The 144179-nt window shown below is 38.9% G+C and overlaps 2 pseudogenes across 2 annotated transcripts; both read right to left on the bottom strand.

The window, feature by feature from the left end:
• Window positions 1–24512: 24512 nt before the first annotated feature.
• LOC309808533 (olfactory receptor 52M1-like) lies at window positions 24513–25443 on the bottom strand (annotated as a pseudogene). The gene has a single exon. The product of its transcript is annotated as an olfactory receptor 52M1-like (transcript).
• A 40546-nt stretch (window positions 25444–65989) lies between these two features.
• LOC309808792 lies at window positions 65990–113720 on the bottom strand (annotated as a pseudogene). The gene is made up of 4 exons: window positions 113717–113720; window positions 109560–110528; window positions 69814–69869; window positions 65990–66937 (listed from the first exon to the last, which is right to left on the bottom strand). The product of its transcript is annotated as an uncharacterized misc_RNA (transcript).
• Window positions 113721–144179: the final 30459 nt, after the last annotated feature.

The following is a 144179-nucleotide window of genomic DNA, read 5'->3' on the forward strand; positions in this document are numbered from 1 at the left end:
GGCATTGTTTGAAAATATTTTCTCCCATTCCATAGGTTGTCTTTTCATTTTGTTTATGGTTTCCTTTGCTGTGCAAATCTTGTAAGTTTGATTAGGTCCCATTTGTTTATTTTTGCTTTTATATCTCTTGCCTTGGGGGACTGACCTAAGAAAACATTGGTATGATTTATGTCAGAGAATATTTTGCCTATGTTCTCTCCTAGGAGTTTATGGTGGTATACCTTATGTTTAAATCTTTAAGCCAGTTTGAGTTTATTTTTGTGTACAATGTGAGGATGTGTTCTAAATTCACTGATTTACATTCAGCTGTCCAACTTTCCCAGCACCACTTACTGAAGAGAATGCCTTTTTCCCATTTTATATTCTTGCCCCCCTTTATCAAAGATTTTTTTAAAAACATCTTTACTGGAGTATAATTGCTTTACAATAGTGTGTTAGTTTCTGCTGTATAACAAAGTGAATCAGCTTTATGTATACATATATCCCCATATCTCCTCCCTCTTGTATCTCCCTCCCATCCTCCCTATCACACCCCTTTAGGTGGACACAAAGCACTGAGCTGATCTCCCTGTGCTATGCAGCTGCTTCCCACTAGCTATCTATTTTACATTTGGTAGTGTATATATGTCCATGACACTCTCTCACTTTGTCCCAGCTTACCCTTCCCCCTCCTTGTGTCCTCAAGTCCATTGTCTATGTCTGTGTCTTTATTCCTGTCCTGCCCCTAGGTTCTTAAGAACCATTATTATTATTATTATTTTTAGATTCCATATATATGTGGTAGCATACGGTATTTGTTTTTCTCTTTCTGACTTACTTCACTCTGTATGACAGTCTCTAGGTCCATCTACCTCACTACAAACAACTCAGTTTCTTTCTATGGCTGAGTATATTCCATTGTATATATGTGCTACATCTTCTTTATCCATTCACTTGTCAATGGACACTTATGTTGATTCCATGTCCTTGCTATTGTAAATAATGCTGCAATGGACATTGTGGTACATGACTCTTTTTGAATTATGGTTTGCTCAGGGTATGTGCCCACAAGTGGGATTGCTAGGTCGTATGGTAGTTCCATTTTTAGTTTTGTAAGGAACCTCCATACTGTTCTTCATAGTGGCTGTATCAATTTACATTCCCACCAACAGTGCAAGAGGGTTTCCTTTTCTCCACACCCTTTCCAGCATTTATTTTTTGTAGATTTTTTGATGGCCATTCTGACCGGTGTGAGGTGATATCTCGCTGTGGTTTTGATTTGCATTTCTCTAATGATTAGTGACATTGAGCATCCTTTCATGTGTTTGTTGCCAATCAGTATATCTTCTTTGGAGAAATGTCTGTTTAGGTCTTCTGCCCATTTTTGGATTAGGTTGTTTGCTTTTTTGATATTGAGCTGCATGAGCTGCTTGTATATTTTGGATATTAATCCTTTGTCAGTTGCTTCATTTGCAAATATTTTCTCCCATTCTGAGGGTTGACTTTTTGTCTTGTTTATGGTTTCCTTTGTTATGCAAAAGCTTTTACGTTTCATTAGGTCCTATTTGTTTATTTTTGTTTTTATTTCCCTTTCTCTAGGAGGTGGGTTAAAAAAGAAAGTGCTGTGATTTATGTCATAGAGTGTTCTGCCTATGTTTTTCTCTAAGAGTTTTATAGTGTCTGGCCTTACATTTAGGCCTTTAATCCATTTTGAGTTTATTTTTGTGTATGGTGTTAGAGAGTGTTCTAATTTCATTCTTTTACATGTAGCTATCCAGTTTTCCCAGGACCACTTATTGAAGAGGTTGTCTTTTCTCCATTGTATACCCTTGCCTCCTTTATCAAAGATAAGGTGACCATATGTGCATGCGTTTATATCTGGGCTTTCTATCCTGTTCCACTGATGTATATTTCTGTTTTTGTGCCAGTACCAAACTGTTTTGATTACTGTAACTTTTTAGTATAGTCCGAAGTCTGGGAGCCTAATTCCTACAGCTCCATTTTTCTTTCTCAAGATTGCATTTGCTATTCAGGGTCTTTTGTGTTTCCATACAAATTGTGAAATTTTTTGTTCTAGTTCTGTGGAAAATGCCAGTGGTAGTTTGATAGGGATTGCATTGAATCTGTAGATTGCTTTGAGTAGTAGAGTCATTTTCACAATGTTGATTTTTCCAATCCAAGAACATGGTGTATCTCTCCATCTGTTTGTATCGTCTTTAATTTCTTTCATCAGTGTCTTATAATTTTCTGCATACAAGTATTTTGTCTCCTTAGGTAGGTTTATTCCTAGGTATTTTATTCTTTTTGTTGCAATGGTAAATGGGAGTGTTTTCTTGATTTCACTTTCAGATTTTTCATCATTAGTGTATAGGAATGCCAGAGATTTCTGTGCATTAATTTTGTATCCTGCTACTTTATCAAATTCATTGATTAACTCTAGAAGTTTTCTGGTGGCATCTTTAGGATTCTCTATGTATAGTATCATGTCATCTGCAAACAGTGACAGCTTTACTTCTCCTTTTCAATTTGGATTCCTTTTATTTCTTTTTTTTCTATGATTGCTGTGGCTAAAACTTCCAAAACTATGTTGAATAATAGTGGTGAGAGTGGGCATCCTTGTCTTGTTCCTGATCTTAGTGGAAGTGGTTTCAGTTTTTCACCATTGAGGACGATACTGGCTGTGGGTTTGTCATATATGGCCATTATTATGTTGAGGTAAGTTCGCTCTATGCCTACTTTCTGGAGGGTTTTTATCATAAATGGCTGTTGAATTTTGTCTACAGCCTTTTCTGCATCCATAGAGATGATCATATGGTTTTTCTCCTTCACTTTGTTAATATAGTGTATCACATTGATTGATTTGCATATATATTGAAGTATCCTTGCATTCCTGGGATTATCCCCACCTGATCATGGTGTATGATCCTTTTAATGTGCTGTTGGACTCTGTTTGCTCGTATTTTATTGAAGATTTTTGCATCTATGTTCATCAGTGATATTGGTCTGTAGTTTCTTTTTTTGTGACATCTTTGTCTGGTTTTGGTATCAGGGTGATGGTGGCCTTGTAGAATGAGTTTGGGAGTGTGCCTCCCTCTGCTATATTTTGGAAGAGTTTGAGAAGGATAGGTGTTAGCTCTTCTCTGAATGTTGATAGAATTTGCCTGTGAAGCTCTCTGGTCGTGGGCTTTTGTTTGTTGGAAGATTTTTAATCACAGTTTCAATTTCAGTGCTTGTGATTGGTCTGATTATATTTTTATTTCTTCCTGGTTCAGTCTTGGAAGGTTGTGCTTTTCTAAGAATTTGTCCATTTCTTCCAGGTTGTAAATTTTATTGGCATAGAGTTGCTTTTAATAATCTCTCATGATCCTTTGTATTTCTGCAGTATCAGTTGTTACTTCTCCTGTTTCATTTGTAATTCTATTGATTTGAGTCTTCTCCGTTTTTTTCTTGATGAGTCTGGCTAATGGTTTACCAATTTTGTTTATCTTCTCAAAGAACCACCTTCTAGTTTTATTGATCTTTGCTATTGTTTCCTTCATTTCTTTTTCATTTATTTCTGATCTGATCTTTATGATTTCTTTCCTTTTGCTAACTTTGGGTTTTTTTTGTTCTTCTTTCTCTACTGCTTTAGGTGTAAGGTTAGGTTGTTTATTTGAAATGTTTCTTGTTTCTTGAGGTAGGATTGTATTGCTATAAACTTCCCTCTTAGAACTGCTTTTGCTACATCCCATAGATTTTGGGTCATCGTGTTTTCATTGCCATTTGTTTCTAGGTATTTTTTGATTTCCTCTTCGATTTCTTCAGTGATCTCTTGGTTATTTAGTCACATATTGTTTAGCCTCCATGTGTTTGTACTTTTTACAGTTTTTTTTCCTGTCATTGATATCTAGTCTCATAGCATTGTGGTCAGAAAATCTACTTGGTACGATTTCAACTTTCTTAAATTTACCAAGGCTTGATTTGTGACCCAAGATATGATCTATCCTGGAGAATGATCCACGAGCACTTGAGAAGAAAGTGTATTCTGTTGTTTTTGGATGGAATGTCATTTAAATATCAATTAAATCTGTCTGGTCTGTTGTGTCATTTAAAGCTTGTGTTTCCTTATTTATTTTCATTTTGGATAAACTGTCCATTGGTGAAAGTGGGGTGTTAAAGTCCCCTACTATGATTGTGTTACTGTTGATTTCCTCTTTTATGGCTGTTATATTAGCCTTATGTATTGAGGTGCTCCTATGTTGGGTGCTTAAATATTTACAATTGTTATATCCTCTCCTTGGATTGATCCCTTGATCATTATGTAGTGTCCCACTTTGTTTCTTGTAATAGTCTTTGTTTTAAAGTCTATTTTGTGTGATATGAGAATTGATACTCCAACTTTCTTTTGATTTCCATTTTCATGGAATATCTTTTTCCATCCCCTCACTTTCAGTCTGTATGCATCCCTAGGTCCGAAGTGCGTCTCTTGTAGACAGCATATAATTGGGTCTTGTAATTGTATTCATTCAGCCAGTCTATGTCTTTTGGTTGGAGCATTTAATCCATTTACATTTAAGGTAATTATTGATATGTATGCTCCTATTACCATTTTCTTAATTGTTTTGGGTTTGTTATTGTAGATGTTTTCCTTTTCTTGTGTTTCTTGCCTAGAGAATTTCCTTTAGCATTTGTTATAAAGCTGGTTTGGTGGTGCTGAATTCTCTTAACTTTTCTTGTCTGTAAATATTTTATTTTCTCTGTTGAATCTGAGTGATATCCTTGTTGATTAGAGAAATCTTCACTGTAGCTTTTTCCCTTTTATCACTTTAAATATGTCCTGCCACTCCTTTCTGGCTTGCAGAGTTTCTGCTGACAGATCAGCTGTTAACCTTATGGGGATTCCCTTGTATGCTATTTTTTGCTTTTCCCTTGCTTCTTTTAATATTTTTTCTTTGTAATTAATTTTTGATAGCTTGATGAACATGTGTCTTGGCGTGTTTCTCCTTGGATTTATCTTGTATGGGACTCTCTGTGCTCCCTGGACTTGATTAACTATTCCCTTTCCCATATTAGGGATGTTTTCAACTATAATGTCTTCAAATATTTTCTCAGACCCTTTCTTTTTCTCTTCTTCTTTTAGGAACTCTATAATTTGAATATTGGTGTGTTTAATGTCCCAGAGGTCTCTGAGACTCTCCTCAATTCTTTTCATTCTTTTTATTTTATTCTGCTCTGTGGTAGTTATTTCCAGTATTTTATCTTCCTGGTCACGTATCCATTCTTCTGCTTCAGTTATTCTGCTATTGATTCCTTCTAGTGAATTTTTAATTTCATTTTTTGTGTTGTTCATCATTGTTTGTTTGATCTTTTATTCTTCTAGGTCCTTGTTAAATGTTTCTTGTATTTTCTCAATTCTGTTTACAAGAGTTGGATTATCTTTACTATTATTACTCTGAATTCTTTTTCAGGTAGACCGCCTATTTCCTCTTCATTTGTTTGGTCTCTTGGGCATTTACCTTGCTCCTTCATCTGCTGCATATTTCTCTGTCTTCTCATTTTGTTTAACCTACTGTTTTGGGGGTCTCCTTTTTGCAGGCTGCTGGTTTGTTGTTCCCATTGTTTTTCGTGTCTGCCCCCAGTGGATGAGGTTGGTTCAGTCTTGTGTATGCTTCCTGGTGGAGGGGACTGGTGCCTGTGTTCTGGTGGGTGGGGCTGGATCTTGTCTTTCTGGTGGGCAGGGTTGCATCTGGTGGTGTTTTTTGGGGTATCTGTGAACTTATTATGATTTTAGGCAGCTTCTCTGCTAATGGGTGGGGTTGTGTTCTCATCTTGCTAGTTGTTTGGCATGGGGCGTTCAGCAATGGAGCTCGCTGGCCATTGGGTGGAGCTGAGTCTTAGTGTTGAGATGGAGATCTCTGGGAGAGGTCTCACTGATTGATATTACTTGGGGCCTGGATGTCTCTGGTGGTCCAGTGTCCTGAACTTGGCTCTCCCACCTCAGAGGCTCAGGTCTGACACCAGGCTGGAGTACCAAGACCCTGTCAGCCACACAGCTCAGAAGAAAAGGGAGAAAAATGAATGAAAATAATTAAAAAAAGAAATAGAAGAAAATAAAATAATTAAAATAAAAATGAGAAATTATTAAATTAAAAAAAGTAATAAAAAAAGGGAAGAGAGCAAGGAGACCAATAAACAAATCCACCAATGATAACAAGTGCTAATAACTATACTAAGATAAAAATGAAAATCAGAACAAGTCAGTCACATACAGCAAACCCGAAGTCTACAGTTGCTCCCAAAGTCCACCATCTAAATTTTGGGCTGATTTTTTGTCTATTCAGGTATTCCACAGGTGCAGCGTACCCCAAGTTGATTGTGGGGATTTAATCTGCTGCTCCTGAGGCTGGAGAAATTTCCCTTTCTCTTCTTTGTTCACACAGCTCCTGGGGTTCAGCTTTGGTTTTGTCCTCACCTCTGCATATAGGTTGTCATCAGGCTTCTGTTCCCGCCTAGACAGGATGGGGTTAAAGCAGAGGCTGGTTAGGGGGCTCTGCCTCACTCATGCCAGGGGGAGGGAGGGGTATGGTAGTTATAATTGGGATGCAGGGTGAGCCTGCAGTGGCAGAGTCCAGCGTGACATTGCAGCATCCTGAGGCATGCCGTGTGTTCTCCCAGAGAAGTTGTCCCTGGATCACGGGATCCTGGCAGTGGCATGCTGCACAGGCTCCCAGGGGGGGAGTGTGGATAGTGACCTGTGCTTGCACACAGGCTTCTTGGTGGCTGCAGCAGCAGCGTTAGCGTTTCATGCCCGTCTCTGGTGTCTGAGCTGATAGCCATGGCTTACGCCTGTCTCTGGAGCTTGTTTAGGTGGTCCTCTGACTTCTGTGGGCAGACAGGGGAGGAGTCCCCTCTCCTCATGCACCCCGAAACAATGGTCTCTTGCCTCTTAGGCAGGTCCAGAATTTTTCCTGGACTCCCTCCTGGCTAGCTGTGGTGCACTAGCTCCTTTCAGGCTGTGTTCACGCAGCCAACCCCAGTCCTCTCCCTGGGATCTGACCTCCGAAGCCCAAGCCTCAGCTCACAGCCCCTACCCGCCCTGGCGGGTGAGCAGCCAAGCCTCTTAGGCTGGTGAATGCTTGTCGGCACTGATCCTCTGTGTGGGGACTTCTCCACTTTGCCCTCTGCACCCCTGTTGCTGCACTCTCCTCCGTGGCTCCGAAGCTCCCCCCCACCCACCCACCGTCTCTGCCAGTGAAGGGACTTCCTAGTGTGTGGAAACTTTTTCTCTTTCACAGCTCCCTCCCAGCGGTGCAGGTCCCGTCCCTATTCTTTTGTCTCTGTTTTTCCTTTTGCCCTGCCCAGGTACGTGGGGGGAGTTTCTTGCCTTTTGGGAAGTCTGAAGTCTTCTGTCATTGTTCAGTAGGTGTTCTCTGGAGTTGTTCCACATGTAGATGTATTTTTGATGTATTTGTGGGGAAGAAGGTAATCTCCATTTCTTACTTCTCTGTCATCTTGAAGGTCCCCCACCTTCTTGAGTGTTTAAATACTTTATTTGAAATTGTTTTCTCGTCCAATTTTTCTCTTAGTGTTAGGACTTCTGATAATCAAAACAAAAAATTTATAAAGATTGAAATGTGAATCTTTCCATTTGGAATGTCTTGATTTAAGACACTTTTGAAAATTTAGTCAAATCTTTTAGCTTTCTTGGAAGAAACATCTGTCTAAATCCTCACCTACCCTAAGACCTAACATATTCACCCATATTGCTATACCAAGAATTAAAGTTACTTTCATGTTTAAATTCTGAATTCAACCGGAGTTCATTTTTGTATATGGAGTGAGGTTGGGATCTAATGATCTTCCATGTGGATAGTGATTTTTTCCAGCTACACTAATTGAACAGGGCTTCCTTTCAATAAGTTCTTACTGAGTTAAGATAAAGGTGGAATGCTGTGTACAAAGAGATGATTGTCCTGTTTACTGTGATCTTCTGGTCTATGAAACTGTACCTGTACCTAGGGGTCTGTGGCATAGTTCTTAGACATATATAATTGAGAAGGCAAGACTCCAGTGGGATATCAATGCAGTGATCTCTGTGTAAGGTGCAACATAACTCATTTTAGCCTCATCCATTCATTCTTTCTTATACTCAAACATTCACATCCCTTCAGGGATGAGGAGTCCAAGAGGCTGCATAGTTGTAGGACCTCACAATGGGATTGAAGATGGAGGACTGCTCTATTTCCCATCCCCTATACTTCTACAAAGCTAAGCCAAGTTTATGTCAAATTAAAGCCTATTGTGTCTTACGCACACAATCCAAACACATGACCATTGCTTCTAGTGAGCCGTCTATTCTAATAATTCTCCTTCTGATGGACTCTAATTCAGTGAGGTCTTTTTTTTATTAAACAGTTGTTTTTCAGACATATTTGTTCTGTTCTGTGAGTTCACCTGCCCTGGAGGCATTGGCTACTGTAAGACAATGAGCATGTGCTGCAAAATCCCTAGCATCAATGAAAGGGTGTGTGAGGTCCTTGGATGAAGAGCCTAAGGCACCAAATACAAATAGTAAATCTTCCCCCTTCCCATGAAACTAAATTAAAAAACCTATGTCCACTAGGGAGAAGCAGATTTGGGAGTAGAAATATCCTTGGGTAATGTGTCAGTCCTGAGAGCTTTAGAAGGTTGGGGACACTATTTTCTGAGGTTAGTTGTGAACCAAAATGGGCAAAAACCATTCTATGTGCTATGAATGTTCTAATACCAAAGCTATAGTTTTGGGCTGAGAAAGTCCCTTTAGGTAATAGCTATTAAATCAGTAAGAGACATTTTCTAAGAGTGGGCTCAGTATAGATGAGGATAGGGCAACCTCAGGGAACAGATGGAGAAAGGGACCTCCACATAGGAAGAAAGTCCAAACAACTCAGATTGGTAGTCAACACAACTAAAAATTCAACCCAGTGTCTGAGATGCTGAGGTACCTCCAGGAGTATTTTAGTCTGCTTCCTTTAAAAAACCAGAACTATTTAGAAGTTTTGTCCTCACAAGGGCCAAGCAGTTGGTAATATATCCTTTATGCTCTTTTCCCATCTGTTCTGAGTACAACAATTGGGATGGAGAGGGAGGGACAACTTAGAATGAAAACTTAAGTGGTAAGTCAATAGTCATAATCAAACACTTAAAAATAAGCTGCTACAGGGCAAAACTGACATTGCAGCCCAGCTCCCTCAATCTGCTAGGATACAGCAGTCTCAGGCTATTCTTGTAGTTGTGTCTCCCTTCCAACCAGGCGTCATGAATTGTGAGAAAGACTGTTAACTTCAAGCCAGCTCTGCCTTCAGGCTATACCTTGAACTCAATTGCTTGACGACACTTCTGACAGGAGGTCCTTCAGATTTATCTACACTAGAACGACCTTCATGTATTCTGTTCCAGGGTTAGGAAAAGAGAGCATCGCTAAGCTATGTATTGAGGGTTGTGACAGTTACATGGCTTTCATTCTCAAAGGTCTGAGAGCAGTCTTTGAAAAGGGGCTTGTTGAAAGAAATAACCAGTAAACAACCTATAATAGGAAAGACTTTCTTGAGCCAAACTGAGGACTGTAGTCCAGGAGACAGCCTCTCAGCTTCGAGAAACTGCTCAGTTGATGCATGTTTCTGCATAGTCTTATGTTCCTTGTTCTGATAAGGTATCAACATGACAGGGGGATATTCCTTCGAAGTTTCAAAAGAGACAAACTGAGTATCTATACAGTGAGACAGCATGACCCTTGTGTCTGGGAAGGGAACCTTGTCTTTGAAGGAGTGTTAGCATGAACACCATGAAGGGAGTTATTTATCCTTATCTTTGAAATGGACGTTTTTTACCTTTATGGTTAAAAAGCATGTGCTGTGTGTTTAATAGGCCATGAATAAGGCTGTCTTAGTTCACACAGTATTCAAGCTGAACCATGTGTAAGCCAAAAAGACTTCCCCATACCTTAATATGTGAACATTTTCTCCATCAGGTTTATAGTCATAGAGGTATTAGCTTTCCCCACAGGACTGCCTTGTGAACACAAGTTGAAGATTTTTCAGTGGGAGTTACCATAGTTGCATTAGAATGGGCCCTGTGAGGAGCAGGTGCCAACATTAAATTAGATGTGTCAGAGGTATACAGAGGGGAAATGCTCATGAAGGAAATGCTCATGAAGTAAGACAAGAGGAATCCTGAGGCTGGAAGAGCCATGAAATCACAATGCAAATCTGATCTAAGAGGGAGGAAGGAAAGAAGAGAAGGAAGGTCTTAGACTTTAGTGTATCTCTAAGACCACTTTGGCAAAGCTGCAGGTATGTCTTGAGTCAATGGAACTCATGAAAAAATTAGTATTGCACTGCAATAGACCTGTCATATTAGTGCTGTACTCACCCATTGGTTGGAAACAGCTCATAACTAGGGCTTAGGCAATGCCATAAAATCCATAGCACAATGATTGAGGCTATCAGTCATATATGCTCCCTGCAGTCAAATCTGAAAAGAATATTTTTTATGGCCACCACAGTGCATTCTTGCATTGCAGAGGTCTCCTTCGGATTTTAGGAGCAGTTCCTCCATAGTTCCCATGGGCCTGTCTGGCTAAGGGCAAAATTGAAAGGTGGGAAGGATGAGCTCTACAGCCCCAGTTTCTGAAATTCCTCGCAGAGCCACAACTGTTACTCATCCTCTCCTTCTATTTGGAATTCCCTTCACCCTCAGCTCTCAACCCCATAAATCTAGGTGGCTTACATGTGGAGTGACCCAAACCTTCATTTCTGAGGGGGTTGAAACCTTAATAATCATACTCTTCAAGATGGTTGCGTTTGTACACCCATGGTTACAATGAAGCAAGGGAATACCATTAATCACCCCAGTGGATCATCTGAGTTCTCCACTATTTACAAAGTCTTCCCTGCATTTATTGTATAAGAGCAGCCCTGTCTCCTCAGTTCAGGGTCTACTACTCCTGTCAGTATGGTAACTCCTCTTCTCACCTGTTTGTTCCTGGGAATAGGGGTCTGGAGGAGCCTGATGTTAACTTGTAGCTCAATTGGACCCTTGCTGTTTCCCTTTGAGGACCAGGACTTCCAATTCTGCAAGACCAACATTTGCAGGGAAAGGAAGCGGAAATCCCCTAGTGGATCATTGGGAATGAGAGATGGAATGTTCCTCCCTCTACCCCTTTGTTTCTGGCCTCCTGTATTCTTCCTGTTGGGGAGATAGCACCATATAGAGATCTGGTTTAGTTCATAGACTGCATCCTAAAGGACAGCACTCCACTTCTGTGAACTGCTGCCTTCTGAACTGCTTTTCAGCTGTGTTTTAGAAGACGGCTCTGGCATGCTGTGAGGCCAACTACTTCTGGTTGGTGAGGAAATGTAATACTACCAGTGGGTCCCATGGGCATGAGCCCTATCCTTCTCTGAATAATGTCTTTTCTTTGAGTACTATGTCATGTGGGATGTCCTGTCTATAAATCCGGCATTCAGGAAGCCCTAAAGAGAAGTGCTGGGCAAGGCTCTGTGAGCAAGAAAGGCAAATCTACACCAAGAACAAGTATGTATCATTGGCAGTGCAAACCACCATACTTCCTAGGATGCAAGAGACCCAGAGTGGTTGACTTGCCACCAAGTGGCCTCCTTGAAGAATAATCCTATTGTATCTTGGTTTCAGCATTGATGTCTCTTGCTGACAGGCGTTCAAAGGCAGCAGTCAACCTTGGTCATTGGGCATCTATATGGCTGGGCCCACACATAGTCTCCTTTGCTGCTACTGTTGCTAGTGCATCACAAACAGTGATGCTTGTACTGTAGTCTGGACCTGAAACAGTCTGTTCTTGCTTTGGGCCCACTCAAAGCTATACTTCCATATCTTTTTGTATATGGACTAAAGCAAGATTCCTAAGTGAGGAATACATTCTCTTCAGAATCCAATATGGTATGCATTGTGCTTTCCTTCTGGTAGAAGATGAAAGATGACAATCTTTTACCTTGATAATGTTTCTTTACCATTGGACCCCTAACATTTACTTAAGTTCTAGGTTCCTGAATATTCTTAGGATCTGTCTCCTACCCTCTGGAGCATATGTGCCTTACTAAGGCCTCTATTGTACTAAACACCTCTAGCTCATTTTGCCCAATCAACATGATGCCATTGGTGGATCAAAGTGGTGGTCCATGGGATGACCAGTCATGTCTTAGAACTATTTTATGGCACATGAAAAAAAAGAGTTAACATGCCCCTGAGGCAAACCATGTATGAAAACTATTGCCCATCCCCTGTTAATGGAAACAGCTTCTGATCTTTTATAACTAGAGTGGAAAACAACACACTTGCCAAATTCTATACCATGCACCTGGGAAGCATTTTTTACTCTCTTGGTTGAGAGAAGTGTTAGAGGTTATTTTGCCTTCCCCACTCTTTGGCTCTTACCTCACAGGCCAGGAACACATGTAGTTACGTCAACTACCAAGAATAGTCATTCTAATTATACATAAAGTGACTAGCACTGGCTTTCTCCAGGCCTCCATTTACTAACTGGACTCTGCTACCTAGAGTAGAGCCCCAGCTCTAACCCAGGGGACCATAACCATGCTTTTGATTTCTGAGTAACAATGTCAACTCAAACTCTGTTTGTTAACCTTCAATGTCTTTGTATTCCCCTCTTCTTTAGTATAAAATTGCCTATGTAGCCAGTACCTTTTAAGGAAGATCTCAGGAAATCTTCAGGATATATAATATACATTTTTTTTTGTAATTCTTTCACTTAGGGATCAGGTAATGAGTCCAGGACCTGAACATTGGCATAGATCTGGGAAATGAGCAAGAGACTGACTTTACTGGAGTGAACATCCTCAGCTTTCTAACCCTCCATTCTTGCCTTGTTCTTTTTTTTTAATTTTTAATTTTTTAAAATTTTATTTTTTTGTACAGCAGGTTCTTTTTTCTTTTAACATCTTTATTGGAGTATAATTGCTTTACAATGGTGTGTTAGTTTCTGCTTTATAACAAAGTGAATCAGTTATACATATACATATGTTCCCATATCTCTTCCTTCTTGCATCTCCCTCCCTCCCACCCTCCCCATCCCACCCCTCTAGGTGGTCACAAAGCACCAAGCTGATCTCCCTGTGCTATGCAGCTGCTTCCCACTAGCTATCTACCTTACGTTTGGTAGTGTATATATGTCCATGCCACTCTCTCACTTTGTCCCAGCTTACCCTTCCCCCTCCCCATATACTGAAGTCCATTCTTTAGTAGGTCTGTGTCTTTATTCCCGTCTTACCCCTAGGTTCTTCATGACCAATTTTTTTGATTCCATATATATGTGTTAGCATACGGTATTTGTTTTTCTCTTTCTGACTTACCTCACTCTGTATGACAGACTCTAGGTCGATCCACCTCACTACAAATAACTCAATTTCATTTCTTTTTATGGCTGAGTAATATTCCATTGTATATATGTGCCACATCTTCTTTATCCATTCATCAGATGATGGACACTTAGGTTGTTTCCATCTCTGGCCTATTGTAAATAGAGCTGCAGTGAACATTTTGGTATGTGACTCTTTTTGAATTATGGTTTTCTCAGGGTATATGCCCACTAGTGGGATTGCTGGGTCATATGGTAGTTCTATTTTTAGTTTTTTTTTTTTTTTTTTTGTGGTATGTGGGCCTCTCACTGTTGTGGCCTCTCCCGTTGTGGAGCACAGGCTCAGCGGCCATGGCTCACGGGCCCAGCCGCTCCGCGGCATGTGGGATCTTACCGGACCGGGGCATGAACCCATGTCCCCTGCATCGGCAGGCGGACTCTCAACCACTGCGCCACCTGGGAAGCCCCTATTTTTAGTTTTTTAAGGAACCTCCATACTGTTCTCCATAGTGACTATATCAATTTACATTCCCACCAACAGTGCAAGAGTGTTCCCTTTTCTCCACACCCTCTCCAGCATTTGTTTGTAGATTTTTTGTTGATGGCCATTCTGACCAGTGTGAGATGATATCTCATTGTAGTTTTGATTTGCATTTCTCTAATGATTAATGATCTTGAGCATTGTTTCATGTGTTTGTTGGCAAACTATATATCTTCCTTGGAGAAATGTCTATTTAGGTCTTCTGCCCATTTTTGGATTGGGTTGTTTGTTTTTTTGATACTGAGCTGCATACGCTGCTTGTAAATTGTGGAGATTAATCTTTTGTCAGTTTCTTCATTTGCAAATATTTTCTCCCATTCTGAGGGTTGTCTTTTCATCTTTTTTATGGTTTCCTTTGCTGTGCAAAAGCTTTTACGTTTCATTAGGTCCCATTTGTTTATTTTTGTTTTTATTTCCATTTCTCTAGGAGGTGGGTCAAAAAGGATCTTGCTGTGATTGATGTCATAGAGTGTTCTGCCTATGTTTTCCTCTAAGAGTTTGTTAGTGTCTGGCCGTATACTTAGGTCTTTAATCTATTTTGAGTTTATTTCTGTGTATGGTGTTAGAGAGGGTTCTAATTTCATACTTTTACATATACCAGTCAAGTTTTCACAGCACCACTTATTGAAGAGGCTATCGTTTCTCCACTGTATATTCTTGCCTCCTTTATCAAAGATAAGATGACCATATGTGCATGGGTTTATCTCTGGGCTTTCTATCCTGTTCCATTGATCTATATTTCTGTTTTTGTGGCAGTACCATACTGTATTGATTACTGTAGCTTTGTAGTATAGTCTGAAGTCAGGGAGCCTGATTCCTCCAGCTCCATTTTTCTTTCTCAAGATTGTTTGGCTCTTTGGGGTCTTTTGTGTTTCCATACAAATTGTGAAAGTTTTGATTCTAGTTCTGTGAAAGATGTCAGTGGTAGTTTGATAGGGATTGCATTGAATCTGTAGATTGCTTTGGGTAATATAGTCATTTTCACAATGTTGATTCTTCGAATCCAAGAACATGGTACATCTATCTATTTGTATCATCTTTAATTTCTTTCATCAGTGTCTTATAAATTTCTGCATACAGGACTTTTGTCTCCTTAGGTAGTTTTATTCCTAGATATTTTATTCTTTTTGTTGCAATGGTATATGGGAATGTTTTCTTAATTTCGCTTTCAGATTTTTCATCCTTAGTGTATAGGAATGCAAGAGATTCTGTGCATTACTTTTGTATCCTTCAACTTTACCAAATTCACTGATTAGCTCTAGTAGGTTTCTGGTGGCATCTTAAGGCTTCTCTATGTATAATATCATGTCATATGCAAACAGTGACACCTTTACCTCTTTTTTCCTGATTTTCCTTTTATTTCTTTTTCTTGTCTGATTGCTATGGCTAACACTTCCAAAACTATGTTGAATAATAGTGGTGAGAGTGGGCAATCTTGTCTTGTTCCTGATCTTAGTGGAAATGGTTTCAGTTTTTCACCATTGAGGACGATGTGGGTTTGTCACATATGACCTTTATTATGTTGAGGAAAGTTCACTCTATGCCTACTTTCTGCAGGTTTTTTTTTTTTATCATATATGGGTGTTGAATTTTGTTGAAAGCTTTCTCTGCATCGATTGCCACGATCATATGGTTTTTCTCCTTCAATTTGTTAATATGGTGTATCACATTGATTGATTTGCATATATTGAAGAATCCTTGCATTCCAGAGATAAACCCCACTTGATCATGGTGTATGATCCTTTTAATGTGCTGTTGGATTCTGTTTGCTAGTATTTTTTGAGGATTTTTGCATCTATGTTCATCAGTGATATTGGCCTGTAGCTTTCTTTCTTTGTGACATCTTTGTCTGCTTTAGGTATCAGGGTGATTGTGGCTCATAGAATGAGTTTGGGAGTGTTCCTCCCTCTGCTATATTTTGGAAGAGTTTGAGAAGGATAGGTGTTAGTTCTTCTCTAAATGTTTGATAGAATTCGCCTGTGAAGCTCTCTAGTCCTGGGCTTTTGTTTGTTGGAAGATTTTAAATTACAGTTTCAATATCAGTGCTTGTGATTGGCCTGTTCATATTTTCTATTTCTTTCTGGTTCATTCTCGTAAGGTTGTGCATTTCTAAGAATTTATCTATTTCTTCCAGGTTGTCCATTTTATTGGCATAGAGTTGCTTGTAGTAATCTCTCAATATCTTTTGTATTTCTGCATTGTCAGTTGTTACTTCTGTTTCATTTCTAATTGTATTGACTTGACTCTTCTCCCTTTTTTCTTGATGAGTCTGGCTAATGGTTTATCAATTTTCTTTATCTTCTTAAAGAAATATCTTTTAGTTTTATTGATCTTTGCTATCGTTTCCTTCATTTCTTTTTCATTTATTTCTGATCTGATCTTTATGATATCCTTCCTTCTGCTAACTTGGTTTTTCTTTTTTTGTTCTTCTTTCTCTAAATGCTTTAGGTGTAAGGTTAGGTTACTTATTTGAGATGTTTCTTGTTTCTTGAGGCAGGATTGTATTGCTATAAACTTCCCTCTTAGAACTGCTTTTGCTGCATCCCATAGGTTTTGGGTCATCGTGTGCTCATTGTCATTTGTTTCTAGGTGTTTTTTGATTTCCTCTTTGATTTCTTCAGTGATCTCTTGGTTATTAAGTAGTGTATTGTTTAGCCTCTGTGTGTTTGTATTTTTAACAGATTTTTTCCTGTAACTGATATCTAGTCTCATAGCATTGTGGTTGAAAAAGATACTTGATATGATTTCAATTTTCTTAAATTTACCAAGGCTTGATTTGTGACCCAGGATATGATCCATCCTGGAGAATGTTCCATGAGCACTTGAGAAGAAAGTGTATTCTGTTGTTTTGGGATGGAATGTCCTATAAATATCAATTAAGTCCATCTTGTTTAATGTATCATTTAAAGCTTGTGTTTTCTTATTTACTTTCACTTTGGATGATCTGTCCATTGGTGAAAGTGGGGTGTTAAAGTCCCTTACTATGATTGTGTTACTGTCGATTTCCCCTTTTATGGCTGTTAGTATTTGACTTATGTATTGGGATGCTCCTATGTTGGGTACATAAATACTTACAGTTGTTATGTTGGGTACATAAATACTTACAGTTGTTATGTCTCCTTCTTGGATCGATCCATTGATCATTATGTAGTGTCCCACTTTGTCTCGTATAACAGTCTTTATTTTAAAGTCTATTTTGTCTGATATGAGAATTGTTACCCTAGCTTTCTTTTGATTTCCATTTGCATGGAATATCTTTTTCGTTCCCCTCACTTTCAGTCTGTATGTATCCCTATGTCTGAAGTGGGTCTCTTGTAGACAGCATATATACTGGGTCTCGTTTTTGTATCCATTTAGCCAGTCTATGTCTTTTAGTTGGAGCATTTAATCTATTTACATTTAAGGTAATTATCGATATGTATGTTCCTATTACCATTTTCTTGATTATTTTCGGTTTGTTATTGTAGGTCTTTTCCTTCTCTTGTGTTTCCTGCCTAGAGAAGTTTCTTTAGCATTTGTTTTAAAGCTGGTTTGGTGGTGTTGAATTCTCTTAGCTTTTGCTTATCTGTAAAGGTTTTAATTTCTCTATCAAATCTGAATGTGATCATTGCTGGGTAGAGTAATCTTTGTTGTAGGTTTTTCTGCTTCATCACTTAAAATATGTCCTGCCACTTCCTTCTCACTTGCAGTGTTCATGCTCAGAGATCATCTGTAAACCTTATGGGGATTCCCTTGTGTGTTATTTGTTGTTATTCCCTTGCTGCTTTTAATATTTGTTCTTTGTATTTAAGTTTTGATAGTTTGATTAATATGTGTCTTGGCATGTTTCTCCTTGGATTTATCCTGTATGGGACTCTCTGTGCTTCCTGGAGTTGATTAACTATTTCCTTTCCCATATTAGGAAAATTTCAACTATAATCTCTTCAAATATTTTCTCAGTCCCTTTCTTTTTCTCTTCTTCTTCCGGGATCCCTATAATTCGAATGTTGGTAGTTTTAATGTTGTCCCAGACGTCTCTGAGACTGTCCTCAGGTCTTTTCATTCTTTTTTCTTTATTCTGCTGTGCAGTAGTTATTTCCACTATTTTATCTTCCGGTCACTTATCTGTCCTTCTGCCTCAGTTATTCTGCTATTGATCCCTTCTAGAGAATTTTTAATTTCATTTATTGTGTTGTTCATCTTTGTTTGCTTGTTCTTTAGTTCTTCTATGTCCTTGTTAAACGTTTCTTTTATTTTCTCCATTCTATTTCCTGTATTTTGGATCACCTTTACTATCATTATTCTGAATTCTTTTTCAGGTAGACTGCCTATTTCCTCTTCATTTGTTTGGTCTGGTGGGTTTTTGCCTTGTTCCTTCATCTGCTGTGTGTTCTTCTGTTTTCTCATTTTGTTTAACTTACTGTGTTTGGGATCTCCTTTTCGCAGGCTTCAAGTTCGTAGTTCCTGTTGTTTTCAATGTCTGCCCCCAGTGGCTATGTTTGGTTCAGTGGGTTGTGTAGGCTTCCTGGTGGAGGGGACTGGTGCCTATTTTTTTGTGGATGAGGCTGGATCTTGTCTTTCTGGTGGGCAGGTCCACGTCTGGTGGTGTGTTTTGAGGTGTCTGTGGCCTTATTATGGTTTAGGCAGCCTCTCTGCTAATGGATTGGGCTGTGTTCCTGTCTTGCTAGTTTGGCATAGTGTGTCCAGCACTGTAGCTTGCTGGTCGTGGAGTGAAGCTGGGTGCTGGTGTTGAGATGGAGATCTCTGGGAGATTTTCACCGTTTGATATTACATGGAGCTGGGAGGTCTCTTGTGGACCAGTGTCCTGAACTTGTCTCTCCCATCTCAGAGGCACAGCCCTGATGCCTGGCTGGAGCACCAAGAGCCTTTCATCCACACGGCTCAGAATAAAAGGGAGAAAAAATAGAAAGAAAGAAGATAAAATAAAATAAGAGAAAGTAAAATAGTTATTAAAATAAAAAATAATTATTAAGAAAAAAATTTTAAAAAGTAAAAAATAAAAATTAAATTAAAAAAAAATGGACAGACAGAACCCTAGGACACATGGTAAAAACAAAGCTATACAGACAAATCACACACAGAAGCATACACATACACATTCACGGAAAGAGAGAAAGGGAAAAAAATATATATCTTAGCTCCACCTCCTCAATTTGGGATGATTCATTGTCTCTTCAGGTATTCCACAGATGCAGGCTACATCAAGTTGATTGTGGAGATTTAATCCACTGCTCCTAAGGCCGCTGGGAGAGATTTCCCTTTCTCTTCTTTGTTCGCACAGCTCCCGGGGTTCAGCTTTGGATTTGGGTCCACCTCTGCATGTAGGTCCTCTGAGGCCGTCTGTTCTTTGCCCAGACAGGACGGGGTTAAAGTAGCAGCTGATTCGGGGGCTCTGGCTCACTCAGGCCGGGAGGAGGGAGGAGTACGGATGGGGGAGAGCCTGCGGTGGCAGAGGCCAGCGTGACGTTGCAGCAGTCTGAGGCACGCCATTTGTTTTCCCAGGGAAGTTGTCCCTGGATCACGGGACCCTGGCAGTGGCTGGCTGCACAGGCTCCCAGGAGTGAAGGTGTGGAGAGTGAGCTGTGCTTGCACACATGCTTCTTGGTGGTGGCAGCAGCAGCCTTAGCATCCCATGCCCGTCTCTGGAGTCCATGCTGTAGCCGTGGCTCACGCCCCTCTCTGGAGCTCCTTTGAGCGGCGCTCTTAATCCCCTCCCCTCACGCATCAGGAAACAAAGAGGCAAGAAAAAGTCTCTTGCCTATTTGGTAGCTCCAGAACTTTTCCTGGACTCCCTCGCATCTAGCTGTGGCATACGAGACCCCTTCAGGCTGTGTTCATGCAGCCAACCCCCCTGACTGCTTTTTTTTGTTGTTGTTTTTGTGCTGTACATGGGCCTCTCACTGCTGTGGCCTCTCCTGTCGTGAAGCACAGGCTCCGGATGTGCAGGCCCAGTGGCCATGGCTCACGGGCCCAGCCGCTCCACTGCACACAGGACCCTCCCAGACCGGGGCATGAACCCACGTCCCCTGCATCGGCAGGCGGACCCTCCACCACTGTGCCACCAGGGAAGCCCCCCTGACTGCTTTTTAATAACCCTCAGTGGCACTAGTCTTCTGCGGGGCATCAGTACAACTTAGAAAAAAAAAAACCTCCACTTTTTTACAGGTTCCCCACCCCCGCCACCTATGTTTCCAGATGCTTGAATCATCACATCTGCAACAGTGTTTCCTTTTTCTGGGATGTTTTCTTAGTTCATCACCAGTGGAATCTTTAGCACTTGAACCACTATCTTGCACAAGTGAGTACTCTGCCCTGCCTACTAACTAGGATGACATCTTTACATCTATCAGGCAGCTAATGAGCCAGTCCCAAATCTCCATCTTACCTTCTGCTTGCTCTGACCACTCCTGGTCCTCAAAGTAGCAGACCACAAGATGGGATTACTCATGTAAGATGTAGTGGAGGTTATGCCATGAGAGAGAATGCAGAGGGAGCCAAAGGATGCTGAGTGAGCCATTGGATCACAGTGTCCATCTCTCCTCTGTAGGGATTGAGGGAAGGAGAAGGAAGGAATACCTTAGATTTTAATGTATTTCTAATAGCTTCAGCAAGACCAATGAGTGCAGGAGTCATAGTTTCCTGTCAGAAGTGTCTGTCTCACAGGAATGGGCCTTATTTGTCCCTATCAAAGCCAGTCATCAGCTGGGGGCAGCTTGTGAGAAGTGTGGCCTCAGCAGAATGTAGTGATGGATTTTAGATGGCATCAGCTGAGCCTCAGTCAACCACATTCTCTGATGTAGGTGATCTGGGAGGCATGTTTCAAAGTTTCCATGACAACCTCCGTGGCTTCTTGTATGATATGTAAACTCGTGAGATTTTTTCTGGTTAGGTAGCCAACTTAATGACTCTTAGCTGCATTGATTTCACAATATTTGTGATAAAATACATAAGACATGAGAACTGAGGGACTATGGTATTCCATAGCCAATGTGACAGACTGTATACTCTTTGGAGAATAAAGGGAAACTAATTCATGTGCTAGGCTGAATTCCAAAGGAAGAATGTCATAATTGGGTCCAAGTTTGTCTAACTCCCTTAAGTATATTCTCCCTCAGAAAATCTGTGTTCTGCACTGAAGGAGAATGTTTCCAATTTTTCTCCTGAGGTTAACTTGGCGGTTTGATGATATGTTAAAACAAGTTTTAGAGGTAGTTCTGAGTCCTGGGTCTTGCCCTTTCTCTCTCGTGCTCCACAGAATTGTCTCTGAGGGCCAGTGGCACTATATACTTGGCACTAACTCTAAACCTTTTCTGCTGGTCCCCAACTATGGTCAGGATGAGTAAACTAGAGGACTTATGATTGCTTCTCCATTTATAGGAAGACCATTTGACTCCTCCAAACTCAGACATAAGGTTCAGGAACAATAAATACCATGATGGAGTGGTGGGATGGATTTTAGAGATGTTAGAGGAGACATGAATATACTTGGAACCTAAATGATCTCATTCTAGATATCCCAGTAGATAGCAAAAATTAACTTCAATTAATTATTCCAATTAAAAAATTGAAATTATTCCAATTAATTGGAATAGTCAAAGCAAAACTGTAAATCAGGTTTTCTGATTGTTACGAAGTGATCTTTCCTTTGCACTTGACTATTTCCTTTATATCATGCCCAGTGATAGTTTGTATACCTGAAGCTTAGTATATTCAACATCTTCCTGTGTGTTTAGTTTATGGAGTTGTGGAGTTTGTCATTGATCTTGGATAGAATCCAGCTCTACCCTTTGTCATCCCTCTGAGAAGGGAATGCTGAGAGGAGACTGATTTGGTGATCTTTGCACCCCGGTTCGGGGAATAATGGTAAAAGCTAACATCTGTCATGTTGAGAATGTTAAATGCACAGTCATCCTACCTTGCAAGATGGTTTGCAGCTCCTCCTCAGCTGAGGTAAAGGAGAATCAGAAAGGTTAAAAACTTTAACATTAGAAACAAATGTCTTACTTCCTGATTTTTCTTGCCTCTCAAAACTCCCCAAGGTTACTCAGTTTATATCACTTCTGGGAACATCAGTTTCCTCACCTACAAAGTAAGGTTAGTAATTCCTGCCCTTACAGTATGGTTGTAAGAATTACATTAGTGATTTTTCAATTAATAGCAGCTAAGTGCTATATATTATCCATTTTCTGGGTGTTGAGCTACTATTTAATCTGGAGGGTAAAGTCAATGTTCTTAGAAATGCTAGCACTCTTCCCTTTATTTTGTGATCCGTCTAAAAAACAGCACATTATGATCAGGGATCCTACAGATGGATCAGGGTTAATGAGAATTTCTGTGGGAAAGGCAAGGTTTTCCTTTCCATGGAGCCCTCACATGCTTCGGGCCACTTTTTGGGAGCAACCCACAGGGAAAAAATGAAGGCAATGCTCACATGGTCTTCTTGACTCACTGCCCTGCATTGAGCTGATTTTTCTTTTCCAGGCCATTCTTTCATGAGTGGTATTCCTCATACCTATTAGATCTACAGGTGTCTTTTTCTAGAACACTTCATGTTTTATAAATGCAAGCAGTTTTAGCAGCACCTCAATTGTTAAAGTCTTAAATTAGAAAATGCTTTTGTTGAAATTAGAACACTCCCTAATACCATACAAAAAATAAATTCAAAATGGATTAAAGACCTAAATGTAAGACTGGACACTATAAAACTCATGGAGGAAAACATAGGAAGAACACTCTTTGACATAAATCATAGCAAGATCTTTTTGACCCACCTCCTAGAGTAATGGAAATAAAAAAAATAAACAAATGGGACCTAATGAAACTTCAAAGCTTTTGCACAGCAAAGGAAAGTATAAACAAGATGAGAAGACAACCCTCAGAATGGGAGAAAATATTTTCAAATGAATCAACGGACAAAGGATTAATCTCCAAAATATATAAACAGCTCATGCAGCTCAATATTAAAAAAACAAACAACCCAATTCAAAAACAGGCAGAAGACCTAAATAGACATTTCTTCAAAGAAGACATACAGATGGCCAACAAACACATGAAAAGATGCTCAACATCACTTATTATTAGAGAAATGCAAATCAAAACTACAATGAGGTATAACCTCACACTGGTTAGAATGGGCATCATCAGAAAATCTACAAACAAATGTTGGAGAGGGTGTGGAGAAAAAGGAACCCTCTTGCACTGTTGGTGGGAATGTAAACTGATACAGCCACTATGGAGAACAGTATGGAGGTTCCTTAAAAAACTAAAAATAGAATTACCATAAGATCCAGCAATCCCACTACTGGGCATATACCCAAGAAAACCATAATTCAAAAAGACACATGCACCCCAATGTTCATTGCAGCACTATTTACAATAGCCACGTCATGGAAGTAACCTAAATATCCATCAAGATACGAATGGATAAAGAAGATGTTGTACATATATACAATGAAATATTACTCAGCCATAAAAAGGAATGAAATTGTGTCATTTGTAGAGATGTGGGTGGACCTAGAGACTGTCATACAGAGTGAAGTAGGTCAGAAAGAGAAAAACAAATACTGTATATTAACGCATATATGTGGAATCTAGAAAAATGGTACAGATGAACCAGTTTTCAAGGCAGAAAATGGAGACTCAGATGTAGAGAACAACTGTATGGACACCAAGGGGGAAAATCAGGGTTGGAGGGAGTGGTTGTGGGATGAATTGGGAGATTGGGATTGGCATATATACACTAATATATATAAAATAGATAACTAATAAGAAACTGCTGTATAAAAAAATAAATAAAATAAAATTCAGAGAAAAAAAGAAAATGCTTTTATTGCAGCCAAGGCCACTTTGATGAAATGACCCAGTTTTTTAGGATTTATGTATTAAAGTACACACAGAAAACAGTAAGGAATATTATATAACACCAGAAAATATTATAAACTCCAAACGACATTTGATCTAGGCAGTTCAAACTCTTTATACAGTTCATAAAGCAAGAGTATTCTGATCTATTGTGTATAAAATGTGAACAATACAATGTACCTCATAAAATATCTGGGCATTTGTAAGAATGATATAAGTGCTGAAAAAACACTAACTGCTACTTGTGTTACTGATGTTGTCATTGTTTTGCCTTCTCTGTAGCTTAAATATGATTTAGTAACTAAAAAAATCTACCCTTAGAATTTAGAGCTATGCAATCTTTTTTTAAAATTTATTTTATTGAAGTATACTTGATTTGCAATGTGTGTTAATTTCTGCTGTACAGAAAAGTGATTCAGCTCTACATATATATACATTCTTTTTCATATCATTTTCCATTATGATTTATCACAGGATATTGAATATAGTTCCCTGTGCTATACAGTAGGACCTTGTTGTTTATCTACTCTATATATAAGAGTTTGCATCTGCTAATCCCAAACTCCCACTCTGTCCCTCTCCCACCCTCTCCCCCTTGGCAACCACAAGTCTGTACATCCTTTTCTAGCATTACTTTGGAATTACAAAACCCAGAGAACAAAGGGCCTAACATCTCAGACTGCTTGAAGTTCCCAAATGGGAAGCTGCCCACAATATTAAAGTACTTTCTCCATGAGCTTATTTGAAAGAAGGAGGTATCAGTCATCTGATCTTAGTTTCTATCTTCAGGATTTGGAGAAGTCATTCTCGGATCTGCTTGGTGGGAAAAGCATAGACAGTGGGATTGAGGATTGGAGGAATGAGGAGGTAGAAGGTGGTCAGCAAGGTGTGGATTGGAGGAGGCACCTGGTGACCAAATCGGTGAATGAGGGAAGAAACAGCAGTGGGAACATAAAAGATCAGGATAGCACAGATGTGAGAACCACACATCCCCAGGGTTTTAAGCCTGGCCTCAGGAGTAGCCAGCCTCATCACAGCCCTGAAAATCATCACATAGGAGGCAGCAATGGCCACTGAGTCCAGAATCAAGACCAGAAAGCCAATGCTCAGCCCATAGGTATTGTTGACCCTGCTGTCACCACATGCCACGGTGACTACAGCCATGTGCTCACAGGAGTGGGAGATGACACGGGCTTTGTAAAGGGTGGGCACAGGCGGATCATCAGAGGCAGGGGTCCAATGTAGGAGTACACCCCAGAAGAGGGCAGTGGCCAAACGTCCCACCATAGTATGAGTGAGCACTGTGGTATGATGGAGTGGGTCGCAGATGGCTACATAGCGGTAAAAAGCCATGGCAAGGAAGATGCCTGACTTCACTGTGGCAACATTTGAGCCAAGCAGGCATTCAAGCCAATGTCACCAGCACCAAACCAGAAGATCCCTAGCAGTTTGGGCATAGTGGATGTGGACAGAACCAGGTCAATGATAGCCAACATGCACAGGAAGAAGTACATGGGCTGCTCCAGGCTACGCACCACCCTTACCACAGCCAGAATAGTGACATTCCCCACCATGGCCACCAGATACATGTAGCCAGAGGGGATGGAGAGCCAGATGTTCAGGGACTCCAGTCCTGGAATGCCAGTGAGCTGGAAGGAGCTGGGTGCGAGCAGACATTATGAAAAGTGAGCATGGCTAGTTATAAACGACCCTTCTTACTTGTGCCCCAAAATTCAGTAGAACTTTTTTTCCAGAGATAAAATACAAGAATATTCTTAGGTCCCATAATAACGAATAGGATCATTGACTAGATAAGATTCTATAAAATTCCTTCGAAGTTACAGAATAATGTCACAGTATGCTATTACTGTTATGCCCACAAGTTTACCAAGCACAAGCCAAAATACCTATTTGAGTGAAATGTATGAGTATCTTTATGCAATATGTGTTTCAAGGAGTAATGTTCTTGCATCAATGAAAATGACCTAAGGCGGACAGGTAACTATTTAGTAATTTAACGCTGTAGGTTATATCTGAGGTATTTCTCAGGATTGTATTAGTAGGATTCAGAGTGAGGGCTCCTTGATAAGAGATGCATTGATGATGAAAGATACAGTGACAGACCCCTGGGACTATCTAGACTCTATGGTAAGTCAAAGCTTAATCTTGGGGCCAGCATTAGCTATTGGATGAGCTGAAATGCTTAATCTGCAGGCCAAAATCAAGGTGGATGTGGGCAGGTGAAGAAGACTTTCCAGAGGGTGGAACAAAATAATTTCTGACAGGTGAGAGCTATGATTGGAGCTCAGTTTGTGTGTCTGCCCAAAGGTAGATCCCTGCAAGGGCTTTCTGCCTTCTTGGAGACTGAATGAGGATAAGATTCCAGAAGCAGAGAAGGTTCTCCCTGGGAAGGAAAAAGATAATATTCAGTACAGAATAGCAAGAAACCTAGATGAATATTGGACCAAAGAAATGCCTTTACTCAGAGTCCAGAGCAATTGGCTAAAGGGGAGATGAATATTTAGAAAGAAGACATGGAAATAGTTTTGTATTTATTTTAGGGTCTAAAGGATCATAACAGAATGTGTTCCTGCATATACCAGAGGAATGCCAAGGGAAGAAGCATTTAAGAAGCTTTGTCTTCTACATCTTGAGCCTGTTGGGTTAAATATAGCAGAGCAGTCAATAGTCTGGGCTTTGGAATTTTCCAGATCTGATTTCAGATCTTGGCAGTAGAAACTTGAAGCAAATTACTTTATCCCATTAGTTAAATACAATAGACCTTATTCTACAACAAAATTAAGTAGTGTGTCCTAGAGAAGTCATGAGGATTGAATAAGAATGCAGTGTCTGAGGCACAGTAACCCTAAGCTTTAGCTCTTCAGACAGTTGAGACTAGTGTGTAAAACCAAAGATACATTCAGTAAACTTCGAGGAACATTGGAATGTCTCTCTCCAGGTAGCCATGGTGGTGGGAGGATGAGAACTTGTGTAAGCTGGTTGTAGTGACTTTATCCCACAGAATTCCTTGCTTGAGCTGGGTTTTCACTCCATCTCAAGGTTCTCATAGATGACTATGAATGAGAATAGAGAAAGTGTAGGCAGAAGCAGGAAAAAGGGAAGGTGAAAAGGCTGAGTTAATGGGGCTGGGAAGGAAAGAGTGCACAGGAACCAGCCTGTGATTGAGGTGAGGAGGTGGGGGTGAGGCAAGGCTCTAGGCTAGGGGGAACCTGTCTTGGTTTCTTACCCTTTGTGCTGATTATTCTCCATCTGTACCTCCAGATCCCTGTTCTATGTCCCCAGAAGCTGACATTTATGGGCTGTTTTTTTTCCCCTCTGATTTCTAGGTGGGCTCAGCCAACGAGAGGCAGGAGATAAGAGGGTGAGATTAGACATCAAGAACTTATTCCCCAGTCCCTTCCTGCCAGGTGCCTTTGGCAGTATTGTGATTTTCTACGAAAGACCACAGCTCCTGAAAATTGACCCCCTCCCCGCACTTGTGTTCTGGCAACTGCGTCTTGCCTTACTTGGTAGGCCTGAGTTAGCTGATGCTGCTCCCTGGGGCTGGTCCTGGGCCTCCACCATCCCTTGTCAGTTTCCTTAACCCTTCCCAGGCCTCTGTAGATGGTCTCTTCAGTTGCCCCCTTGACCATGCCACTTCTTCTTTGGATATATCAGACCAGATCCCAGTAGTATACAATCTTCACCAGTATTATCTCTTGAAAACCTGCCTGCTTCCTCACTAGGACACATTGGAAAGTGGACAACTTCAAAGAAATAGTTCCAAAGGCAAAAGAGCTCTAATCTCATTGTGGACAAATGCTAAATGACCTTTACCACGATTTTTAGATTTACAATAAAAGGGGACTTGTCTACTTCACTCCTACCTCCTAGTTTACTGGCTCTCATAACTTGATGTTATACCAAGCAAAGTGTAATCATGTGAAGAAATCTAGTTTCCCTCCAGAAAAGAGAGAGTCCTTAAATGGAAAAATCAGTGAGACTTGCCAAGTGAATTTGTCTTCTGTTCTGATGCTTGTCCCCCTTACTGCGGTTACCTTCCTCCTATGTTAGTGGGGAAGCTCTTTGAATGTCTATCTTCCCTTCTGAAGTTATTATTTCTTTTTTCAAAATTCAAAAGTTTTATTTCTCATCTATTAATTCTATTACATTTATTTATTCAGTTTTACTGTTTAAAAATATATCAAAACAAATAGAGAAATTTATACCTATCTTATTTTTTATATGGAAGAACAGCTGGTACCCAAATTGGCACCAGCAATCCTAGCAGCTCTTACTTTATTTATTATTTATTTTATTTTATTTTATTTTATTTTTTTAGATTTTTTAAAAAATTAGTTTCTGCTTTATAACAAAGTGAATCAGTTATACATATACATCTGTTCCCATATCCCTTCCCTCTTGTGTCTCCCTTCCTCCCACCCTCCCTATCCCACCCCTCCAGGAGGTCACAAAGCACCGAGTCCATCTCCCTATGCTATGCGGCTACTTCCTACTATCTATCTACCTTACGTTTGGTAGTGTATATATGTCCATGCCTCTCTCTCGCTTTGTCACAGTTTACCCTTCCCCCTACCCATATCCTCAAGTCCATTCTCAAGTAGGTCTGTGTCTTTATTCCTGTTTTACCCCTATGTTCTTCATGACATTTGTTTTTTTCTTAAATTCCATATATATGTGTTAGTATATGGTATTTGTCTTTCTCTTTCTGACTTACTTCACTCTGTATGACAGACTCTAGGTCTATCCACCTCATTACAAATAGCTCAATTTCGTTTCTTTTTATGGCTGAGTAATATTCCATTGTATATATGTGCCACATCTTCTTTATCCATTCATCTGATGATGGACACTTAGGTTGTTTCCATCTCCAAGCTATTGTAAATAGGGCTACTATGAACATTTTGGTACATAACTCTTTTTGAATAATGGTTTTCTCAGTGTATATGCCTAGTAGTGGGATTGCTGGGTCATATGGTAGTTCTATTTGTAGTTTTTTAAGGAACCTCCACATTGTTCTCCATAGTGGCTGTACCAATTCACATTCCCACCAGCAGTGCAGGAGTGTTCCCTTTTCTCCACACCCTCTCCAGCATTTATTGTTTCTAGATTTTTTGATGATGGCCATTCTGACTGGTGTGAGATGATATCTCATTGTAGTTTTGATTTGCATTTCTCTAATGATTAATGATGTTGAGCATTCTTTCATGTGTTTGTTGGCAGTCTGTATATCTTCTTTGGAGAAATGTCTATTTAGGTCTTCTGCCCATTTTTAGATTGGGTTGGTTGTTTTTTCTCTATTGAGCTGCATGAGTTGCTTATTAATTTTGGAGATTAATCCTTTGTCAGTTGCTTCATTTGCAAATATTTTCTCCCATTCTGAGGGTTGTCTTTTGGTCTTGTTTATGGTTTCCTTTGCTGTGCAAAAGCTTTGAAGTTTCATTAGGTCCCATTTGTTTATTTTTGTTTTTATTTCCATTTCTCTAGGAGGTGGGTCAAAAAGGATCTTGCTGTGATTGATGTCATAGAGTGTTCTGCCTATGTTTTCCTCTAAGAGTTTGAGAGTTTCTGGCCTTACATTTAAGTCTTTAATCCATTTTGAGCTTATTTTTGTGTATGGTGTTAGGGAGTGATCTAATCTCATACTTTTACATGTCCCTGTCCAGTTTTCCCAGCACCACTTATTGAAGAGGCTGTCCTTTCTCCACTGTACATTCCTGCCTCCTTTATCAAAGATAAGGTGACCATATGTGCGTGGGTATATCTCTGGGCTTTCTATCCTGTTCCATTGATCTAACTTTCTGTTTTTGTGCCAGTACTGCACTGTCTTGAGTACTGTAGCTTTATAGTATAGTCTGAAGTCAGGGAGCCTGATTCCTCCAGCTCCATTTTTCGTTCTCAAGATTGCTTTGCCTATGAGGTGTCTTTTGTTTTTCCAAACAAATTTTGAAATTCTTTGTTCTAGTTCTTTGAAAAATGCCAGTGGTAATTTGATAGGGATTGCATTGAATCTGTAGATTGCTTTTGGTAGTAGAGTCATTTTCACAATATTGATTCTTCCAATCCAGGAACATAGTATAGCTCTCCATCTATTTGTATCGTCTTTAATTTCTTTCATCAGTGTCTTATAATTTTCTGCATACAAGTCTTTTGTCTCCTTAGGTAGGTTTATTCCTAGACATTTTATACTTTTTGTTGCAGTGGTAAATGGGAGTGTTTTCTTGATTTCACTTTCAGATTTTTCATCATTAGTGTACAGTAATACCAGAGATTTCTGTGCATTAATTTTGTAGCCTGCTACTTTACCAAATTCATTGATTAGCTCTAGTAGTTTTCTGGTAGCATCTTTAGGATTCTCTATGTATAGTATCATGTCACCTGCAAATAGTGACAACTTTACTTCTTCTTTTCCTATTTGGATTCCTTTTATTTCCTTTTCTCCTCTGATTGCTGTGGCTAAAACTTCCAAAACTATGTTGAATAAGAGTGGTGAGAGTGGGCACCCTTGTCTTGTTCCTGATTTTAGTGGAAATGGTTTCAGTTTTTCAACATTGAGGGCGATGTTGGCTGTGGGTTTGTCATATATGACCTTTATTATGTTGAGGAAAGTTCCCTCTATGCCTACTTTCTGCAGGGTTTTTATCATAAATGGGTGTTGAATTTTGTCGAAAGCTTTCTCTGCATCTATTGAGATGATCATATGGTTTTTCTCCTTCAATTTGTTAATATGGTGTATCACGTTGTTTGATTTGCATATATTGAGGAATCCTTGCATTCCTGGAATAAACCCCACTTGATCATGGTGTATGATCCTTTTAATGTGCTGTCGGATTCTGTTTGCTAGTACTTTGTTGAGGATTTTTGCATCTATGTTCATCAGTGATATTGACCTTTAGTTTTCTTTCTTTGTGATATCCTTGTCTGGTTTTGGTATCAAGGTGATGGTGGCCTCGTAGAATGAGTTTGGGAGTGTTCCTCCCTCTGCTATATTTTGGAAGAGTTTGAGAAGCATAGGTGTTAGCTCTTCTCTAAATGTTTGATAGAATTCGCCTGTGAAGCCATCTGGTCCTGGGCTTTTGTTTGTTGGAAGATTTTTAATCACAGTTTCAATTTCAGTGCTTGTGATTGGTCTGTTCATATTTTCTATTTCTTCCTGATTCAGTCTTGGCAGGTTGTGTATTTCTAAAAATTTGTCCATTTCTTCCAGGTTGTCCATTTTATTGGCATAGCGTTGCTTGTAGTAATCTCTCATGATCTTTTGTATTTCTGCAGTGTCAGTTGTTACTTCTCCTTTTTCATTTCTAATTCTATTGACTTGAGTCTCCTCCCTTTTTTTCTTGATGAGTCTGGCTAATGGTTTATCAATTTTGTTTATCTTCTCAAAGAAGCAGCTTGTAATTTTATTGATCTTTGCTATCGTTTCCTTCATTTCTTTTTCATTTATTTCTGATCTGATCTTTATGATTTCTTTCCTTCTGCTAACTTTGGGTTTTTTTTGTTTTCTTTCTCTAATTGCTTTAGGTGCAAGGTCAGGTTGTTTACTCGAGATGTTTCCTGTTTCTTAAGGTGGGATTGTATTGCTATAAACTTCCCCCTTAGAACTGCTTTTGCTACATCCCATAGCTTTTGGGTCGTCGTGTCTCCATTGTCATTTGTTTGTAGATATTTTTTGATTTCCTCTTTGATTTCTTCAGTGATCACTTCGTTATTAAGTAGTGTATTGTTTAGCCTCCATGTGTTTGTATTTTTTACAGGTTTTTTCCTGTAATTGATATCTAGTATCATAGCATTGTGGTCGAAAAAGATACTTGATACAATTTCAATTTTCTTAAATTTACCGAGGCTTGATTTGTGACCCAAGATATGATCTATCCTGGAGAATGTTCCATGAATAGTTGAGAAAAACCTGTATTCTGTTGTTTTTGGATGTAATGTCCTATAAATATCAATGAAGTCCATCTTGTTTAATGTAAATGAAATGTAAATTTAAATCTCGTGCTTCCTTATTTATTTTCATTTTGGATGATCTGTCCATTGGTGAAAGTGGGGTGTTGAATCCCCTTCTATGATTGTGTTACTGTCGATTTCCCCTTTAATGGCTGTTAGTATTTGCCTTATGTATTGAGGTGCTCCTATATTGGGTGCATAAATATTTACAATTGTTATACTTTCTTCTTGGATTGATCCCTTGATCATTATGTAGTGTCCTTCTTTGCCTCTTGTATTAGTCTTTATTTTAAAGTCTATTTTGTCTGATATGAGAACTGCTACTCCAGTTTTCTTTTGATTTTCATTTACATGGAATATCTTTTTCCATCCCCTTACTTTCAATCTGTATGTGTCTCTAGGTCTGAAGTGGGTCTCTTGTAGACAGCATATATATGGGTCTTGTTTTTGTATCCATTCAGCCAATCTGTGTCTTTTTGTGGGAGTGTTTAGTCCATTTACATTTAAGGTAATTATCGATATGTATGTTACTATTACCATTTTCTTAATTGTTTTGGGTTCGTTATTGTAGGTCTTTTCCTTCTGTTGTGTTTCTTGCCTAGAGAAGTTCCTTTAGCATTTGTTGTAAAGCTGGTTTGGTGGTGCTGAGCTCTCTCAGCTTTTGCTTGTCTGTAAAGGTTTTAATTTCCCCATCAAATCTGAATGAGATCCTTGCTGGGTAGAGTAATCTTGGTTGCAGGCTTTTCTCCTTCATCACTTTAAATATGTCCTGCCACTCCCTTCTGGCTTGTAGAGTTTCTGCTGAGAGATCAGCTGTTAACCTGATGGGGATTCCCTTGTGTGTTATTTGTTGTTTTTCCCTTTTAATATGTTTTCTTTGTGTTTAATATTTGACAGTTTGATTAATATGTGTCTTGGTGTATTTCCCCTTGGATTTATTCTGTATGGGACTCTCTGTGCCTTCTGGACTTGATTATCTATTTCCTTTCCCATATTAGGGAAGTTTTCAACTATAATCTCTTCAAATATTTTCTCAGCCCCTTTCTTTTTCTCTTCTTCTTCTGGAACCCCTATAATTCGAATGTTGGTGAGTTTAATGTTGTCCCAGAGATCTCTGAGAGTGTCCTAAGTTCTTTTCATTCTTTTTTCTTTATTCTGATCTGCAGCAGTTATTTCCACTATTTTATCTTCCACGTCACTTATCTGTTCTTCTGCCTCAGTTATTCTGCTATTGATCCCATCTAGAGTATTTTAAATTTCATTTATTGTGTTTCTAATCATTGCTTGATTCATCTTTAGTTCTTCTAGGTCCTTGTTAACTGTTTCTTGCATTTTGTGTATTCTATTTCCGAGATTTTGGATCATGTTTACTATCATTATTCTGAATTCTTTTTCAGGTAGATTGCCTATTTCCTCTTCATTTGTTAGGTCTGGTGGGTTTTTATCTTGCTCCTTCACCTGCTGTGTGTTTTTCTGTCTTCTCATTTTGCTTATCTTACTGTGTTTGGGTCTCCTTTTTGCAGGCTGCAGGTTCGTAGTTCCCATTGTTTTTGGTGTCTGTCCCCAGTGGCTAAGGTTTTTTCAGTGGGTTGTGTTTTTTCAGGCCGCTTCCTGTTGGAGGGGACTAGTGCCTGTGTTCTGGTGGATGAAGCTCGATCTTGTCTTTCTGGTGGACAAGTGCACATCTGGTGGTGTGTTTTGGGGTGTCTGTGGCCTTATTATGTTTTTAGGCAGCCTCTCTGCTAATGGGTGGGGTTGTGTTCCTGTCTTTCTAGTTGCTTGGCATAGGGTGTCCAGCACTGTAACTTGATGGTCGTTGAGTGAAGCTGGGTGCTGGTGTTGAGATGGAGATCTCTGGGAGATTTTTGCCATTTGGTGTTATGTGGAGCTGGGAGGTCTCTTGTGGACCAGTGTCCTGAAGTTGGCTCTCCCACCTCAGAGACACAGCACTGACTCCTGGCTGCAGTACCAAGAGCCTTTCACCCACCCGGCTCAGAATAAAAGGGAGAAAAGGTAGAAAGAAAGAATTAGTAGAAGTAGAAAGAAAGAAAGAAAGAAGGAAAGATAGAAAGAAAGGAGGGAGAGAGGGAGGAAGGAGGGAAGGTAGGAAAAAGAGAAAGAGAGAAGATAAGTAAAATAGAATAAAGTATGATAAAATATAATAGCGTTATTAAAATAAAAAAAATATTTATTAAAAAAATTAAAACAACAACAACAAAAATGGATGGGTAGAGCCCTGGGACAAATGGTGGAAGCAAAGCTATACAGACAAAATCTCACACAGAAGCATACACATACACATTCACAAAAAGAGAAAACGGGGAAAAATCATAAATCTTGCTCTCAAAGTTCACCTCCTCAATTTGGGATAATTCGTTGTAAAAAGAGGAAAAGGGGAAAGAATCATAAATCTTGTTCTCAAAGTCCATCTCCTCAATTTGGGATGATTCGTTGTCTATTCATGTATTCCACAGATGCAGGTACATCAAGTTGATTGTGGAGCTTTAATCCGCTGCTTTTGAGGCTGCTGGGAGAGATTTCCCTTTCTCTTCTTTATTCTCACAGCTCCCGGGTCTCAGCTTTGGATTTGTCACCCCCTCTGCATGTAGGTCGCCGGAGGGCATCTGTTCTTTGCTCAGACAGGACGGGGTTAAAGGAGCAGCTGCTTCGGGGGCTCTGGATCACTCAGGCCGGGGGTGGGGGTACGGAGGTGGGGCGAGCCTGTGGCGGCAGAGGCCGGCGTGACATTGCACCAGCCTGAGGCGCGCCGTGCCCTCTCCCGGGGAAGCTGTCCCTGGATCCTGGGACCCCGGCAGTGGCAGGCTGCACAGGCTCCCTGGAAGGGAAGTGTGGAGAGTGACCTGCACTCGCACACAGGCCTCTTGGCAGTGGCAGCAGCAGCCCCAGTGTCCCGTGCCCATCTCTGGGGTCCGTGCTTTTAGCCGCGGCTCACGCCCATCTCTGGAGCTCCTTTAAGCAGTGCTTTTAATCCCCTCTCCTTTTGGGGGGTCTGAGGTCTTCTGCCAGCATTCAGTAGGTGTTCTGTAGGAGTTGTTCCACGTGTAGATGAATTTCTGGTGTATCTGTGGGGAGGAAGGTGCTCTCCACGTCTTACTCTTCCGCCATCTTCCCCCTGGCCCCTTTCTGAAGTTATTTGAGTCCCATCACTACTGAGCCACACCCTGGGGCAGTGGTTCCCTTCTAGGTTTGAGCAGAGAAAGACACATTGTAGGATGATCTCACAGACTGAATTACATAAGAGGCTAAATGTATATCCAGTGAATTATGAGCATAAGAAATGTTTTCTCTCGAAAGTAGGCAGACCTCTACTACATCTCAGACCTTGTTAGATCCAAGCGAAATGTCCTCAGTCCTGTGAACTGGCCTCAAGCCCTGGAGAAGGTGGAATTGATTTTTATCCCTCTTTCCTTCCTCATACCTCATACATACAGAGCTGTTTTCCTGATGGATGTTCCATCTACATTTCGTCTCTTCCTCTTCCTATCCATCTCCAGGAATGTATCATGAAACTGAAAAGGGTACCTATGACTGGAGGGATGCACTTCAGCTCCTGGATGGAGATGGGTGAGCCTTGGGGTTAGCTTTACTGACTTTTATCCTTTCCCTAATATAGTAACACTCCTTAACTTATGCCTCCCTAGTCTGAATGGCAGCCCTTACTCCTTAAACACAATAGAAGGAGGCTACGGCAGCTCCTGTTCAGTGGGGCTGTGAGTATATGTGATCAGAGCAGGACAGCTCCCACCTGAGCTATATCCAAATATATTTGCGAATACAAACCACAATTCTTAGCATTTTCACCCTGCTCACTACCTTTCTACATGGCTGAATTTTTCTATTTCCCAAATGTGTCATGATCTTTTGCCTCTGATAATTACCGATGTTCTTTCCTGGTGTTGGAATAGCCTACGCATCTTCCTCTCCTGGCTAGTCCTTATACATGGCACATTGCCACTGCTTAGGTATCAACCTAAAGAGGACTGTCTTTGTACTGCACACACATAGTACTCTGGATTGCTTGTTTACCTGCCTGTTTCCCTGAACAGAATATAAGTTTCATGAGAGTAGGGAACATGTTTATCTCATTCTCTGTTGTAATACTTGTGCTAGCACAGTGCCTGGCAGTTGAAGAAGAATAAAATATATTGTGCCTTTTTAAAGCACCTGGGGGTATTTTGGAGGTTCCTGTATTGGCATTAGTGAACTAGAGGCCTCTTCAGCCTCCTTGTGTATAGCTCTGTGTGTACTCCCCGTTCTCTAAGTCTCCTTCCAAGAGAATTCCTTCCCTCTTGGTCTTAGAAACTTATATAAGAGCATGATCTAAAGTTGGTTGTCCAACTTTAAGTTCTTTCTTATAGGCTGGGAAGACATACTGATGACCTTTGCTCCTTTTCTAGATCCTCCTTGTAAGATGCTCTTACCTGGGATGTGTAGTGTCAGCAAGAGTCTGGGGCTCTGCAAATGCCTCTGAGGCCTGGCATGTATAAGCATTCTGCTCAGGGGTAATTCCACTTGTAACCTTCCCATTATCTTAGTGGGAAGGAAAATAGCAGTCTTTGTCCCAGAAGGATGGACACAGATTCTAAATTTGAACACAGCTATCCACAGCATGTTAGGGTTGGTTCAGAGAGGTCTAAGTCTATGGAGGACAGACCTGTTAATTGAGTCATGATCCCTTGGGTCCAAGTCCTGCTCTTGTTTGTTGCCCAGCCTCCCTGGAGTCTGCAGCTAGTCTAAGGATGCCAAGTAGAAATCAGAAAGGCCTTTCTAGAAGAGGGATGAAGAATCTTGGTATTAGAACTCAGCCTGGCTGTCAAACTTTAAGGAAGTTTGATACCCTTACAGCACTTGGAAGTGGTGGTAGAATCCTGAATTAACTTCAAGACAGACAAATAGCTATTACCTAAAAGTAAGATACTGCAAACTTTTCCCCTTGCTCTGGTTTACATTGTGAGGGAAGGACCCCATGGATTTGTGTGGAGCAGTGCATGTCCTTTACATCCTTCTGAACCTAAACTTCCCAACCTGAAATCCTGTTTCTTAGGAAGGGGAAAATCTGCTTTCTCAGTTTGGCTTATCCCCTGGTGTGTCCTAATGGGCTTCTCGTGGGTTGTAGGGCATCACACTTTAGGACATGTGACAAGACATGGCCTTTGAAGCTCCAGTGGCTTGAGTTTGCAAGCCAGCTCAGTGACATACCTACTGTGTAACCTTGAACAAGTTGTTTCACTTTCACTTCTTCAAGCATAAAGTGGGAATAATATTTATCTCTGGGTAGCTCTTATGATTGAGATACTATATACAAAGGGGCTAGTAAGGAAACTAACATACCAGGTGCTTAAATAGCATTGTTACCATCACTGCTTTTTTGTTTCTTGGAGGGGTTAAACCTTGGAGAGACATTTTTAACTGTCTCCTTCAGACCAGGAGACAATATGGTCAGGGCAGTGGCTATGAAGTAGAATCAATGAAGAAGGAATCTACCTTTTACTCTTACTCCCCTTTTAGAGGATTCTATTTCTATGGCACGTCAGGAAAAGCTAGGAACTTCTATAAGCCTGCTCTCTGCTCCCCAATCTTAAACTTTACTTTCTATGTAAAACTGCTTGTAGTTGATTTGAAATATAGTGTTATTTCTTCCAAACCTGTGCACAGGTTATACCCTCAGCCCAGTAAAAGGAGGAATTTCATTCCATACAGATTCATTTCTAGCTTTTGAAACTTTGGTTCAGTAATCTCCTTGTCCAGTTGATGAACTCTGCCTTTAGAGTCTAATAGGTGAGCTATGTTTCTTTTGTACCTGACTCTCTTGCATGATATTTAGAAATAAGTATTCAATAAGTCAATGCATTTGAATTGAATCATATTGTATCTTAAAGTAAGGATTCTCCCTTTAATAATTAGATTTTAAAGACCAACTCAGTACAACCTTCCTCAACTGATGGAAAGGTACAGAAGAGCATTAGAGATAAACTTTTCCCATAGACTATATCTTAAAAATATATTAAATAAATAAGATTTTTATTCACCTTTGGAAGCAGAGATGAATCAGAAGCAAACTTTACCTGTGCTCATTCTAACACTGTCCAGGAGAGGGAATTCTGGCCCAAGGATGAGAAACCAATAGCAGACTGGGCTCTACAAAACAAAGGAAAACATCAAACTTGGTGTCACTAAATATCTTTAAAAAATTTTTTAAATTTTATATTGGAGCATAGTTAATTAATAATGTGTTAGTTTCAGGTGTACAGCAAAGTGATTCAGTTATACATATATATGTATCTATTTTTTTTCAAATTCTTTTCCCATTTAGGATATTACAGAATATTGAGCAGCGTTCCCTGTGCTATACAGTAGGACTTTGTTGGTTATCTACTTTAAACATAGCAGTGTGTACATGTCAGTCCCAAACTCCCAATCTATCCCTGCCCCGCACACTTCCTCCCTGGTAACCATAAGTTTGTTCACTAAGTCTGTGAGTCTGTTTCTGTTTTGTACATAAGTTCATTTGTGTCATTGTTTTTAGATTCCACATATAAGTGACATCTTATGATACTTGTCTTGCTCTGCCTGACTTACTTTAATGTTGCTGCAAATGGCATCATTTCATTCTTTTTTTGGCTGAGTAATATTCCATTGTATATATGTACCACACTTTCTTTATGCATTCTTCTGTCAATGGACATTTAGGTTGCTTCCATGTCTTGGCTATTGTAAACAGTGCTGCAATGAACATTGGGGTGCATGTGTCCTTTTGAACTATGTTCTTCTATGAATATATGCCCAGGAGTGGGATTGCTGGATCATATGGTAACTCTATTTTTAGTTTCTTAAGGAACCTTCTTGCTGTTCTCCATAGTGGCTATACCAAGTTACGTTCCCACCAACCGTGCAAGAGGGTTCCCTTTTCTCCACACCCACTCTGGCACTTATTGTTTGTAGATTTTTTTTTTGTAGATTTTTTGATTATGGCCATTCTGAATGGTGTGAGGTGATATCTCAATGTAGTTTTGATTTGCATTTCTCTAATAAGTAGTGATGTTGAGCATCTTTTCATGTGCCTGTTGGCCATCTGTATGTCTTCTTTGGAGAAATATCTATTTAGGTCTCCTGCCCATTTTTTGATTGGGTTGTTTGTTTTCTTGAGCTGTTTGTAGATTTTGGAGACTAATCCCTTGTCAGTTGCATTGTTTGCAAATATTTTCTCCCATTCTGTGGATTGTCTTTTCAAAAACAATTCCACCAAATGAGATATTCAGAGATCAAAAACAACTTCTCTCTTCAACTCTTGCTGGATATCTGGGGTTCTCTGCGCCACAAAGGGTCTGATTAACTAACTTGAAATTCTTCAGGTTATCTTTATCCACACCTGTATATTGCAATATGCATCAAATCTGAGGGATTTTCTGGTGGCCATGGGCACACCCCTTACACCTTATTGAAACTTCTGCTTCGGCACTTGCTTTCAGAGCCCTACCAGGATGCGCTCTCCACAGTGCTCTATTCAAGCCTTATCTTCTAGGTCATTCATGTCCCACCCTGGATCAATGGTGGGAATTGCATTTGCTGCTCGTGCTCAGGTAGGATTGCCAGGCAGCAACATGCAGTGTATCTACCTCTTCATTAGCCTTTTCTAGCACCATCTCTCTCTTCCTCAGTCAACAGGGTAGTTAGTACACTTTGAACATAGCCCTACTTGAGTTGTGGGTGGCAGAGATGGAGAATAAATTTCCTATCCTAGTAGGGTCATTCCAAAAAGTTGGCGTATTTTTCCAATTAAACAAGTCTGATGTGAAAAGGGAGAGTGAAAATAAAGGGGGGTAGGAAAGTGTATCCACACAGATCCTGCTGCCTGATCTTGGGTATTTATTCCTCCAATGGGAATCTGCCTCGGTGGGAATTGCCCTGCCTGAACAAGAGTGGCCGAACTGGGTGCCCTGTCAGGTAGAGGAGGGAGAGACTGTCCCTCTTTCCTCCAGGTTGTTTTCTCCTCCTTCAGCTCCCACCAGAGTTGGTAGGAGTGTGTCAGCACTATGGGATCAAGGTCCCTAGCCCCTGCTTCCCCATTCTGCCCTCCATGCAACAGTGGTAGTGCTGTAGGAGCATTTATTTGTTGAATTTGTTCATCTCTCAATTCCTGAGAATTGGGTAAAACTTTTAATATCTCCTTATTGGAAGGAATTTTTTTGTATCATAATTTTGTTCATGTTACATATTCTCTGAATAGTCCCCCTTTGATGCAACATAATAAAAGCCTGTATATAAGAAACTTCACTCCATTTTCCTCCCATTTCACAAAATAGTTCTAGTTGAAAGATGGTGTTACAATTTAGAGAGCGATTAGGGGCTCCAGATCCTAAGGAGCACTGAGGCCAAGTAGTGTTACAAGAGAACACCATCTTATTTCTTTTCATTGGTGCATAACTAAAATTCCCAATTCTTCAAAATACACCCTAGTGGGCTACAAGATGGAACAGAGCTCTGAGTACCCATTTTTAGTTGTTCACGGCTGGTGCTGTCAAATATCAAGCAAGCAAGCAAATACAAGGTCTCTCAGGGTTACAGATTGCTTAGTGCAATAGGGAATAATCCCAGCAAAATCAATGCCCCATCACAGACAGAGCTAAGTGACTAAGAGAAAAATACCCTGGTGCCAGTGCCTGTGAGCTCTACTACTTACCAGAGGCATCTCAACCAGCAAGTGCTTTGTTTCCTTCACCACAAAATCAAAAGCATCATGAGCCAATGATGTCTGGTGGCAGCAAGCACTTGGGGTTGTCCATGAGACAAAGGTGCTCAGGCATCTTCTGGACAGAACTTGAGAACCACCAATAGCCAGGGGCCAATGTGTCATGGGCAAGATGCCCACTCAGGATGGTAGTGCCTTTGTGGTCACCAAAATTGTTACCAAAAGGATCTCAGTTTCACTGACCTGACACACAGCAAAGCCAATCTACTGACACTGGGTTGTGATAAAGGAAACTACAGTGTTTATTTGCGGAGCGCAAAGCAAGAATAAGCAGCTAATGCTTAAAGCCCCAATCTCTCCAATGACTCTCAGGCAAGGGTTTTTAAAGAACAAAATTAAGGGTAAGTGTCTTAAGTGCATGGTCAACTCATGGGTTCTTCTGATTAGTTGGGTCTTAAGCAACAAAGAGATATTTATGGGTCTTGAACATCACTCTTCTTGCTCCAAATTGATGGGGTCTCCATGGCTGTGGTCAGCATTTTCCATCTGGTGGGGTCCTGGTTTCTGCAAAATGACTGAAGTATATGCACCAGATTGTTAGCTATATCCCTTGGGGAGAAGCTAGGAGTCCTGTGACTGTTTTATGGTTGAAGTCCTGTGACCACTTATGGTTGACTGGTTGTTCAAATTATTACTTTTCTTGCTTGACTGTTTTTCATTTTTCTGCATTTTCTCACTTCTCTAATTACTAACTGCTCAAGGCTGCTCTTTGGAATTCAGAGGCCTAGGAAGGTTTTTTTTTTTTTTTTTTTTTTTTTCTCCAAACAAGCAGGGAGCATTGAAGAACTTGTATCTGGAAGTCCCAGGGGGTCCTGCTCAGTTTCAAATCTATAAATCTATGTCTTGATTAATCTGGCAAATCATTGCCCCTTGCATTTTCTGGTCAGAGTTTTCATTATAATCTTTGCCTTCCAGCTCTTTAAATTCTTCCAAACTGGGGTATATAGAAGAGATATGCTTGGGGCCCTTTAGGTCTATCCAATCTCTGGTAGTGCTGCATTAACACCTTTGTTTTACTCCATCATTGTCCACTTTATTTATTCTGTTTCTCAGTCACCTAAACTTACACTCTGCTAGAGTTCCTTGACACTCCCCTTTGTCTCTCCCCATTTTCTTAATTACTCTAACGTTCTTGGTATTGGTCAGGTCCATACAAGGAAGCTGAGAGAGAAAACCATTGTTTAATTTTGTAGCAGTAAAGTTACATGAGATACATATGCAAGAAGGGCCCCTTCATTACAACATTTACCATACCTGGCTAATGGACATATTCAGGAGGTGAATATCCTGGTCATCATAAAGCCAATCCCACATGGTTTGCATGCATATCATATCAGCTACTTCATCTGGGTGTTCCATTTTGGCATTTATAGGCGGAGTTGGGAAGTTCCCCTCCTCAGGATAAACACTCTTTATAGTAGTGGCTTTATCCAGTCCACCAAGCTGGCTGTTCCCTCAGAAATAACCTCCCATGTGTCTGGATCACAAACAGCTGTCTCATTGTTCAATAGTGAATTGCAGGTGCTGTATCAACACAAACATATGCTTCCATTCTGTAGCATTCAAATCCAAAGACACAGCCCCCTAACTGGTTGTTCTCACAATGCATTTTATTTATTTATTTATTTATTTATTTATTGCGGTACACGGGCCTCTCACTGTTGCGGCCTCTCCCGTTGCGGAGCACAGGCTCTGGACGCGCAGGCCCAGCGGCCATGGCTCACGGGCCCAGCTGCTCCGAGGCACGTGGGATCCCCCCGGACTGGGGCACAAACCCGTGTCCCCTGCATCGTCAGGCAGACCCCCAACCACTGCACCACCAGGGAAGCCCTCACAATGCATTTTAGTAAAGATTCTTTAGTAAGCTCATTCTGATCCACAAAGTAACAGTTCTTTGACATTATATCTTCTGTTTCAGTAGTTCCTTAGTTTTTTCCTTCTAAATTGACTAGCATCATGGTGTGGTTATAGCTGGTATTTCTAACTACCTTCTTCCACTATTCGTTCTGTATTACCTTTACCTTCAGCAAGCACCTCAACTTGTCATTGTTTTTTACTTAGTAGAGTGACCCAAATCTTTATTCCTGAAGAATATGGTCGATTAGTAGTCCTGCCTGAATTGGGTTGTTGGAGTTTTCCATTGACCTTAATCACAGGGCATGGTAATACCTAAGGAATCTCCCGTATATCCAGATAACTTCTTCCTTACTTCCATTGTGATGTAGTAGACCAATTTCCCCTTGGTAGTAAAGATCAATCTTACCAGCCCACAGAGTAATTCCCTACTTTACCTTTTGATTCAGACATGAGCTCAAAGTGACTGGGTGGCAATCTTAACTTTCAGTTCAATGAAATCACTGTGTCTCCTGGTAGAAGAATTATCCCCTTTGAAACTAAGACCTCTAGGTCAACAAGGCCTAAGGTTGTGGAAACAGCAAAAATTTTGCTAGTAGCTCACTAGGGAAATAGTTGTGTCACTCCCATTTTACCCCTTCATTCCTAGACCTGTGAATCCTGGCTATGGGAGAAATAATACCATATATTGGATGCTGATTCAGAGAAGATGCAGCCTTCTGGAGAACCTTCTGCAAGCTTGCAAGGTATTGCTAACTAGCTGGTATTGTAACTGAGTCTTCAAAAGGCCATTCCATTGTCGTATAAATGCAGCTGCTTCAGGGTGGTGGGAAACATGGTAACACTAGTGAATTCCATGAGCAGGGACCCATTACTGTACTTCATTTGCTGTGAACTGAGTTCCTGTCAGAAACCATGGAATACCATGATGGTGGATAAGGCATTCTATATGTCCACAGATAAGTTTGGAAGAAGCATTGCATGCAGGGAAGGGAAAACCATATCCAGAATGTCTATTCCAATAAGAACAAAACACTACCCCTTCCATGATGGAAGCAGTCTAGTGTAATCAACTTGTCACACGGTAGCTGGCTCATCACCTTGGGGAATGGTGCCATATTGGAGACTTGGTGTTCATCTCTGCTAATGCCAGACTGGGCAGTCAGCAGTGACCATAGCCAGGTTGGCCTTGGTGAGTCCATATTACTGAGGTCATACATAACCTCCATCTCTGGCACCATGGCCACTTTGTTCATGACTCCATTGGGCAATGACAGAGGTGGCTAGGAAAAGAGACTGATTAATATCTATAGGACAGGTCATCCTATCCACCTGACTTTTAAATCCTCCTCTGCTGAGGTCATCCTTTGATGAGCATCACATGGGGCACATCTTCATTTTTTTGTCCTTCCTGAGAAGTCTCTCATTTTCCCTAAATTTTCTTGTTACCAATTTTCTCATCATGTTCCTTCCAAGTCCCTGACCATCCAGCCAAATCATTGGCCACAGCCCATGAGTCAGTATGTAATTGTGCCTCTGGCCATTTCTCCTTCCAAGCAAAAGAAAACAACCAGCTGTGCTGATCAAAGTTCTGCCCACAGAGGGATTTTTCTTCAGCACTTTCCTTCAAGGATGGCCCAGAAAGGGATTATAGTATGCAGCATCCATTTTTGGGTGGTACCTTTATATTGTACAGAACCTGCTATAAACTAGGTCCAAGTCTTAGGTTCCTCTGTAAACTGATCCTAGGGGACTCCTCATGAGGTCATAGCTGTAAGTATGGAGAAAGTGTAGCAGGAGTGCAGACAGTGGGCATTGGGGCCACTTCATGTAACTTGTGCCTCCAGGACCTGCTTGGGTCTGATCACATGTGTACCACTTCTATTTGATGGAGTCCTGCTGTTCAAGCTCCACTTAATGGCTTGGTGGGTCAGATAAAACCCAGTTTAGGAAGGGAAGCTCCAATCACATGGTCATTTGATGGCCCATGCTCAAGCATTCAGCCTCTACTAAGACCCAGTAGTAGGCCAAGAGCTATTTCTTTTTTATTTTTTTTATTTTTTATTTTTTTTTGCTTTATAACAAATTTAATCAGTTATACATATACATATGTTCCCATATCCCCTCCCTTTTGCGTCTCCCTCCCACCCTCCCTATCCCACCCCTCCAGGCGGTCACAAAGCACCGAGCTGATCTCCCTGTCCAAGAGCTATTTCTTAAGTGGAGAGTAGTAATCCACAAAAGGTTTCAGGGCTTTACTCCTAAATCCTAAGTCCCTCTACTGCAATTCATCTATAGGTGCCTGCCAAAGGCTCCAATCAGCATGCCTATCTGCCACTGATACTTCAAGCATCATTGGATCCTATGGCCCAGGTGGCAAGGGGGCTTGTTCAGCAGCCTGAGACTGCTGCCGATTCTATTGCCGGGCCCCAGTCAAAACTAGAAGCTTTGAGGGTCACTCAGTAAGTGGGCTGGAGTAACACACCCAAATGAGGAATATGTTGCCTCTTAAACCCCCCTAAGAAGGCCACTAGGCATTGTGGGGTTTTTTTTTTTTTTTTTTGGTTTTATAAGAGGCCAGATGCACCAACTTATCCTTCACCTTAGAAGGGATATCTCAACATGCTTCACACCACTGGACCCATAGAAGTTTTTTTTAAAATTCATTTTATTCAAGTGTAGTTGATTTACAATGTTGTGTTAATTTCTGCTGTACAGCAAAGTGATCCAGTTACATATATATGTGTATATATATACATATATATACATGTATATATATATTATTTTTCATGTTCTTTTCCATTATGTTTTACTACAGGATATTGAGTCTAGTTCCCTGTGCTATACAGTAGGACCTCCTTGTTTATCCATCTATGTATAATATTGTGCATCACCTAATCCCAAACTCCCACTCAATCCCTCCTCAACTTACCCTCCCTCTTGGCAACCTCAAGTCTGTTCTCTATATCTGTGAGTCTGTTTCTGTTTTGTAGATAAGTTCACTTGTGCCATATTTTAAATACCACATATAAGTGATATCATATGGTATTTATCTTTCTCTTTGTGACTTACCTCAGTATGATAATCTCTAGGTTCATCCATGTTGCTGCAAATGACATTATTTCAGCCTTTTTTATGGCTGAGTAGTATTCCATCATATATATATATATCAATAAACGTTTAGATTGTTTCCATGTCTTGGTTCTTGTGAATAGTGCTGCTATGAACATGTTTCTTTTTGAATAGAGTACTGTCCATATAGGTGTCCAGGAGTGGGAGTGCTAGATCATATGGCAACTCTATTTTTAGCTTTTTTGAGGAACCTCCATACAATTTTCCATAGTGGCTGCACAAATTTATAGTCCCACCAATAGTGTAGAAGGGTTCCCTACTTTCCACACCCTCTCCAGTGTTTGCTATTTGTAGACTTTTTAATGACGACCATTCTGACTGGTTTGAGGTGGTACCTCATTGTAGTTTTGATTTGCATTTCTCTAATGATTAGTGATGATGAGCATATTTTCATGTGCTTATTGGCCATGGCTGTGTCTTCTTTGGAGGATGTCCATTTTTTGACTGGGTTGGTATTTTTTTGTTGTTGAGTTGTATGGTCTATTTGTATATTTTGGAAATTGAGCCCTCATCAATTGCATCATTTGCAAATATTTTCTCCCATTCTGTAGGTTATCTTTTCATTTTGTTTATGGTTTCCTTTGCTTGCAAAAGCTTATAAGTTTGATTAGGTCCCATTTGTTTATTTTTGCTTTTATTTTTATTGCCTTGGGAGACTAACTTAAGAAAATATTGTTATGATTTGTGTCAGAATGTTTTGCGTATGTTCTCTTCTAGGAGTTTTATGGTGTCGTGTCTTATATTTAAGTCTTTAAGCCATTTTGAGTTTATATTTGGGTGACATGATGGAGTGTTCTAACTTGATTGATTTACATGTGGCTGTGCAGCTTTCCCAGCACCACTTATTGAAGAGACTGTCTTTTCTCTATTGTATATTCTTGCCTCCTTTTTTGAAGATTAATTGACCATTGGTGTGTGGGTTTATTTCTGGGCTCTCTATACTGTTCCATTGATCCATATGTCTGTTTTTGTGCCATTGCCATACTGTTTTGATTACTCTAGCTTGTAATATTGTCTGAAGTCTGGGAGGGTTATGCCTCCTGCTTTGTTCTTTTTCCTCAGGATTGCTTTGGCAATTCTGGGTCTTTTATGGTTCCATATATATATTTTAAGATTACTAGTTGTAGTTTTGTCATGGGTAAAAGGTCATGGGTAATTTGATAAGGATCAGATTAAATCTGTAGATTGCTTTGTGGACTCATAGAAGTTTTATTGAAGTAGAAGGCCCTTGAATGTAATACATACCTTATATTTTAGAGCAGTTTTAGGTTCATAGCAAAAATGAGCAGAGGGTACAAACTTCCTATATATTCCCCATCCCCACACATGCATAGTTGCCTTCATCACCATTATCTCCCAAGAGAGCAGTACATTTGTTACAAGTGAACCACATAGATGCAAACTACACCCAAAGTCCATGGTTTACATCAGGGTTCGCTTGGTGTTGTGTGGGTTTGGACAAATATATAATGACATGCATCCACTGTTGGTATCATACAGGATATTTTCACTGCCCTAACATCACTTTGTGCTACCTACTCATCTTTCCCTATGCTAACCCCTGTAACCACTGATCTTTTAATTGTCTCGATAGTTTGGAGATTACAGTAAAGGGCGGAGATGGATCTGAACCAGTAACTTTCAGACTGTGCATGTGTTGCACAATCTAACCTTCAGTATTCTCTTTTTGAAAATGGAAGTAATGATAGTAACTCCTCATGGGTTAGTTATAAGGATATAATGAGATAATGAATCTAAAATTCCTGCATACTCACTGGCACATAAAAAACCAATTTGCCTTTTAATAACCATAATTTATCATGCACTGAAAGGCCTATGGGAGGATCAGGCATAAAGAATAGCTGCAGCAAGCTCCTTGGAAAAGCCAAAGAATGTCTGCAATTGTGCCTCCCTCGTAAATGTACCAGTCTCAGCTCTAGAATACGCTCTCTGTCCTCTGCTTCTCTGTAGAAAATCATATCAACAGAGCCAGCTTTCCTCTGTTCTCCTGGGTGCCCAGTACCCACCCATGTACATCTGAGGATTTTAAACTAGTGACACCCACCTAATTATAGTCTTGTGATGGTAAAAGTCTAAATACCTCTAAATATTTCCTTGTATAACAAGTTAAAAAATTATAATCATAGACTCAGTTGTGCAAAATGTCATTTACTCCATTCTTTCTCTTTCTGCATTATTTATGCACAATGGGGGTTAGAATAATAATAAAATCAAATTGAGTTGTAGAAGATAACACTTCCAACCAAATCCAATCAACTTTGGATTTCTTAGTCAATTCCAATTTATAATTTAGTCTGATACAGGATTAACTCCCCGCCTCCCACCACCACCACAGGAGTTTTTATATCACCGTCTTCCTTGTGCTAGATTTAAAACTGCAGTAGGGGATGGGTGGGTTCTCACATGATTGCCACCTTGGTACTCATATGGGAGAGGGCTGTCTCCTGCTTCCTTGTTTCTTGGCTGGCCTCAACCCCAGATACATCTTATGCTGTAATTATGGTATTTCTTCACACTGTGGCCTCTGGTACATGACCTCCTTCTACTAGAATCTCTAATACTGTTGATCCACTGAGATTGCAGTCACAGCCCCATAGGACCCTGGCAGAGACTGTCTGCTCTATCTTTCTGATACTCATCCCTTTGTCCCAGCTGCTGAACCCTCTGCAAACTGACCTGACTGATCACTCTTACTCTCTCTCAGCCAACTTATTTATTTTACTTATGACCCAGGAATGCTTAGGATCCACTTCTGCACCACTTGGAGCCTTGGGAGCCTCAGTTTAAGAGTGGGAGGCATGGTCCCAACTAATGTTCTTCCTTCTGCCAGGCACAGAGGATCTTTGTGCCTAACCTAATCTGAAACCAGGAAGATAAACCTATTCTGCCATATCAGATGCCCTTATACATCTTTTGTCATCTTTCTGGATCAAAACTTTTGAATTGGGCTTCCCTGGTGGCACAGTGGTTGAGAGTCTGCCTGCCAATGCAGGGGACACGGGTTCGTGCCCCGGCCCAGGAAGAATCCCACATGTTGCGGAGCAGCTGGACCCGTGAGCCATGGCCGCTGAGCCTGTGCATCCGGAGCCTGTGCTCTGCAACGGGAGAGGCCACAACAGTGAGAGGCCCGCGTACCGCAAAAAACAAAAAAACAAAAACAAACAAACAAACAAAAGAACAAAAAAACCTTTTGAATTTAAAAGCCAAGAATTTTGTGTCCTGCTAAAGGGGCACTATAGGAGGCTCTGGCTGCTGTGATATCCTTCTATGACTGGATTCTAGAATTGAGAATTCTAACATTGTTTTTAGATATTCTGCAGAGTCATTTCTCAAACTCAAAACATAAGATATGAGGGATCTGTGTATCTGGCAATATTGCCTATGAGCACAAATTTCCTTCAGGGAATAATATGTTCGATTGTTCCATTTGGATCACGTGAGTCAGTTTTCCTTGTTGAAGAAGTAAACAAACATCAGCTAAATATCAAATTAAAGATACAATTGTGAGCTGGATGAAACTCTTGGCAAGGACTCCTCCTTTTCAAGGAATAGTTTCTAGATTAATCCTGATTTGTTAAAGAAAGTTGGGTGGGTATGAAATTAATCGAGGTGAGATATAATCATTCAAAAGATACAAACACCTCAATATGTGGTATAGGCAGATTAGACAGATATGATATAGATAAGTAGACATTCACCCAGGAGTTAATGTTATTCTCAGTTTGGTTTGTCCAAGATTTCTCAGATGCATGTAATGTGGTAAGGGTATTGTACCGCATCGTCTTGGCTGAGCTGGAACTGTTTCCCAGAATTCCTTTCCCAGTGTGGTTTCTGGTTATGGCTGGCCAAAAGACACATTCTTGTCAGATTGGAAGGCAGAAGTGAAACAGCAGCCATTGTTTTCTAAAAGTTGGCATAGAGTTCCAGCGGCTGCTTCAGCTCACACATTTTGCCCCTGATCTGTGAACTCACCTTGTTGGCATGAGGTAGCAGCCGAGCCCACAATTCCTTCATCTCCTGCCACATCTCCTCCTTCCATTTCTCCAGGTCCTGGGCCAGGTGTGTGTTCAGCTTCACGGTGAAGCACAGCTCCTTCTGCCAGCTACTTGCATTCTAGAGGTTGGAGGCAGTAAGGGAAAGATGTGGATTCTAGGCTTCCTTTGTAGGTTCCAGTTCATCCTGGGAAGCTGCTATTCTCCACTCTTTTGGTCCATATTTAGGGTTTTTTTTTCCTGAATGTAGGCCCTGCTGAAATACAGGGCCACTGCAGGTCACTTTCACACACAAAGACAAGAGTCTTCTATACAATTCACCAGCTCTCTCAGTTGCTTGAAGTGTAATCCCTATAATAAATCCCTTATTCCACATCATTCATAGTTGATTCTGCCTCACTGATCAAACCATAACTGATTTTTCAGGTTTCTTTCCCTATTTATCTTCATCTAGTCAAAGCAGGAAGGAAAATCTATAGTCAGTATTGCTCTGTACCTTTTCAGTAAAGAAAGGATCTCATTTTTACCTCTTTAAAAATTCATTCTTTTTCCCAATCCTTTTGGCAATAAGAATTTCATCTATCCATAGGACTACAACAGCTCACTAAAGAGACATGTTTTACTCTGAAACTAGAATAAAAAGTTACCAGCTAAAAGTTAAAAGTCAAGTAGATTTGGGACATGAGTTATTGCAACACAAGGCTCTGGGGAGGAGGGTCTATGGCATTAAGGTATTTCCTGTACTTGAGATTACAAGGCTATAACTAGAGGGAGGCAGTGGCATACCATTGAGAAAATATAGGCTTTAGTCTCATGACACTGTCATTTATTGAACATCTTTTTTTTTTCCAGATACTAACCTGACTACATGATATAAATTAACTCATGAAATTCTCAAATTCTGTGAGATAGATACTATTATTCTCATTTTGCAAGTGAGGCAACTAACTTTGGGGTTATTTAATTTCATAAAGGTTCATTGACCTGGGTTTTTTGTTTTTTTCTTTTTTTTAAACTTTTTATTTATATTGGAGTATATAGTTGATTAACAATGTTATGATAGTTTCAGGTGTACAGCAGAGTGATTTAGTTATACATACACATGTATCTATTCTTTTTCAAATTCTTTTCCCATTTAGGTTGTTACATAATATTGAGCAGAGTTTTCTGTGCAATATAGTAGGTCCTTCTTGGTTACCCATTTTAAATATAGCAGTGTGTACATGTCAATCCCAAACTCCCTAACTATCCCTTCCCCCAACCCTTCCCCCGAACCTGGTTTTTAAAATTAAAGTATCGTTGATTTACAATGGTGTGTTAATTTCTGCTATACAGCAAAGTGATTCAGTTATACAAATATATACAGTTTTAAAAAATATTCCTTCCCATTATGGTTTATCATAGGATACTGAATCTAGTTCTCTGTGCCATACAGTAGGACCTTGTTTATCCATTCCATACATAACAGCTTACATCTGCTAACCCCAGCCTCCCACTCCATTCCTCCCCAAACCCCTCCCCCTTGGCAACCACCAGTCTGTTCTCTATGTCCATGATTCTGTTTCTGTTTCATAGATAGGTTCATTTGTGTCATATTTTAGATTCCACATATAAGTGATATCATATGGTATTTGTCTTTCTCTTTCTGACTTACCTCAGTATGATAATCTCTAGTTGCAGCCATCTTGCTGCAAATGGCATTATTTCATTCTCTTTTTATGGCTGAGTAGTATTGCATTGTGTATATATTGACCTGGACTTGAAACCTGGTCCTACCATCGTGTCTACAAAGGTCTGTTTTCACTGTCATGCTATCACTGTGCCACTACTCCCTCTGTTGGGACAACCTTCGTTGAGGTGAACCAATAACGAAGAGAGAGAATTGTTCAACAGACTTGTTTTGTTTAACCAGAGGTCCTGCTGGCTCCTAGAGTTTAGGACAGGTACCTCGTAGTGGATCAGGCTCACTTACTCTCATCTGTTTCAAGAAAGTTCGGCTCTGTATAATTCTATTTTGAACCATGAATCAATGAGGAAAATAATACTTCTGTTTCTGTATTATCTCTAGGAAGAACTTCTGAGAAGGATTAAATGACCAAAATTTATAAGCGTTAGTTTGTTTTAAGGCTTATAGACCCAAACCAGGAAATTCTTGCTTCAGATAGCTCTTTCTTAGCTTGACACACCCTCTGTTGAGTGCCTCCTTATCTTTCAAGGCTCTTTCTGAGTTAACAATATAGTCTTACGTAAGAGAGAGATCTTGACTGGCAGGCTTCCCCAGGATGAATCTTCCCAAGCCTCCCTGAATGTCTAGGTTTCTGAATTAAAACTTTTTCTGTAAAAATAAATACTTATCTATAAAAATCAAGCTATGACATTTTATGACTATATTTAAAAAAAACAGTAATTCTATTAGTACTCAACTATATATGACCTTGAATGAGAGATTTACCTACTAATTTTGGGACTTCAATGGCATCTGCTAAAATGAGATTTTAGCAGATCGCCCCTAAGCTCCTTTTTAAGTCCTAAATTTAAAAGAAATAGTGGGCCTCACCAAGGGAAGAGAGGGGTGGGCCCTTTTACATGCCTATGAGGACCAGATATAGTAACACTATTCCATTAAGGATCTTTCAGCAGACTCAGATTCTGAGGATTTTTATCCCTCATTGAATGATTATGGAAACTGCTGTTTCTGATCATGATACAGGATCTAGAAGTTTTCCTTCCATTCTTATCTTTCATTCTTATATCTTTCTTGTGGGTGATATTGCTGGTAATGGCAGAAACTTCGAACTATAGAATAGTATAGACTGTAGCCAGAGTCAGAAGAAGGGAAGAAGCAAAATGTCAGTCATCAAATAGGTTGCAATTAGACTCACATCTAGCTCTTAGGCAAAACTTTGAAGCAGCCATCAGAAAACCAAACACTTACCAAGCTGGAATAGGGCAGAGAATTAGGGCAGAGTAGGCTTTTAGGAATGGGTGCTGAGAGAGACCATGGATGAAAGGTTCTAACTATAGCATTCAAGTCTCTTTGATGCTGATCTCTCACACTTGGTCTCCTGTCACATTGCCCTATAGCTCTGATCCTGTAATTCATGAGTACAAGAATACCACCTGTAACATTAAAGGCTCAATAAATGCTTGGATATATGGATGGATGAATGAAAAAATTTCTCCAAGTTCAGATTGATGAAATGATCAAATTGTGTATGACTCAGGGATTTTACAAAGTGATGTAATTAAGATGTTACTGTCTTGAGGCTTCAGAAAAAACTTAGAGTCATAGGCAGTTATTGGTTCCACCAATAGCCCAAGCCAAGTGCTGACAATGGACTTGGTGATCATTATTAAGGATCATATTAAGGATCAAATTATTATTAACAATTAAATTGATCAAATAAAATTATTATTAAGGATCAAATTGGTACTTATGTTATCTATAAGTTGACACTGCACCATGCACATAATATTAGTTCCTCGATTAATGCTTAACCTCATGAGGGATTAAGATAAGTAAAACCACTCTAAAGTCCTACAGTGGAAGCAAAGTTGTTTGATCTGCATTTCTATATTGAAGATAGGTCCATCCAAATCCTGCCCATTCTGGAAGTTTCAGATCAAACACCAGTGTCTGCATATGTGCCTTAGAGAATAGATTCTCCAACTTTTTGCAAGTGAACTCCTTAAATGCATGAAGACAAATGCAAATGCAATTTTTCAAAATCAAGTTTACATCTAGAATCTTTATCATCCCATTAAATAATTCCAAATATATAACTCCTGGTTATAATTAATATGTTCATTTAAAAATAAAACTGCTACATTAAAATTTTAAATATATTCAATGTTATAAAAAATAATTGATACCTACCATTACCTGTTTAAATTAAGAACAAACTCTTAACAGTCAGAAAATTTATATCATCTTTTTCTTTTTAAAATCGTAGCATTTGTCTTGAAAAAGAAGTGACGTTACAGCCTCAGTGTCACAAAAGCTTCAGAAGTAAGGAGGGAAACAAAGCCAGGACCAACCAATCATTCTCAGAGGGAGGTCTCAGCATTACAGGAACTCACCTACCAAAAATGAAACTAGATATCTCCCAACCTGAGATCACACCTAAGGGAGACCTTCTGTCAGACTCCTAGGCTCTAGTCATGTGGTTTACTGAGGCAATGCTGTACTGAGGGTAGCAGCAAGTGTCACTCTTCAGTCCAGTCCTAGTTTTACTCACTGAGCTTCTCAAACACAATTGTGCATGAAACTCCTCTTCTAAGAATGACTATAGAAATACTTAGGATTCAGTTCTACTTGGTATCACAACCACTTAAAAAATACACCAAATGCCATCTCTGGGTAAAGGCGGGGGGACTTAACCCTTGGATTAGAGCAGAAATCAGAACATGCTTTCCCAAGAAGGAGGTAAGAATAGCTGAAGTAGACTTAAAAAATTCAAGTCAGTATACTGTAGATTTGATCATTCAAACTGTAGAAGCAGAAATCTGCATTTAAACTATTGAAGGTGTGTGTGTGTGTGTGTATATATATGTATACATATATATGTATATATACACATATTGATTACTGTATTATGTAAACAAACAATAATATGTACTTTATCACACAGCATTATATTAGTGTTTTATATTATAAAACATACAATAATATAAATATTAAAAGGCTTAAGAAAATAGGAACAAAAGGAAAGTTTAAGATTCTTCCTTTACCTGAGTAGACCATTTTGTGCCCCTGTTTTGCTGACCAACCTTTTTAGACAATTGGGGACTTTGGAATCTATGAGAATATATGCACCACTTTGACATCTTCAGTAGTTTAAATTCAGATTTCTGCTTCTACAGTATATGAACAGTCTATCACTTCATGATTTCTTCAACTCTTTACCCAATTCCACATTTTCTTAGGTTCTGATGACTACTCCTGCTTTGATGTCATTCTTGATTTTTGTTCTATTCATAGAAAACCAGGATCTGGCCATGGCCTTTGCTTCTTTCTATACTATCTGATTAAGTGATCACATACACTTTAAAAAATCTGACTTCCAATTTTATGCATGTGGTACCCCCCCAAATACATCCAACATATACATCCATGGGAGCTAGGGTTCATAGGGCAGAGTACCAGAGAGGAGAGAGCTACAGAGAGAGAGAGAATGCATTGGAGATCTTCAGTCTTCATCTGAGTACTGTTCAGTGCTTACATGGGAGGAAAATTACCTGAAACGAGGGAAAGGCCACTCAAAATCAGAGGAAAAAATCTCCAATACTCATACAAGGCTGGGAATAGTTTCTGTTCCCACAAGCCAGAGTGGAAAGCCTCATAACTTACAAGTCATCATAGATTTTTCAAAAATGTTTTTATTCAGTAGTGGTAACAAATTAAGCCTGAACTAAAAGCTTCCCTAGTCCTGACTAATAAAACCTAAAAGCAAAACCTGAACGGAATCAAACTGTTTTCAACAACTTAACCATGTCCCAGAACAAAGCTCAAGAATATATATAAGAATACAGGAATAAAGATGCAGATGTAGAGAATGGACTTGAGGACACAGGTAGGGGGAAGGGCAAGCTGAGATGAAGTGAGAGAGTGGCATGGACATATATACACTACCAAATGTAAAATAGATAGATAGCTAGTGGGAAGCAGCCACATAGCACAGGGAGATCAGCTCAGTGCTTTGTGACCACCTAGAGGGGTGGGATAGGGAGAGTGGGAGGGAGACGCAAGAGGGAGGGGATATGGGAATATATGTATATGTATAGCTGATTCACTTTGTTATACAGCAGCAACTAACACAACAATTTAAAGCTATTATACCTCAATAAAGATGTTTAAAAAAAAGGAATACAGGAGTATCCAGTACCCCAAAATTCAACACATCTGGCATTCAATAAAGAAATTACCAGGAAAATATACAAAATAAAAATCAATCAATCAAAACCAATAAAATAGGTACCTATGATAAAAGTTAGCATATAAAGATATTAAACAGTTAAAGATATTTTGTATATTCAAGATGCTAGAGAAAATATTGAGCATGTTAGATACAGGCCTCAGAAGATGTAAAAAATAACCAAATCAATTTTTGAGAGATGAAAACTACAATATCTGAGATTAAAAAAAATCACATTTATCTATGAAAATTACAATATCTGAGACGAAAAATACAACAGAGGGAGGTAACAAGCACAATAGTGATGCAGAAGCATTCCAAGCAAAACATATGAAATGATATTCAAGTACTTTGGTTACTTCTAATGTGTTTGCTAAAATGTAGACTGAAGCTTGACTTCCTTGTTTTGTTAGTCGGTATTCTAAGTCTGTCATTTCCAAGCTATCAATGGGCTGGGGCTGTAGTAGCTAACATGGATGTCTGGGTCACTCAGTGATTCGTGTAGAGGCATTGTCTGGGCAACTTACTGACAATTACTCAGGGTCCAGGAAATCCAGAGCTAGGGTGCATGAATGATTGGAGGTGTTGTAATTAAGTTTGAATTCGTTCAAATGCATTTTCTGTATCCTGTTGTATTTGTGTAATGGTAAACCTTCCAGTCTAAAAATAGCTTGCATGTACTGTTCTCATGAGGGCTGTGCTCCATCTAAGCACACAGTGTTGGTATAAGATAGGAAATAACTATTTGTGAGTAAAGCTAACAGTGCATACTGTTGTTTATTACATGGTAATGGAGTTCATATACTATTAGACTTCTATGTGGGGCAAAATTCACTCTCCGTGGGAGGGTATGAGTGTCACCTAAAAGGCAAGGTCATTCCAAACATAGGGACAAATCAGATCTTATGTCCTGGGAATACTTAATCAATTATATTCAATTTACTAAATAATAATGACAGAAACAGTTATTTTCCAGAATGTACTGTGGAACAAATACCCACAAAAATCTCAGTGGCATGGAACATAAAATGTATGTTGTACATACATAAAAATGTATCTCTCATACATCTGGAGATTGGCTGAGATGACTGCTGATCTCAACTGGATTTGCTTATGCATCTGAAGGTCAGCGGAGGATCTGATGATCCAAGCTGGATTTGGCTGTGAGGCTCTGCTTCAAGCTGCAAGTTGATCAGGAAGCTCTGCTCCACTTTTCCCTCATCCTCCTTGGACCAGTGTGCTAACCAGGGCACATTCTCATGGTGCAGCAGAGTCAGAAGACAACAAGCCCGATTGCATAAGCAAATTTCAAACCTCTGCTTGTACCACATCTGCTTATACCCCATTGATCAAAGTGATGCAGATGGCTATCCTCATGGTCAATATGTGGGGAAGTATACTCGGGGAGAATGAATATTTTTGAACAATTTGTCACATAGAATGCTTCATCTCTACTGAGAAAAACCAAACTAGAGTTTGGGAAGTCTTAGGGGACAGAGTCAGAGGCCTTTGTTTCATACTGCTTCTTTCCTTGTGTCCAATTACCCCACCTCAACGTCTGGATGACTGAGACACTGGGAACTGGCCAGAGACCTATGGAAACCACCAACCTTCATGTGTGCCTAAGAGGCAAGCCATGACACAACATGGGCCTGGAAGGCCTGGAGATGCTTTTTCAGAGACTCTCAGGTTTCTTTGTTCTTTTCTTAGAATTGAAGAAACTTCTTTTAATTATTACTGAAGAAAGAAAAGGGTCACAAAATGAAAAACAGAACATGGTTGTATAAGCAGGCCTTCATGAAAAGTGTGTATGAGAGATTCCTTTTTTTCCCTTTACATCTTTATTGCAGTATAATTGCTTAAAAATGGTGTGTTAGTTCCTGCTTTATAACAAAGTGAATCAGTTATACATATAGATATGTTCCCATATCTCTTCCCTCTTGCGTCTCCCTCCCTCCCACCCTCCCTATCCCACCCCTCTAGGCGGTCACAAAGCACTAAGCTGATCTCCCTGTGCTATGCGGCTGCTTCCCACTAGCTATCTATTTTACATTTGGTAGTGTATATATGTCCATGACACTCTCACTTTGTCACAGCTTACCCTTTCCCCTGCCATATCCTCAAGTCCATTCTCTAGTAGGTCTGGGTCTTTATTCCTGTCTTACCCCTAGGTTCTTCATGACATTTTTTTCCTTAGATTCCATATATATGTGTTAGCATATGGTATTTGTCTTTCTCTTTCTGACTTACTTCACTCTGTGTGACAGACTCTCGGTCCATCCACCTCACTACAAATAACTCAATTTCGTTTCTTTTTATGGCTGAGTAATATTCCATTGTATATATGTGCCACATCTTCTTTATCCATTCATCAGATGATGGACACTTAGGTTGTTTCCATTTCCTGGCTATTATAAATAGAGGTGCAATGAATATTTTGTTAGATGACTCTTTTTGAATTATGGTTTTCTCAGAGTATATGCCCAGTAGTGTGATTGCTGGGTCGTATTGTAGTTCTATTTTTAGTTTTTTAAGAAACCTCACACTGTTCTCCATAGTGGCTGTACCAATTCACATTCCCACCAGCAGTGCAAGAGTGTTCCCTTTTCTCCACACCCTTTCCAGCATTTATTGTTTCTAGATTTTTTGATGATGGCCATTCTGACCGGTGTGAGATGATATCTCATTGTAGTTTTGATTTGCATTTCTCTAATGATTAATGATGTTGAGCATTCTTTCGTGTGTTTGTTTGCAGTCTGTATATCTTCTTTGGAGAAATGTTTATTTAGGTCTTCTGCCCATTTTTGGATTGGGTTTTTTGTTTTTTTGTTATTGAGCTGCATGAGCTGCTTGTAAATTTTGGAGATTAATCCTTTGTCAGTTGCTTCATTTGCAAATATTTTCTCCCATTCTGAGGGTTGTCTTTGGTCTTGTTTATGGTTTCCTTTGCTGCGCAAAAGCTTTTAAGTTTCATTAGGTGCCATTTGTTTATTTTTGTTTTTATTTCCATTTCTCCAGGAGGTGGGTCAAAAAGGATCTTGCTGTGATTGATGTCATAGAGTGTTCTGCCTATGTTTTCCTCTAAGAGTTTGATAGTTTCTGGCTTTACATTTAGGTCTTTAATCCATTTTGAGCTTATTTTTGTGTATGGTGTTAGGGAATGATCTAATCTCATACTTTTACATGTCCCTGTCCAGTTTTCCCAACACCACTTATTGAAGAAGCTGTCCTTTCTCCACTGTACATTCCTGCCTCCTTTATCAAAGATAAGGTGACCATATGTGCGGGAGTCTATCTCTCGGCTTTCTATACTGTTCCATTGATCTATCTTTCTGTTTTTGTGCCAGTACCATACTGTCTTGATTACTGTAGCTTTGTAGTATAGTCTGAAGTCAGGGAGGCTGATTCCTCCAGCTCCATTTTTCTTTCTCAAGATTGCTTTGGCTATTTGGGGTCTTTTGTGTTTCCATACAAATTGTGAAATTTTTTGTTTTAGTTCTGTGAAAATTGCCAGTGGTAGATTGATAGGGATTGCATTGAATCTGTAAATTGCTTTGGGTAGTAGAGTCATTTTCACAATGTTGATTCTTCCAATACAGGACATGGTATATCTCTCCATCTATTTGTATCATCTTTAATTTCTTTCATCAGTGTCTTATAATTTTCTGCATACAGGTCTTTTGTCTCCTTATGTAGGTTTATTCCTAGATATTTTATTCTTTTTGTTGCAATGGTAAATGGGCGTGTTTTCTTAATTTCACTTTCAGACTTTTCATCATTAGTGTATAGGAATGCCAGAGTTTTCTGTGCATTAATTTTGTATCCTGCTACTTTATCAAATTCATTGATTAGCTCTAGTAGTTTTCTGGTAGCATCTTTAGGATTCTCTATATATAGTATCATGTCATCTGCAAACAGTGACAGCTGTACTTCTTTTCCAATTTAGATTCCTCTTATTTCCTTTTCTTCTCTGATTGCTGTGGCTAAAACTTCCAAAACTATGTTGAATAACAGTGGTGCGAGTGGGCAACCTTGTTTTGTTCCTGATCTTAGTGGTAATGCTTTCAGTTTTTGACCATTGAGGATGATGCTGGTTGTGGGTTTGTCTTATATTGCCTTTATTATGTTGAGGAAAGGTCCCTGTATGCCTACTTTCTGAAGGGTTTTTCTTATCATAAATGGGTGTTGAATTTTGTCTAAAGCTTTCTCTGCATCTATTGGTTTTTCTCCTTCAATTTGTTAAGACGGTGTATCACATTGATTTATTTGCATATATTGAAGAATCCTTGCATTCCTGGAATAAACCCCACTTGATCATGGTGTATGATCCTTTGAATGTGCTGTTGGATTCTGTTTGCTAGTATTTTGTTGAGGATTTTTACATCTATGTTCATCAGTGATATTGGCCTGTAGTTTTCTTTCTTTGTGACATCCTTGTCTGGTTTTGGTATCAAGGTGATGGTGGCCTCGTAGAATGAGTTTGGGAGTGTTCCTCCCTCTGCTATATTTTGGAAGAGTTTGAGAAAGATAGGTGTTAGCTCTTCTCTAAATGTTTGATAGAATTCGCCTGTGAAGCCATCTGGTCCTGGACTTTTGTTTGTTGGAAGATTTTAAATCACAGTTTCAATTTCAGTGCTTGTGATTGGTCTGTTCATATTTTCTATTTCTTCCTGATTCAGTCTTGGCAGGTTCTACATTTCTAAGTATTTGTCCATTTCTTCCAGGTTGTCCATTTTATTGGCATAGAGTTGGTTGTAGTAATCTCTCATGATCTTTTGTATTTCTGCAGTGTCAGTTGGTACTTCTCCGTTTTCATTTCTAATTCTATTGATTTGAGTCTTCTCCCTTTTTTGGGGGGGCGGGGGTACGTGGACCTCTCACTGCTGTGGCTTGTCCCGCTGCAGAGCACAGGCTCCAGACGCGCAGGCTCAGAGGCCATGGCTCACGGGCCCAGCCACTCCACGGTATGTGGGATCCTCCTGGACGGGGGCACAAATCTGCATCCCCTGCATCGGCAGGCGGACTCTCAACCACTGCCCCACCAGGGAAGCCCCTCCCTTTTTTTTATGAGTCTGGCTAATGGTTTATCAATTTTGTTTATCTTCTCAAAGAACCAGCTTTTAGTTTTATTGATCTTTGCCATCGTTTCCTTCATTTCTTTTTCATTTATTTCTGATCTGATCTTTATGATTTCTTTCCTTCTGCTAACTTTGGGGGTTTTTTGTTCTTCTTTCTCTAATTGCTTTAGGTGCAAGGTTACGTTATTTGAGATGTTTCCTGTTTCTTAAGGTAGGATTGTATTGTTATAAACTTCCCTCTTAGAACTGCTTTTGCTGCATCCCATAGGTTTTGGGTTGTCGTGTCTCCATTGTCATTTGTTTCTAGGTATTTTTTATTTCCTCTTTGATTTCTTCAGTGATCACTTCGTTATTAAGTAGTGTATTGTTTAGCCTCCATGCATTTGTATTTTTTACAGATCTTTTCCTGTAATGGATATCTAGTCTCATAGCGTTGTTGTCGGAAAAGATACTTGATACAATTTCAATTTTCTTAAATTTACCAAGGCTTGATTTGTGACCCAAGATATGATCTATCCTGGAGAATGTTCCATGAGCATTTGAGAAAAATGTGTATTCTGTTGTTTTTGGATGGAATGTCCTATAAATATCAATTAAGTCCATCCTGTTTAATGTATCATTTAAAGCTTGTGTTTCCTTATTTATTTTCATTTTGGATGATCTGTCCATTGGTGAAAGTGGGGTGTTAAAGTCCCCTGCTATGTATGTGTTACTGTCGATTTCCCATTTTATGGCTGTTAGTATTTGACTTATGTATTGAGGTGCTCCTATGTTGGGTGCATAAGTATTTACAATTGTTATATCTTCTTCTTGGATCGATCCCTTGATCATTATGTAGTGTCCTTCTTTGTCTCTATGAATAGTCTTTATTTTAAAATCTATTTTGTCTGATATGAGAATTGCTACTCCAGCTATCTTTTGGTTTCCATTTGCGTGGAATACCTTTTTCCATCCCCTCACTTTCAGTCTGTATGTGTCTCTAGGTCTGAAGTGGGTCTCTTGTAGACAGCATATATATGGGTCTTTGTATCTGTTTAGCCAGTCCGTGTCTTGTGGTGGGAGCATTTAATCCATTTACATGTAAGGTAATTATCAATATGTATGTTCTTATTCCCATTTTCTTAGTTGTTTTGGGTTTGTTATTGTAGGTCTTTTCCTTCTCTTGTGTTTCTTGCCTAGAGAAGATCCTTTAGCATTTGCTGTAAAGCTGGTTTGGTGGTGATGAACTCTCTCAGCTTTTGCTTGTCTGTAAAGATTTTAATTTCTCCATCAAATCTGAATGAGATCCTTGCTGGGTAGAGTAATCTTGGCTGTAGGTTTTTCTCCTTCATGACTTTAAATATGTCCTGCCAGTCCCTTCTGGCTTGCAGAGTTTTTGCTGAATGATCAGCTGTTAACCTTATGGGGATTCCCTTGTGTGTTATTTGTTGCTTTTCCCTTTCTGCTTTTAATATTATTCCTTTGTATTTAATTTTGACAGTTTGATTAATATGTGTCTTGGCGTGTTTCTCCTTGGATTTATCCTGTATAGGACTCTCTGTGCTTCCTGGACTTGATTAACTATTTCCTTTCCCATATTAAGGAAGTTTTCAACTATAATCTCTTCAATTATTTTCTCAGTCCCTTTCTTTTTCTCTTCTTCTTCTGGAACACCCATAAGTAGAATGTTGATGCATTTAATGTTGTCCCAGAGGTCTCTGAGAGTGTCCTCGGTTCTTTTCATTCTTTTTTCTTTATTCTGCTCTGCAGTAGTTATTTCCACTATTTTATCTTCCAGGTCACTTATCCGTTCTTCTGTCTCAGTTATTTGGCTATTGATGCCTTCTAGAGTATTTTAAATTTCATTTATTGTGTTGTTCATCATTGTTTGTTTCATCTTTAGTTCTTCTAGGTCCTTGTTAAATGTTTCTTGCATTTTCTCTATTTCCAGGATTTTGGATCATCTTTACTATCATTATTCTGAATTCTTTTTCAGGTAGACTGCCTATTTCCTCTTCATTTGTTAGGTCTGGTGGGTTTTCATCTTGCTCCTTCATCTACTGTGTGTTTTTCTGTCTTCTCATTTTGCTTATCTTACTGTGTTTGGGGTCTCCTTTTTGCAGGCTGCACGTTCGTAGTTTCCTTTGTTTTTTGGTGTCTGTTCCCAGTGGCTAAGTTTGGTTCAGTGGGTTGTGTAGGCTTCCTGGTGGAGGGGACTGCTGCCTGTGTTCTGGTGGATGAGGCTGGATCTTGTCTTTCTGGTGGGCAGGTCCACGTGTGTTGGTGTGTTTTGGGCTGTCTGTGGACTTATTATGATTTTAGGCAGCCTCTGTGCTAATGGGTGGGGTTGTGTTCCTGTCTTGCTCATTGTTTGGCATTGGTTGTCCAGCACTGTAGCTTGCTGGTCGTTGAGCGAAGCTGGGTGCTGGTGTTGAGATGGAGATCTCTGGGAGATTATACCGTTTGATATTATGTGGAGCTGGGAGGTCTCTTGTGGACCAGTGTCCTGAAGTTGGCTCTCCCCCTTCAGAGGCACAGCACTGACTCCTGGCTGCAGCACCAAGAGCCTTTCATCCACATGACTCAGAATAAAAGGGAGAAAAAGTAGAAAGAAAGAAAGAAAGAAAGAAAGAAAGAAAGAAAGAAAGAAAATAAAGTAAGATAAAATAAAGTTATTAAAATAAAAATTAATTATTAAGAAAAAAAATTTTTTAAAGTAAAAAAACAAAACAAAACAACAAAATGGACGGATAGAACCCTAGGACAAATGGTGACAGCAAAGCTATACAGACAAAATCTCACACAGAAGCATACACATACACACTCACAAAAAGAGGAAAAGGGGAAAAAATAATAAATCATTCTCTTAAAGTCCACCTCCTCAATTTGGGATGATTCGTTGTCTATTCAGGTATTCCACAGATGCAGGGTATATCAAGTTGATGGTGGAGATTTAATCCGCTTCTCCTGAGGCTGCTGGGAGAGGTTTCCCTTTCTCTTCTTTGTTTGCAGAGCTCCCGGGGCTCAGCTTTGGATTTGGCCCCACCTCTGCATGTAGGTCGCCTGAGGGCGTCTGTTCTTCGCTCAGACAGGACGGGGTTAAAGGAGCAGCTGATTCGGGGGCTCTGGCTCACTCAGGTTGGGGTGAGGGAGGGGTACTGATACGGGGCTAGCCTGCAGCGTCAGAGGCCGGCGTGACGTTGCACCAGCCTGAGGTGCGCTGTGCGTTCTCCCGGGGAAGTTGTCCCTGGATCCTGGGACCCTGGCGGTGGCGGGCTGCACAGGCTCCCCGGAAGGGAGGTGTGGATAGTGACCTGTGCTCGCACACAGGCTTCTTGGTGGCGGCAGCAGTGGCCTAAGCGTCTCATGCCTGTCTCTGGGCTCACGCCAGTGTCTGGAGCTCCTTTAAGCAGCGCTCTTAATCCCCTCTCCTTGCACACCAGGAAACAAAGAGGCAAGAAAAAGTCTCTTGCCTCTTTGGCAGGTCCAGACTTTTCCCTGGATTCCCTCCCAGCTAGTCGGTGGTGCACTAACCTCCTGCAGGCTGTGTTTACACCACCAACCCAGTCCTCTCCCTGCGCTCTGACTGAAGCCTGAGCCTCAGCTCCCAGCCCCGCCCACCCCAGTGGGTGAGCAGACAAGCCTCTCGGGCTGGTGAGTGCCGGTCTGCACCGATCCTCTGTGCAGGAATCTCTCTGCTTTGCCCTCTGCCCCCCTGTGGCTGTGCTCTCCTCCGTGGCTCTTAAGCTTCCCCCCTCCGCCACCCGCAGTCTCCGCGCCACCCGCAGTCTCCGCCCGCTGTGCCTTCCTAGTGTGTTGAAACCTTTCCTCCTTCACAGCTCCCTCCCACTGGTGCAGGTCCCGTCCCTATTCTTTTGTCTCTGTTTATTCGTTTTTCTTTTGCCCTACCCAGGTACATAGGGAGTTTCTTGCCTTCTGGGAGGTCTGAGGTCTTCTGCCAGCGTTCAGTAGGTGTTCTGTAGGAGTTGTTCCACATGTAGATGTATTTCTGATGCATCGGTGGGGAGGAAGGTGATCTCCACGTCTTACTCTTCCACCATCTTCCCCCTCCTATCATGAGAGATCCTTTTACAAAGAACTGACTAAAGGAATGTTCAATTATTAGAGTTTGCATAAGATGACAAAAGCAGAAAGATAAGTGAAATCTAGTATCATTTTTAAGATATACTAGAAGAAGAAATAGTGCATTTTCTTTTCTTTAAATACTTGGTCTTGAACTCTCATTAGTTGGAGTGCAAGAAAGAGCTCACAACTCCAACGATGAGCTTTCCCTGGCTTATTCGACGAAACAAATTCCAAATCTCAGTGGTTTACTACAAAAAAAAAAAAACCCAACAAAATCATCCTTGTTCATGTTATATGAACACTGTGGGTCATCTGTGGCTATATTCCAGGCTGTGAGTCAGATTCACATCTGCTCCATGTATCTTTTCTGTCACTGGTCTAGGTTGAAGGAAGAACTCTGGGGACATGATCATTCTCGTAAGCAGAGGAGAAAATTGAGTGCTACTGAGCCAAGCTACACAACACATTTTAACATTTCTGATTATTGTGGCACATTTCAAGACCACTCAAATTCCAGTGGTCAAAGAAAGTCAATATTTAACATTCCTCGAGTGAGGAAAACCCCCTCCCATGGTAGAGGGACAAGAGAATTAATATCCTAACAGTAATTCAGCCTACCACAATTATGTATTGTAACTATTTTCTTCTTTAGCTTCAGCAGTCTCAACTTCAAGTTGGAAGGGTATTAATTACTGTTTCTACATTCCATAGCTCAAGGATGGTGTTCAGCTCTTCTATTCATTCATTCAATAAATATTACTAAGTTTTTTTGGAGACAGAAGACATATACATGTGAAAAGTTAGTTACATGATGATATAAGTTTATATAAATGGATGTCAGGAGACTCTTCTGCTAAGTGTTCAATAAAAGAATTGGTCATTAGTATGAGTCAGAAGGCAGAAAGGAACTGACTTCATGGAAGGAATAAGTCTCATTAGAAGTGGAGCTGTCCAACTGTAGAGCTAATAACATTGAGTGGTAGTAGGCTAAAAAAGAGTGGCAGAGGCTGGAGGCCACTTATCAGAAAGGATTTTGTGGCAATTTCAGTACTAGTTGTGGTGTTGGCATTTTGGTCATAAAATTTGTGGTTCAATTCCTCAGTCTGGATGAGGAGTTCACCAAGACCTCAGTTTCTTGTGCCAGTCTCAGGCAGTATTTCTACTGTCTTTCACCTAGATGACAATAATGCTTTGAGAGATTCTTTATGTTTTCCTTTATCATGTGATGAACCTATAAAAATAGGAAGGTCAAACCTCTGTTATCAGACTAGAGCGACATACCCGTTTTGATCTGACTGGTAGATCTGTGAAGAGTGGGACCGTGTCATACTGGAGAATTGCCAATCTCTGAAATTGTCTTACTGAGATTTTCCCTCTCCATCTCAATTCAGTATCCACTGGACTGATAGGTCCTGGACTAGTGGTTAAGGAAAAAAGTATGCATCTATACATTCTTTCTCTGGAATAGACTGAGCACATGATCACGAATCTGCTTGGTCTTGACACCATAGATGGGATTGACCATAGGTGAGAAAAGAAGATAAAAAATAGCAAGGAATATGTGGACATGAGGGGCAGCCCGGTGAGCCACACGGTGTATCACTGAGCAGATGACCACAGGTGTGTAGGTGGACAAGATAGCACCTATGTGGGACACACATGTCCCAAAGGCCTTGTAGTGGGCCTTCTGAGGGGCAAGCTGTAGAACTGCCTGAAGGATGAAGATATAAGACAGGACCAAAAAGAGCAGGTCCAACACCACTATGAACATGGCCACAGCAATGCCATGGATATTGTTGAAGTGAATGTTCCCACAGGCCAGCCTTACCACACCCACGTACTCATAGTAACAGTGGACAATCACTGGACCTCGGCAGTAATGGAAGCATCTAAGCAGAAAGGGGAGTGGAGTCATTAGTGTCACAGCCTGAGTCACAGCAGCCAAGCCAGTCTTGGTGATAAGTGGCCCAGTAAGGATGGTGATATAGTGCAGTGGCTTGCAGATGGCCACATAGTGGTCAAAGGCCATGGCCAGCAGTACTGCTGACTCCATGATAGAGAAAGAGTGGAGAAAGAACATCTGGACTAGACTGGCATAGAAGTTGATCTCCTGATCTCTGAACCAAAAAATAGTCAGCATTTTGGGAAGTGCTGTAGAAGAGAGGACCAGATCAGTGGCTGCCAACACGGCCGAAAAGAGGCACATGGGCTCGTGGAGGGCTGTATCAGCTCGAATGATGGAGAGGAGGGTGCAGGTTGCCAGGCAGGGCCAGAGTATAGACGAAGCAGAAGGGAATGGAGATCCAGACATGCAGTTGCTCCAAACCTGGAATTCCTACCAACAGGAAGGCAGCTGGATGGGTTGAGGTAATATTACAGGCTAGCAAGGCTCCTGAAAATTCTCCTTGTCAGTTTTTAAGGCTCCCTTCTCCCATGTATAACTTCTTGGGAGGATTAGCCCTTATTCTCATTGCTGGATCTTAAACAAAATTAGTTAGTAGTCCCGATAGACTAGAGAAGACATAGACATAGACATGGAGAAGCATAACCCATATTTTCTACCCTTAAGGAACTTTGAGTCTCATTTAGTAGATAGAACATTAATCATCATTAAAATGGATATCACAACACAATTTTATAAAGGAATGGAGAAAAGGTAGTGTTTTCTGTGTTCATGGTGATGTCAGAAATACCCTGATAAAAAGAAGTAAAAATACATTTAAACCAATTCAGTTTCCTTAGAATATACATTGGTACCTTTCTATATGATAACCAAGCTAAATTCAAACACAAAAGCCAATGTTCTGTTCAGAAATCTCAGGCTTGGGTGCCTCGATAAGTCAATTAATAGGGGCATGCAATTTCCAATGCCCCTATTAATCACACAATCTGTATATTTTCTCTAACACTACTACATCTGATGTGGTTGCCACTAGCCACACATGGCTATTTAAATTTGTTGAAATTAAATTAAAATTCAATACTTCAGTCACACAAAACACTTTTTAAGTGCTCAGTAACACATGTAACTAGTGGCTACAATATTGGACCATTCAGATACAGAATATTTCCATCACTGCAGAAAGTTCTACTGGAGAGAACTGTCCTAGAATATATCACCCAGGTCCCTTCCACAACCACAAATCTCTGTAAATACAACCCTGTCTCCAGCTTGCTGAAAAATGAACCACCTCTTTTGGTTCTCCGTCATCTAAATTAAAATTAACTTCCATATTCATGTGGCTCTCCCTCCACCCATCTTCCAGCTCCTTCATTTTCATCACAGGAGACTTCTCATCTTCAGTAAGACTGATATCTGGCTTCCATTTTTTTTAAAAGCCCTTTGTTCCTAACACTATTTAATCTTTCCCTCTTCTCTTATTTTTCTCTTTTCTTTCGAATCCTTAAACATTGGAGTGGCCCAGTTTTTATACAGCTACTCTTCTCTCTTCTAGGTCCAGGTAATGTGTTTTTTTATGAGCATTAACAAGATAATGAATTTAAAACATTTACCATAACACTGAACAAAGTAAGTACTGAAAGAATTTGCTCTCTTGTCAATATTAGAAAATTTTTGGAAACTTAAAATCTCTAAAATATCATAGTAGTGTTAGGCAGCTGAGTTCTAGCTTTCTCCAGTTTGTGTCCTAAATAACAAGGCTTTATTGCTTCCATTAAAATGCTTTATATGCAATACAAGTTCAGCATATCCAAATTGAAAACAACCTAATTTCTTTCCATGTGGTAGAGAAAAAATTTAGAATCTGAAGGTCTTGTATCAAATCATGACTGCCACTTATACTAGCTGCATGACCTTGCACTTATCACTTATCTCTGAGCCTGTTTCTTTCTCTGTAAATGGGGAATTGCAATGCTCTACCTCACTTAGTGAAGGCTGTAGGGAGTGTAAGTGGGATTATGTATAAGATCTTTTTGTATAATTCTTTAGTGTTTGTAGAGCCTTATTTGCCATTTACATCTCTCCTCCTCCATAGAACTACACTTTTCTTTAAAAAAATTACATTGATTAATATTCTCCCTCCCTTGTTTTTATGTTCTCCTCCTTCTATTACCTCAAATCTCTGCTGCTTTTCACAGAAAACATCTAGAAATTCTTATATTCAGTCTCAACTGATTCAAATAGCATTTGGTAATAAAACATTTCATTCCCATTACTTCCCTGAAACTGCTCTCATTCACCACCAATGACCTCCATGATGATGGTGCCATTGTAACTTACCTTCTTTCATGCAACTCAGCCTCTCAGCAACTTTTATCTGAATTACAACTCTCTCCTTTTTATTTATTTTATTTTTTTCTTTTTCTTTTTTTCTTTTTTTGTGATACGCGGGCCTCTCACTGCTGTGGCCTCTCCCGTTGCGGAGCACAGACTCCGGACGCGCAGGCCCAGCGGCCATGGCTCACGGGCCCAGCCGCTCCGCGGCATGCGGGATCCTCCCAGACCGGGGCACGAACCCGCGTCCCCTGCATCGGCAGGCGGACTCTCAACCACTGCGCCACCAGGGAAGCCCCAACTCTCTCCTTTTTAAAACCCTCTTTTCTCTTTGGTACGATGATATTACCATTTCCTACCTTCTTAGATTCTCATTTCACCCTCCTTTTTCTGCCTTACCTCTAAATATTGAATTCCTGAAGGGCTCAGTATTGAGCTGTGGTCAATTTTTTATTCACAGAACATTCAGTAAATATATTCAGTAAATTTCTGGAAAAATATTTTTACTGAATAGTTTAGGGATAAATCCAAGAACAAAGCAGACTAATACCTTTAGTAAAATGTTTGTTCTAATAAAAGAACATAATAATTGAATTGCATAGTATGATTGAAGGTATTATTATAGTGAAAAAAAAACAGGGTGATGAGGATAGTAAATCCTGAATTTGGAGGAGTGGTAAGGTAGCAATTTTAAATAAAGAGATTAGGAAGGGAACTTACGCAAAGATTGAGGTGAGAAAAAAATTTAGCTTGGTTTCTGGCTTCTTTAAAAGAACTTGGGGTTCCATGCAGGTGGTTTATGTGGAGAAAATAATAGGAAGCAAGAGTGGGATGAAATGGTAAAACGGGAAAGCAGAGAAGCATATCCAAAAGTGCAGTACTGAGCTGGATAATGCTATCAACTGTGTCCAATCCTCCATGAAGAACCATGTAGAAGGCACCTCAGAATTATCTACTCAAGACACAAAAGAGGGGTATATTTATCCACTGGTTTCCACCCCCCCACACCAGGTCAAGTGTTAATTTCTTCACACTTCCAGGTTCACATAGGCTCCAGAACAGCTGAGCAGTCTCCTTCAGGTACACCATGCTATGGAGCAGAGAAACACAGGGACAGGAAGCAGCTGAGTAAGGTGCAGTCAGGTTATAACTGCACTCAAGTGGTTGCCACAGCAATGGCTAGAGCAAAAAGGTGGATGAGAGGACGTGAGACAGGCATAAAAGATGGAGAATATAGGGAATTACCCTTGTGTGAAGAACTCTAAGCAAAAGGAACAGTCAGAACAAATGCCCTAAGACAGAATACACTGAGGGCTCAAAGATCAGCTAGAGGTCCATGTAGTTAGATAATGTGAATGAGTGGGAGATTTCTAGAGGTCATATATGTAGATCCAGATCACACAGGGCCCTATAGGTCTTCATAGAACTTTGCAAATGTTGCTTATTTCTCTCACTGACACTTTTGTTTTTGAGAAGAAAAGTGATAGACTTGAAAAATATATTTTTAAAGTTTTTTGCAGCTTCTGTAATGAGAATAGCATGAAAGGGTAAGGGCAAAAACAGAAGAAAAAAAGACTCTAGAGGCTGGCTTTAATCAGGGAAGGAGAATGCTGGCTAAGAACCAAGGTGGCAGCATATGTGGTAAGAAGCGATTCAGATTTGGGATATATTTGAGAAAAGAGCCATGGGATTTTTTGACAGATTAAATACAGGTCATGAGAGAAAAGGAAGTCAAAGATGACACCAAGATATTTGGCTTGAGCAACTGAAAAAAGAAGTTGCTCTCAATTGAGATGGGGGAGGCTATGAAGGGGAAGATCAACATTTTAATTTTGGATATGTTTTATTTAGGAAGTCAATCAGAAATCCAAGTGAACCTGTTGATATATTTAGATATACAAGTCTGGAGTTCAAGACAGATCTTGGCTGCTGATATAAACTTATGATCACTGGAAATAGATAATATTAATAGCTATGAAGCTGAGATCACCAAGGCACTTAGTGTTCATAAATAGCAGTGAACCAAGAACCGAATCCCAGTATTAAGAACTGGAGTAAAGTAGAAATTGAGGCGAATGGAGGAAGAGTCAGCAAAAGAGACTGAGAATGGGCAACCTATCAGAGACTTTCAAAGATGATGTGTTGTCTTGATAGGCTGTTGAATGTAGTGTATTAAGGAGGAGGGAACTATTACCATACTAAATGCTACTGATGAGTCAAATAATTCCAGTACAGAGAATTGGCCTTGTGTTTAGAATTGAGGTAAACTGGATACCTTGGTAAGAAAAATTTTGAATAGAGGGAGGAAAAGCCTGGTTTGACTGAGTTAGATAAGAAAAATAGGAGGAGTTGAATTTGGTTCACATGGCTCGCTCTTTTGAGGAGGTTTGCTGCAAAGACCATCAGTGAAAGGGGCACTGGCTGCAAAGGAAAGTGGAGTAAAGGCAAGGTTGTGGGGGTGTGTGTGTGCGTGCATGGATGTGTGTGTGTGTGTGGAAGTGTGGGGGTGTTCATTTGTTTTTAAGAAGGAAGAGAAAATGGCATGTTTTTAAGCTGAGGAGAATTATCCAGTAGCAAAGGAAAACTTAAAACGTAGGAGAGGAAGGAGAATATTGCTTCTGAAAAGTCTTTGTACATTGCTCTCTTTCTAGGTGTTGTACTTGTTTATCATGGATTTTGTTCTCAGATGCTAAAACTTCACAAATAAATTTCCATGTCTTACCTTCCCTCTAAGCCACAGACTAGTATATCCAACTGTCTATTTAATATCCTCATGTAGCAGTCTTGCAGATATCTCAACCTATAATGCTTAAGGCAGAAATACTGATTTCTTCCCTCTATGTGAATTTCATACATCAACATATAATATCCTCTTCAATCAGCTGCTCCACCTAAAATCAAGTCAACCTTTGTTCCACCCTTTACTTTCTGCACCACATCAGCAGGTCCAATTGGGTCCACCTCCACAGTAAGTCACAAAATTGCCTACTCTGATTTAATTACCTCCACTCCATTCAAACCACCATCATCTGTCAATTACTTAAAGTAGATAGCTAGTGGGAAGCAGCCGCATAGCACAAGGAGATCAGCTGCGTGCTTTGTGACCACCTAGAGGGGTGGGGTAGGGAGGGTGGGAGGGAGACGCAAGAGGGAGGGGATATATGTATATGTATAGCTGATTCACCGTTATACAGCAGAAACTAACACACCATTGTAAAGCAATTATACTCCAATAAAGATGTTAAAATAAAATAGAGAAAAAAAAAGACTCCTAAAAATTTTAAAACATTTCTGCTTTTGTTCTCCAATTTCTATCCTTCCACAGTTACCTGCCATATTCTGAAGTGAAGGATGGAGCAAAGGGACTGTACCTTAATTCACTTCTATGACCCCAAACCTCTGGCATACACACTGTGTTGAATATTTCACCAAATGAAGCATGAACAACCAGACTAATGGAAAATGTCTCCTCACTTTGTTAGAAGACCTCCCTATCTGATCCAATCCTAGAATAGTTGCTGCTCATCTAATTTAACACTCATCCATGATAGAAGTTCTAAGGAACACCCCACTAGCCTTGGTTGCATGTATCAGCATAACATCCTCTTCTCATTGGAAAATATTTTTGCATGTCTTACTAATATTCTCTGGAACAAGGACTTAGCTTTGTAGGAGACAAAATTATGACAGCAGGAACATCTTTTGTTTTTCACTGGTTTATCTTCAGTGCCCCAAACAGTGCCAGGTACATATCAAGAACTCTATAAATGACTGTTAATGATCCCATATACCTGTTGCAACTTTACCTTCAGTAAATATGCATTTTCTACAAAACCAAACATATTTAACTTTACCTCTGAGTCTCTACATTTCCCTGGCTTACTCTGTACATTTTCAGAACATAACTGACTACTCTGTGACTTGTCCACCCTTTCTCACACAAAGAAAAATGGAATCCTGGTAAAGAAATTGGATTGCTCAGATACGTTTTTCTAATCTCTCCTCTGAGGGTTGACACTAGGGCTTCCCTATCCCAGGGCTCCACCCCTAGGGTTTTCTGCAGCCCATGTCCTGTCCATATTTAGTGGTGCCAATTCATGCCTCCCAAAGGTCATTTCTTGCTCTCCAGAGGCTGTGAGCACTTCAGGTACAGCCCGCTTGTACCTTGGTCTTTCATGTGCCTCTCCTTATTCCTACCCTACACATACAGTGTCTTCTAAGAAAGAGAGCCCCATTAGAACATGTAAACTGCAACCAAGTCCTATCTGATAGGACCTGTAAGGGCAGGAGTTCTAGCTGAACCAGGCCAAGGCCAAGATCATCTCTTAGGTATTTGTTTTGCATACATGATACATATTGGCACTGATTTCCAGCTTATAACTTTGGAATGGCACTTTCTCTGGTTTTACTCTGTCTCTTATATCTAAAATGGAGATAATATTCTCAATTTTTCCTAATTTACAGGATGAAGGGAGGATATAAGTATATATTTGAGAAGCTACTATTATTATGATTATCAATAAATAATTACCAACCATCTATAAATAATAAAGGTTGATCTTTCTACCTACAACTGACTTTAATATCTGCTATTTTGCAAAGTCCAGAGTCAGAAGCCAGTTTTTATCAGGGTCCCCCATGAAATTTACCTGCCCTAATTCCCCATGATACTTGAAAAAAAGTAATTTCAGAGCTATGTACCTCAATCACACCCACTCCCTTCCCACAGAGATACCTGGACCTAAATTTATCTTCCCTTATTGTTAGCCTCCAGGGGTAGTTGATTCAGTGACCCCAATCCCCCATAGCCCACAACCTCCAGCTCCAAAGATAGGCCCGATACCCTGAGATGTTAAGATAAAGTGGAATTCCTGCATAATACCTTTAAAGTTGGAGACTAAATTAACCAAGCATAAATAGTCCAAAAGTTGGCATCGGGACCAAAGCAAGCAAGATGGAGAAAAAACAGCCTTGCATTGAGAGGAAGCTAATCATGGAACAGAGGACACACTGTTAAGTTAGAAATAGCACACTCATAGGAAATGGGGATCTAGACCATGGCCAGGGAGGCTGAGGTGATACAGACTTAATTGAGTGACTATAGCTTACAGTCGGAATGTCCAGACAAGAGCCAGATAAAGCAGGCAGGGCTTGAGGGGACAAAATACCTTATTTTGCTCCCTGACTCCATTCTGGGGGGCTAAAGCCTGATGTCATGGGGAAAGGATGAAAAAGACATGGAGTGGGGAGTGACCATAGGCTAGATAACTGTGTTGGAGATAACAGATAGAATATTGGAACATCTCTCTCAATTCCGGGTGTGTTTTCCTGACTTTTGTGCATCAATATTAATTTACATTTTTCCACATATTTAACTTTTCTGGTATTCTTCCTTCTCTCTGCAATTCTATGTTTCTATCTGGTTCACTTTTCTTCTGCCTGAAGAACTTTTAGTTTTGCTTTTAGTGCAGACCTAGTAGTGATGCTCTCCATCAATAATTGTTTATAAAACTCTTTCAATCATCTTCAATCTCAAAATATATTTTCACTGGGAATGGAATTCTAGATAAGCCATTCTCTTCTTTTACCCATTTAAAGCTATTATTCAATTTTATTCTTTCTCTTTTTTTATTTTTGGTCCCATGAATTTAATTAATTTTAATGTGTCTTTCACACCCACTCTGGCACTTTTTTTTTAGCTTGTTTGTTCCTTTTGTTTGTTTGTTTGTTTGTCTTTAGCTAGCCGAGTTTTGTGATCACACAGAAATTTAGACCAGGTAAGGTATTAGCAAAGTTCTTAATTTTTCTCAGGGTAAAAGCCAGAGTTTTGAGCAGAGAATTGGCATGAATTGACATATGTTTTTAAAAGCTTACTTCTGATTTCTATGATAAGAACAGAGGAAGGGGGTGAGGGTAGAAGCAGGGAGAGGTCCTACAGTAATCCAGAGAAGATGATGTTTCATAACCAAAGTGGTAACAATGCATGAGGTGAGAAGTCATCAGATTTTGTATTATTTCTAAATGTGCTAATGGGATTTCTTCAAAGATTAGATATAGGATTTAAGAGAAAAGAGATTTAAAGATAACATCAAGACTTTTAACTCAAGTAACAGGAAGGAAGGAGTTGTGTGATCGCTGAGCAGAACTAAGTCCTACCCTCAAGCACTGTTCCTGCTACTTCATAGGTGATATGCAGCTCTGCACCCTCATTTGGGATGTTGGGAAGTCTAGTTATTAGGTGATTAGAAATATTGTCACTAGGCCCAAAATAATGCATCAGGCTTCTTTTTCATAATCTCATATTCCTGCGTGACAGTAAAATTTTATGTACCTATAGGCCGCTCATATTTCTTGTTCATGCTTTGTTTGTATGCCAAACTCAGATGAGCAAATACAGAAGGTAATTTCCTTTTACTGTTTGTGACTAATCACGGTTGCTCTGGTGTTAGAGGTATCACCTGACTATGGGAGCCTTGTGATATTGAACTTGTACTGGAAACAAAACCATTCCTTCTTCATTGGGAATGGATATGACCTACAGGCTGGTGACATTCCTTGCATAAGTCCTTGAGGGGATAAGCAGACCTCTGTTTTGAAAATTGTTTCTTTTAGGCATGTTACTCTCTATGTGTTGTTAGTATTTACTGTCATTTCTAAGCTTTCCAACTGTCTCCACTATGCTAAAAAACAATCAAACAAAAAACAAGAAAGAAGTTTTGACCACATAGGAACTAAAGGTAGAATCTTATTTTCTTGGGGATTTACGTGTGTGTGTGTGTCAGAGGGAATTATGAGAGTAAAGATAGAATCAGCATAAGTAGGTCTCTGGGTTCTTTCTATACCCTTCCCTCTTTGGCAACTTCCAACCTTTCATATCTCATTTGACAGAGGCTTGGAGATTCTCTGTCAAAGATAAAAAATAAAGATAGAAATATGTAGAGATAGATGTACATAATTCATAAACAGTAGTCTCTGAAGAAACAAAGTGATCATTGGATAAAAGTGCAAAAATACATCTGTGAAAGATGTTGTATGATGGTGTACTAGTTTGCTGAGCTCTCGTAATAAAGCACAATATACTGGGTGGCTTAAATAAGAGAAATTTATTTTTTCACAATCTTGGAGGCTAGAAGTCCAAGTTAAGGTGCTGGCAGGGTTGGTTTCTTCTGAGGCTTTTCTCCTTAGCTTGTACGTGGCATTTTTCTCCCTGTACCTTCACAGGGTCTTCCCTCTGCCTGTGTCCATGTCCAAATTTCCTCTTCTTATAAGGACATATATTAGAACTCCTTTATGGTTTTTTTTAAATTGTGGCAAAACACACATCACCAAAAATTTAGCATCTTAACCATTTTGAAGTGTATAGTTAAGTAGTATTACATACATTCATACTGTTGTACAATCATCACCATCCATCTCCAGAACTCTTTTCATCTTGAAAAGTTGAAACTCTGTACACACTAAACAGTAAAAACTTATTCCTCCTTCCCCTCTGTCTTGGGATACCACCATTCTATTTTCTATCTCTATGAATTTGACGATTTAGGTACCTCATATAAGTGGAGTCACATAGTATATGTCTTTTATGACCAGCTTATTTCTTTTAGCATACTGTCCTCGAGGTCCATCCATGTGACAGCATGTGTCAGAATATCCATTCTTTCTAAGGTTAAATAATATTCTATTATTTGTATACATCACATTTTATTTATCCTTTTATCCATACTTGGACGCTTGGGTTGCTTCCACCTTATACATATTATGAATAACATTACTAAAGGAATGGGTGTACAAACATCCCTTTGAAATCCTGCTTTCAGTTCTTTTGGGTATATATACAGATTTTGAATTGTTGGATCATATGGTGATTCTATTTTTAATTTTTTGAGAAGCTGCCATACTGTTATACCATTTTATATTCCCATCAACAGTGTATAAGGGGTTCCAATTTCCCCACATCCTCATCAGCAATTTTCTGGGTTTTTTTGAAGTATAGTTGATTTACAACATTATATTAGTTTCAGGTGTACAACGTAGTGAATGAATATTTTTATAGATTTTTTTACATCCCAAATATGAATGAAAACATATAGTATTTATATCTACTGATTTCCTTCACTAAGTATAATATCCTCCAGGTCCATCTGTGTTGTTGCAAATGGCAAAATTTCATTCTTATTTATGGCATTCTTATTCTTATTAGGGCTGATTTATATATATATAATATGTATATTATATATATAATATGTATACTATTAAATACCAACACATCTTCTTTATCCATTAACCTGTAGTTGGATACTTAGCTTGTTTCCATATCTTGGCTGTTGTAAATAATGCTGCTATGAACATTAGAGTACATGTTTTTTTGAATTAGTGTTTACATTTTCTTCAGATATATACCCAGAATTGGAATTGCTGGATCATATTGTAGTTCTACTTTTAATTTTTTGAGTAATCTCCATACTGTTTTCCATAATGGCTTTCCCAATTTACATTCCCACCAATAGTGACAAGGGTTCCCTTTTCTCTACATCCTCACCAACACTTATTTGTTGTCTTTTTGATGACAGTCATTCTAACAGTTGTGAGGTGATATCTCATTGTGGTTTTGATTTGCATTTCCCTGATAATTAGTGATGTTGATCATATTTTCATGTGCTTCTTGGCCATCTGTATGTCTTCTTTGAAAAAAAAAGTCTATTCAGGTCTTCTGCCCATTTTTAAGTTGGATTGTTGCTCTTTTTGATACTGAGTTGTATGAGCTCTTTATATATATTGGACATTAACCCCTTATTTGTCATATCACTTGCAAATATCTTCTCCCATTCAGTAGGTTGTCTTTTTGTTTTGTTGATGGTTTCCCTCACTGTGCAAAAGCCTTTACATTTAATTAGATCCTATTTGTTTATTTTTACTTTGGTTTTACTTACCTAAGGATACAGATTGAAAAGAATATATTGCTAAGGCTTATGTCAAAAAGTGTACTGCCTATGTTTTCTTCTAGGAGTTTTGGGATTTACAATCTTACATTTAAGTCCTTAATCCCTTTTGAGTTTATTTTTGTATATGGTGTGAAGAATGTTCTAATTTCATTCATCTACACGTAGCTCTCTAGTTTTCTCAGCATTGTTTATTAAAAAGACTGTATATTCCCTATTGTATATTTTTGCCACCCTTGTCATAAATTAATTGACCATATGTGCGTGGGTTTATTTGTTGCTCTCTATTCTGTTGCATTGATCTATGTGTCTGTTTTTGTACCAGTACCATAGTGTTCTGATTATTGTAGCTTTGTAGTATAGTCTGAAGACAGGGAGGATAATACTTGCACTTTGTTCATTTTTCTCAAGTTTGCTTTGGCAATTTGGGGTCTTGTTTCATAAAAATTTTAGGATTATTCAAGTTCTATGAAAAATATGGGTATTTTGAGAGGGATTACTAAATCTGTAGATTGCTTTGAGTTGTATGGACATTTTAACAATATTAATTCTTCCAATCCATGAAAATAAGATATCTTTCCCTTTACATGTATCATCTTCAGTTTTCTTCATCAATTTCTTATAATTTTTAGAGTATAGGTCTTTCACCTCCTTGGTGAAGTTTATTCCTAGATATTTTGTATTTCTTGATGCAATTGTAAATGAGATTGTTTTCTTGATTTCTATTTCTGATAGTTTATTACTAGTGTATAGAAAAGCAACAGATTTCTGTATATTATCTCGTATCCTGCAACTTTACTGAATTCATTTATTCTAATTATTTTTTGGTAGAGACTTCAGGGTTTTTTTGTTTTGTTTTGTTTTGTTTTGTTTTTTTGCGGTACGTGGGCCTCTCACTGTTGTGGCCTCTCCCGTTGCGGAGCACAGGCTCTGGATGCACAGGCTCAGCAGCCATGGCTCACGGGCCTAGCCACTCTGCGGCACATGGGATCTTCCCGGACCGGGGCATGAACCCGTATCCCCTGCATCGGCAGGCGGACTCTCAACCACTGCGCCACCAGGGAAGCCCCAGTGTTTTTTATATATACTATCATGATATCTGCAAATAGTGACAGTTTTACTTCCTTCCAATTTGGATGCCTTTTACTTCTTGTCTGATTGCTGAAGCTAGGACTTCCAATACTATGTTAAATAGAAATGGTGAGAGTGGCCATCCTTGTCTTCCTGATTTTAGATGAAAACTTATCAGTTTTTCACCATTGAGTGTGATTTTAGCTGTGCGTTTGCATAAATGGTCTTTATTATGTTGAAATATGGTCTCTCTATACTCACTTTATTGAGAGTTTTTATCATGAATCGGTGTTGAATTTTGTCAAATGCTTTTCCTGCATCTATTGAGATGATCATGTGATTTATATGTGTTTTGTTAATGTGTATTCCATTGATTTTTTGTGGATATTGAACCATCCTCGCATCCTTGGAGTAAATTCCACTTGATCATGGTGTATGATCCTTTTTGTATATTGTTGAATTTGGCTTGCTAATATTTTCTTAAGCATATTTGCATCTATATTCATCAGAGATAGTGCCCTGTAATTTTCTTTCTCCCCTCCTCTCCCTCCTCCCCCTCCTTCTCCTTCCCCTCCCCCTCCTTCTCCTCTCCCTCCTCCCCCCTCCTCCCCTTTCTCCTCCTCCCCTTTCTCCTCCTCCCCTTTCTCCTCCTCCCCTTTCTCCTCCTCCTCCTCCTCCTCCTTCTTCTATTTTGGTAGTGTCTTTGTGTGGTTTGGTATCAGGGTAATGGTGGCCTGATATAATGGATTTGGAAGTGATCCCTTCTCTTCAATTTTTTGGAATAGTTTGAGAAGGATAGGTATTAAAAACTCTTTTTTATATGTTTGGCAGAATTCCCTTGTAAAGATGTCTGGTCCTGGACTTTTGTTTTTTTGGGAGGTTTTTGACTACTGATCCAATTTCAATACCAGTAATTGGTCTGTTCACATTATATATTTATTTCCTAATTCAGTCTTAAAAGATTGTATGTTTGTAGCAATGCATCCATTTCTTCTAAGTTGTCCATTTGGGGGGAATATAACTGTTCATAGTATTCTTATGATTGTATTTCTGTGATATTGATTGTAATTTCTCCTCTTTCATTTCTTATTTTGTTTATTTGGGTACTCTATCTTTTTTCTTAATGAGGCAGGCTAAAGGCTTATCAATTTCATCTTTTCAAAAAAACAGCTCTTGGTTTCATTGATATTTTCTATTGATTTTTGGTTTCTATTTCACTTATTTCCTCTCTGATCTTATTTCCTTCCTTCTGGCATTCATCTTTGTTCTTCTTTCTAGAAATCTTTTAGATAGTAGGTTAGGTTGTTTAAGATGTTTCTTTGGTAGGCCTGTATTATTAGAAAATTCCATTTTAGAACTGCTTTTGCTGCATCCCATGGGAAAAGGGTGTTTTTATTTTCATTGGTCTCAAGGCATTTACTGATTTCCTCCTTGATTTCTTCATTGATGTATTGTTTTTTTAGTAGCATGTTATTAGGCTCCACAAGTCTTTGCACATAAATCTACTTCTATCCCTGGTTTCTGCTGAAATGGCTATTTGGGTCAACAAGTCACAAACCTAATCTTTTTTAGAAAATGGTTTCCCAAGCATGCCCTAGATGTTTTCTCCTCAATACAGTTTAATTTTTTGCATATAAATAGGCTGAGAGTTTTCCAGATATTCAAGTTCTGGTTCCTTTTTGCTTAACAAATCCTTCTTCAATTTATCTCTTTCCTCTCTCATTTTACTGTAAGAAGCAAGGTAAAACCAGGACATATCTTCAAGACTTTGTTTAGAAATATCAGCTAAATATCCAAGTTCATCACTTACAAGTTCTGTATTGCACAAAATTTAAAAACATAAAGGGCAAAAAACATGGCCATACTGTAATTAGAATCACCTTTCCTCCAGTTTCCAATAACACATCCCACCTTTCTGTCTGAGACAGTACCAGAATCACCTTTATTGTTCATATTCTACCAAAGTTCTGTTCATGATGATGTATGATATCTGTTCTATCTTCTAAGAAGATAGAAATTTTCTCTACAGTTCTTTTTCTGAGCCCTAACTAGAATTGCCTTTATTTGTTTTAAGTGTCATGATTTATTTTCAAGTTGTTATAACAATAACACACAAATTGCAGAAGATAAATTTTTAAAAGGGACTATATGTCAATCTTAATCTCCCAATTCATCCCATCCTCCATGCATTAAATAGATAGCTGGCAGGAACAGAGCTTGGTGCTCTGTGATGACCTAGATGGGTGAGATGTGGGAGGTGGGAGGGAGGTCCAAGAGGGAGGGGATATAGGTATACATGTAGCTGATTCATTTCATTGTACAGCAGAAACTAACACAACATTGTAAAGCAATTATACGCCAATAAAAATTTAAAAAGAAAAGACTATAGACCTAACAAGGTTATAACTAGAGACCTTAGCAATGATAATAAAAAAGCTCCCATTGTATATATGTACCACATCATCTTTTTCCTTTCCTGTTAAGGGACATTTAGGTTGCTTCCATGTTCTGGCTATTGTAAATAGTGCTGCAATGAATACTGAGGTGCATGCATCTTTTGGAATTATGGTTTTCTCTGGGTATATGCCCAGGAGTGGGATTGCTAGGTCATATGGTAGTTCTATTTTTAGTTTTGTAAGGAACCTCCATACTGTTCTCCATAGTGGCTGTATCAATTTACATTCCCACCAACAGTGTAGGAGGGCTCCATTTTCTCAACACCCTCTCCAGAATTTATTGTTTGTAGATTTTTTGGTGATGGCCATTCTGAGCAGTGTGAGGTGATACCTCATTGTAGTTTTGATTTGCATTTCTCTAATAATTAGTGATGTTGAGCTTTTTAAATGTGCCTCTTGGCCATCTGTATGTCTTCTTTAGTGAAATGTCTGTTTAGGACTTCTGCTCAATTTTTGATTGGGCTGTTTGTTTTTTTGATATTGAGCTGCATGAGCTGTTTATATATTTTGGAGATTAATCCCTTGTCAGTCACTTCATCATATTTTCTCCCATTCTATGTGTTGTCTTTTTGCTTTGTTTATGTGCAAAAGCACATAACTGTGCAAAAGCTTTTAAGTTTAATTAGGTCTATTTGTTTCTGTTTGGTTTTATTTTCATTACTCTGGGAGGTGGATCAAAAAAGATATTGCTGAAATTTATGTCAAACAAGGTTCTGCTTATGTTTTTGTCTAAGAGTTTTACAGTATCTGGTCTTACATTTAGATCTTTAATCCATTTTGAGTTTATCTTTGTGTATGGTATTAGAGAATGTTCTAATTTCATTCCTTTATGTGTAGTTGTCCAGTTTTCCCAGCAACACTTATTGAAGAGACTGTCTTTTCTCCAGTGTATAGTCTTGCCTCCTTTGTCATAGATTAATTGACCACAAGTGCATGGGTTTATTTCTGGGCTTTCTATCCTGTTCCATTGATCTATATTTCTGTTTTTGTGCCAGGACCATACTGTCTTGATTACTGTAGCTTTGTAGTATAGTCTGAAGTCAGGGAGCCTGATTCCTCCAGCTCCGTTTTTCATTCTCAAGGTTGCTTTGGCTATTTGGGGTCTTTTGTGTTTCCATACAAATTGTAAAATTTTTTGTTCTAATTCTGTGAAAAATGCCAGTGGTAGTTTGATAGGGATTGCATTGAATCTGTAGATTGCCTTGGGTAGTAGAGTCATTTTCACAATGTTGTTTCTTCCAATCCAAGAACATGGTATATCTCTCCATCTATTTGTATCTTTAATTTCTTTCATCAGCGTCTTATAATTTTCTGCATACAAGTCTTTTGTCTCCTTAGGTAGGTTTATTCCTAGATATTTTATTCTTTCTGTTGCAATGGTAAGTAGGAGTCTTTTTTTGATTTCACTTTCAGATTTTTCATCATTAATGTATAGGAATGCCAGAGATTTCTGTGCATTGATTTTGTATCCTGCTACTTTACCAAATTCATTGATTAGCTCTAGTAATTTTCTGGTAGTGTCTTTAGGATTCTCTCTATATAGTACCATGTCATCTGCAAAGAGTGACAGCTTTACTTCTTTTCCGATTTGGATTCCTTTTATTTTCTTTTCTCCTCTGATTGCTGTGGCTAAAACTTCCAAAACTATGTTGAATAGTAATGGTGAGAGTGGGCAACCTTGTCTTGTTCCTGATCTTAGTGGAAATGGTTTCAGTTCTTCACCATTGAGAATGATGCTGGCTGTGGGTTTGTCATATATAGCCTTTATTGTGCTGAGATCAGTTCCCTCTATGCCTACTTTCTGGAGAGTTTTTATCATAAATGTGTGTTGAATTTTGTAGAAAGCTTTTTCTGCATCTATTGAGATGATCATATGGTTTTTCTCCTTCAGTTTGTTAGTATGGTGTATCACAGTGATTTATTTGTGTATACTGAAGAATCCTTGCATTCCTGGGATAAACCCCAGTTGATCATGGTGTATGATCCTTTTAATGTGCTGTTGGATTCTGTTTGTTAGTATTTTGTTGAGAATTTTTGCACTTATGGTCACCAGTGATTTTGGCCTGTAGTTTTCTTTCTTTGTGATGTCTTTGTCTGGTTTTGGCATCAGTGTGATGGTGGCCTCATAGAATGTGTTTGGGAGTGTTCCTCCCTCTGCTATATTTTGGAAGAGTTTGAGAAGTATAGGTGTTAACTCTTCTCTAAATGTTTGATAGAATTTGCCTGTGAAGCCCTCTGGTCCAGGACTTTTGTTTGTTGGAAGATTTTTAATCACAGTATCAATTTCAGTGCTTGTGATCGGTCTGTTTATATTATCTATTTCTTCCTGGTTCAGACTCAGAAGGTTGTGCTTTTCTAAGAATTTATCCATTCCTTCCAGGATGTCAATTTTATTGGCATAGAGTTGCTTGTAGTAATCTCTCATGATCTTTTGTATTTCTGCAGTGTCAGTTGTTACTTCTCCTTTTTCATTTCTAATCCTATTGATTTGAGTCTTCTCCCTTTTTTTCTTGATGAGTCTGGCTAATGGTTTATCAATTTTGTTTATCTTTTCAATGAATCAGCTTTTAGTTTTATTGATCTTTGTTATCGTTTCCTTCATTCCTTTTTCATTTATTTCTGATCTGATCTTTATGATTTCTTCTGCTAACTTTGGGGGGTTTTTTGTTCTTTTTTCTCTAATTGCTCTAGGTGTAAGTTTAGGTTGTTTATTTGAGATGTTTCTTGTTTCTCGAGGTAGGATTGTATTGCTATCAACTTCCCTCTTAGAACTGCTTTTGCTTCATCCCATAGGTTTTGGATCATTGTGTTTTCATTGTCTTTTGTCTCTGGGTATTTTTTGATTTCCCCTTTGGTTTCTTCAGTGATCCCTTGGTTATTTAGTACTGTATTGTTTAACCTCCATGTGTTTGTATTTTTTACAAATTATTTCCTGTAATTGATACCTAGTCTCATAGTGTTGTGATTGGAAAAGATAGTTGATACAATTTTAATTTTTGAAAATTTGCCAAGGCTTGATTTGTGACCCAAGATATGAATGTCCTGGAGAATGTTCCATGAGCACTTGAGAAGAAAGTGTATTCTGTTGTTTTTAGATGGATTGTCCTATAAATATCAATTAAATCCATCTTGCTTAATGTATCATTTAAAGCTTGTGTTTCCTTTTTTATTTTAATTTTGGATGACCTGTCCATTGGTAAAAGTGGGCTTTTAAAGTCTCTTACTATGAAAATGTTACTGTTGATTTCCCCTTTTATGGCTGTTAGCATTTGCCTTATGTATTGAGGTGCTCCTATGTTGGGTGCATAAATATTTACAACTGTTATATCTTCTTCTTGGATTGATCCCTTCATCATTATGTAGTGTCCTTCTTTGTCTCTTGTAATAGTGTTTATTTTAAAGTCTATTTTGTCTGTTATGAGAATTGCTATGCCAGCTCTCTTTTGATTTCCATTTTCATGGAATATCTTTTTCCATCACCTCACTTTCAGTCTGTATGTGTCCCTAGGTCTGAAATGGGTCTCTTGTAGACAGCATATGTATGGTTCTTTTTTTGTATCCATTCAGGCAGTCTATGTCTTTTAGTTGGAGCATTTAATCCATTTACATTTAAGGTGGTTATTGATATGTATGTTCCTATACCATTTTCTTAATTGTTTTGTAGGTCTTTTCCTTCTCTTGTGTTTCTTGCTTAGAGAGGTTCCTTTAACATTTGTTGTAAACCTGGTTTGGTGGTGCTGAAGTCTCTTAGTTTTTGCTTGTCTGTAAAGGTTTTAAATTCTCTGTCAAATCTGAATGAGATCCTTGCCGGGTAGGGTAATTTTGGTTGTAAGTTTTTCCCTTTCATCACTTTAAATATATGTTGCCACACCCTTCAGCCTTGCAGAGTTTCTGCTGACAGATTACCTGTTGACATTATGGGGATTCCCTTGTATGTTATTTGTTGCTTTTCCCTTGCTGCTTTTAATATTTTTCCTTTGTATTTAATTTTTGATAGTTTGATTAATATGTGTCTTGGTGTGTTTCTCATTGGATTTATCCTGTATGGGACTCTCTGTGTTTCCTGGACTTGTTTCACTATTTCCTTTCCCATATTAGGGAAGCTTTCAACTATAATCTCTTCAAATATTTTCTCAGTCCCTTTTTTTTCTCTTCTTCTTCTGGGACCCCTATAATTTGAATGTTGTTGCCTTTATTGCTGTCCCAGAGGTCTCTGAGACTGTCCTGAATTCTTTTCATTCTTTTTTCTTTATTCTATTCTGCAGTAGTTATTTCCACTATTATATCTTCCAGGTCACTTATCCGTTTTTCCCCCTCAAATATTCTGCTATTGATTCTTTCTAGAGAATTTTAAATTTCATTTACTGGGTTGTTCATCATTGTTTGTTTGCTCTTTAGTTCTTCTAGGTCCTTGTTAAACGTTTCTTGTATTTTCTCCACTCTGTTTCCAAGATTTTGGATCATCTTTACTATCATTACTCTGAATTCTTTCTCAGGTAGGCTGCCTACTTCCTCTTCATTTGTTTGGTCTGGTGGGTTTTTACCTTGCTCCTTCATCTGCTACATTTTTCTCTGTCTAATAATTTTGCTTAAATTACTGTGTTTGGGGTCTGCTTTTTGCTGGCTGCAGGTTCGTAGTTCCCATTGTTTTGGGCATCTGTCCCCAGTGGGTAAGGTTGGTTCAGTGGGTTGTGTAGGCTTCCTGGTGGAGGAAACTGGTGCCTGTGTTCTGGTGGATGAGGCTGGATCTTGTCTTTCTGGTGGGCAGGACCACATCCAGTGGTGTGTTTTTTTGGTGTCTGTGAGCTTATTATGATTTTAGGCAGCCTCTCTGCTAATGGGTGGGGTTGTGTTCCTGTCTTGCTAGTTGTTCGGCATAGGGTGTCCAGGACTGATGCTTGCTGGTCGTTGACTGGAGCTGAGTCTTAGCATTGAGACTGAGATTTCCAGGAGAGCTTTCACTGTTTGATGTTACGTTGGGCCAGGGGGTCTCTCATGGACCATTATCCTGAATTCGGCTCTCCCACCTCAGTGGCTCAGTCCTGACACCCAGCCAGGGCACCAAGACCCTGTCAGCCACTTGGCTCAGAAGAAAAGGAAGAAAAAAATAAAAGAAAGATAGAAAGAAAAAAATAATTTAAAAATATTATTAAAAATTAAAAAGTAATAGAAAAAAGAAAGGACAACCAATCCAAAAAACAACTCCACCAATGAGAAGTCCTAAGAACTATCCCCGCCTCAAAAAATGACATACAGAACCCTAGGACAAATGGTAAAGGTAAAGCTATACAGACAAAATCACACAAGGAAGCATTGACATACACACTCACAAAAAGAGAAAAAGCAAAAAAATGCATATACCTATATATATATATATATATATTATATATATATATATATATAAAAGAAAGCAAGCAACCAAATCAATAAACAAATCTACCAAAGATAATAAGCTCTAAACACTAAACTAAAATAAATATAAAACCAGAAACAAACTAGATGCAGAAAGCAAACCCCATGTCTATAGTTGCTCCCAAAGTTCCCCACCTTAATTTTGGAATGATTCATTGTCTATTCAGGTATTCCAGAGATGCAGGTACATCAAGGTGACTGTGGAGATTTAATCCATTGCTCCTGAGGCTGCTGGGAGAAATTTCCCTTTCTCTTCTTTGTTTGCACAACTCCTGAGGTTCAGCTTTGGAATTGATCCTGCCTCTGCTTGTAGTTCACCCGAGGGCATCTGTTCCCCGCCCAGACAGGATGGGGTTAAAGGAGCAGCTGATTAGGAGGCTCTGTCTCACTGTGGGCTGGGGAGGGAGGGAGGAGTACGGAATGTGGGGCGATCCTGTGGTGTCAGAGTCTGGCGTGATGTTGCAACAGCCTGAGGCGTGCCGTGTATTCTCCCAGGGAAGTTGTCCCTGGATCACGGGACCCTGGCAGTGGGGGGCTGCACAGACTCCCAGGAGGGGAGATCTGGATAGTGATCTGTGCTTGCACACAGGCTTCTTGGTGGCTGCAGCAGCAGCCTTAGTGTTTCATGCCTGTCTCTTGTGTCTGCACTGATAGCCGTGGCTCATGTCTGTCTCTGGAGCTCATTTAGGCAGTGCTCTGAATCCCCTCTCTGAATCCCCTCTCCTTGTGCACCCCAAAACAATGGTCTCTTGACTCTTAGGCAGGTCCAGACTTTGTCCTGGACTCCCTCCTGGCTAGCTGTGGTGCACTAGCCCCCTGTAGGCTGTGTTCACACAGCCAACCCCAGTCCTCTCCCTGGGATCCGACCGAAGCCTGACCCTCAGCTCCCAGCCCCCACCCGTCCCGGCGGGTGAGCAGACAAGCCTCTCGGGCTGGAGAGTGCTTGTTGCCACTGATCCTCTGTGTGGGAATCTCTCTGCTTTGCCCTCTGCACCCCTGTTGCTGCGCTCTCCTCCGTGGCTCCGAAGCTTCCCCCCACCCACCCCCCTTCTCCCCCAGTGAAGTGGCTTCCTAGTGTTGGAAACTTTTCCTCCTTCACAGCTCCCTCCCAGAGGGGCAGGTCCCGTCCCTATTCTTTTGTCTCTGTTTTTCCTTTTTTTCTTTTGCCCTACCCAGGTACGTGGGGAGTTTCTTGCCTTTGGGGAAGTTTGATGTCTTCTACCTGCATTAAGTAGGTGTTCTGTAGGAGTTGTTCCACATGTAGATGTATTTCTGATGTATTTGTGGGGAGGAAGGTGATCTCCACTTCTTACTCTTCCACCATCTTGAAGGTCCCTCCTCACTGTGTTCAATTTTGCATTCATACAACATTCAGTAAATATATTTAGTATATTTACTAAAGATTTTAAATACTTTTACTGAATAGGTTAAGTATATATCAGTGAACAATACAGATTGATCTCTGAGTAAAAGAAATTTCTAAAATATGGAGAAAGATAATAAAAGGAGAGTGATTAAATTATATATTACATTTAATGGTACTCAATGTTTTATATATATATATATTTAAAGACAGGGTGATGAGAATATGGATTTGGGGGGGTGCGGTGTGAAATATTTAATAAAGAGATCAAAGTAGACCTCATTGGGAAATTAATTTGAGCAAAGATTGAATGAGGAAATAAATTAGCTAGATCTCTTTAAAAGGCGACTCTAGATTCCATGCAGATGGTTTATATGGTGAAATCACACCAGGGAAGAAGAACAAGATGAAGAGTGAAACATAAAAGCAGGGAAATCTGATCCAAAGGTACAGTGCCAAGATGGGTAATGTTGTGATCAACCATTAACTGTGTCCAATTCCATATGAAGAACCATGTAGATGTCCCCTCAGAATTGTTCACTCAGGATATGGAAGAAGGGACTATTTATCCACTGGCTTCCACCAGGAACCCAGTTCAAGGGTTGATCCAAAGAGTGTTAATTTCTTCATACTTCTAGGTTTACATATGCTTCAGAATAGCTGAGCAGTCTCTCTCAGGTGTCTCATTCAATGGAGCAGAGAAACCCAGGGGCAGGATGTAGCCAAGTAAGGTGCTACTAGGCTATATCTGCACTCAGTGGTTGCCACAGCAATGGCTAAAACAAATATGTGTATGAGAGATGGTAAGACAGGCAAAAAAAAATGTAGAATATAAGGAGTTACTCCTCGGGGAAAGTCACTCAAAGAATAGGGACTAGGCAGAGCAAATGTCCTAAGACATAAATATGCCTGGTATTCAAACCTCAGCTAGGAGCCAATGTAACTAGAATGAAGTGAATAAATGAGCAATTTATAGAGATTGTAAAAGTGGGGCCAGATCACATAGGGCCTTGTAGGCCTTTGTAGAACGTTGCAAATGTTCCCCATTTCTCTCACATTCAAAGAGACTGTTTTCAACAGAAGTGACATGTTTGACATATTTTTTGAAAGTTTGCTCTGGCTTCTATAATGAGATCAGCACACAGGAATAAGGGTAGATGCAGAGAGAAGAGTCAGGAGTTATTGCAGTAATCCAGGAAAGTCTAAGAACCAAAGTGACAGCATATGTGATGAGAACTATTCAGATGTGGGATATATTTTGTTAAAGTGCCATTGTATTTTTTTTGAGAGATTAGATTTAGGTGTGAGAAAAGGGAGTCAAAGGTGACACCAAGATTTTTGGCTTAAACAACTAAAAGGAAGGAATTGTTATGAACACGGATGAAGGTGTGGAAGGGACGATCAAGGTTTCAGTATTTGGCCTGTTGAGTTTGAGATGTCAATCAGTAATCCAAGTGAACATGTCAATACATTTGGATATACGAGTTTGAAGTTTGAAGGAGATTTTGGCTGCTGATATAAACTTTAGATCATTATCATTTAGATAATATTAATAGTTGTGAAACTATTCATAAAGGGAAGAGAACCAAGAACTGAATCCCAATATTAAGAGCTGGAGTAAAGGAGGACTTGGGGTGAATGGAGGAAGAGTCAGCAAAAGAGACTGAGAATGGACAACCCATCAGAAAATTTAAGATTATGTGCTATCTTGATAGGCTGTTGGATGTAGTATATTAAGGAGAAGGGAATTATTACCATGCTAAATGCTACTGACAAGTCAAATAATTCCCAAACAGAGAATCAGCCTTATGTTAAAAATGAGATAAATTGGATACCTTGGTAAGAAAAATTTGCTAGAATAGAAGGTGGCAAAACCTGATTTGACTGAGTTAGGTAAGAAAAATCAGAAGAATTGAAGTCATGAGTTAACATGACTCACTGTTTTGAGGAGGTATGCTGCAAAGACCAGCGGTAAAAGGGACACTGGCGTCAGAGGAAAGTAGAATACAGTTGTTGGTTGTGCACGCATGCATGCATAGGTGTGTGTGAAAATGGCGTGTTTTTAAACTGAAGAGAATTATCCAGTGGCAAGGGAAAACAAATATAGAAGGCAAACACTGCCTCTGAAACGTCCTTGAACATTGTCCTCTTTCTAGGTGTTCTACTTGTTTACTATGGATTTAGCTCTAAGATCCTAAAATTTCACATATAGATTTGCATATTTTACCTTCCCTCTAAGCTTCAAAGTAGTATATCCAACTGTCTACTTAATATCCCCACATAGCAGTCTTGCAGATATCGCAGCCTACCATGCTTGAGGCAGAAAACTTGACTTCTGCCCTCCATGTGCATTTCATATCTCAGTACATAATATCCCCTCCAACCAGTTTCTCAACCTAGAATCAAGTCAACCTTGGTTCTACCCTTTTACTTCCTACACCATATTCATTCTATGAGAAGGTCCAGTTGGGTCAATCTCCACAGTGAATCTCAATATTGCCTACTCCATTTCAATCAAGACACCACCTCTCACTTACCCAGTAGTGGAACAAAATACCCTTAACAAGTATACAGAGGTGTTCTCTGTTTTTGTTCTCCAATATCTATATTTCCACAAAAACTCACCATATTGTGAAGTGAAGTGATCTGAAGTGAAAGGACTGTGCTTTATTCACTGCAATATTCCCAACCCTTGCCATACACAGTAGGTGTTAGACATTTCACCAGATGAAATATGAACAACCATACTACTGGAAAATGTCTTCTCACTTTTTCCTGATGAATCTTCTCATCTGATCCAGACTGAATCTGTTTGGTTATCTTCTAATTTAAAATACATCCAGGGTGAAAGTTCCAAGACCCCACCACCACCAACACCCTTGGTTGCCTGCATCAGAATAAACTTCTTATTTGAAAGTATTTTCCCCAGGTCTTACTAATATTTGTCCATGTTTTTCAGGAACAAGAACTTGGCTATATAAGAAACAATCTCAGTGACAACAGGAAATTTTTTTGTTTTTCCTCAGTGCAAAGAAGAGTGAATACCACATAACAGACCCTCTATAAATGACTGTTAATGATCCCACATACCTGCTGCAACTTTACCCTCTATAAATATGCATTTTTCACAAATCCAAACATGTTTCACGTTATCTCTGAGTCTCTATATCCCACCGACTTGATCTTGACCTTCTGAACATAACTGACCACCCTGTGACCTATCCATCCTTTTTCACCAAAGAAAAAGTTCTGTTCTATCCAATTTCTTCCCCCAAACACAGGGTGTCCAACAGTGCATGAACATCATTTCTGTTGAAGCTTATCAAAAATACACCCCTCCCAGAATCAGAACCTCAGAATAGGAGAGAAAATGGAGACAGGCTTCTTCTTCTAATATCCAGGTCCCAGGAATCTACTTGTGGTTAATGTTTTGTCCAGCCTATACTCTGTTTCAAGAGCCAGAATGTCCAAAACAGATTATAGAGTTTGTCTTCTATTTCATTGTTTTCCCCCAAAGTGCTTAAATGTGCCACCCTATGCAGAAAATAATCAGTTAATAATTGCATCTATTTTGTAGTCTAACCTATGTCTTAAGAGGATACCAGAATGATGAATTTTAAGAGACAGGAAGATAGTCTCTTACCTAACGTCCTTCAAGTATGTGACTTGTGGAAGAAAAACCTATAAGAAATATAACTCTTACCTCTCTCTCTGCATCTTCCTAGTGCAGGCCTCATTTCCTCTCTCCTAACTTATGCAGAAGCTTCTTAATTGGGACAGGGATTCTGGTGGAGTATTGAGGAGGAATGATAGGAGGTGAGAAGTGACAGGATCCAAGCTAATGTAATCAGCTAAAACTTCCTGGAGGTGAACCACAGTGTTTGGCATAGAAAGGAGGCAGCCATCCTCTGTAGCAGAGGGAGTGTCTGGAGTTTGTAGACAAAGCATTTAGGTTAACCTGTCAAGACTTATGTCCACTCAGTTGAAGAGCCAAATTAGAGGCAATAAAGGAATAGGGATTGGGCAGGAAGCTGATGCCTAAGACCAGCACTGGGTGTGGGAGGTAACTGAGAATGCCCCCATCCTTTCCCACTTACCACACCTATGTCACCTCCTTCCTGTTTCCCTTAGTTCTAGCTCTGCCCACAGCCCTTAGTCTGAAGTAGCATTCTTGGCCCTGTCCATTACCTCCATGCAAATTCAGTTCAGCCTTCCTCTTCCAGTGAGAAAAGTATGGGAAGGAGGGAGTTAGGAAGGGAACAACTGGCTTTATCCTCACAAACCTCTGATTTTCTCCCAAAAGGATACGGAAACAGAAACTGCTGCACTTGAATAGGGTCCTTAGGGGCTCATGGAAGTCTCTGGCCTCTTCTCTATGGGTTGGCACAAGGAGACTCCACTGACCCAGGGCTCCCACCCCTAGGGTTTCCTGCAGCCCATGTCCTCTTCCCCTTTATGGTGTTAAGTCATGTCTCCAAGGGGTCATGCTTAAATCTCCAGAGACTGTCAGCACCTCAGGTAAAGCCTGCTTGTACCTTGGTCTTTGATGTGTTTAACATTACCTCTACACTCTCCTTGCAGAGTCTCCTGGAACAGAGAGCCACATTGGAATATATAAACTACAACCAACTCCTGTCTGTGATTGGGAAGGGCAGAACCAAGCTTAACCAAGTCAACGTATCTGGTAGGTTTTGCTTTCATACAAGTTACGTATTGGTCTGAGCTAGGCATTCATTTCCAGCTTGTAACTTTGGAATGGCACTTCCTCAATTGTGCTCTATTTCTTATATATAAAATGGAGATAATATTCCCAAGTTTTTCTAATTAGAGGGAGAAGGGAGGATCTAAGTATATAATTGAGAAGCCATTATTAATATAATTGCATATTATCAATAATTACCAATAATCAATAAATAATAAAGGGTAACATCCTACCTACAACTGACCTCAACGTCTGATACTTTTTAAAGGCCTGAGAAGGAAACTGGTTTATACCAGGGTCTGACATGGACTTTGTCTGGCATAATTTCCCATAATGCTTTTATTTGAAAGATGTTCTTTCCATTATTTTGTTTTACATTATTGTGGTAAGAACACTTAAAATTTGTTAAGAGGATAGAGCTCATGTCAAGTGTACAATAAATTATTGTTGACTATAGGTACAATTTTGTATAGCAGTTTACCCTAACTGAAATTTTATGCCTGTTGATTAATAATTCCCTATTTCCCGCTCCCCCAATTCCTGGTAACCACTATTCCAGTCCTTGATTTTATGGATTTAATATTTTAGATACTTCATATTAGTGGAACCCTGCAGTATTTGTCTTTCTGAGTCTGGTTTATTTCATGTAATATAATATACTCAAGGTCCATCCATGTTTTGCATATTGCAGAATTTCTTATAAGGCTGAATAGTATTACATTGAATATATACACCATATATTTTTTATCCATTCATCTGTCGATGGACTTGTCAATCTGACTGGTGTGAAGTGATATCTCATTTTGGTTTTGATTTGCATTTCTCTGATAATTAGTGACAATGAGCATTTTTTTCAAATACATTTTGGCCATTTGAATGTCTTCTTTGTGGAAATGTCTATTCAAGAGCTGAGCCCATTTTAAAATGGGATTATTAGTTTTTATATTATTGAGCTGTATCAATTCCTTATCTTTTGGTGATTAACCCCCTATCAAACACATGTCTTGCATGTATTTTTCTCACATTCCATATGTTGTCTCTTCACTCCATGGATTGTTACCTTTGCTGTGCAGAAGCTTTTTGGTTTGATATAGTTCCATTTGTATTTTTGCTTTTGTTTCCTGTACTTTTGGTGTCATGAAGTTTCCCCTATGTTATCTTCTAGGAGTTTTACAGTTTCAGGTCTTATGTTTTAGTTTTTAATCCATTTTGAGTTAATTTTTATACATAGTATAAGATAAAAACACAATTTTCTTCTTTTACATATGGATATACAGTTTTCCCTACACCATTTGTTGAAGACACTATCCTTTCCTTATTGGCCATATATAGGTGGATTTATTTCTGTGTTCTCTATTTTGTTCAATTTGCCTTGGTATCTGTATTTATGCCAATACCATACCACTTTGCTTATTATAGCTTTGAAGTCAGGAAGTGTGCCTCATCCTTTGTTCTTCTTTCTCAGGATCAGTTCAACTATTCATGGTTTTCTATAGTTCCATGCAAATTATAGAAATCATTTTCTTATGCTGTAAAATAAGTCTGAGATTTTTATAGGGGTTTATTGAATCTGAAAGGTCGCTTTTTGTAGTATGGACATTTTAATGATATTAAACCTTCCAATCCATGAACACAAAGTTGACACAAATAAGTGGAAAAACATCCCAATTTCTTCATCAATGTCCTATAGTTTTCAAAGTACAGGTCTTTCATCTCCTTGGTTAAATTTATTCATAAGTGTTTTATTCTTTTTAATGCAATTGTCAATGGGATTATTTTCTTAATTTCTCTCTTTTTTAAATTGAAGTATAGTTATTATATATTTTTCAGATTCTTTCCCCATTATAGTTTATTACAAGATATTGAATATAGTTCCCTGTGCTATACAGGAGGTCACTGTTTATTTTATATATAGTAGTTTGTATCTGCTACTCCTAAACTCCTAATTTATCACTTCCCTGCCTCTTGCCCCTTTGGTACCCATAAGTTTGTTTTCTATGTCTGTGAGTCTGTTTCTGTTTTGTAAATAAGTTCATTTGTATCATTTTTTTTAAGATTCCATGTATGAGTGGTATCATATAATATTTGTCTTTGTCCGACTGACTTCACTTATCATGATAATCTCTAGGTTTATCCATATTGCTGCAAATGGCATTATTTCATTCTCTTTTGTGGCTAAGTAATACTGCATTGTTTATATATATACCACATCTTCTTTATTTATTCATCTGCCAGTGGACACCCATGTTGCTTCCATGTCTTGGCTATTGTAAATAGTGCTGCAGTGAACAGTGGGGTGCATGTATCTTTTCGAATTATGTTTTTCTCCAGATATACACCCAGGAGTGGGATTGCTGGATTATGTGGTAATTCTATATTTAGTTTTTAAAGGAACATTCATACTGTTCTCCATAGTGGCTGCACCAATTTACATTCCAGTCAACAGTATAGGAGGGTTCCCTTTTCTCCACACCCTCTCCAGCATTTATTATTTGTAAACTCTTTGATGATAGCCATTCTGACTGGTGTGAGTTGATACCTCATTGTAGTTTTGATTTGCATTTCTCTAATAATTAGTGTAGTTGAGCATCTTTTCATATGCCTACTGGCCATGTGTATGTCTTTGGAGAAGTGTCTATTTGCGTCTTCTGCCCATTTTTTGATTGGATTGTTTTTATGTTGTTGAGTTGTGTGAGCTGTTTGTATATTGTGGAAATTAATCCCTTATCAGTTGCATCATTTGCAAATATTTTCTCCCAGGCAGTACATTGTCTTTTTGTTTTGTTTACAGTTTCCTTTGCTGTGGAAAAGCTTATAAATTTGATTAGGCCCCATTTGTTTATTTTTGCTTGTATTTCTATTGCCTTGGGAGACTGACCTAAGAAAACACTGGTACAGTAAGTCCCCTACATATGAACAAGTTCCATCCTGAGAGCACATTCATAAGTCCAGTTTGTTTGTAAGTCCAACAAAGTTAGCCTAGGTACACAACTAACACAACTGGCTATATAGTACTGTACTGTAATAGGTTTATAATACTTTCCACATAAATAATACATAAAGTACAGTAGTACCAGCTGCATTACCACTGCTTTTACGCTTGCTTCCATACATCCTGTGCTTTAAATAAAGATACTGTACTACTGTACTCTATACAGTACTGTAAAGTACACAAAAACACAACCACTTGTACAGGATGCACGCACATGACAGTGTATGCCAGACAAGTGAACTAACTTATGTGATTGGACATGTGAATGCATGTTCACTTCTTTGAAAGTTTGGCACTTGAAGGTTTGTATGTAGGGGACTTACCATACAATTTATGTCAGAGAATGTTTTGCCTATGTTCTCTTCTAGGAGTTTTATGATGTCATGTCTTATATTTAAGTCTTTAAGCCATTTTGAGTTTATTTTTGTGTATGGTGTGAATTAGTATGCTAAGTTCATTGATCTGTATGCAGCTGTCCAGGTTTCCCAGCACTATTTGCTGAAGAGACTGTCTGTTCTCCACTGTATATTCTTGCTTCCTTTGTTGAAGATTAATTGACTGTAGGTGTGTGGGTTTATTTCTGGGCTCTCTATTCTGTTTGATCCATATGCCTGTTTTTGTGCTAATATTACACTGTTTTGATTACTGTTGCTTTGTAGTATTGTCTGAAGCCTGGGAGTGCTATGCCTCAGCTTTGTTGTTTTTCCTCAGGACTGCTTTGGCAATTCTGGGTCTTTTGTGGTTCCATATAAATCTTTTCACAAAACTAGAATAGATAATGATAAGTGTCATGGGTAATTTGATAGGGATCACATTGAATCTGTGGATTGCTTTGGGTAGTATGCCCATTTTAACAATGTTAATTCTTCTAATCCAAGAGCATGGGATATCTTTCCATTTCTTTTTAATTCTTCAGTGTTTTATGGTTCTCAGCATATAAATCACCTCCTTGGTCAGGTTTATTTCTATGTATTCTATTTTTATTTTTTTGATGCAATTTTAAAACGTTTTTTTTCCACTTTTTTTCTGATATTTCATTGTTAGCATAAAGAAATGCAACAGATTTCTGTATGTTAATCTTGTATCTTGCTACCTTGCTGACCATATATGGTACCATGTCATTTGAATATAATGACAATGTTACCTATTCCCTTTCAATTTGGATATCTTTTATTCCTTTTTCTTTACTGATTTCTGTGGCTTGGACCAATACTATGTTGAAAAGAAGTGGTGAGAGTGAGCATGCATATCTTATTTCAGATTTTAGTGGGAAGGCTTTCAGCATCTCACCATCATGTTGGCTGTGGGTTTGTCATAAATAGCTTTTATTATACTGAGATATGTTCCCTCTATGCCTACTTTGGTAAATGTTCTTATCATGAATGGATGTTGAATTTTATCAAATGCTTTTTATGCATCTATTGAGATGATCAGGTGGTTTTTATCTTTTGTTGATGTGATGTACCACACTGACTTGATTGGCATATGTTTTTATTTTTTTAATTTAATTTTTATTTTATATTATAGTTAATTTAAAACATTGTGTTAGTTTCAGGTGTACAGAAAAGTGATTCAGTTGTACTTATACATATATTCGTTCTTTTAAAAATTATTTTTCCCATATAGATTATTACAGAATATTGAGTAGAGTTCCCTGTGCTATACAGTGGGTCCTCATTGATTATGTATTTTATATATAGTAGTGTGTATATGTTAATCCTAAACTCTTAATTTATCCCTCCCCCCCAACTTTTCCTTTTGGTAACCATAAGTTTGTTTTCTAAGTCTGAGTCTGTTTTTGTTTTGTAAATAAGTTCATTTGTATAATTTTTTCCGATTCCACCTATAAGTGATATCATATGATATTTGCTTCCTTTGTCATAGATTGACCATAGGTGCATGGGTTTATTTCTGGGCTTTCTATCCTTTTCCACTGATCTATATTTCTGTTTTTGTGCAGGAACCATAGTGTTTTAATGACTATAGTTTTTTAGTATAGTCTGGTCAGGGAGCCTGATTCCTGAAGCTCCATTCTTCTTTCTCAAGATAGTTTTGGCTATTCAGGGTCTTCTGTGTTTCCATACAAAATTTAAAATTATTCTAGTTCTGTGAAAAAAAATGCTATTGGTAATTTGTTAGGGATTGCATTTAATCTGTAGATTACCTTGGGTAGTATGGTCATTTTGACAATATTTATTCTTCCAGTACAAGAACATGGTATAACTTTCCCTCTGTTTGTGTCATCTTCTATTTCTTTCATCAGCATCTTATAGTTTTCAGAGTACATACAGTTCTTTTTCCTCCTTAGGTAGGTTTAATCCTAGATATTTTATTCTTTTTGATGCAATGCTAAATCAGATTGTTTCCTTACTTTATCTTTCTGGTGTTTCATTGTTAGTATATAGAAATGCACGTGAGTTCTATGTATTAATTTTTTATACTGCAACTTTACCAAATTCATTGATGAGCTCTAGTTTTCTTGTAGCATCTTTAGCATTTTTCTATGTATAGTATCATGCCATCTGCAAATAGTGACAGTTTCACTTCTTCTTTTCCAATTTGTATTCTTTTAATTTCTTTTTCTTCTTTGATTGCCATGGCTGGGACTTCCAAAACTATGTTGAATAAAAGTGGTGTGAGTGGACATCCTTCTCTTGCTCCTGATCTTAGAGGAAATTCTTTCAGTTTTTTACTATTGAGTATGATGTTAGCTGTAGGTTTGTTATATATGGCCTTTATTATGTTGAGGTAGGTTCCATCTATGCCCAGTTTCTGGAGAGTTATTATTATTATTATAAATGGGTGTTCAATTTTGTCAAATGCTTTTTCTGCATCTCATGAGATGGTCATATGGTTTTTATTCTTCAGTTTGTTAATGTGGTATATCACACTGATTGATTTGTGGATTTGAAGAATGCTTACATCCCTGGGATAAATCCCACTTGATCATGTGTATGATCCCCTTAATGTATTGTTGGATTCTGTTTGCTCGTATTTTGTTGAGGATTTTAGCATCTATGTTCATTAGTGATACTGGCCTGTAATTTTCTTTCTTTGTGGTAGCTTTGTCTGGTTTTGGTATCAGGGTGATGATGGCTTTGTAGAATGAGTTTGGGAGTGTTCCTTCCTCTGCTATTGTTTGAAATACCTTTAGAAGGATAGGTGTTAGCTCTTCTCTAAATGTTTGATAGAATTCGCCTGTGAAGCCATCTGGTCTTGGACTTTCGTTTGCTGGGAGTTTTTAAATCAGTTTCAATTTCAGTACTTGTGCCCGGTCTGTTCATATTTTATATTTAATTCCTGGTTCAGTCTTGGAAGGTTGTACATTTCTAAGAATTTGTCCATTTCTTCCAGGTTGTCCATTTTATTGGCATACAGTTGCATATAGTAGTCTCTTATGATCCTTTGGATTTCTGTGCTGTCTGTTGTGACTTCTTTTTTGTTTTTAATCTTATTGATTTTAACCCTCTCCCTTTTTTTCTTCATGAGTCTGGCTAAAGATTTATCAATGCTGTTTATCTTTTCAAAGAACCTGGTTTTAGTGTCATTGACCTTTTCTATTTTTTTCTTCATCACTATTTCTGATCTTTATTTCTTTCCTTCTACTCACTTTGGGTCTTCTTTGTTCTTCTTTCTCTAGTTGCTTTAGGTGTAAGGTTAGGTTGTTTGAGATTTGTCTTTTTTCCCGAGGTAAAATTTTATTGCTATAAAATTCTGTCTTAGAACTGCTTTTGTTGCATCCCATAGGTTTTGGATTGTTGTGTTTTTGTTTTCCTTTCTCTGTAAGTATTTTCTGATTTCCTCTTTGATTTCTTCAGTGATCCGTTGGTTGTTTAGCAACACGGTTTAACCTCCAAGTATTTGCATTTTCTTGCAGTTTTTTTCTTGTAGTTGATTTCTAATCTCATAGTGTTGTTGTCAGAAAAGATGCTTGATATGATTTCAATTTTCTTAAGTTTACCGAGGCTCGCTTTGTGGCTCAACATGTGATCTATCCTGGAGAATGTTCCATGTACACTTGAGAAGATGTGTATTCTGCTGCTTTCAGATGGAATGCCCTATAAATATCAATTAAGTCCAACTGGTCTAATGTGTCATTTAAGGCCTGTGTTTCCTTATTGATTTTTCTGTCTTGATGATCTGTCCATTGATGAAAGTGGTGTGTTAAAGTCCCCACTATTATTATGTTACTGTTGATTTCTCCTTTATGGCTGTTAGTATTTGCCTTATATATTGAGGTACTTCTATGTTAGGTGCATATATATTTATAGTTGTTATGTCTTCTTCTTGGATTTATCCCTTAATCATTATGCAGTGTCCTTCTTTGTCTCTTGTAATAGTCTTTATCTTAAAGTTTATTTTGTCTGATATGAGAATTGCTACTCCAGCTTTCTTTTGATTTCCATTTGCATGGAATATCTTTTCCATTCCCTCACTTTCAGTCTGTATGTGTCCCTAGATCTGAAGTGGGTCTCCTGTAGACAGTATATATATGGGTCTTATTTTGTATCCATTCAGCCAGCCTATGTCTTTTGGTTGGAGAATTTAATCTTTTTACATTTAAGGTAATTATCAATATGTATGTTGCCATTTTAATTGTTTTGGGTAGGTCTTTGGGTTTTAATTGTTTTTGTAGGTCTTTTTCTTCTCTTCCTCTTTTATTCTCTTCTCTTGTGATTTGATACCTAACTTTAGTGTTGTGTTTGGTTTGCTTTCTCTTTTGTGTTTCTACTGTAGATTTTAAGTTTGTGGTTACCATGAGGCTCTGATATAGCAGTCTATATATAAACAAGATTGTTTTAACTTGCTGGTCTTTTAATTTCAAATGCATTTCCAATATCATGCATTTGTACTCTCCTCACAATTGGTTTTGATATCATATTTGTGTGTGGATTGTTTCCTATCTTTCCTGTATGTTTGCCTTTACTGGTGAACTTTTCCACTCTTAATTTCCTTGTTTCTAGTTGTGGCCTTTTCTCTTCTGCCTGGAGAAGTTCCTTTAGTATTTTTGTAAAGCTGGTATGGTGTTGCTGAATCCTCTGCTTGTCTGTAAAGCTTATGATTTCTCCATCAAGTTTGAGCAAGAGCTATGCTGGGTAGAGTATTCTTGGTTGTAGGTTTTTCCCTTTCATCATTTAAAATATATCTTGCCACTCCCTTCTGGCCTGCAGAGTTTCTGTTGAAAAATCAGATGATAACCTTATGGGGATTCCTTTGTATGTTATTTGCTTTTCCCTTTTTGCTTTCAATATTTTCTTTGTCTTTTTGTCAGTTTGATTAATATGCGTGTTGGCGTGTTCCTCCTTGGGTTTACCCTGTATAGAACTCTCTGTGCTTCTTGGACTTGAGTTAATGTTTCCCATGTTAGGGAAGTTTTCAGCTATTATCTCTTCAAATATTTTCTCAGGCCCTCTCTCTTTTCTCCTTCTGGGATCCCTATAATGTGAATGTTGGTGCATTTAATGTTGTCCCAGAGGTCTCTGAGACTGTCCTCATTCCTTTTTATTCTTTTTTCCTTATTCTATTCTGTGGCAGTGATTTCCACCACTCTATCTTCCAGCTCACTTATTCATTCTTCTGCCTCAGTTATTCACCTGCCCCCATTTCTTTTTAAAAGTTTATTAGTGTATAGAAATGCAACAGATTTTTAAAAATTATAGTTGATTTATAATGTTTCAGGTGTACAGCATAGTGATTCAATATTTTTGCAGATAATACTCCATTATAGGTTATTACAAGACAATGGCTATAATTCCCTGTGCTATACAGTATATCCTTTTTGCTTATCTATTTTTTTTTTTTTTTTTTTTTTTTTTTTTTGCTGTACGCGGGCCTCTCACTGCTGCGGCCTCTCCCGTTGCGGAGCACAGGCTCCGGACACACAGGCTCCGCGGCCATGGCTCGCGGGCCCAGCCGCTGCGCGGCATGTGGGATCCTCCGAGATAGGGGCACGAACCCGTGTCCCCTGCATCGGCAGGCGGACTCTCAACCACTGCGCCACCAGGGAAGCCCTGCTTATCTATTTTGTACATAGTAGTTTGTATCTATTAATCTCATACCCAAATTTGTCCCTCCACCTTCCCTTTCCCCTGGTTACCCCAAATTCGTGTTCTATATCTATGGGTCTGTTCGTTTTGCATATATATTCATTTGTATTAATTTTAGGTTCCATATATAAGTGATATTATACAGTATTTGTCATTCTCAGCCTGACTTATTTCACTGAGCATAATATTCTCTAGGTCCATCCACATTGCTGCAAATGGCAGTATTTTATTTATGGCTGAGTAATATATATATAATCTCACATCTATTTAATGCAGTCACCGGTTTGATGGGCACTTGGGTTGTGTCTATGTCTTGGTTGTTGTAAATGCTGCTATAAACATTGGGGTGCATATATCTTTTTGAATTAGAGTTTTTATTATTTTTTTCAGATATATGTCAAGCAGTTCAATTGCTGGATCATATGGTAGTTCTATTTTTAGTTTTTTGAGCAAACTCCATATTGTTTTCCATAGTGGCTGCATCAACTTACATTCCCACTAACACTAACACTGTACAAGGGTTCCTTTTTCTCCACATCCTTGCCAACATTTGTTCTTTGTAGACTTTTTGATGATAGCAATAGCCATTTCATTTCTGCCTTCCAGTATCACAGAAATGTGTCTTCTGCCCAGTCCCAACCGGAAACCACACAGGGAAAGGAATCCTAGGAAACATAGTTCCAGCTTGGCCAAGATGATACAGTACAATACTCTTACAACACCAGATGCATCTGAGAAATCTTGGATAAACCAAATTAAGAATAACATTAGTTCCTGAGTAAGCATCTAGTGGTTTGTCTACTTATCTATATCATATATCTGTCCAACTAATCTGCCTATAGAACATAGTGTGATGCTTGTATCCTTTAACTATGTCTCACCTCAATTACTCTCATACCCAGCCAACTTTAACAGATAAGGATTGAACCAGAAAATATTCCTTGAAAAGGAGGAGTCCTGGCCAAGATTCTAATCCAGCTCTCAATTCTGAATAACAATCAATTTTATATTTTGTTGGTGTTTGTTCCATTTGAATCAAGTGAGTCAGTTTTCCTTGTTGTTGAAGACAGAAGTAAACAGTCAACCATACTATTCACTAAAAAGGAGATTTGCACTGGTCAGGCAATATTTCCAGAACTATAGATCCTTCAGATCTTAGGCTTTTCTTTTTAGGTCTTCTGCAGAGTCATTTCTCAAACTTAATTCTAGAATTCTCATTTCTAGAATCCAGTCATAGAAGGATACCAGTACCAGGACCTCCCATGTTGCCCCTTTAGCAGGACATATAATTCTTGGCTTTTAAATTCAAAAGCTTTGAGCCAAAAAGATGACAAAAAAACATATAAGGGTATCTGACCTGGCAGAACAGATTTCTGTTCCTGGTTTCAGATTAGGTTAGGCACAAAGGCCATCTGTGCCTGGTGGGAGAAAGAACACTAGTTGGGACCATACCTTCTCCTTCTTAAGCTGAGGCTCCCAAGACTCCAAGTGGTGTGAAAGTGGATCATAAGCACTCCGGGGGCACAGATGAAACAAATAAGTTGGCTGAGAGAGAGAATAAGAGTGGTCACTTTGGCCAGTTTGCAGAGGGTGCTGAAGCTGGGACAAAGGGATGAGCATGAGAAAGAAAGACAGAGTGGACAGTCTCTGCCAGGGTCCTGTGGGGGCGTGACTGTAATCTCAGTGGATCAACTGTACCAGAGACTCTAGTAGGAGGAGGCCATATACCACAGGCCACAGTGTGAAAAAATACCATAATTATAGCAAAAGATGTATATGGGGTCGAGGCCAGCCAAGAAAAGGAAGCAGGAAATAGTTGTCTCCCATATGACTGCCATGGTGGCAGTCTTGTAAGAACTCACCCACCCCCTACTGCAGTTTTAAATCTAACACAAGGAAGAGGGTGATGTAAAAACTGCTGGGGGAGTTTTTAAAACTGTATCAGCATAAATGAAGGATTTCTTAATCAATTCCAATTTATAAAGTTGATTGGATTTGGTTGGAAATGCTGTCTTGTATAACAATTTTATTTTTACTCTAAGCCCCATTGCAGATGGATGATGCAGGGGAACAAAAGAAGGAAATGACATTTTGCACAACTGAGTTTGTGAGTATAAATTTTTTACTTGTTATACAAGGAAATATTTAGAGGTATTTAGCCTTTTACCATCACAAGACTAATTAGGTGGGTGTCAATAGTTAAAAAGGCTCAGATGTACATGAGTGGGTACCAGGCAGCCAAAGAGAACAGACGAAAGCTGAGTCTGTTTACATAACTAATTTTCTGTAGAGAAGAAAAGAACAGAGAGTGTTTTCTAGAGCTGAGGCTAGTACACTTACGAGTGAGGCACAATTGTAGACATTCTTTGGCTTTTCCAGGAACTTGTTCTAGTTACTCTTCCTGACTTATTACCCTTCCCATGGGCCTTTCAGTGCATGATAAAATACTGTTTTTAAAAGACAACTTGTGTTTCGTGTGCCAGGGATTATGAAGGCATTTTATTTTATTTTATTTTTGAGAATTGTTTTTTTTTAATTACAGAAGAATACTATGGTAGATTTATACCAACACATCTGAAAATCTGGACAAAATGGCTGATTATTGATTAGTTATATGCAGCCATTATTTACACCTGTTTTTTTAAATTTATTTATTTATATGAAGGCATTTTAGATTCATTATCTCATTATATCCTTATAATTAACCCATGAGGAGCTACTATTGTTGCTTCCATTTTTAAGAGGAGGAGACTGGAGGAAACTTACACAAGCCTCTTAGATAGCCTCATCCACCAGAGGGCAGACAGCAGAAGCAAGAAGAATTACAATCCTGCAGCCTGTGGAACAAAAACCACATTCACAGAAAGATAGACAAGATGAAAAGGCAGAGGGCTACGTACCAGATGAAGGAACAAGATAAAACCCCAGAAAAACAACTAAATGAAGTGGAGATAGGCAACCTTCCAGAAAAAGAATTCAGAATAATGATAGTGAAGAAGATCCAGGACCTCGGAAAAACAATGGAGGCAAAGATCGAGAAGATGCAAGAAATGTTTAACAAAGACCTAGAAGAATTAAAGAACAAACAAAAACAGAGATGAAAAATAAAATTACTAAAATGAAAACTACAAGAAGGAATCAATAGCAGAATAACTGAGGCAGAAGAATGGATAAGTGACCTGGAAGACAGAATGGTGGAATTCACTGCTGAAGAACAGAATAAAGAAAAAAGAATGAAAAGAAATGAAGACAGCCTAAGAGACCTCTGGGACAACATTAAACACAACAACGTTCGCATTATAGGGGTCCCAAAAGAAGAAGAGAGAAAGGACCCGAGAAAATATTTGAAGAGCTTATAGTCGAAAACTTCCCTAACATGGGAAAGGAAATAGCCACCCAAGTCCAGGAAGTGCAGAGAGTCCCATACAGGATAAACCCAAGGAGAAACATGCTGAGACACATAGTAATCAAACTGGCAAAAATTAAAGACAAAGAAAAATTATTGAAAGCAACAAGGAAAAAATGACAAATAACATACAAAGGAACTCCCATAAGGTTAACAGCTGATTTCTCAGCAGAAACTCTACAAGCCAGCAGGGAGTGGCATGATATACTTAAAGTGATGAAAGGGAAGAACCTACAACAAAGATTACTCTACCTAGCAAGGATCTCATTCAGATTCGATGGAGAAATCAAAAGCTTTACAGACAAGCAAAAGCTAAGAGAATTCAGCACCACCAAACCAGCTCTACAACAAATGCTAAAGGAACTTCTCTAAGTGGGAAACACAAGAGAAGGAAAGGACCTACAAAAACAAACCCAAAACAATTGAGAAAATGGACATAGGAACATATATATTGATAATTATCTTAAACACAAATGGATTAAATGCTCCAACCAAAAGACACAGGCTAACTGAATGGATACACAAACAAGACCCATATATATGCTGTCTACAAGAGACCCACTTCAGACCTAGGGACACATACAGACTGAAAGTGAGGGGATGGAAAAAGATATTCCATGCAAATGGAAATCAAAAGAAAGCTGGAGTAGCAATACTCATATCAGATAAAATAGACTTTAAAATAATGTTACAAGAGACAAGGAAGAACACTACATAATGATGAAGGGATCAATCCAAGAAGAAGATATAACAATTTTAAATATATATGCACCCAATATAGGAGCACCTCAGTACATAAGGCAACTGCTAACAGCTATAAAAGGGGAAATTGACAGTAACACAATAATAGTGGGGGACTTTAACCTCTCACTTACACCAATGGACAGATCATCCAAAATGAAAATAGGGGACTTTAACCTCTCACTTACACCAATGGACAGATCATCCAAAATGAAAATAAATAAGGAAACAGAAGCTTTAAATGACACAATAGACCAGACAGATTTAATTGATATTTATAGGACATTCCATCCTAAAACAGCAGATTACACTTTCTTCTCAAGTACGCAAAGAACATTCTCCAGGATAAATCACATCTTGGGACACAAATCAAGCCTCAGTAAATTTAAGAAAATTGAAATCATATCAGGCATCTTTCCTGATCACAACATTATGAGATTAGAAATGAATTACAGGGAAAGAAACGTAAAAAACACAAACACATGGAGGTTAAACAATATGTTACTAAATAACCAAGAGATCACTGAAGAAATCAAAGAGGAAATCAAAAAATACCTAGAGCGGGCTTCCCTGGTGGCACAGTGGTTGAGAGTCCGCCTGCCGATGCAGGGGACACGGGTTTGTGCCCTGGTCCGGGAAGATCCCACATGTCACAGAGTGGCTAGGCCTGTGAGCCATGGCCGCTGAGCCTGCACATCCGGAGCCTGTGCTCCACAGTGGGAGAGGCCACAACAGTGAGGGGCCCGCGTACCGTAAAAAGAAAAACAAAACAAAACAAACAAAAAAAATACCTAAAGCCAAATGACAATGAATACACAATTATCCAAAACCTATGGGATGCAGCAAAAGCAATTCTAAGAGGGAAGTTTACAGCTATACAAGCCTACCTCAAGAAACAATAAAAATCTCAAATCAACAATCTAACCTTACACTTAAAGGAACTAGAGAAAGAAGAACAAACAAAACCCAAAGTAAGCAGAAGGAAAGAAATCATAAAGATCAGAGCAGAAATAAATGAAATAGAAAACAATAGCAAAGATCAATAAAACTAAAAGCTGGTTCTTTGAGAAGATAAACAAAATTGATAAACCTTCAGCCAGACTCATCAAGAAAAAGAGGGAGAGGACTCCAATCAATAAAATTAGAAATGAAAAAGGAGAAGTTACAACAGACACCACAGAAATACAAAGCATCCTAAGAGATTACTACAAGCAACTCTATGCCAATAAAATGGACAACCTGGAAGAAATGGACAAATTCTTAGAAAGGTATAACCTTCCAAGACTGAACCAGGAAGAAACAGAAAATATGAACAGACCAATCACAAGTAATGAAATTGAAACTGTGATTAAAAGTCTTCCAACAAACAAAAGCCCAGAACCAGATGGCTTCACAGGTGAATTCTATCAAACATTTAGAGAAGAGATAACACGCATCCTTCTCAAACTCTTCCAAAAAATTGAAGAGGAAGGAACACTACCAAACTCATTCTATGAGGCCACCATCACCCTGATACCCAAACCAAAGATACTACAAAAAAAAATTACAGACCAATATCACTGATGAATATAAATGTAAAAATCTTCAACAAAATACTAGCAAACAGAATCCAACAACACATTAAAAGGATCATACACCATGATCAAGTGGGATTTATCCCAGGGATGCAAGCATTCTTCAGTATATGCAAATCAATCAATGTGGTCTACAGAAGAAGTAACAGGTCATCTATAGAGGAACCCCTTACTGTGGCATTTCGGAGGATATTCGGCTAGAAAGTTCTTAGTACTAATCCTCTTGAATTCAATTAAGTCCAGATTAAGAGCCATGGATCTCCATACACACACTGTGCTTTACATAGTATAAATGGACTTTCAGCTAATGTCAAAGAGCTATCCCATGACAAAGGTTCCTTGTCATTTCCCTCACAGCACTGGTGCCAGTGATAGACATGAACATCATTTTTCTTCATTTTCTCCAAAGCACAAGTTATGGTCAGAAGATAACTGTAAAATAAGCTTCTAACTCTGGTAATTTTATGGTATCTTTTCATCAACTCCTAATAAAATCTAGCAGATACATTACATTTGGCATTTAAATTATGTTCATAGAACACAATGTTTCCCCAATAAATGACTTAGGTTTGGTACTGAACTCCAGGACCCTTGATAAGGAGATGGGGAAATAAGTACCCTTCACCCAAAAACAATGGGAAAACATTAATAAATGTTACCCATTCAACCTTAGGCTTAGGCATAGGATTCTGAGGAAATAGAAATTTAGACCTGGCTTAGGGGCATTAAGCCAAACTTTAGAAAAAAGTTTCTGATGTTCTAAGTCCTTCATTTTTTTGTTGATGATATATGAGGTTTAAATTTTAGCTCTGGTTTAATCATTGGCTTCTTTAGATTATACATTCAAATGTGAAGATGATTCCTTTTAAGCCTAAGGTAAGTCACCTTAGCTTTTAAATTTTTGTAATGGTTTGTAAATTGAGGAGGCTAAATGAACATTTTCAATTTAAAGTCTGAAACTTTTTACAACTAAAATGGACATACTGTAATTGAGTGATTGCTTCATTCTGTTTTTTTCATGCATTATCATGAAATTTCTATAGGTTTCTAGCCTGAAGTAGTCATCTTATTATGGAACTTCTATGATCAATAAATAATAAAATTTCATACATTTATTTTGATAATTTGTCCCTAAGAATTCTCCAAAGAGATCTAAAGTTATATAAAGGTTTGCATCTACCACTGGGAATATATTTATTCTCATCACCTTTACCCAGTTCTCTACCCAACCTCTTTCATGTCAATAATCCCACTCTTACCTTCTTGCTTCTGTTGTTTTACTTCAGTTTGGTTGCTGTCCTTCATGTAGGCCATTTCAGGGTCTCCAAAATGGAATCTCCTAATGTCCTTCTGTCTCCTCCTCCCCACTCGTAGTTAATTTTATTATGAGGAGATGTGGGATACTCATCTCCTGAGAAATGTGGAGATAAATGGAAATGTGGGCATTTCCATTTATCTATTTAAATGGGAGAATGACCTGGCTTGAGGACTTTAACTCCTGTGAGTAGTAGAGTCCCATTCCAAGTCTCATTATAGTAAGGTTTCTTACATTCATATTGCCTCCATTCTCAACAAAAGACCTTTTATGGGGCAAGTGAAAAGGATTGGAAAAGCTTGCCAACACATTTTAATTTTTCCAGACCTTTACGAACAGAATTTGTAAACCGTTTTCAAGAAGGTGTTAAATTATAATTTTACCTCCTAGAAATTGTGCAAAACACTCTCTCCAAAGAGAAACCAGAAATCCTTCACCAAAAAAGTCAAAGATATAAATGATCCTACTTCTGTGGTCTGTATGCTTGTGTCTATTGTGCTTAATTTTATGAAGTCAAATAGTAAAAGGAATATTGTACAAAAACTAAAGCCCTGATTTCCTCTTTCAAATATTTCAGATATTCCCCTTTCCACTTTCAGGAAATCCATGGTCAAACAGAATATATTCAAGCATTCCTCTTAGACCCTTTTCTCCATAACTCAGGTAAGACTTGGTTGCATGGGTCTTATTTCATTGGTTTCCCTGGTCAGAACCTTTTCCTGCCATCACTAAATATCTGTCTCATAGATTCAGAACAGTCACTTGGGTTGAGTCCCTGACTTAAGAATGTGGAGAAGTCTCTCTCAAATTTGTTTAGTGTGAACAGCATAGAAAATTGGGTCGAGGATGGGTGGAATGAGGAGGTAAAAGTTGGCCAAAAGGATATGGATATGGGGAGGGACATGATGGCCAAAGCAGTGAGTGAGAGAGGAAACAGCAATGGGGATACAGAAGGCAAAGATAGCACAAATATGGGAACTGCATGTTCCTAGGGTTTGAAGCCTAGCCTCAGGGGTGGCCAACCCCATGACAGCCCTAAAAATCATCACATAGGAGGCAGTGCTGGCAAATGAATCCAGGATCAATACCAGGAAGCCAATTCCCATTCCATATAAGTTGTTGACTGTTGTGTCACTACATGCCAAGGTGACCATGGCCATGTACTCACAGTAGGAGTGGGCAATGACTTGGGTCCAGTAAAGGGGAAGCCTCAGGCGAATCATCAGGGTCCAATGTAGAGTACTCCATGGAGGAGGGCAGCCAGGCCCAAACATCCTACTACTGAATGGGTGAGCATTGAGGTGTGGCATAGTGGATCACAGATGGCCACATAGTGATCAAAAGCCATGGCAAGGAAGATGCCTGACTCCACCGTGATGAAGCAGTGGATAAAGAACATTTGGGTCAAGCAAGTATCTAGGTCAATGTGACAGGCACCAAACCAGAAGATGGTTAGCAGTTTGGACATGGTAGAGATTAACAGGACCAAGTCAATGACAGCCAACATGCACAGGAAGAAGTACATGGGCTGGTGCAGGCTGCGCTCCAAGTTTACCACGGCCAGGATGATCACATTCCCCACCACAGCCACCAGGTACATGGAGCTAAAGGGGATGGAGAGCCAGATGTGCAGGAACTCCAGCCCTGGGATGCCAGTAAACCAGAAAGAAGTAGGCACCAAGCAGGCATTATTAGCAAGCAGACATGAACATGTTTGAGGGCTTAGAGTGGCTAGGGGACAGGAGCTCTTAGTTTTAGATTTTTACTGCTATGACAGATATTGCCTCTGGAAACTATAGACTACTGGAATCTTATTTCCATCCTGGCAGAACCTATAATAAAGAAGAATTCTGAATGCCTACTTGAAAACTGACATGTATTTTATAAAAGAGACTCTGCATGAAAACACCCACTGGTAAATGTAGAAACAAGTATGCTTAACATTTCTACCGCTAAATTGCTCTCTTCCATTTCCTTTAGGAAATATTTCCCAAAGCAAAATTACTGGATCAAAGGGGATAAACAAGTTGGGGGACTTCTACACTGGAAAACACAAAGTTCTACGTGCAATGATTAAATGTAAGTCCATGTAATGTGTTTAGCCTAGTGCCTGCATATGCTTCATTACATTAAGGACAGAGTCTATTAAACTTTCTGAGAATCTGGGCATCATCTATAATTTGAGATAGGTAAAAGATGAGGTGCATATTTTTATAAGCAAATCTCACTGGACATTTGCCCATTATCTGATCAGTGATTTAAAAAAATGTACCGACAGAAAACAGTCAACAGGACCCTTCTTACTGGCCACATACTTCTTGGTCTCTATTCTTTGAAGAGATAGGGAGATCAGTGCTAAACCACTGTCCATTACTTGTAAAAGCCTGGTCCACTTCTTGCTCTTTTGCCCTTCAGGTGCCTCTAAGAATCCAGCAATAGCTCCTACTGCTACACATCCTCAGGGTTCAGAAGCTGAGGGCACAGGGTATAATTTGGGTCTTGTCCTGTCTTGGGCTTGCCCTCCTCATGTTTCCCACTAGAGTCTCAGATTCAACAAGTCAGACTTCCCATACTCATATCATGGTAACATGGTGACTTTCTTCACATGGCTACATTTTTGCTGAGAGGTCTCACCACCTTCTTGGTTTTTTTTACCCAGGCATCAAGTCCCATCCCAGACCATCTCTCTTCTACAAAGCCTTCTTTGATATCTCTATACCAGAGTGGATGCGTACATATTCACTGAATTCCCACCAACTAAATTCCATGCACATTTCAAATTATTCATGTCTAAAATATAAATAGAAGTTACATTTTCATAGCAAATAAGCATAAAAAATGCCCTTATGTAACCTCATGGATTTGTAATTCAGGCTCCAGCACACAATGTTAGGTTTTTTGAGTTTACTTACTTCTGGGTCAGGTATTGACTAGGTACTGAAAAAAAAAGATTAAAGTGTGAACTTTAAAATCGTTCACAGATGTTCTTTTATATTAACTCTGACTTTAGCAATTCTGTGAATTGAGTACTTGAATATGCCAATAAGTGATACCATGTGTGAAACTACTTCCTCAGGGGTCAAATGTAAAGATTCTGTGAATCTATTGGATAAGAAAAGGAAAGGATGGGAGATAGCACCATAGTAGCAGCTTAGGATATCAGCTTTACCATCTAAAAAAACCAGATTTCCCATCCAGACCATCTTACCCTATGTTTGGGTAAATTGCCTAAACTCTTGAAGTCTCAGTCTTTTTCTTATTAAAAATGGGGAGACTATCAACTGCAAAGGGTAAGGATAAAGAACAAATAAAATAAGTGTGAGGCTGTTGGCATATGGCATCAGCTTCTTTTCCCCAAATTCTTACTGTTCCCTATGGGGTGGGGAGTAGAGCAGAAATTTACATCCTGCAAATTGGAATAGTTTCCTTTGTTTCACTGTCAAGTGGGACACCTTTGAAGATTCCTCAAAAGTCCAGGAATTGTAGGGCTTCCCTGGTGGTGCAGTGGTTGGGAGTCTGCCTGCCGATGTAGGGGACACGGGTTCGTGCCCCAGTCCAGAAGGATCCCACGTGCCACGGAGCAGCTGGGCCCGTGAGCTGTGGCCGCTGGGCCTGTGCATCTGGAGCCTGTGCTCCGCAATGGGAGAGGCCCGCATACCGCAAAAAAAAAAAAAAAAAAAAAAAAAAAATCCAGGAATTGTAGAGATGAGACAGGGATTTATTGGGAACACTGGTCAATACACAATTTTATCTCATAAAAGGGTGTTCTCTGAAGATACTGTGATAGGTCCCTTTATGGTTTAGGATGGTGGTCTAATTACTCAAAGTCAGGGAAGGTCAAAGTATCTCATCATAAAAGAATCAATGTTCATGCAATGGACTTAAAACCAGATTTCTAATTTTGATTTGTGCCAGACCCAATTTAGTCAATGAATTGTAACTGAATTTTAGGCTGGGACAAAGAATATGAGCATATGAATAAAAATCCACCAAGTTGATAATTGGCATCTTAAGTGGTGGTTTGAACTAGGTGTGATGCCTAAACTGTGTCACTTTACCTAGAACATTCTAGAGAAACATTTTCTGTATCAGTCCACATAAGGGCATCCTTACCTGAACATGGGAGACATGCCTGCAAGTCCTGGAAGAGGCATCCTGATGGTGGGTCTGAAGCTCCTGAGAGAGATGTTTTGTTGTGGTGAAATAAACATGGATTAGAAGCAAGACAAACTTAGTTCAAATACGAACTCTACTGTTTCTGGCTCTGTGACTTAGAAAACAAAGGCAGAGAGATTACACTGCCTGTTTGCCAGTCTGTGAAATGAAGGGAGTAAGAGCTGCCTTAGAGTTGCATCATGTATTAAAATGAACTGTTTATAAATGTGTGTGTTTGCACACACAGAAGGTGAAATATTAGAATGCCTGGCCTCTGGAACAGGCACTGTATTCCCTCCTTACCTACTCCTCCCCTCTGTTCTTTGTCCCCTTCCAGAGAACACAGACACAGTGTTATTTTCATATGACCTTAGTAACTCCATATCCTTCTTTCCCAACTGTATGAATAGCCTTTTAAACATGGATAAAAATAATTAAAGAGACCTGTTGATGGTATAAAGATGCAGTTGGGAGAGAAGTTTGCCTGACTGTGGAGCAGAAGACAAGAGGTCCAATCAGGATGGAATAGTTCAATCTTTTCTCTCATGTTCTGATGGGGAGTACTAGGCAACAAAGCTTTCTACATTGGGGTTTCGCCTCTTCCTTGATTCATAACCCAGCCCAATTTGTACTCAACTTATTTCCTCTATTTTTGACTAGAACTGTAAAGAAGATAAGCCCTGGATGGACCAAAGACAAATGCAGTTTCTGAAAATTGGAGTCTGATTCCAATAACTTTGTCTCCATCTCTGGAATGTACTTACCCATTTGGACAACGTCCACAGAGCTCCTTACAGTAGTCACCTCTTGTCTGGATGCTTTGATGAATTTAGTTCATAGTCAAAGGGAGGCCATGGCTCTGACTTCTTCAATATTTTCTCCTGTGTCCCCTCTTTATCCAGGTACTGAAAACAGACAGTTGCTTCCCAAGGGTTGCACAGAGACACCTGCATTCTTCCCTCTGTATCTTGAGTTACCCCCCATGGGAGTAATCTTCACTCCTTATTCCACTCTACCTCCCAGGACTAGATTATAAGACTTATTCCTACTCTCCTCCTGGGCCTGTTCACTAGCCCCAGGTCTCTGACTATTCTCCCCCAAGGCCTGAAGTATTCAAGGACTCTAAGAGTGACATTGGGAGAGAGTTCACAGGAGAAGGGTGGGGGAAAAAATAAACATCAGATACTGGTATAACCAATATGGACAATTTTTTTGGTTAATCTTTGCTTATATTATTTAAAAAACTTAATACAGGGTCTAGGCTATACAAAAATAATGCTTAAATATAAATTTATTAACATTTTAATTTTCCATTCTGCTTTTTTTCAATTTGTGTTTGCTTAAATATTTATAATAAGTTACAGTATTTGTGTCCTTGTCTGTGGTTATTTTAACCTATTTTTTTTCTGGAATAGAAGGCTAGCTTCAGTTTTTTCCACTAAATGACACAGACATATTTGTCAATGTCCCTTTTTCTGCTTATCCTTAGGATAAAATACCAGAAGGAAAATTATTGACCATTGTGCAGACCTCATAAATCCTGTCAAATTGTTTTCCAAAAGTGGTTGTCCAATTTGTGTTTAACCTAGCATCAAGTGAGTTCATTCGCTAAATTGCCCTATAGTCATTTAAAAAATATAGTAAGTCCCGTACATACAAACAAGTTCCATTCCAAGAGCACATTTGTTAAGTCCAGTTTCTTCATAAGTCCAACAAAGTTAGCTTAGGTACTGAATTAACACAATCAGCTATATAGTACTGTACTGTAATAGGTTTATAATACTTTTTACACAAATAATACATAAAAAACAAAAACAAAAAATGAAAACATTTTTAATCTTACAGTACAGTACCTTGAAAAGTACAGTAGTACAGCACAACAGCTGGCACACAGGGGCTGGCATCAAGTGAAGAGGCAAGAAGTGTTACTTACTGGAGGAGGGAGAGGAGGTGGGAGATGGTAGAGCTGAAGGATCATCAGCAATAGGAGACGGAGGGCAGGCTGCAATTTCACTCATGCCCAATGTTGATGACACAGGTTCTGGTTCCTTGGTGGATTCAATTCTGTTTACCCTCCTGAAGAAAAGATACAGTGATGTCTGTGTAGTGGCTCTTTTTTCCTCGTCATAGATGACATGGTAGCACTGGATTGCATTCTGAATGGCTGCTGCAACCTTCATGTACCATTCTATGTTTGGGTCCTGTGCCTCAAAAACTAACAGTTCCTCCTCAAATAAAGAAAATTTCCTTGCCATTTCCTGTGTCATGAATCTCTTCGGTTCTTCAGCAGTACCAGCTACATCACCACTGCTTTTATGCTTTCTTCCAGACATCCTGGGCTTGAAATAAAGATACTGTACTATTCTACTTTATACAGTACTATACAATGAAGTACACAAAAGCACAATCACTTGTAAATGATGCATGCACGTGACAATGTACACCAGACATGTGAACTAACTTACGTGATTGGACATGTGAACACACGTGTGCATCTTTGAAAGTTTGCAACTTGAAGGTTCGTATGTAGGGGACTTACTGTATTTTTATATAGATGAGAACACAAATGCAATAGTTTCATTTCTTTGATTTCTGGGTGAACACGTTAATGTTTGAAAAATTTGTGGCCAGCGTATTTTTTTAAACAATTTCTCCCCAATTTTTTCTACCATATACTTAATATGCTTAAAGTGGGGAGAGTGATTTAATAAAATCTGTGAAAATGTTTCCTATAGGAAGTTCTGACGTACATACAAAAGAGCTACTTTTACAATCACCATTAGTGATTCATGATATTCCATCTTGAATAGAGAACCCTCCTTGAGATTTCCCAATTATTCCTACAGTGGTCTCTCTCTTCTGTATCCTTATAGCTAGGTCCTGAACTCTTATTTCAACCTCCTCACTGGCGTGGTTGGCTCCTGTCTTACTTTTCTGTCTTCCTCCTCTCTACCACTCCGATGCCATTTTGAAAGTGCAAAATTGATTATTTGTTCTAAATGTTAAAAAAATGATTGTGATTATTTCTTTCATAAAGCTCTAGACTATCTTCCAACCATCTCTGGGAAATATCTGCTTTATGACACGTTAAGATCCTCTGTTCTAGAAGATTATTGCTCTATCCCTGGTATAGACACAAGTTAAAGGAATTGTTAAAATCTTAGGCAAAATTGGAAGGATATAGAGAAGTAGGATACAGGAGTTAAGTTTGATTTTAAAGTTCCTTTTCTCCCCCCATCAGATTTCTTGAGCTATAATTGGCACAACATTAAGGTCTACAATGTGATGATATGATACACATGTATCAATATTATTAAATGATTAACACAATAAGGTTAACATATCCATTACTTCATACAATCATAATACTTTTTTTTGTGGTGAGAACATTTAAGTCTACTCTCTTAGCAACCATCAAGTACACTTGACTTTTGGGAGAATGGCAGCCTGGAAAGGGCATGGAAGCTCCAAGCCCTTTTTCTATACCTTCCTCTCTGCATGTCTTCCATCTGACTGTTCCTGAATTTTATCTGTCATAATGAGCCAATGCTCTAAGTTATTTGAGGCTTTGGGTGGAGACAACATGGCAGAGGAGCAGGATATGGGCTCACTCTTCTTATGAAAATGTCAAAATAACAACTAACTGCTGAACAACCATCGACAAAAAAAAAAAATGCTGGAAACTACCAAAAACGATATCGTACAATCAAAGATAAAGAAGAAGCCACAATGAGATGGTAGGAGGGCGCAATTGCAATAAAATCAAATCCCATACCCACCAGGTAGGTAACCCAAAAACTGGAAAAAAATTATATCACAGAGGTTCTCCCACAGGAGTTAAAGTTCTGTGCCCCATGTCAGGCATCCCAGCCTGGGGGTCTGGCAATGTGAGGAAGAGCCATCAGAGCATCTGGCTTTTAAAGCCAGCAGGGTTTGATTGAAGGAATTCTACAGGACTGGGGGAAACAAACTCCACTCTTTTTTTTTTTTTTTTTTTTTGCTGTAGGCGGGTCTCTCACTGTTGTGGCCTCTCCGATTGCAGAGCACAGGCTCCAGACACACAGGCTCAGCGGCCATGGCTCATGGGCCTAGCTGCTCCACGGCATGTGGGATCTTCCCGGACCGGGGCACGAACCCGTGTCCCCTGCATCGGCAGGCAGACTCTCACCCTCTGCGCCACCAGGGAAGCCCACAAACTCCACTCTTGGAGGGTGAACACAAGGTCTCATGTGCATCAGGACCCAAGGGAAAAAGCAGTGGCCTCATAAGAGACTGGGCCAGACCTGCCTGCTAGTATTGGATGGTATCCTGTGGAGGTAGAGGGGTCGGCTGTAGCTCATTGTGGGGACAAAGACAGGTGGTGGTTATTCTGGGGATTACTCATTGGCATGAGCCCTCCTGGAGGCTGCCATTTTCTCACCAAGACCTGGTCCCAGCCAAAAGCCTATAGGCTCCAGTGCTGGAATGCCTCAAGCTAAACACCAGCAGGGCAGGAACACAGCCACACTCATCAGCAGACAGTCTGCCTAAAGTCTTTTGGAGCCCATAGCTTCCCAATAAACACACCCCTTGACATGGCCCTGTGCATCAGAGGGGCAAGACCCAGCTCCACACACCAGTGGGCAGGAACCAGTCCCTCCCACAAGGAAGCCTGCACAAGCCTCTTAGAGTAGCCTCATCTACTAGGGGGCAGACAGCAGAAGCAAGCAAAACAACAATCCTGCAGACCACAAAATGGAGACCACAAGCACAGACAGTTAGACAACCTGAGATGGCAGAGGAAAATGTTCCAGATGAAGGAACAAGATAAAACTCCAGAAAAACAACTAAGTAAATTGGAGATAGGAAATCTACCAAAACAAGAATTCAGAGTAATGATAGTAAAGATGATCCAAGATCTTGGAAAAAGAATGGAGGCAGAGATCGAGAATATATAAGAAATGTTTAACAAAGACCTTGAATGGGTCACTGAAGAAATCAAAGAGGAAATCAAAAAACACCTAGAGAGAAACAAAAATGAAAGCACAACAATCCAAAACCTATGGGATGCAGCAAAAGCAGTTCTAAGTGGAAGTTTATAACAATACAAACTTACCACAGGTAACAAAAAAAATCTCAAACAAACTAACCTTACACTTAAAGCAACTAGAGAAAGAACAAAGAAAACTCAAAGTGAGTACAAGGAAAGAAATAAAGATCAGAGCAGAAATAAAGGAAACAGAGATGAAGAAAACAATAGAAAAGATTAAACTAAAAGCTGGTTCTTTGAAAAGATAAACAAAATAGATAAACCTTTAGCCAGATTCATCAAGAAAGAGGGAGAGGACTCAAATCAATAAAATTAGAAAATGAAAAAGGAGAAGTTACACAGGGCACAGCAGAAATACACAGGATCATAAGAGACTACTACAAGCAACTATATGGCAATAAAATGGACAACCTGCAAGAAAAGAACAAATTCTTTGAAAGGGACAATCTCCCAAGACTGAACCAGGAAGAAATAGAAAATATGAACAGACCAATCACAAGTACTGAAATTGAAACTGTGACTTAAAAACTCTCAACAAACAAAAGTCCAAGGCCAGATGGCTTTACAGCTGAATTTTATCAAACATTTAGAAGAAAGTTATCACCTATCCTTCTGAAACTCTTCCAAAAATTGCAGAGGAATGAACACTCATAAATTGATTCTATGAGGCCACCATCATCATGATACCATAACCAGACAAAAATACAAAAAAATTTTCAAGCCAATTTTCACTGATTGATTATAAACACTACAATCCTCAACAAAATATCAATACTAGCAAATCAAATCCAACAATAGATTAAAAGCATCATACACCACAATCAATTGAGATTTGTCCCAGGGATACAAGCATTCTTCAACATATGTAAAATCAATGTGACACACCACATTAACAAACTGAAGAATAAAAACCATATGATCATCTCAATAGATGCAGAAAAATCTTTTTATAAAATTCGACACCCATTTATGATAAAAATTCCCCAGAAAGTGGGCATAGAGGGAACATAACTCACCATAATAAAGGCTGTATATGACAAACTTACAGCTCACCTCATACTCAATTGTGAAAAGCTGAAAGCATTTCCTCTAAGATCAGGAAAAAGACAAGGATGTCCACTGTCACCACTTTTATTCAACATAGTTTTGAAGTCCTAGCCTAGGCAATCAGAAGAAAAAGAAATGAAAGGAATACAAATTGGAAAAGAAAAAGTAAAACTGTCACTGTTTGCAGATGACATGAAACTATATATAGAAATCCTAAAGATGCTACCAGAAAACTACTAGAGTTCATCAGTGAATTCAGTAAAATTGCATTATACAAAATGAATACAGAGAAAACTATTGCATTTCTATACAACGAAAGATCAGAGAGAAATTAAAGAAACAATCCTGTTTACCATCGCATCAAAAAAATAAAATACCTAGGAATAAACCTACCTAAGGAGGCAAAAGACCTATACTCTGAAAACTATATGATGCTGATGAAAGAAATCAAACATGACACAAACAGATGAAAAGATATACCATGTTCTTGGAATGGGAGGATTAATATTGTCAAAATGACTATACTACCCAAGGCAATCTACAGATTCAGTGCAATCCCTATCAAATTATCAATGGCATTTTTCTCAGGAATAGAACAAAAAATTTTACGTTTTGTATGGAAACACAAAAGACCCCAAATAACCAAAGCAATCTTGAGAAACACAGATCTGGAGGAATCAGAATACCTGAATTCAGACTATACTAAAAAACTACAGTCATCAAAACAATATGGTATCAGCACAAAACCAGAAATACAGATCAATGGAACAGGATAGAAAGCCCAGAAATAAATGCACACAACTATAATCAACTAATCTATGACAAAGCAGGCAAGAATATACAATGGAGAAAAGACAGTCTTTTCAATAAGCAATGCAGGGAAAACTGTACAGCCACATGTAAAGGAATGAAATTAGAACACTCCCTAACACCATACACAAAAATAAACTCAAAATGGATTAAAGACATAAATGTAAGACCAGACACTATAAAACTGTTAGAGGAAAACATAGGAAGAACACTCTTTGACCTACTTTGCAGCAAGATATTCTCTGACCCACCTCCTAGAGTAATGAAAATAAAAAGAAAAATAAACAAATGAGACCTAATTAAACTCAAAAGCTCTTGCACAGCAAAGGAAACCATACACAAAACAAAAAGACAACATACAGAGTGGAAGAAAATATTTGCAAATGATGTGACCAACAAGGATTAATCAACAAAATTTACAAATAGCTCATGAAGCTCAATACCAAAAAAAAAAAAAAAATAAAAATAAAAAAAAAAACGGGCAGAAGACCTAAACAGATATTTCTCTAAAGAAGACAGGCAAATGACCAACAAACACATGAAAAGATGCTCAATGTCACTAATTATTAGAGAAATCCAAATCAAAACTACAATGAAGTATCACTTCACACCAGTCAGAATGACCATCGTCAAGAAGTCTACAAGTAACAAATGCTGGAGATGGTGTGGAAAAAAGGGAATCCTCCTACCCTGTTGGTGGGAATATAAATTGGTGCATCCATGATGGAGAACAATATGAATTTCCTTAAAAAACTAAATGTAGAGTTACTATAAGATCTAGCAATTCCATTCCTGGGCATATATCTGGAGAAAAGTCTAATGCAAAAAAGATACATGCACCCTAATGTTCACTTCAATACTCTTTACAATAGCCAAGACTTGGAAGTCACCTAAATGTCCATTGACAGATGAATGGATAAAAAGATGTGGTATATACACACAATGGAATATTACTCAGCTATAAAAAGAATGAAATAATGCCATTTTGCAACATGGATAGATGTAGAGATTATAATGCTAAGTGAAGTCAGAGAAAGACAAATATTAGGTGATATCACTTATATGTGGAATCTGAAAAATGATACAAATGAACTTATTTATAAAACAGAAACAGAGAGAGGGGGAAGATGGCAGAAGAGTAAGACATGGAGATCACCTTCTTCCCCACAGATATATCAGAAATACATCTACACGTGGAACAACTCCTACAGAACACCTATGAACACTGGCAGAAGACCCCACACCTCCCCAAAGGCAAGAAACTCCCCACGTACCTGGGCAGGGCAAAAGAAAAAAGAAAAAACAGAAACAAAAGAATAGGGATGGGACCTGAACCAGTGGGAGGGAGCTGTGAAGGAGGAAAGGTTTCCACACACCAGCAGCCCCTTCGTTGGCGGAGACTGCGGGTGGCGGAGGGGGGAAGCTTCGGAGCCACGGAGGTGAGCACAGCAACAGGGGTGTGGAGGGCAAAGCGGAGAGATTCCCGCACAGAGGATCGGTGCCGACCAGCACTCACCAGCCCGAGAGGCCTGTATGTTCACCTTCCGGGGTGGGCGGGGCTTGGAGCGGAGGCTTGGGCTTAGGTTGGAGTGCAGGGAGAGGACTGGTGTTGGTGGCGTGAACACAGCCTGAAGGGATTAGTGCACCACGGATAGCAGGGAGGGTGTCCGGGGGAAAAAATCTGGACCTGCCGAAGAGGCAAGAGACTTTTTCTTCCCTCTGTGTTTCCTGGTGCGCGAGGAGAGGGGATTAAGAGCACTGCTTAAAGGAGCTCCAGAGACGGGAGCAAGCCGCGACAAACAGCACGGACCACAGAGACGGGCATGAGACGCTAAGGGTGCTGCGGCTGCCAACAAGAAACCTGTGTGCGAGCACAGGTCATTCTCCAAACCTCCCTTCCGGGGAGTCTGTGTAGTCCGCCACTGCCAGGGTCCCGGGATCCAGGGACAACTTCCCCGGGAGAGCGCACGGTGCGCCTCAGGCTGGTGCAATGTTACGTTGGCCTCTGCCGCCGCAGGCTCGCACCGCACTCCGTGCCCCTCCCTCCCCCCGGCCACAGTGAGCCAGAGCCCCCGAATCAGCTGCTACTTTAACCCCGTCCTGTCTGAGCGAAGAACAGACGCCCTCAAGAGACCTACATGCAAAGGCGGGTCCAAATCCAAAGCTGAACCCCAGGAGCTGTGTGAACAAAGAAGAGAAAGGGAAACCTCTCCCAGCAGCCTCAGGAGAAGCGGATTAAATCTCCACCATCAACTTGATATACCCTGCATCTGTGGAATACCTGAATAGACAACAAATCATCCCAAATTGAGGAGGTGGACTTGGAGAGCAAGATTTATTCTTTCCCCTTTTCCTCTTTTTGTGAGTGTGTACATGTATGCTTCTGTGTGAGATTGTCGGTATAGCTTTGTGTTCACAATTTGTCCTAGGGTTCAATCTGTCCATTTTTTTTTTCCTTAAAATTTTTTTTCTTAATAATTATTTTTTATTTAATAACTATTTTATTTTACCTTAATTTATTTTCTTTTGTTTTATCTTCTTTCTTTCCTTCTTTCCTTTCCTTCTTTCATTCTTCTTTTTCTCCCTTTTATTCTGAGCCATGTGGATGAAAGGCTCTTAGTGCTGCAGCCAGGAGTCAGTTCTGTGTCTCTGAGGTGGGAGAGCCAACTTCAGGACACTGGTCCACAAGAGACCTCTCAGATCCATGTAATATCAAATGAAGAAAATCTCCCAGAGACCTCGATCTCAACAACAACACCCAGCTTCACTCAACGACCAGAAAGCTACAGTGCTGGACACCCTATGCCAAACAACTAGCACGACAGGAACACAATCCCACCCATTAGCAGAGAGGCTGCCTAAAATCATAATAAGTCCACAGACACCACAAAACACACCACCAGATGTGGACCTGCCCACCAGAAAGACAAGATCCAGCCCCATCCACCAGAACACAGGCACTAGTCCCTCCACCAGGAAGCCTACACAACCCACTGAACCAACGTTAGCCACTGGGAACAGGCACCAAAAAGAACGGGAAAAAAGAAACTGCAGCCTGCAAAAAGGAGACCCCAAACAAAGTAAGATAAGCAAAATGAGAAGACAGAAAAACACACAGCAGATGAAGGATCAAGATAAAAACCCACCAGACCTAACAATTGAAGAAGATATAGGCAGTCTACATGAAAAAGAATTCAGAATAATGATAGTAAAGATGATCCTAAATCTTGGAGATAGAATAGATAAAATGCAAGAAACATTTAACAAGGACCTAGAAGAACTAAAGATGAAACAAGCAAAGATGAACAACACAATAAATGAAATTAAAGAAAATTTAGAGGGGATCAATAGCAGAATAACTGAGGCAGAAGAACGGATAAGTGACCTGGAAGATAAAATAGTGGAAATAACTACTGCAGAGCAGAATAAAGAAAAAAGAGTGAAAAGAACTGAGGACAGTCTCAGAGACCTCTGGGACAACATTAACATACCAACATTTGAATTATAGGGGTTCTAGAAGAAGAAGACAAAAAGAAAGGGACTGAGAAAATATTTGAAGAGATTATAGCTGAAAACTTCCCTAATATGGGAAAGGAAACAGTTAATCAAGTCCAGGAAGCACAAGGAGTCCCATACAGGATAAATCCAAGGAGAGACATGCCAAGACACATATTAATCAAACTGTAAAAAAATTAAATACAAAGAAATCATATTAAAAGCAGCAAGGGAAAATAAACAAATAACACACAAGGGAATCCCCATAAGGTTAACAGCTGATCTTTCAGCAGAAACTCTGCAAGCCAGAAGGGACTGGCAGGACATATTTAAAGGGATGAAGGAGAAAAATATACAACCAAGATTACTCTACACAGCAAGGATCTCATTCAGATTTGATGGAGAAATTAAAACCTTACAGACAAGCAAAAGCTGAGAGAGTTCAGCACCACCAAACCAGTTTTACAACAAATGCTAAAGGATTTTCTGTAGGCAAGAAACACAAGAGAAGGAAAAGACCTAAAATAACAAATCCAAAATGATGAAGAAAATGGGAATAGTAACATACATATCAATAATTACCTTAAATGTAAATGGATTAAATGCTCCCACCAAAAGACAAAGAAGGGCTAAATGGATACAAAAACAAGACCCATATATATGCTGTCTACAAGACACCCACTTCAGTCCTAGAGACACATACAGACTGAAAGTGAGGGAATGGAAAAATATATTCCATGCAAATGGAAACCAAAAGAAAGCTGGAGTAGCAATTCTCATATCAGACAAAATAGACTTTAAAATAAAGACTATTAGAAGAGACAAAGAAGGACGCTACCTAATGATCAAGGGATCGACCCAAGAAGAAGATATAACAATTGTAAATATTTATGAACCCCACATAGGAGCACCTCAATATATAAGGCAAATACTAACGGCCATAAAAGGGGAAATCGACAGTAACACATTGATACTAGGGGACTTTAACCCCACACTTTCACCAATGGACAGATCATCCAAAGTGAAAATAAATAAGGAAACACAGATTTAAATGATACATTAAACAAATGGACTTAATTGATATTTATAGGACATTCCATCCAAAAACAACAGACTCCACATTTTTCTCAAGTGCTCATGGAACATTCTCCAGGATTGATCATATCTTGGGTCACAAGTCAAGCCTTGGTAAATTTAAGAAAAGTGAAAGTGTATCAAGTATCTTTTCCGACCACAACATTATGAGACTAGATATCAATTACAGGAAAAGATCTGAAAAAATTACCAAATGGAGGCTAAACAATACACTACTTAATAACGAAGTGATCACTGAAGAAATCAAAGAGGAAATTAAAAAATACCTAGAAACAAATGACAATGGAAACCCGACAACCCAAAACCTATGGGATGCAGCAAAAGCAGTTCTAAGAGGGAAGTTTATAGCAATACAACCGTACCCTAAGAAACAAGAAACATCTCGAAAAAACAACCTAAACTTGCACCTAAAGCAATGAGAGAAAGAAGATCAAAAAACCCCCAAAGTTAGCAGAAGGAAAGAAATCATAAAGATCAGATCAGAAATAAATGAAAAAGAGATGAAGAAAACAATAACAAAGATCAATAAAACTAAAATCTGGTTCCTTGAGAAGATAAACAAAATTGATAAATCATTAGCCAGACTCCTCAAGAAAAAAAGGGAGGAGACTCAAATAAATAGAATTAGAAATGAAAAAGGAGAAGTAACAACTGACACTGCAGAAATACAAAAGATCATGAGAGATTACAGCAAGCAACTCTATGACAATAAAATGGACAACCTGGAAGAATGGACAAATTCTTAGAAATCAACAACCTTGAAGAAATGGACAAATTCTTAGAAATGCACAACCTGCCAAGACTGAATAAGGAAAAAATAGAAAATATGAACGGACCAATCACAAACACGGAAATTGAAACTCTGATTAAAATCTTCCAACAAGGGCCTCCCTGGTGGCGCAGTGGTTGAGAGTCCGCCTGCCGATGCAGGGGATACGGGTTCGTGCCCCGGTCTGGGAGGATCCCATATGCCGCGGAGCGGCTGGGCCCGTGAGCCATGGCCGCTGGGCCTGCGCATCCGGAGCCTGTGCTCCGCAACGGGAGAGGCCACAACAGTGAGAGGCCCGCATACCGCAAAAAGAAAAAAAAAAAAAAAAATCTTCCAACAAACAAAAGCCCGGGCCCAGATAGCTTCACAGGCGAATTCTATCAAAGATATAGAGAAGAGCTAACACCTATCCTTCTCAAACTCTTCCAAAATATAGCAGAAGGAGGAACACTCCCAAACTCATTCTATGAGGGACCATCACCCTGATGCCAACACCAGACAATGATGTCACAAAGAAAGAAAACTACAGGCCAATATCACTGATGAATATACACGCAAAAATCCTCAACAAAATACTAGCAAACAGAATCCAACAGCACATTAAAATGATCATACACCATGATTAAGTGGGGTTTATTCCAGGAATGCAAGGACTCTTCAATATACACAAATCAACCATGTGATACACCATATTAATAAATTGAAGGAGAAAACCATATGGTCATCTCAACAGATGCAGAGAAAGCTCTTGACAAAATTCAACACCTTAAAAATTCGCCTGTGATAAAAAAAAAAACCCTCTAGAAAGTAGACATAGAGGGAACTTTCCTCAACATAATAAAGGCCATATATGACAAGCTCACAGCCAACATCATCCTCAATGGTGAAAAACTGAAAGCATTTCCACAAAGATCAGGAAAAAGACAAGGTTGCCCACTCTCACCACTCTTATTTAACATAGTTTTGGAAGTTTTACCCACAGCAATCAGAGAAGAAAAGGAAATAAAAGGAATCCAAATCGGAAAAGAAGAAGTAAGGCTGTCACTGTTTGCAGATGACATGATACTATACATAGGGAATCCTAAAGATGCTACCAAAAAACTACTAGAGCTAATTAGTGAATTTGGTAAAGGAGCAGGATACAAAATTAATGCAGAGAAATCTCTGGCATTCCTATACACTAATGATGAAAAATCTGAAAGTGAAATCAAGAAAACACTCCCATTTACCACTGCAACAAAAAGAATAAAATATCTAGGACTAAACCTACCTAAGGAGAAAAAAGACCTGTATGAAGAAAACTGTAAGACACTGATGAAAGACATGAAAGATGATACAAATAGATGGAGAGCTACACCATGTTCTTGGATTGGAAGAATCAACATTGTGAAAATGACTCTACAACCTAAAGCCATCTACAGATTCAATGCAATCCCTATCAAACTACCAATGGCATTTTCCACAGAACTAGAACAAAAAATTTCACAATTTGTATGGAAACATAAAAGACCCCGAATAGCCAAAGCAGTCTTGAGAAAGAAAAACAGAGCTGGAGGAATCAGGCTCCCTGACTTCAGACTATACTACAAAGCTACAGTAATCAAGACAGTATGGCACTGGCACAAAAAGAGAAATATAGATCAATGGAACGGGACAGAAAGCCCAGAGGTAAACCCACACACATATGGTCATCTTATCTTTGATAAAGAAGGCAGGAATGTACAGTGGAGAAAGGACAACCTCTTCAGTAAGAAGGCAGGAATGATGTACAGTGGAGAAAGGACAACCTCTTCAGTTATTGCTGTTGGGAAAACTGGACAGGTACATGTAAAAGTGTGAGATTAGAACACTCCCTAACACCATACACAAAAATAAGCTCAAAATGGATTAAAGACCTAAATGTAAGGCCAGAAACTATCAGACACTTGGATGAAAACATAGGCAGAACACTCTATGACATAAATCACAGCAAGATCCTTTTTGACCCACCTCCTAGAGAAATGGAAATAAAAACAAAAATAAACAACTGGGACCTAATGAAACTTCAAAGCTTTTGCACAGCAAATGAAACCATAAACAAGACCAAAAGACAATCCTCAGAATGGTAGAAAATATTTGCAAATGAAGCAACTGACAAAGGATTAATCTCCAAAATTTACAAGCAGCTCATACAGCTCAATAACAAAAAAACAAACAACCCAATCCAAAAATGGGCAGAAGACCTAAATAGACATTTCTCCAAAGAAGATATACAGACTGCCAACAAACACATGAAGGAATGCTCAACATCATTAATCATTAGAGAAATGCAAATCAAAACTACAATGAGATAGCATCTCACACCGATCAGAATGGCCATCATGAAAAAATCTAGAAACAATAAATGCTGGAAAGGGTGTGGAGAAAAGGGAACAATCTTGCACTGTTGGTGGGAATGTGAATTGGGACAGCCACTATGGAGAACAGTATTGAGGCTCCTTAAAAATCTACAAATAGAACTACCATATGACCTAGCAATCCCACTACTGGGCCTTTACCCTGAGAAAGCCATAATTCAAAAAGAGTCATGAACCAAAATGTTCATTGAAGCTCTATTTACAATAGCCAGGAGATGGAAACAACCTAAGTGTCCATCATCAGATGAATGGATAAAGAAGATGTGGCACATATATAAAATGGAATATTACTCAGCCATAAAAATAAATGAAATTGAGTTATTTGTAGTGAGGTGGATGGACCTAGAGTCTGTCATACAGAGTGAAGTAAGTCAGAAAGAGAAAGACAAATACCGTATGGTAACACAAATCTATGGAATCTAAGAAAAAAACATGTCATGAAGAACCTAGGGGTAAGACAGGAATAAAGACACAGACCTACTAGAGAATGGAGTTGAGGATATGGGGAGGGGGAAGGGTAAGCTGTGACAAAGTGAGAGAGTGGCATGGACATATATACACTACCAAACGTAAAATAGATAGCTAGTGGGAAGCAGCCGCATAGCACAGGGAGATGAGCTCAGTGCTCTGTGACCACCTAGAGGGGTGGGATAGGGAGGGTGGGAGGGAGGGAGACGCAAGAGGGAAGAGATATGGGAACATATGTATATGTATAACTGAGTCACTTTGTTATAAAGCAGAAACTAACACACCATTGTAAAGCAATTATGCTCCAATAAATATGTAAAAAAAGATTAAATTAAAGCTGGTTCTTTGAAAAGATAAACAAAATAGCTAAAACTTAGGTTTTAGCTTAAAAATTTAAAAAACTTAGTTTTTAGCAGAGACAAAAACTTAGGCTTAGCTTCATCAGGAACGAGGGAGAGGAGTGAAATAAATAATATTAGACAATGAAAAAGGAGAAGTTACAATGGGCACAGCAGAAATACACAGAATCATAAGAGACTAGTACAAGCAACTATATGGCAATAAAATGGACAAACTGCAAGAAAAGAACAAATATTTTGAAAGGGGCAATCTCCCAAGACTGAACCAGGATGAAATAGAAAACATGAACAGATCAATCACAAGCACTGAAATTGAAAATGTGATTTAAAAACTCCCAACAAACAAAAGTCCAAGAACAGATGGCTTTACAGCTGAATTTTATCAAACATTTAAAGAAAGTTATCACCTATCCTTCTGAAACTCTTCCAAAAATTACAGAGGAACGAACACTCCTAAACTGATTCTATGAGGCCACCATCATCATGATACCATAACCAGACAAAAATACAAAAAAAAATTACAAGCCCATTATCACTGATTGAATATAAACACTACTATCCTCAACAAAATATCAATACTAGCAAATCAAATCCAACAATACATTAAAAGGATCATACACTACAATCAAGTGAGATTTGGCCTAGGGATACAAGTATTCTTCAACATATGTAAAATCATTGTGACACACCACATTAACAAACTGAAGAATAAAAACCATATCATCATCTCAATAGATGCAGAAAAAGCTTTTGATAAAATTCAACACCCATTTATGATAAAAATTCTCCAGAAAGTGGGCATAGAGGGAATACACCTCACCATAATTAAGGCTGTATATGACAAACCTACAGCTAACATTATACTCAATTGTGAAAAGCTGAAAGCATTTCCTCTATGATCAGGAACAAGACAAGGATGTCCACTGTCACCACTTTTATTCAACATAGTTTTGGAAGTCCTAGCCATGGCAATCAGAAGAAAAAGAAATAAAAGGAATACAAATTGGAAAAGAAAAAGTAAAACTGTCACTGTTTGCAGATGACGTGATACTATACATAGAAAATCCTAAAGATGTTACCAGAAAACTACTAGAGCTCATCAATGAATTCAGTAAAATTGCATTATACAAAATGAATACACAGAAAACTATTGCATTTCTATACCATGAAAGATCAGAGAGAAATTAAAGAAACAATCCTGTTTACCATTACATCAAAAAAAAAATACCTAGGAATAAAACTACCTAAGGGGGCCAAAGACCTATGCTCTGAAAACTATATGATGCTGATGAAAGAAATCAAAGATGACACAAAAGATGGAAAGACATACTGTGTTCTTGGAATGGGACAATTAATATTCTCAAAATGACTATACTACCCAAGGCAATCTACAGATTCAGTGCAATCCCTATCAAATTATCAATGGCATTTTTCACAGGACTAGAACAAAAAATTTTACGTTTTGTATGGAAACACAAAAGACCCCAAATAGCCAAAGCAATCTTTAGAAATACAGAGCTGGAGGAATCAGACTACCTGAATTCAGACTATACTAAAAATTTACAGTCATGTAAACAGTAGGGTACCAGCACAAAACCAGAAATATAGATCAATGGAAAAGGATAGAAAGCACAGAAATAAACACACACACCCACAGTCACCTAATCTATGACAAAGCAGGCAAGAATATACAATGGAGAAAAGACAGTCTCTTCAATAAGCGGTACAGGGAAAACTGTACAGCCACATGTAAAGAAATGAAATTAGAACACTCCCTAACACCATACACAAAAATAAACTCCAAATGGATTAAAGACATAAGTTTAAGGCTAGACACTATAAAACTGTTAGAGGAAAACATAGGAAGAACACTCTTTGACCTAAATTGCAGCAAGATATTTTCTGACCCACCTCCTAGAGTAATGAAAATAAAAACAAAAATAAACAAATGAGACCTAATTAAACTCTAAAGCTCTTGCACAACAAAGGAAACCATAAACAAAAGGAAAAGACAACACACAGAATGGGAGAAAATACTTGAAAATGATGCGACCAACAAGGATTAATCACCAAAATTTACAAATAGCTCGTGAAGCTCAATACCAAAAAAAAACAAAAAAAAAAATCAAAAAATTGGGCAGAAGACCTAAACAGATATTTATCTAAAGAAGACAGGCAGATGACCAAAAAATACATGAAAAGATGCTCAACATCACTGATTATTAGAGAATTCCAAATCAAAACTACAATGAGGTATCACTTCACACCAGTAAGAATGGCCATCCTCAAGAATTCTACAAGTAATAAATGCTGGAGATGGTGTGGAAAAAAGGGAACCCTCCTACCCTGTTGGTGGGAATATAAATTGTTGCAGCCATGATGGAGAACAGTATGAATTTCCTTAAAAAACTAAATATAGAGTTACTATAAGATCCAGCAATTCCACTCCTGGGCATATATCTGGAGAAAACTCTAATGCAAAAAGATACATGCACCCCAATGTTCACTGCAGCACTCTTTACAATAGCCAAGACTTGGAAGTCACCTAAATGTCCACTGACAGGTGAATGGATAAATAGATGTGGTATATACACACAATGGAATATTACTCAGCCATAAAAAAGAATGAAATAATGCCATTTTGCAACATGGATAGATGTAGAGAGTATAATGCTAAGTGAAGTCAGAGAAAGACAAATATTATATGATAACGCTTATATGTGGAATCTGAAAAATGATACAAATGAACTTATTTATAAAACAGAAACAGAGAGAGGGGGAAGATGGCAGAAGAGTAAGACTCGGAGATCAGCTTCCTTCCCACAGACACATCAGAAATATATCTACATGTGGAACAACTCCTACAGAACACCTACTGAACGCTGGCAGAAGACCTCAGACCTCCCAAAAGGCAAGAAACTCCCCACGTACCTGGGATAGGGATGGGACCTGCACCAGTGGGAGGGAGCTGTGAAGGAGGGAAGGTTTCCACACACTAGAAGCCCCTTCGTGGGTGAAGAATGCGGGTGGCAGAGGGGGGAAGCTTCAGAGCGATGGTGGAGAGCACAGCAACAGGGTTGTGGAGGGCAAAGCAGGGATATTCCCGCACAGAGGATCAGTGCCGACCAGCACTCACCAGCCTGAGAGGCTTCTCTGCTCACCACCGGGATGGGCGGGGGCTTGGAGCTGAGGCTCAGGCTTCGGTAGGTTCCCAGGGAGAGGACTGGGGTTGGCTGCATGAACACAGCCTGAAGGGGTCTACTGTACCACAGTTAGCCAGGAGGGAGTCCGGTAAAAAGTCTGGAGCTGCCGAAGGGACAAGAGACTTTTTCTTGCCTCTTTGTTACCTGGTGGGCGAGGAGAGGGGATTAAGAGAGCCACTTAAAGGACCTGAAGAGACTGGCGTAAGCTACGGCTATCAGTGTGGACCCCAGAGACGGGCATGAGACACTAAGGCTGCTGCTGCAGCCACGAAGAAGCCTGTGTGCAAGCACAGGTCACTATCCACACCTCCCCTCCCAGGAGCCTGTGCAGCTTGCCACTGCCAGGGTCCCGTGATACAGGGACAACTTCCCCGGGAGAATATACCCCGTGCCTCTGGCTGGTGCAACGTCACGCCGGCCTCTGCCACCTCAGGATCGCCCCGCACTCCATGCCCCTCCCTCCCCCCGGCCTCAGTGAGCCAGAGCTCCCGAATCAGCTGCTCCTTTAACCCCGTCCTCTCTGAGCAAAGAACAGATGCCCTCAGAGGACCTACATGCAGAAGGCGGGTCCAAATGCAAAGCTGAACCCCAGGAGCTGTGCGAACAAAGAAGAGAAAGGGAAATTTCTCCCAGCAGCCTCAGGAGCAGCAGATTAAATCTCCACAATCAACTTGATGTACCCTACATCTGTGGAATACCTGAATAGACAACAAATCATCCCAAATTCAGGAGGTGGACTTTGGGAGCAATGACAAATATATGTTTTCCCCTTTTTCTCTTTTGTGAATGTGTATGTGTATGCTTCTGTGTGTGACTTTGTCTGTACAGCTTTGCTTTTACCATTTGTCCTAGTGTTCTGTCTGTCCGGCTTTTTTTTTTAATTGCTTAAAATTTTTTTTCTTAATAATTACTTTTTATTTTAATAACTTTATTTTATTTTATTTTATCTTCTTCTTTCTTTTTTCCTCCCTTTTATTCTGAGCCTTGTGGATGACAGGAACTACGTGCTCCAGCCAGGTGTCAGGGCTGTGACACTGAGGTGGGAGAGCCAAGTTCAGGACACTGGTCCACAAGAGACCTCCCAGATCCACGTAATATCAAACAGCGAAAATCTCCAAGAGATCTCCATCTCAACACCAAGACCGAGATCCACTCAAGGCCCAGCAAGCTACAGTGCTGGACACCCCATGCCAAACAACTAACAAGACAGGACCACAACAACATCCATTAGCACAGAGGCTGCCTAAAATGATAATAAGGCCACAGACATCCCAAAACACACCACCAGACGTGGACCTGCCCACCAGAAAGACAAGATACAGCCTCATCCACCAGAAAACAGGCACTAGTCTCCTCCACCAGGAAGGCTACACAACCCACTGAACCAACCTTAGCCACTGGGGACAGACACCAAAAACAATAGAAACTACAAACCTGCAGCCTGTGAAAAGGAGATCCCAAACACAGTAAGTTAAGCAAAATGAGAAAACAGAGAAACACACAGATGAAAAGAGCAGATGAAAGAGCAAGGCAAAACCCCAACAGATGTAACAAATGAACAGGAAATAGGCACTCTACCTAAAAAAGAATTCCGAATAACGATAGTAAATAATGAATAACGATAACAAAGATGATCCAAAATCTAGGAAATAGAATGGAGAAAATACCAGAAACGTTCAACAAGGACATAGAGGAACTAAAGAGCAAACAAACAGATGAACAACACAATAGATGAAATTAAAAATTCTCTAGAGGGATCAAGAGCTGAATAACAGAGGCAGAAGAACGGATAAGTGACCTGGAAGATAAAATAGTAGAAATAACTACTGCAGAGCAGAATAAAGAAAAAAGAATGAAAAGAATAGAGGACAGTCTCAGAGACTTCTGGGACAACATTAAACAAACCAACATTCGAATGATACGGGTCCCAGAAGAGGAAGAGAAAAAGAAAGGGACTGAGAAAATATTTGAAGAGATTATAGTTGAAAACTTCCCAAATTGAGAAAGGAAACATTTAATCAAGTCTAGGAAGCACAGAGAGTCCCATAAAGGAAAAATCCTAGTAGCAACAAGTCAAGACACATATTAAGCAAACTATCAAAAATTAAATACAAAGAACAAATATTAAAAGCAGCAAGGGAAAAACAAGTAACACATAAGGGAATCCCCATAAGGTTAACAGCTGATCTTTCAGCAGAAACTCTGCAAGTGAGAAGGGAGTGGCTGGACATATTTAAAGTGATGAAAGAGAAAAACGTACAACCAAGATTACTCTACCCAGAAGGATCTCATTCAGATTTGATGGAGAAATTAAAAGCTTTACAGACAAGCAAAAGCTAAGAGAATTCAGCACCACCAAACCAGCTGTACAACAAATGCTAAAGGAACTTCTCTAGGCAGGAGACACAAGAGAAGGAAAAGACTTACAATAATAAACCCAAAACAATTAAGAAAATGGGAATAGGAACATACATATCAATAATTACCTTAAATGTAAATGGATTAAATGCTCCAACCAAAAGACAAAGACTGGCTGAATGGATACAAATACAAGACCCATATATATGCTGTCTACAAAAGACCCAATTCAGACCTAGGGACACATACAGACTGAAAGTGAGGGGATGGAAAAACATATTCCATGCAAATGGAAATCAAAAGAAAGCTGGAGTAGCAATTCTCATATCAGACAAAATAGACTTTAAAACAAAGACTATTACAAGAGACAAAGAAAGACACTACCTAATGATTAAGGGATCAATCCAAAGAGAAGATATAACAACTGTACATATTTATGCAACCAACATAGGAGCACCTCAATACGTAAGGCAAATACTAACAGCCATAAAAGGGGAAATCAACAGTAACACAATCATAGTAGGGGACTTTACCACCGCACTTTCACCAATGGACAGTTCATCCAAAATGAAAATAAATAAGGAAACACAAGCTTTAAATCATACATTAAAAACAGTGGACTTAACTGATATTTATAGGACATTCCATCCAAATACAACAGAAAACACATTTTTCTTAAGTTCTCATGGAACATTCTCCAGGATAGATCATATCTTGGGTCACAAATCAAGCCTTGGTAAATTTAAGAAATTGAAATCATTTCAAGTATCTTTTTTGACCACAACGCTATGAGACTATATATCAATTACAGGAAAAAATCTGTAACAGATACAAACACATGGAGGCTAAACAACACAGTACTTAATAACCAAGAGATCACCAAAGAAATCAAAGAGGAAATCAAAAAATACGTAGAGACAAATGACAATGAAAACATGACAACCCAAAACCTATGGGATGCAGCAAAAGCAGTTCTAAGAGATAAGTTTATAGCTACACAAGCCAACCCTAAGAAACAAAAAACGTCTCGCACAACCTAACCATACACTTAAAGCAATTAGAGAAAGAAGAACATAAAAACCCTGAAGTTAGCAAAAGGAAAGAAGTCATAAAGATCAGATCAGAAATAAATGAAAAATAAATGAAGGAAATGACAGCAAAGATCAATAAAACTAAAAGCTGGTTCTTTGAGTAGATAAACAAAATTGATAAAGCATTAGCCAGACTTATCCAAAAAAAAAAAAAAGAGGGAGCAGACTCAAATGAATAGAATTAGAAATGAAAAAGGAGAAGTAACAGCTGACACTGCAGGAATACAAAGAATCATGAGAGATTACTACAAGCAACTCTATGCCAATAAAATGGACAACCTGCAAGAAATGGACAAATTCTCAGAAATGCACAACATTCGGAGACTGAACCAGGAAGAAATAGAAAATAAGAACAGACCAATCACAAGCAATGAAATTGAAACTGTGATTAAAAATCTTCGAACAAACAAAGTCCAGGACCAGATGGCTTCACAGGCGAATTATATCAAACATTTAAAGCAGAGCTAACACCTACCCTTCTCAAACTCTCCCAAAATATAGCAGAGGGAGGAACACCCCCAAACTCATTCTAGGAGGCCCCATCATTCTGATACCAAAACAAGACAGAGATGTCACAAAGAAAGAAAACTACAGGTCAATATCACTGATGAACATAGATGCAAAAAACCTCAACAAAATACGAGCAAACAGAATCCAACAGCACATTAAAAGGATCATACATCGTGATCAAGTGGGTTTTATCGCAGGAATGCAAGGATTCTTCAGTACACTAAAATCAGTCAATGTGATACAAGATATTAACAAACTGAAGGAGAAAAACCATATGATCATCTTAATAGATGCAGTGAAAGCTTTTGACAAAATTCAACACCTATTTATGATAAAAACTCTCCAGAAAGTGAGCATAGAGGGAACCTACCTCAACATAAAGGCCATATACGACAAACCCACAGCAAACATCATTCTCAATGGTGAGAAACTGAAAGCATTTCCTCTAAGATCAGGAACAAGACAAGGATGTCCACTCTTACCACTATTTTTCAACACAGTTTTGGAAGTCCTTGCCAGAGCAATCAGAGGAGAAAAATAAAAGGAATAAAAATTGTAAAAGAAGAAGTAAAACTGTCACTGTTTGCAGATGACATGTTACTATATATAGAAAATCCTAAAAATGCCACCAGAAAACTACTAGAGCTAATCAATGAATTTGGTAAAGTTGCAGGATACAAAATTAATGCACAGAAATCTCTTGCATTCCTATACACTAATGATGAAAAATCTGAAAAAGAAATTATGGAAACACTCCCATTTACCACTGCAACACAAAGAGCAAAATACCTAGGAATAAACCTACCTAGGGAGACAAAACATCTGTATGCAGAAAACTATAAGACACTGATGAAAGAAATTAAAGATGATACCAACAGATGGAGAGATATACCATGTTCCTGGATTGGAAGAATCAATATTGTGAAAATGACTATACTACCCAAAGCAATCTACAGATTCAATGCAATCCCTATCAAATTACCAAGGGTATTTTTTATGGAAGTAGAACAAATCGTCTTAAAATTTGTATGGAAACACAAAAGACCCCGAATAGCCAAAGCAGTCTTGAGGGGAAAAAATGGAGCTGCAGGAATCAGACGCCCTGAGTTCAGACTATACTACAAAGCTACAGTAATGAAGACAATATGGTACTGGCACACAAACAGAAACATGGATCAAGGGAACAACATAGAAAACCCAGAGATAAACCCATGCATCAATGGTCAACTAATCTATGACAAAGGAGGCAAAGATATACAATGGAGAAAAGAGAGTCTCTTCAATAAGTGGTGCTGGGAAAACTGGACAGCTACATGTAGAATAATGAATTCAGAACACTCCCTAACACCATACACAAAAATAAACTCAAAATGGATTCAAGACGTAAATGTAAGACAAGACAGTATAAAACTCTTAGAGGAAAACAAAGGAAGAACACTGACATAAATCACAGCAAGATCTTTCTTGATCCACCTCCTAGAGTAATGGAAATAAAAACAAAAATAAACAAATGGGACCTAATGAAACTTCAAAGCTTTTGCACAGCAAAGGAAACCATAAACAAGATGAAAAGACAATGCTTAGAATGGGAGAAAATATTTGTAAATGAATCAACGGACAAAGGATTAATCTCCAAAATATATAAAGAGTGCATGCAGCTCAATATTAAAGAAACAAACAACGCAATCCAAAAATGGTCTGACCTCCTCTGGGACATCATTAAATGCATCAACATTCGAATTATAGGGGTTCCAGAGGAAGAAGAGAAAAAGAAAGGGACTGAAAAAATATTTGAAGAGATTATAGTTGAAAACTTCCCTAATATGGGAAAGCAAATAGTTAATAAAGTCCAGGAGGCACAGAGAGTCTCATACAAAATAAATCCAAGGAGAAATATGCCAAGACACATATTAATCAAACTGTCAAAAATTAAACACAAAGAAATCATATTAAAAGCAGCAAGGGGGAAAAAAACAAATAACACACAAGGGAATCCCCATCAGGTTAACAGCTGATCTCTCAACAGAAACTCTACAAGCCAGAAGAGAGTGGCAGGACATAATTAAAGTGATGAAGGAGAGAAACCTACAACCAAGGTTACTCTACCCAGCAAGGATCTCATTCAGATTTGATGGAGAAATTAAAACCTTTACAGACAAGCAAAAGCTGAGAGAGTTCAGCAGCACCAAACCAGCTTTACAACAAATGCTAAAGGAACTTCTCTAGGCAAGAAACACAACAGAAGGAATATACCTACAATAACGAACCCAAAGCAATTAAGGAAATGGGAATAGGAACATACATAACGATAATTACCTTAAATGTAAATGGACTAAATGCTCCAACCAAAAGACACAGATTGGCTGAATGGATACAAAAACAAGACCCATATATATGCTGTCTACAAGAGACCCACTTCAGACCTAGAGACACATACAGATTGAAAGTAAGGGGATGGAAAAAGATATTCCATGCAAATGGAAATCAAAAGAAAGCTGGAGTAGCAATTCTTATATCAGACAAAATAGACTTTAAAATAAAGACTATTAGAAGAGACAAAGAAGGACACTACATAATGATAAAGGGATCAATCCAAGAAGAAGATATAACAATTGTAAATATTTATGCACTCAACATAGGAGCATCTCAATACATAAGGCAAATACTAACAGGCATAAAATGGGAAATCAACAGTAACACACTCATAGTAGGGGACTTTAACACCCCACTTTCACCAATGGACAGATCATCCAAAATGAAAATAAATAAGGAAACACAAGCTTTAAATGATATATTAAACAAGATGGACTTAATTGATATTTATAGGACATTCCATCCAAAAACAACAGACTCCACATTTTTCTCAAGTGCTCATGGAACATTCTCCAGGATAGATCATATCTTGGGTCACAAATCAAGCCTCGGTAAATTTAAGAAAATTGAAATTGTATCAAGTATCTTTTCCGACCACAATGCTATGAGACAAGACATCAATCACAGGAAAAGATCTGTAAAAATACAAACACATGGAGGCTAAACAATACACTACTCAATAACGAAGTGATCAATGAAGAAATCAAAGAGGAAATTAAAAAATACCTAGAAACAAATGACAATGGAGACACAACGACCCAAAACCTATGGGACGCAGCAAAAGCAGTTCTAAGGGGGAAGTTTATAGCAATACAATCCCACCTTAAGAAACAGGAAACATCTCGAGTAAACAACCTGACCCTGCACCTAAAGCAATTAGAGAAAGAAGAACAAAAAACTCCCAAAGCTAGCAGAAGGAAAGAAATCCTAAAGATCAGATCAGAAATAAATGAAAAAGAAATGAAGGAAATGATAGCAAAGATCAATAAAACTAAAAGCTGGTTCTTTGAGAAGATAAACAAAATTGACAAACCATTAGCCAGACTCATCAACAAAAAAAGGGAGAAGACTCAAATCAATAGAATTAGAAATGAAAAAGGAGAAGTAACAACTGACACTGCAGAAATACAAAAGATCATGAGAGATTACTACAAGAAACTCTATGCCAATAAAATGGACAACCTGCAAGAAATGGACAAATTCTTAGAAATGCACAACCTGCCAAGACGGAATCAGGAAGAAATAGAAAATATGAACAGACCAATCACAAGCACTGAAATTGAAACTGTGATTAAAAATCTTCCAACAAACAAAAGCCCAGGACCAGATGGCTTCACAGGCGAATTCTGTCAAACATTTAGAGAAGAGCTAACACCCATCCTTCTCAAACTCTTCCAAACAATTTCAGAGGAAGGAACACTCCCAAACTCATTCTATGAGGCCACCATCACCTTGATACCAAAACCAGACAAGGATGTCACAAAGAAAGAAAACTACAGGCCAATATCACTGATGAACATAGATGCAAAAATCCTCAACAAAATACTAGCAAACAGAATCCAACAGCACATTAAAAGGATCATACACCATGATCAAGTGGGGTTTATTCCAGGAATGCAAGAATTCTTCAATATACGCAAATCAATCAATGTGATACACCATATTAACAAGTTGAAGGAGAAAAACCATATGATCATCTCAATAGATGCAGAGAAAGCTTTCGACAAAATTCATTACCCATTTATGATAAAAACCCTGCAGAAAGTAGGCATAGAGGGATCTTTCCTCAACATAATAAAGGCCATATATGACAAACCCACAGCCAACATTGTCCTCAATGGTGAAAAACTGAAACCATTTCCACTAAGATCAGGAACAAGACAAGGTTGCCCACTCTCACCACTCTTATTCAACATAGTTTTGGAAGTTTTAGCCACAGCAATCAGAGAAGAAAAGGAAATAAAAGGAATCCAAATTGGAAAAGAAGAAGTAAAGCTGTCACTGTTTGCAGATGACATGATACTATACATAGAGAATCCTAAAGATGCTACCAGAAAACTACTAGAGCTAATCAATGAATTTGGTAAAGTAGCAGGCTACAAAATTAATGCACAGAAATCTCTGGCATTCCTGTACACTAATGATGAAAAATCTGAAAATGAAATCAAGAAAACACTCCCATTTAAAATTGCAACAAAAAGAATAAAATATCTAGGAATAAACCTACCTAAGGAGACAAAAGATCTGTATGCAGAAAATTATAAGACACTGATGAAAGAAATTAAAGATGATACAAATAGATGGAGAGATATACCATGCTCCTGGATTGGAAGAATCAATATTGTGAAAATGATTCTACTACCCAAAGCAATCTACAGATTCAATGCAATCCCTATCAAACTACCACTGGCATTTTTCACAGAACTAGAACAAAAAAATTCAAAATTTGTTTGGAAAAACAAAAGACCCCGAATACCCAAAGCAATCTTGAGAAAGAAAAATGGAGGTGGAGGAATCAGGCTCCCTGACTTCAGACTATACTACAAAGCTACAGTAATCAAGACAGTATGGTACTGGCACAAAAACAGAAAGATAGATCAATGGAACAGGATAGAAAGCCCAGAGATAAACCCACGCACATATGGTCAACTTATCTTTGATAAAGGAGGCTGGAATGTACAGTGGAGAAAGGACAGCCTCTTCAATAAGTGGTGCTGGGAAAACTGGACAGGGACATGTAAAAGTATGAGATTAGATCATTCCCTAACACCATACACAAAAATAAACTCAACATGGATTAAAGACTTAAATGTAAGGCCAGACACTATAAAACTCTTAGAGGAAAACATAGGCAGAACACTCTATGACATCAATCACAGCAAGATCCTTTGGACCCACCTCCTAGAGAAATGGAAATAAAAACAAAGATAAACAAATGGGACCTAATGAAACATCAAAGCTTTTGCACAGCAAAGGAAACCATAAAGAAGACGAAAAGACAACCCTCAGAATGGGAGAAAATATTTGCAAATGAAGCAACTGACAAAGGATTAATCTCCAAAATTTATAAACAGCTCATGCAGCTCAATAGCAAAAAAACAAACAACCCAATCCAAAAATGGGCAGAAGACCTAAATAGACATTTCTCCAAAGAAGATATACAGACTGCCAACAAACACATGAAAGAATGCTCAACATCATTAATCATTAGAGAAATGCAAATCAAAACTACAATGAGATATCATCTCACACCAGTCAGAATGGACATCATCAAGAAATCTAGAAACAATAAATGCTGGAGAGGGTGTGGAGAAAAGGGAACACTCTTGCACTGCTGGTGGGAATGTGAATTGGTACAGCCACTATGGAGAACAGTATGGAGGTTCCTTAAAAAACTAAAAATAGAACTACCAAATGACCCAGCAATCCCACTACTAGGCATATACCCTGAGAAAACCATAATTCAAAAAGAGACGTGTACCAAAATGTTCATTGCAGCTCTATTCACAATAGCCCGGAGATGGAAACAACCTAAGTGTCCATCATTGGATGAATAGGTAAAGAAGATGTGGCACATATATACAATGGAATATTACTCAGCCATAAAAAGAAACCAAACTGAGCTATTTGTAATGAGGTGGATAGACCTAGAGTCTGTCATATAGAGTGAAGTAAGTCAGAAAGAGAAAGACAAATACCATATGCTAACACATATATATGGAATTAAAAAAAATGTCATGAAGAACCTAGGGGTAAGACAGGAATAAAGACACAGACCTACTTGAGAATGGACTCAAGGATATGGGGAGGGGGAAGGGTAAGCTGTGACAAAGCGAAAGAGAGGCATGGACATATATACACTACCAAACGTAAGGTAGATAGCTAGTGGGAAGCAGCCGCATAGCACAGGGAGATCAGCTCGGTGCTTTGTGACCGCCTGGAGGGGTGGGATGGGGAGGGTGGGAGGGAGGGAGATGCATGAGGGAAGGGATGTGGGAACAGATGTATATGTATGACTGATTCACTTTGTTATAAAGCAGAAACTAATAAAAAAAATAAATAAAATAATTGAGGTTCTGTCATCAAAAAAACCAAAAAAACAAAAATGGTCTGACCTAAATAGGTATTTCTTCAAAGAAGACATACAGATGGCCAAGAAGCACAAGAAAAGATGCTCAACATCACTAATTATTAGAGAAAAGCAAATTAAAACTACAATGAGGTATCACCTCACGGCAGTTAGAATGGGCATCATCAGAAAATCTACAAACAACAAATGCTGGAGACGTGTGGAGAAAATGGAACTCTCTTGCCCTGTTGGTGGCAATGTAAATTGATACAGCCACTATGGAGAACAGTATGGATGTTCCTTAAAAAAACTAAAAGTAGAATTAGCATATTATCCAGCAATTCTACTAGTGGGCATATACCCAGAGAAAACCATAATTCAAAAAGACACATGCAACCCAATGTTCACTGCAGCACTATTTACAATGGCCAGGTCATGGAAGCAACCTAAATGCCCATTGACAGATGAATGGTTAAAGAAGAAGTGGTATATATATACAATGGAATATTACTTAGCCATAAAAAGGAATGAAATTGAGTCATTTGATGAGACGTGGATGGATGTAGAGACTGTCATAGAGTGAAGTAAGTCAGAAAGAGTAAAACAAATATCGCATATTAACACATATATGAGGAACCTAGAAAAATGTTACAGATGAACTGGTTTGCAAGGCAGAAGTTGAGACAGAGATGTAGAGAACAAACGTATGGACACCAAGGGGGGAAAACCACGTTGGAGTGGGTATGGTAGTTGTGCTGAAGTGGGCGATTGGGATTGACATTTATACTCTGATGTGTATAAAATTGATGACCAATAAGAACTAATAAGAACTAATAAGAACTAATAAGAACTAATAAGAATAATAAGAACTAATAAGAATAATGAAAATACAACTAATATTAAACTTTCTTTGGTTATTTGTATGGAAATATGTTAATATAAATGTTTCAGATGTTACATGAGATTTGTAAAAATCTTATATGTTCTGGTATAATGTTATGTCATAATTCTAGTTATTACTTTAAAATGTATATCTCAGAAATAACTAAATTTCCTTGTCAATTGTATATTATGAACTTTCATCAGATCTTTAACTGTGGTCATTTTTAAGTCTTTTGTCATTTACAGACAATTCTGGGTGTACTCTGATGCTTTTGCAAAAATGTTCCTATAAAAGGGTTTCATCTTCAAGGAATTTATGAAAAACACTCTGACAGGTACAGGTTTCGGGTAACTGACTATACTGCTGAACTGAATGAATAGGCATTTTCAGAACTCTAATGGAAAACTGATGAATTCATAAAAGTGCTAACAAAAAATCGAGATAAAAAAATTAATTACATGGGACTGAGTGAACTGATGAGGATGTTTATAATTTTTGTGACTTTGTTTGAATTCAAAAAAATCCCACAAGAACTCAGAGACAAAAAATATACAAATCAATTTTCACTGCAAAGTAAAGGGGCTGTTACAGTGGAGGATTACTGGACTGAATGTCAATATTATGACATAGTGTGAGTGTGTTTTGTGTTTGGTAATTGCAATCATTGTTGCTTTTGTTGTGGTCATCCATTTACAATGCTAGGTGGCAGTGTATCTCTTGTAAAAATAAAATATAGTGTGTTTGTGTGAGAAAAATGAAAAAAAATGCATAATAAGTGAAAAGTCAATCTGAAAAGGCAACATACCATATGATTCAACCTATGTGATGTTCCGGAAAAGGCAAACGACGGAGACAATTAAAAGATCAGAAGTTGCAGGAGTTAGGCATAGGAAAAGATGAGTAAGTAGCACACAGGGATATTAGGGTAGTGAACATACCCTGTATAATACTATAATAGTGGATACATGTCATTATATATTTGTCCAAATCCATACAACACCAAGAGAACCCTAATGTAAACCATGGACTTTGAGTGATTAGGATGTGTCTATGTAGTTCAACTGTAAGAAATGTACAGCTCTGGTTGGAGACTTTGGTGGTGAAGGCAACTATGCATGTGTCGGGGCAGGGAGTATATAGGAAGTTTGTACCCTCTGCTTATTTCTGTTGTGAACCTAAAACTGCTCTAAAATATGAAGTATCTATTATATTCAGGGTCCTTTTACTTCAGTAAAACTTCTTATGAGTCCAGTGGTGTGAAGCATGTTGAAA

The sequence above is a fragment of the Mesoplodon mirus genome, assembly GCF_964341445.2.
Source record: "Mesoplodon mirus genome assembly, chromosome: 7".
Taxonomy (NCBI): domain Eukaryota; kingdom Metazoa; phylum Chordata; class Mammalia; order Artiodactyla; family Ziphiidae; genus Mesoplodon; species Mesoplodon mirus.